Source organism: Patella vulgata, chromosome 5, assembly GCF_932274485.2.
Source record: "Patella vulgata chromosome 5, xgPatVulg1.2, whole genome shotgun sequence".
Lineage (NCBI taxonomy): Eukaryota > Metazoa > Mollusca > Gastropoda > Patellidae > Patella > Patella vulgata.
In genome coordinates, this window is record NC_065883.2 from 21,865,093 (window position 1) to 22,009,271 (window position 144,179).

General features: G+C 34.3%; 8 protein-coding genes across 8 annotated transcripts in view; 4 read left to right on the forward strand and 4 right to left on the reverse strand.

Moving 5' to 3' along the window:
• Window positions 1-2,117, forward strand: part of LOC126822329 (mammalian ependymin-related protein 1) — a 3,454-nt gene extending 1,337 nt beyond the window's left edge. The window contains exons 3-6 of the mRNA XM_050551146.2: window positions 1-50; window positions 441-621; window positions 882-969; window positions 1,989-2,117. The exon at window positions 1-50 is cut by the window's left edge and continues 85 nt beyond it. Of these exons, the coding sequence (XP_050407103.1) occupies window positions 1-50; window positions 441-621; window positions 882-969; window positions 1,989-2,058 (389 nt within the window). The 3' untranslated portion in view covers window positions 2,059-2,117. The remainder of the gene's footprint in view (window positions 51-440; window positions 622-881; window positions 970-1,988) is intronic.
• A 10,788-nt stretch (window positions 2,118-12,905) lies between these two features.
• Window positions 12,906-15,284, forward strand: LOC126822328 (mammalian ependymin-related protein 1). The gene is made up of 6 exons (XM_050551144.2): window positions 12,906-13,063; window positions 13,524-13,558; window positions 13,732-13,866; window positions 14,353-14,533; window positions 14,691-14,778; window positions 15,181-15,284. The coding sequence occupies exons 1-6, from the start codon at window positions 12,997-12,999 to the stop codon at window positions 15,248-15,250; spliced, it is 576 nt and encodes a 191-aa protein (XP_050407101.1). The 5' UTR covers window positions 12,906-12,996; the 3' UTR covers window positions 15,251-15,284.
• A 15,947-nt stretch (window positions 15,285-31,231) lies between these two features.
• LOC126822324 (atypical kinase COQ8A, mitochondrial) lies at window positions 31,232-76,515 on the reverse strand. The gene is made up of 14 exons (XM_050551141.1): window positions 76,400-76,515; window positions 75,229-75,424; window positions 73,906-74,424; window positions 73,109-73,175; window positions 72,699-72,770; window positions 71,535-71,660; window positions 70,949-71,034; window positions 70,251-70,391; window positions 68,801-68,882; window positions 68,418-68,511; window positions 66,393-66,534; window positions 35,740-35,847; window positions 33,511-33,663; window positions 31,232-32,988 (listed from the first exon to the last, which is right to left on the reverse strand). Exons 2-14 carry the CDS (start codon window positions 75,418-75,420, stop codon window positions 32,701-32,703), a joined length of 2,070 nt encoding a protein of 689 aa, XP_050407098.1. The 5' UTR covers window positions 75,421-75,424; window positions 76,400-76,515; the 3' UTR covers window positions 31,232-32,700.
• A 239-nt stretch (window positions 76,516-76,754) lies between these two features.
• LOC126822327 (peroxiredoxin-5, mitochondrial) lies at window positions 76,755-87,476 on the forward strand. Its single transcript, XM_050551143.1, has 6 exons — window positions 76,755-76,880; window positions 79,892-80,026; window positions 80,602-80,643; window positions 81,285-81,374; window positions 82,202-82,296; window positions 83,053-87,476. Exons 1-6 carry the CDS (start codon window positions 76,782-76,784, stop codon window positions 83,171-83,173), a joined length of 582 nt encoding a protein of 193 aa, XP_050407100.1. The 5' UTR covers window positions 76,755-76,781; the 3' UTR covers window positions 83,174-87,476.
• Window positions 87,477-88,804: 1,328 nt separating this feature from the next.
• Window positions 88,805-95,534, reverse strand: LOC126821549 (enolase-phosphatase E1-like). The gene is made up of 8 exons (XM_056100949.1): window positions 94,692-95,534; window positions 94,097-94,541; window positions 91,802-91,998; window positions 91,442-91,528; window positions 91,355-91,358; window positions 90,506-91,095; window positions 90,161-90,403; window positions 88,805-88,861 (listed from the first exon to the last, which is right to left on the reverse strand). The coding sequence occupies exons 1-8, from the start codon at window positions 95,532-95,534 to the stop codon at window positions 88,805-88,807; spliced, it is 2,466 nt and encodes an 821-aa protein (XP_055956924.1).
• A 13,668-nt stretch (window positions 95,535-109,202) lies between these two features.
• LOC126822323 (guanine nucleotide exchange factor subunit RIC1) lies at window positions 109,203-113,709 on the reverse strand. Its single transcript, XM_050551140.2, has one exon. The coding sequence runs from the start codon at window positions 113,529-113,531 to the stop codon at window positions 109,266-109,268; it is 4,266 nt and encodes a 1,421-aa protein (XP_050407097.1). The 5' UTR covers window positions 113,532-113,709; the 3' UTR covers window positions 109,203-109,265.
• A 3,852-nt stretch (window positions 113,710-117,561) lies between these two features.
• Window positions 117,562-129,650, reverse strand: LOC126820296 (actin-related protein 2). Its single transcript, XM_050548144.2, has 8 exons — window positions 129,496-129,650; window positions 127,987-128,097; window positions 127,110-127,325; window positions 125,414-125,486; window positions 123,180-123,316; window positions 120,871-121,020; window positions 119,748-120,026; window positions 117,562-119,425 (listed from the first exon to the last, which is right to left on the reverse strand). The coding sequence occupies exons 1-8, from the start codon at window positions 129,541-129,543 to the stop codon at window positions 119,252-119,254; spliced, it is 1,188 nt and encodes a 395-aa protein (XP_050404101.1). The 5' UTR covers window positions 129,544-129,650; the 3' UTR covers window positions 117,562-119,251.
• Window positions 129,651-129,689: 39 nt separating this feature from the next.
• LOC126820297 (neudesin) lies at window positions 129,690-140,302 on the forward strand. Its single transcript, XM_050548145.2, has 4 exons — window positions 129,690-129,909; window positions 133,169-133,229; window positions 134,285-134,388; window positions 136,742-140,302. The coding sequence occupies exons 1-4, from the start codon at window positions 129,721-129,723 to the stop codon at window positions 136,886-136,888; spliced, it is 501 nt and encodes a 166-aa protein (XP_050404102.1). The 5' UTR covers window positions 129,690-129,720; the 3' UTR covers window positions 136,889-140,302.
• The last annotated feature ends 3,877 nt before the right edge of the window (window positions 140,303-144,179 follow it).

Consider the following 144,179-nt stretch of genomic DNA (forward strand, 5'->3'; position numbering starts at 1 on the left):
AAGAAGGATCAGAAAGAGAATACTTTGATAAACTTTACCTCCATAATATCGTAAGCTTAACATGTTTCATAATTTAATGTTCCAGAAAGTGATGTTTTCAAAAACTTTTTTTAAAAAATGAAATAGGAAGCTTTTTCTATTATGAAAAACACAACAACTATTAGCGATTTGAATACGTTGATTTCCAGTGGGAGGGGGGGGGGAGAGAAATTATATTAATTTGACTTTTATAAATTCAGCAAGTAAAGGAATCAACAATGCTCTTATTTTTAAACACTTAATCTTATTCTTGCTCATAAAACATCAAATTTATCACAATGGCGGTTATGGTTATAATTACTGTTCCAATTGTCAAAGAATTAACATCTTAAAACTTGATTAACCATGGCCAGATGTTGGCCGTTTCTGATAATTTAATTCTCTTTTTTTTCGTACCACAGGGTCTTGAATATCGTTTTAATCTGAAAACACGTCAATGTAACGCCACAGCTATTTCTCGTTCCTTTACTCCATTCGGTGTTCCAAATGGTGCCAACTTTTCAGGAATCGGTGTGTTGGGTGTTTCTGGAATACCTAATGAACACGTTAACGTCGAATTCTTCGAAGGAAGATATGAAAACAGTAAGTGTGATGTTTTATTTCACGAGGTAGATATTTATTATCTACTAAACTAAAAATATAATCTGATTATCGAACTAAATAATTTACTTAACTAAAAGTACAATCTGATTATCGAACTAAATGATCTACTTAACTAACAATATAATATATTTCTCGAAATAAATTGTCTATCAAACTAAAAATATAATCTGATTAACGAACCACATTATCTATTAAACTAAAATACAATCCCATGTATTTTCTCTTTAAATCAATTTCAGATCCTTACTTCATTGCTGTAACACAACCAGGATGCTTCCCTGTTCAGTTCGGTTATTACAGTGAACAAACTGGTTACGATCATAGAACGTAAGTAGACCATTTACGTTTCTCGAATTTTCACAGAAATCTAAATATAGCATCAACCGATCCATAAAATACGGTTTGGCGTCAAACCCCTGTTAACGTCTAAAGACATGCTTCAATCTCGTGTTCTGAATCAACCTGACCTTTCGTTTAATCAATGAAATTTTCGTAAAATGTAAAAACCAATATAGCATAGGGTGAAGATTAAGCTCGACAGAGTAAAAAGATAAGCATGACTTTTTGACACTCATTTACGACCATGTCATAATTACTACGTTCTCACTCGAGTGTCCGTGTGTTTGTATTTTTGTAAATAAATACTCGGCTGATGTAAAAACAAACCACCATCTTTCCACTTCCGGGTCATTTAGAAACATGGTGATGGAATCCCTAACTTGAACCATGTTAATTTCACCCTATCCGTAAGGCGGTCGAAGGTAGTGGGGGACGGGGAGGCTTTTTACACCGACGCGTCATTAGTATATACGTTTGGGTGGTTTTTGCTTTTCGAATTTTTATGATAGTTTGGATTGTTTGGTTATAAAATTTTAAATAAACGCACGAGAGTGACATATTAAAGCCGGCATTATCCTCTTACATCAGAGAATACAGTAACGGGATACTGGTGACTCAATCTGATTAAAACACAGATCTTATTTCGTTTCGTTTGTTATAGTTTTTAAAAAATATCGTTTTACTTTTCTTACCTACACTAAGATCTGAAAGAGTTCTTATACAACCCGCGTTCTGGATGATGTGAGGAATTAGCTAATGAAGCGGTCTGTTACGGTGAGGTTTTGGCTTAAGGTGCACGGAACTGTGGGTAACCCACTAGAAACATCAACATTGATTGGTTAATGGAATTTCTGACGTCATAGGGTCAAATCCGCTCGTATGACCTCAGACGTGACCTTCCACTACAACCGGTCAGTCTTCATGTAATAAAAGCCATCGAAAGTATAAAAAACGAAACGAAATGTAGATTGTTGGCGACTCACTGATCTGGTGTTATTTTATTTCAGTTTTATTGATGTTACTCTTGGTGTACCAGATCCTAACGTTTTCATCCCACCAAAGGAATGTATAGGATAGAAAAGCTGTATTAACTAGAATAAAAATAATACATTAATTAAACTATCTGTTATATTTCGTTCCCTTTCTACATTTGCTATTGTTGAGTTTCATTTTCATGATAATAAATACGATGTACAAAATAAGCTTGTATAATGCCAACTAAACACTTATTGTGGCCAATAAATGTTTATTTCCCAGTGGAATCTCTGTATATCTAGTCTATCTGGTCGGGGAATCAAAAGTAATTCAGGCGCCAGAACAACATCCCCGGTTTGAATCCCAGTGACGAAATGACTGAGCTAATGAAGACCGGCATACACCATGCAATGTGCCATGAGGAATCTTTTGCCCGGACAGCGGCGCTACGGCCCACTCTTATATCGAATTCCAAATGACAAGGGTTCTTTTACATGCACGCCAATGTGTACACGGGACCTCGGTTTTTTGTTCCACCCGAACGACTATACGTTGTCCCTCGCCAGGCCCTCCGTCAAGATGAAATTTCTCGCGCACACCGGGATCGAACACGGCACCACCAGGTTAGCGAGCCAACATTTTACTCACTGGGCCACTTGGGGGGTAACGCCCTTCCGATTAAAATGTTTTTCAGGGGATATAAAGCAAATATTAGTTTGAATATGTTTTTAGTTCAAATAATCATCAAATCACACAGTTTGTACGCGGTTATTATCTTCGGTTTCGCCATCTTCCCAGCATTCGGTGTATGTTAATTCTGCATCTGTTGGATCTCTTTCCTTTTCTGCTTCAGATACATTTTTTTTATTTTCGGATGCGACCGAAAAAGATTTTCACGGGATGTGTAAGTTTTTATTTTTATCCTGATATCTTGCACTACTGACAAGAGGAATCAACCCTAAAAATACGCGGGATCCACTAAGCCACTAAGGTATACAGATCTAAATAAAATTGTTGAATATCAAATGACAAAATGCATATTATCTAATCCTTAAGTGACATTTAGTGACTGAGTACAAAAAAATAAAAGTAGGCTAAAAGGTAATAAAAATAGTAATAATATATTTTTACGTCAGTATAAAGGCAGTGCTACTACACTCAATCTACAAAGATAGTTCTTCCAATTGGTGCACGTAATACTGTTTATATATCAAAATAAAGGGAAGTAATTGATTGAGGGTTAACATAATGCATAGACATAAGTGAATAGTCTGATTAATTAAGATAAAGAAAAAGAGAAGCAATGATAAATGTACGGTAATGTAAGGTTCACTTTTTTTAACGATTAGATAGACTGAGAAATTATATATTTCCCCATCATTATCAGCTCTATTTACATATGTTTGGAATATGCAACCCCCTACCTCTTTTCTGTTATGTGTTGTGTCGTTTAAAGGACAGTCTCACACAACAACTTTTGGTCTTCGAAGGAATTATTAGTGAACAGAAAGTCGCCCGTATATCCATTATCACTCGTCACATCAGTCAGTTATATAGAGAGATGACTCGTGTTTTCCTTTGGCGTTCGTCTCTTCCGATTCAGGAAACATGTATTACTCAGCTATCGTAGCAACGATCTCTGTGTTAAAATTATATTTGGAATGTGTTTAACCAGCTCTATCATATATTTGATAATGACTGGCACCAATATTGTCCTTTAATGTTGAAAGTTGAGTAGGTGCTATAAGAAGCATACCCACTCTGCTACGCACATGATACCCGTATCTACGTATGCTTACTTACTTTTCTTTTGATATTTGGTTGATTTGCAGCTACCAGGAATGACACCTAATAATACAAATTTTCTGTTTGTTTGGTTTTGTGCGCTTTTCTTGTTTACTTTAAATATTTTGCCATGTTTCAGGCAAAATTGCCTCCCTTCTCTTTTAAAGTATCCTGGCTCTAATCTGTTCTCGAAGTCTTCGGGACACGTTGCTATTTCAACGTCTGAAATAATATTAAAACTTTATAAAATTTAAACATTTGATTTGTATTGTTTAAGTTATTAAGTATGCGATGGTTCTCTGGATTCTTTAAACCGTTGCATTATTAAGAATATCTGTATTATGCAAGATGATGACACAGTACAGGTAAGTAAGATGTGTATTATACCCGAGGTTAAGAGGTTGCTCGGGTAGAGCAAAACTATCGAGGTCCGTCCATTGTGCGCATGCAAATGACCCGCGACAGTAAATACAAATAACAGCGTGTTAGTTTCAATACTATCTAGACAAAGTACCAACGAGATGTGAAACCCGATTTCATTTATTTAGACATGACGGTGCGTTGTAATCTGTTTATTATATACGTGTGACGGTTTCAAAGTCCCGTTAAAATTGTTGAGAAACTAATATAGAGAGCCTCGTATTTTCAGTTATCACACCGGGCCCTTATTCACGAAAACTTAAACTAAGATACAATCGAAATTTTAAGAAATACTGCAATTCGATTGGCTGACCAATATGCAAATTGGATATATGCAAATTGATTTTACTGGTCAGCCAATCGAATTGCAGTATTTCTTAAAATTTCGATTGTATCTTAGTTTAAGTTTTCGTGAATAAGGGTTGGTGAATTTCGGAAGGGCAGCTGTTTCATCTATTGTAAGGTCAGTTCTACATTGAAAAAGATTTAACGAAATATTTATCAAATAGCTGAGGTGAGAAGAATGTTTATGTAGTTATTACCTTCGTTATCTTTTGTTTCTTTACTTTCTGATTCTTTATCGCCCCTTTCGTTATTTCTATCTTCCATTTCATTACAATCTTTTTCCTCATAATATTTTGTATTTTGTTTTCCAGTTTCTTCATCTACTTTATCTCCTGTATGGCACCCGTACGTTACTTTATCTTCTGTATTACACCCGTTCGTTACTTTATCTTCTGTTACTTTATCTTCTGCAGTGCAACCGTGCGCTACTTTATCTTCCACGTTACTACCCTCTGCTTATTTATCTTCCGACTGCAACCGTACGTTACTTTATCTTCCACTTTGCTACCCTGTTACTTTACTTTCTACATTTCTACGTTTTGTTACTTTATCTTCTACATTGCCGTCTTCTGTTAATGTATCTTCTACATTGCTACTTTCGGTTACTTTATCTTCTGCATAGATACCGTCTATTACTTTATTTTCTACATTGCTATCTTCTGTTATTTTATCTTCTGCGTTGCTATCTTCTGTTACTTTATCTTCTGTATTGCTACCTTCTGTTACTATATCTTCTGCGTTGCTATCTTATGTTATTATTATTATTATTATTATTATTATTATCATCATTTATATAGCGCACGCTTTCACAAAATGTGTTCAGATGCGCTGTACAATATATATTACATAAAAAAATATAAAAAATAAAACATACGTTTAAAAATCTATAATAATTGTATAAAATTAAAACAGTAAAAAATAAATCTATAAATCAAAAGCTTGTTTGAATAAAAGTGTTTTCAATTGTGATTTAAAACTCGATAAAGAGGTAGAACTTCTGAGAGTAAGTGGGAGCTTATTCCACAGTTTAGGGGCCTGCACTGTAAACGATCGTTCACCGTAAGTTTTCAGTCTAGCTGTTTTACAGACAAGTGAATAATGGTCACTTGAGGACCTCAATGTACGAGTAGGGGAATATATATCTAAAAGCGACGATAAATACAACGGTGCCATATGATTTAAACATTTAAAAGTTAAAAGAATGACCTTATATTGAATTCTAAAAACAATGGGTAACCAGTGAAGTTGAATTAAAATAGGGGTAATGAGTCGAGCTGCGGCGTTCTGAACCTTTTGCAATTTATCAGTGAGACGAGATGGTAAACCAATAAGTAACGAATTAAATTGATCTAATCGTGATGTGACAAGCGCCTGAACAACAGTTTTGATGGACTCAACTGGCAATTTTTTACTGATTTTACTTATATTCCTCAGTTGAAAATAACAAGATCTGCAAATATTGCTAATTTGTTTCTCCATGGATAGTTCACTGTCAAAGATAACACCAATGTTACAGACTGAAGATGTTGGGATTATTTCATGCTCACCAATTAACTAAGAGTGAAACACCTTTATCAAACTTAGATACTAAACTGTTTGATCCAAAAAGAATATATTCAGTCTTTTCGTCGTTCAGTTTAAGGAAATTGATTCCCATCCATACACGAATTTCACTAATACACTCTTCAATTTGATATTTTGATGTATTGAAATCTCCAGGCAGAGAGGGTTTAAACGACAGGTACAACTGAGTGTCATCTGCGTAAAGTTGGAACTGCAGACCATGTTTCTCAATAATTTTGGACAATGGGGTGGTGTATATGCTAAACAAAATTGGGCCTAAAACTGAGCTCTGCGGTACACCGAAGCTCAGGTCTTTTTTGTCAGATTGTTTGTTGTGTATAATGACAGATTGGGAACGATTTGTTAAATAAGATTTAAGTAGTTCGAGAGCTAAACCAGTTACACCAAATTCACCAGCAAGTCGCGAGAACAGCACCTTGTGGTCAACTGTGTCAAATGCTGCAGAAAGATCTAAAAGCAGCAAAAACACACAGCTTTGATTATCAATGGACAAGAGAATGTCATTTTGTACTTTTAACAGTGAGGTTTCTGTGCTATGATATTGACGGTAGGTGCTTTGATAGGTGCTGAGAAGACTAAATTCAGATATATAACCAATCAATTGTTTTGCGATGCATTTCTCTAGAACTTTCGACACAAAACTTAGGTTGGATACCGGCCTATAGTTCTTGACTTGGTTTGGATCAAGCGAGGGTTTCTTAATGAGAGGGATTACATTGGCATGTTTATAGATATCTGGGAATGTTCCGGATCTAAACGAAGAGTTTATGATGTCACAAATAGTCGGGAGTAATACCGGAAGCTGATCTTTCAGTATCTGTGTTGGCAATGGGTTCAAGGCACATGATTTTGTTGCCATAGATTTGATGACACGAGAGATTTCGTCCTGAGACAATATTTCAAATCTGTCCAGAGCACTCGAAATGTTTTTCTCATGGTCATGAATGGAATTTTTATCAGTGAAATTATTCCTAATATTAAGAATTTTACCTTCAAAATATTCTGAGAATCGAGTTGGCAAGTCCAAATTATTTACGGAGGGTAATATTTTGACACCATGGTTGTGGCCAAGAAGAGAATTAACTACCATATAAAGTTCTTTAGAATTATTACTAGTTCCTATCTTGTCTTTATAATATGAAGCTTTTGAGTTTTCAATAAGACGCGTAACACTAACTTTTGCCGCGTGATAAATTTCCCTATGAACTACTAAACCTGTCTGTCGCCATTTTCTCTCCGCCCTATTACGCCCCCGTTTTGCCTCACGTATCTCTTCATTAAACCACACATTCCCTGGTCTGACCTTGATAGTTTTAGTCTGAATTGGAACAACCTGATCTAACACATACTGGATACATTCATTGAAATGAACAGCTTTTTGATGAACATTTTGTATCGATGCGGTTTCTGATATCCGAGGAAATCCAATGACGATCTGAATTCGTCAGAATTCATTAATTTAAATTTACGATAAGTTATCTGTCTAGTAGAGATAGTAGCTCGTTTAATATTGAGGTTCATTGTAAGTGCGAAATGATCAGATAGAAGTTTATCCGTAACCTCCACATTGTGAACTGATAACCCGTCTTCTCTAGTAAGGATGAGGTCCAAAATATGGCCACGAACATGGGTAGCAGTATTGACATGCTGTAACAAGGAATGGGATTTGATAACATCTTCAAACTGAACAGCCAATGAGTCGTCCTTCTTGTCCAGATGTATATTAAAATCACCGGTAATCAAAAGTTCAAGATTTGAGGTTGATAATTTGTTTAACAGGTCTGAAAAATCTTCAATAAATTGTGGACTGGTATTGCGATTCGGAGGACGATAAATAACAATTATTGAAACTTTAGAATTCAGGATACACTCAAGATATTCGAAAGACGAGTAAGAAAATTGTTTATGTCTCTGCACTTTGAGGGCGGTTTTAAAAATCAGTGCTACACCACCACCTCTTCCTGTTAATCTGGGTTTATGAAGTATTGAATAACCCTTAGGTATCAGGGAAGATAGCACAGGGCCTTCGCTATCACCACTGAGCCATGTTTCGGTTACTGCGAATAGATCAAACTCATTTTCACAAATAAATTCGTTCAATTCAATTGATTTATTCCGCACAGAACGAGCGTTTAGCAAACAAAGTTTTAGACCACATTCTTTACGTGAAGGTTCTTGCAACGCCTTCGGACAGTTTATTTGAATAAGGTTGCTTAAATTAGGTTTACCGGGAACAGCTCGGTCGTTTCCAAATGGGGGAGAAGTTATCACACTAATACGATGCTTTCTATTTTTTCCCGAGGAACACCCTCTCCTAGTTTTCTGAAAATTCGTTATGTTACTTGTAAGAGTTTTAAGATAGTCTATATGTGTCTTTTTAAGTGGGTTAAAGTCTCGCAAGGACAGCAGTTGGTCTCTTGAGTAAGTTAGACAACAGTTTGGGCGCTCATTCCTCGCCATAAATAAAATGTTGATTTGGCAGCAATTGTTCCCCATAAAAGTCAGAGTTGTCAGTAGTGAAACTTGTAAACACACTGCTAAATTTAGTAACGACCTAAACTCAGTCAGTGATTTCATGCTTGACTTGCCATTGCTGATCAGTTGAAATAATATAAAATTGTCAAATTCTTCAAAGTTAAAATACAACGTTACCACAAAACTGCATCATAAGATTCTCTGCTACATGAGAAACACACTGGTACCACTTTTATAAACAGGCAATATGATTTAATAGCTTAACTTTGTAAAATAGAACAGACACACAAAACTGAGAGCAGCCATAAGCGCATCATCATCATCTTCTGTTACTTCTACATTGCTATTTCGTGTTACTTTATGTGTTACGTGATCTTTTTCATCGCTATCTTCTGTTATTTTATCTTCTAAATTAATACCTTCTATTACTTTATCTTCTGCTTTTCTACCTTCTGTTACTTTATCTCCTATATTGCTATCTTCTATTACTTTATTTCTACATTGCTATCTTCTGTTACTTTATCTCCTATATTGTTATCTTCTGTTACTTTATCTTCTACATTGCTATCTTCTGTTACTTTATCTCCTATATTGTTATCTTCTGTTACTTTATCTTCTGCATTGCTATCTCCTCTTACTTTATCTCCTATATTGTTATCTACTGTTACTTTATCTTCTGCATTGCTACCTTCTGTTACTTTATCTCCTATATTGTTATCTTCTGTTACTTAATCTTCTGCATTGCTATCTCCTCTTACTTTATCTCCTATATTGTTATCTACTGTTACTTTATCTTCTGCATTGCTATCTTCTGTTACTTTATCTCCTATATTGTTATCTTCTGTTACTTTATCTTCTACATTGCTATCTTCTGTTACTTTATCTCCTATATTGTTATCTTCTGTTACTTTATCTTCTGCATTGCTATCTCCTCTTACTTTATCTCCTATATTGCTATCTACTGTTACTTTATCTTCTGCATTGCTACCTTCTGTTACTTTATCTTTTACATTGTTACAGTCTATTTCTTTGTCTTCTGTTTCTTGAGTGTCTTTGGTTTCTTTATCGTCTGTTTCATTATTTTTTCTTTCATCTATTTCTTTATTTTCGGGTTCTGTTTCTTTCCCTTTGTTTTCTTTATCGTCTGGTATGACTGAAAAAAGAAATCGAACCCAGAAATAAAATAGATATGACGAAACATCCATAGATCTGAAATATCCAATGGGATAGTTAATTATTAAACATGCATTATGCAAGAGCTAAATCTGATTATTGCAAGTCTTAATTTAGGCTTCAGATGTTATAGAAATTATAAATTAGATCTTTATTTAAACAACAAGACCAAAATCAACTCTGTAGACCCACGGATGGCTCGGCTACAGCTCGGATTTAAATAGGATTTCACTAATTGATTAAATCAAATAAGAGGTAACCTGATGAAAATACGTCAGTTAGATCGAGGCTAAATGATAGAGTGTACTTAGCGAGGCCTCTGTAATGCGTTTCCGTATGCCATTGAAAACTTTACTTGATAATCGAGATATGTAGGTGGAGTTAACGCCTGTCAATCAAACGACCGGCGAAGGTGAAGACACATTTCGCTACCATTTCTAGGCAAATATTACAACGATGATAACTATGTTCAGAATAAAGTAATTTGACTGAATTTTTCAATATATTCTTCTTTCATCATCTAATTTTGAACTGTTATAGCAAGAATGGCCAACTCTCTATAAAAATCTCCCATAATTTATCTTTAAGTCACAATTTGCCTACAAAATGGCGGCGGGCATAGTTCGGTGAAATTTAAATTCGGCATATCCTACACATATGGCGTATCGAGACATTAATTGTAAACGAATCCAGGAATAACTTCTAATGAAAAAAAGTATTTTGTAGTCTTATTTTCCTCTCTTTTCTTTAGCACCTCAAATATCTTGTCATTCTTTATGCAAAATTGCCTCACTCCACTTACGAAGTATTCTGCTTCCAACCCACTCTGTAGGAATTCGGGAAACGTTGGCATTTCAACTTCTGAAAGAATAACGCAACACAAAATTCATTAAATGTATGTAGAGGTTAGTATCCAGACAATGAGATTCTGTATGCTTTTAAAACGTTAAGATTATAACTCGGGGCTAATTTAAAGGATTAGCTGCCAGAGGCGGCTCGTTTCAAAGTCCCCCTCCCACCTTAAGCGACGGGTTGGGGGAGTGGGGGCACTTTTCTGTTGATTTAGATACCAACGGTAACCGACAATTCCGTTGAGCAAATCTGAAGAAAAAATATGAAATTAGATTTAACGTCTGTTTTTTTCTGCTCATAAATAAAATGAAGAAGGGCATACGCCATGCAGTCTGAGAGGTAACATTTGCCCGGCCTTCGAGAGCTCGATGGCCGCGAAATTTCCCTCTGGATTTCCGGCCCGGATTGGTCGATAATCCGATGTCTCTTGTACACGTTGGCGTGCGCATAAAAGAAATCGAAATAACAGCGTAGCCAGGCAAGATTTCTCTCATATAGCACAATGTATGCCCGTCTTCGTTATCCCGGTTGATGCTAAAAAGTAGAACGTTAAACCCTATTTATATTTGCTGCGGAGAAAAACAAGGGCGACAGAAAAACAAGGGCGTTATAATGATTGTATGTAAAGCATTTGAGGTAAAACACATAACAATAAGAATATGGGAAGCTTATTCAAACCACAAAGTTTCTTTGGCAAGGCTTTACTGAACCCATAACGATTGCCGATCAATAGGCATTTTTTGTGCAAAAAGAGTATTTTCGATATAGATGAAGGTTTCTAAATGGACAGTGGTTCTGCAATCGTTATATATCTACTCCCAGGACATAAGTGGAAAGTTGTTGAATTATAAGATAAACCTTTGGACAAAAGGAGTAAGCCAGTAACAACTCGCCCCGTTCATAATGGCACTGAGGACTGATAGGTCGGCGCACAACCCAAGATACATATTAGGTCTTTCGACAAGAATTAAACTGGAGCCAAAGGGACCCTTTTATCCGATTCGGCGGCCTTTTCTTGGACTTGGGGATCCTGTCTCAGGTGATCCATATCAAGTATTCTCCCCGGATTTGGGGTTTCTTTCAGTTTTCTTTTCAGAGATTTCAGCAAAAAAATTTCGACCGGAGGCTGCCGCCTGTGGTCACTGGCTACAATCCGCTTCTGTCCAAGCTTGGACCAAAAATAACCTTTTGAGATTTTTTGCTTTTATCCAGATATTCTGATTTATCCTTTTATCCTGATTTCCAATCTATCTTGGTTTGAACATTACCACAATCATTAATGAGCTAAGGTGGTAATGCTTGTAACATCGGCTTTGGGGTGTAGTCTTTACCGTGCTACAGCAAAGTTGAACCAGTTAACGTTCTTCAAGATCTACCCAGATTCTAACTGATTTCACAGTAGTGTGTGTACACGTATTATCGCCACAAAATTATCGTATTGTGGCTTTGTAACGTTTATGTTTTGAAAAGCGAAAGCTACAAAAATAAACGACCATCTTTTACTTCCGCCTCTTGGCAACGCACATTCTTCACATTGTTAACTTTCTTTTAACGCATAATGATCACCGAAGGTTTAGAACAATGAATATAACGTCACCGAAAAGTATTGCGCATAATGAAACGATTTCGATGTCCATTGGTGGTTAAATTTTGACTTTGAATTATATGAAGTGCTACTAGTTCTGATATTACTGTTTACTTCGATTTTACGACATAGTTCTTATGCCTTCATTAGCAAAATACATGTATGATACCGTCAGTGGTATGGTGTAGTGCTGTAACCGAGCCCCCTTACTTTATCTAAGGGGTTGTGTGGGGGTGGGGGCTTCTCTCTCTATTCTTTATTGTGGTGGAATTTAAGACTGTTTTATACCCTTTTGCTTCTCTTGACGTTTGGAAAACGGATTCAGAGTAGGCTTCGCCCCGACATTTAATAATTTTAAGTACATTGTGTCTTGGCATCAGTTAACTAACAACACTCTTTGTGCCATTATTCTTCGGTTTATTTTCGGGTGCTATCAGTTCATGTCGTATCTAATTTTCTAGTCCAACAATTATCCAACACAATACATGTACTTAACTGGCCTTATGGACCGAAAAAAATGAGTTCGTTCTGGGAGTAGGTTACATGTTTTAAAACATGTAGAAATCGACCCACTTCTATTGATGAGAAGAAGCAGATGGTTTACAAAGATCCCATATCATGACCTTGTACTTGGATCTTGTATAACTGCCCGATGTTTATCATGTGACTTTTTATATATTCCTTATCTTTTTAAAAACTCCACCATTTAACAACTGTTGAGTCTCCTGCCTTATCTCCCTTGTCAAATAGTCCCTCTCTTATCTTATCGACACACTCTGTGATCTCATTCCTTCCATTCGACTCCACGTCGCGTAGCCGTCATGAAGCTTCTGTTGGTTCTCTGTTTTGCCGTAGCCACCGTTCTTTCACAGCAACCTAGGCCTTGTGGTAAAGTAACTTTTCTGAATATTTTTGGGCTTTATCTTTGAAAATGCTATATCGTAGTAAAATAAATCCCTTGTAATCGATAAATGGTACAAACAAGCATTGTTTAGTGGGGTTTGTACATCCAGACTTAGGCTGAGCTCTGCCTGAGAACAGGTATTCTCGAGGTATGAAGTAGATGCATCGCTATGTGCAGTATGGGGTTTGTATTATCTAACTCATAGCATATCTAGCTTAATTACTGAGTAAGGTTCTAAATTACCGAAATTTCAATGTTGGAAAAAATCAAGCCAAGACCGAGACATAGGGCCTGGGGAATGAGATTTTTGGCCTTAGCTTTAAAATGGCATTTGCAATATAGAAAGCGACGCCAATGGCAAAACGATTCAATTGTAGTTTAACAGTCTTTAACAAACTTTATATAAATACTATTATGTATCTACTTTTATGTTTTGTTCTTCAGAATCACCAAGACAATGGGAAGGAAGGCTATCCAGAGTAAGTTTAGTTTTCATTCTATATGTAAATGTATATGGTACTGCAGTGTCAGTTTAAATAATATGCAGTCATAAAATGTTAACTGATATGACATTGCCAACTTGTTAAATGCTTCTCGATTTATGAACAACCTAATTTCAGAATTTATATGATTTTTTGTCTTTGCTTTTCAGTATGATCGTGACCGACAATTCTTTCAGAGAGCTAGAGTTAGTTATGACGAGCTAGATAGACGTGTTAGAGAAATCGAAGAAGTTGAAATCGGCAAAACAGTTGATTACTACGATGTTCTTTATTTACACAATGTTGTAAGTAATACTTATCAGGGTGGGGTTTAACGTTTCGTCAATACAAACCTTTGTCATTTTGAGACTAACATACGTTTTTTTTATTAGAATTATAGTCACAGTATTTGAGAGAATTAAATTTTGTCTGCTGCTGCCTACTCTTAAAGAAAATCCTCAAGTTGCTCGCGGATTGGTTCGAACTCGGTAGATTTTATTGGATACCTTGACTTCTGAACCATCGACTACCGCACCCCACTAACAATAATGCGTTTAGCACACTACTATCTGTGATGGGGTGAAGGTGGGGTGGTAAAGGTGGTACTCAATGATCTCATAAAGCAAACACATGTTTGGCGCATTCCCTGCTCTCAAGCTCCCAATAGACGCCGAGTAACTGTAGGGCGTACATGCATACTAGTTCAGTTAGTACAGATATGCCTTCTAAAGATAATTTACTGAAACCTTAAAGTCTACCAAAACAAGTAAACTTAATTATACAATTTTCAGGGCCTTGAATACAGATTAAACTTAAAAACACGTGAATGTAAACTCACACCTTTGACTCGTCCATTCATCCCAGCTGGTCTTCCACCAGATGCCAACTACAGAGGTCAAGCTACTCTTGGTGCTTCTGGTATTCCCGATGAGTATACCGAGGTTGTTCTCTTTGATGGAAGTTTCGAGGGAAGTAAGTTAAAGATTTGTGAATAAATTTGGAGCAAAATGAACTCGCAGTTAATCATTTAAAGTTTGAAATCAAAATGTGTAATTGTTTTCATTCCACGATATCTTTAGGACTATGTAATCCAATATATAAATATATAAATCATTTCGCTTCATTTCAGATCAATTTTTCGGTGTAGTCACTTATCCAGACTGTGTTCCAGTTGAATCTGGTTTCTATAGTAACAGAACCGGGGCTGTAAGAACTAAGTAAGTCTGAGTTTGTTTGGCATCTGTTCTGGGGATAACTATCATATTTAAGAAAGCGGACAATGGGTTTTAGTTTCCCAAGGGGTCCATGGGGTGTGAGTGGTCAACTGACCTACGATGACTTAGACAAGCTACTAGTTCGCGTTTTATTTATATACTCCGATTGGACTGAGGGGGTATGGGATCGTTTCGGTTTCAACTTCTTGATGTGTTTAATGTCTCCATAAGAGATGTATCGTGGTCGAATAAGTCAGTTGTTAGCCGGAGGGGTGGGGGAGGTGTCTATTACAAAGTTAACGTCCAATACATAATTGGGAGGGATTGGAGGCAACTGGCTGTTTATAAAACTGCATAAATATTATTAATGCTAAATGTGTAATATATGATTCTTTTTTATTTCAGCTTTTATGACATTAGTTTGGGTGTTGCTGATCCAAGCGTATTCGTTCCACCAACAGAGTGTCAACAATAGAAAAAATAATTCAAAATAAATTAGTAGTATTTAACTAACTGCTTTTGTTTATTTTGTAGACCACACGATATTATTTGTTTGGATACGGGCATGCGCTATCGGAACCGACAAAGGATCTAGGGCCTACTTTTATTTCGATTTAAAACTGTCAGTGGATATTTACTGTCATTGGTATACGGGACCTCTGTTTTCGTCCCATCTGAAAGGCTGGACTTTCTGTTTTTCGTGTCCTCCCGCTTCCACCACTGCCAGCCACGGGGAAACCGGGCTGGCAAATCCCGGGGATCGATCCTGGAAGTTCTTGACTAGTAAGCCAGTGTCATGCTTACCCAGACACCATAGCTCCCAAACATAACTGGACCCGCTATCTTATCGCCACAGTAATCCGGCCAATTCAAGAAAACAAACCGACACGAAGTAGTTATTTAGTTTCGTTATACTTACCATTGTGTCTATAATCTTCACAATCTAATCCCAAGAAGGGCGTCCATAATCAGTGAGGGAAAAGATGGGTGGCGGGAAATAAAATCTGTCATTGTCTACCATTGTAACCCGGACAATGAAATAACCTTCAATTAAAAGTGAAATGAGTAATAACTTCGTCTTAATTCATTGGTTAGTGACTTTTCTGAAAGTTTCCAAAACATTTTATGGACTAACCTGCAGAGACAAGGCGCCCAGATCAAGTATACACGATGTCGCGTTCTATACAGTACAGTTAGCCTGACTTTGTTTGGTGCAGTTTAAAAGATACAAGTCCTCATTTGAATCATACTGAATGAGGTGGTGGAGAAATCAACAGCACTGAAATCTTTCAGCAATTTAAACATACCCTGAGACATTGATTACGAGCCCTAAATAAAATCCCATATTACACACAAGGGTATCAATAAAAGTCGTTGGTTGTCACAGCCTAAAAGTTTATACGTGTAACATTCAATATGAGGGATCGGTAAACATGTCAAAGGAGGATTGGTGTCTTGGGGAGGGACTGATGTCTGGTGGAGAGTACTAAAACCCGAATAATACCCCCCGACCCCCTGGAATTCCTTTCTCGGGTAAGAATCTGCTATCACATTATGGTTAGAATAAACATTCTACAAGCAAAATCAATAATAGATATTGATGGCTAATGAAATAATCTCATAGTAATAATTTCATTTTTAAGTTCGAGTTTTGGAGCAAGATAATTTAAATCACCTAACGGCATTACTATCAACAATGGTGTCCGTATAAGTAATCAGCATTTGAAATTCTGACTATGCATTTTTTGGGAGGGATGGGGTTTAACATCCACTCGACACAAGCTAGGTCATTTCGGGACTAACATATGGTTTAATTTTATTTCAATAATTCGCTTGCGCGTAGGGGTCTTAAGCAGTGGGAGGAAACAGGAGGACCCGGAGAAAACCCACGAGGTTGGACAGGCGACCCTATTCCTTGTCACGTACAACTGGGGATTCGAAACCACGCCAGTCGACTCAATGACAGACTTTATGATACAGCGCGCGCACGCTAACCATTCAGCCATCCAACCCCCCAAAGCTGCATTATGTAAGATTTAGATAAAGAGCTGTCTGTTTGTTCTTGTGTGCGATGATATAGGGAGTTGACTAATTAATAATCCATATAACCAATAACTATTCACTTTTCATTATCTATTGTCATACTATTATAGTAAGAACGTCAAGCTGCAATGAACATGTATAGTCGTTCGGATGGTACAAAAAACCGAGGCGTGCACGTAAAAGAAGCTTTGACGGTTTGAATTCTATATAAGAGTAGGCCGTAGCAACTCTATCCGGGCAAATTGTCCCGCATGCATGCCGTATGCCCGTCTTCATTAGACCAGTCGGAGTAAAAAAGTAGGACGTTAAACCCTATTTCATTTATTTGGTTGAAAGTATAATTTTCAATTTTGAGTGATTTTATATGTTAATTTGTTTAGTGGGATGATATCTATAGCCAGTGTACCACCGTCGACACAGTAAGCCAAAATTTAAACTAAAATTGGTAAAGTAGCCGACATTTTAAGAAATTGTTACTGTATAGAACACATCGGATTAATTAAATTTAATACTTTATTTTAATTAAATCACAGAGATTTAGCACCTTTAAGCCCAGTCTGGTCATTCGCTCTTCAATTAGAATTGAAGAAAAAGAACCCGGAGAACGCTATTGTCATTGTTGCCTTAACTTGAACTAAAATTGCAAGCTTTCGTTTTTCAAGACAGGTGCAATATTTCAAACTCAGATAAAATGTGAATATAGGTGCACGTCAAGATATGTGTTTTATTATGCTAATCAGTGTCAAGGGAATAAAATATTGAAACGTGGCGAGACATTTAATAAGTCCAGAAAACGGGGCCAGTCATTGGGAAGGGTTGTCTTTTTTTGGAAACTCCACAAACTCCTATTACATTGTCATTGTTTTATACATTATACCTGATGCTGATGCAGACAATTATAACGCATGTGTAGGTATTGTTTGGTAGCGATTGTTAGGATTGCAGGAGGGGGGGGGGGGCGAATGGTTAGCACGTGCGTGCTGTATCATAAGGCCTGTCATTGAGTCAACTGGCGTGGTTTTGAATCCCCGGTTGTACGTGACAAGGAGTAGGGTCGCCTTTCCAACCTCGTGGATTTTCTCCGGTTTCCTCCCACTGCTAAAGACGACTACGCGCAAGCGAATTATTGAAATAAATTAAACCATATGTTAGTCCCGAAATGACCTAGTTTGTGTCGAGTGGACATTAAACCCCATTTCTCTCTATCTCTCGCTATGAGTACATTCATAGAGCGAACCCTATTTTCACATGCATATCCCATCCTTATTTAAAACCGTTTGATTTGTCTTCCAGTGATCTTAGCAATAAGGTAAGATCAACTGCAATCTGGAAACACCTTGATACCGCGCAGTCGTGCGGTAAAGGGACAGGTCTCAGACTGGATTGTCCTAGAAACCCGAAAAGAACATTTTTTTTAAAACCCGGCTTCCAGTCGTAAGTAGTAGCGCCTTCTTTACGTTCAGAATTCAGATTTTGGAAATTGGAAACCCATATTGTAGATCTAAATTGTTTTTGTCATTAGTTCAGCTCAGTCCTAGCCTACATGCAGATATAACAAATGTACATTCTGGATGTCCTTGATGGAAAACTATTTGTGCTATCATGCACGTGTACTTAATATATTTACGCTATATACACAGATGACAGTTCGCACATTTTGTAGAATCGCGGGCCACACTATTGCGTCAGACTGACTGACTAGACTGTGGTTGTATATAATTCTTTTAAAACCTTGGTCCAGTTTAAAGTAGCAATTGATTTCGCACAAATTAACAGATTTTCGAGGGCTATCCTTTTTTTCTCTTTTTTTTATCTGTGATGAATGTTATGGAAATAAGCAGATGTTTATTTTACAAGAAAGTGTTTAGAAAACTCTCACAGGATTTTTCACAATCCTTCTGATCGGCTGGCATCATGTTGAAGTCTTTGATAGTTCTCGCTGCTGTAGTTCTCTGCACTGTTTGGGCACAGTTACCAAGACCATGTGGTAAGTTTTAAGTTTTATTATCATGAACTATATTTCTAAAGTTATCTGAGGTTTTCTAATAACAATGCAAAAGTACAGTACAACACAAGATTATGAGCGATAAAGTGAATTCCTCACCTCAAACGAGGAAGAATGTTGTGATGACATTTTCTTTCTGATTATGCTTAGCTAGGGGAAGAGATATAGGTCATGTTTGTGGTCAATAGATTGGTCATTACACTACTAATTCAACAAAGAGAAAATTGGTGTTTTAGTGCCTTCGATATAAATAAACGAAAGTAGTTCAGATGAAAATGTTTATGCAAATATTACGGCAATTAAGAGCTAAATCTGCCCATTGTAGGCCTTATTTTGGTTTAAAATATACAACAAGCCTATAATAAAATCTCTAGATCATAGGATGGCCGAGAATTAAATGGATTAGAACTCCTGCGAGATTTAAAAAGTTTCATAAAAATATAATATGTATCACAATTAATATTTTAATTAAAGCGACGTTTCGTTGTGTTGCATATTAATTGTGTTCCCTATTATGTTTTTGTTTTTATTACGTGTGTCAATTGCTAAATGCCGCTCAGAGAAGATAAAAGTCCCAATAATAAAACAATCTACGCTACATATTCAAACACTCATAACTTCGCTCAGAATAAAGTAACTTGAATGCAATTTTCAACATATTCATTATTTATTATCTATTTTTGAAACATAGCATAATGCATCTTTAAATAATCCTACACTGAGCATGTTTTATATTTAAAATTCAAAGATTTAATGATGATTTAAACATGCATTATGCAAGAGCAAAATCTGCTTATTACAAGTCCTTCTTTAGGCCTGAAATGTTATCTAAATTATCAATTAGACATTAATTAACTTATCCAGACCATAATAAACTCTCGATGTCAAGGCTAGCCTTCGATGTTGGCTGGATTAGATTCCTATATGCCGTTTAACGGCCATTGATAATTAAATCAAAACAATGGATAATCGAGACAATGCTGTTTATATTAATGATTTTAGTAATGATGACCGAGACTATGCGAAAATTTCACCCGCTTCGTTCTCGGCTCACAGTGCATCAATTTGACTGAAATTTTCAGCAAATTACCTTTACACTATCTAGTTTTTAACTATTACAGTGAGAACTGCCATCCCTGTATCTTATCTCCCATAATGTAGCTTTAATTGTACACAGTAATAGTAACATTGTGTGAGTTTTTTTATAATGAATATTGGAAAGATGATATGATAGGGAGTACGAAATTTTAGGGTGGGTTCGTTTTGCCCAATGGACATACCTGCAAAATGCGTCTTTTTGATCGAGATTGAAGTTTGCGTTAAAAATAAGAAATATACGCCTTCAATTTCGATCAAAAAGACTTATTTTTGGCATTGGGCAAAACGAACCCACCGGAAATTTTCTGTCTTCTATTAATTCCTGGATAACAAAGTATATGTACTACTAAATATATTAATTAACACTAAACAATTTAAACTTAGTTGTAATAAAATTCATTTATTTATATTTTTTTTTCTCCAGATAGCCCACCCCAATGGGAAGGTAGATTCAATCGAGTAAGTTGATATCTTTCACTTTATTAAATCGTTTATTCATATCAACACAATTTTTCGTTGATTTTAAGACCGTTTTTTGTGGTCACGTTTGCAATTTTGTCCGGGCAGCGGCGTTTTCGTCTACTATCCAACTGCCGAGAAATATTTTACGTTTACCCAAGCATGGGCGTTTTCAGGAATTTGAGCAGGGGGTGGTGCGCAGAGAAGACAACATCCAATTTGAGGTGATCCTAGGGTATTACACGAGAATTTTATAAAATCAGAAGCTCTGGGACAATATTTCATTTCATTCAGGTGCATATATGTATAGGGGCCAAATCGGCGGCAATGCCATGTGCATTTGTTTGATGTTATTTCGATAAATTGTTCAAATGTGACCTTGATTCCCAAACAACTACGCCCAGACAATTATAATGTTGTGCGTTATATAATTCTCTATTTAAAAATATATACCAACGTATTTCAGTTCGATCGTTCGACAAACTACTCCAGGTATGCAAGGATAGCTTATGATGCCACCGGCAGACGGGTACGTGAAAGGGAGGAAATTGATAGAAACGCAACTACAGATTACTACGATGTTCTTAGACTCTTCAATGAGGTAAAGTATTAAAACAATCTATATGACAAACACTTTTTAGATATAACAAAGAAGCGTATCTCTTTCAAAGGTTGATCCCAAATTATAACTAATCATTAGTATAATAATACGCTATGCCTGTTCCCCAATCCCTACTCCGTATTCAGATACAAATCTGAATTAAATATTTACACAAAAAAAAAGATAAAAAGTATAATGTTATGCTATATAAAAATTATAAATTTTACTAATTGTAGATCACCATTGAATGCATCTATTGCAATAATAGGTGTTATATTAAATTGTAATCCCATTTCTGAGCAAAATACTAAATAATTTTTGAACATCACGAATCACTGGTATAACGCATGGTTCTCTATCTGCCGTTTCTTCTATCTAGATCTGTTGTTTCTTCTGTTAGTGATTCTGCTGTTTCGCTGTCGCCTGTTTCTTTATGTTTCTTCTATCTGCCTTTTCTTTTGTTATTTGGTAATTCTTCTGATTCTCTATTTGCCCTTTCTTCTATCTGTTGTTTCTGCTGTTAGTGATTCTTCTGATTCTCTATCTGTCGTTTTTCTTTTCTGCAAGGTATGTCTCTAAGAAATCGAAGAAGATTGATATTGCCACCCCACCCCAAATATATAGTTTATATGCTACCAAATATATTTCCAAGTTTCTTTTTGCAACAGCGTAAAGAATATCGTGTGAATCTTCGAACCAAAGCTTGCAATGTCACAGCCTTAACCAGACCATTTATAGATATTGGTTTACCATCAGATGCCACCTTTACAGATTCTTTTGTCATTGGTTTAGCCGGTTTACCAAATGAACACGTGTCTGCTGTATTATTTGAAGGATCTTATGAAGGAGGTAAATTTAACCGAGAACCGTTTGATATAAAAGTTTTTTACTTTTGGATTCTAGTTATTAAAGGGGGTGAATACTGGGTATAACAATGCTTTACCAAATCTGGGCGCTGTCGAATGTCATTATAATTCACATCATTTGGGAAACATGTTAAAGGAACACAATGCTAAAAATAAACATCAATGTTGATATCAATACAGGGTCATAACTCCCAAATGATCGGGGAAATTAATCGATCGTTTGCCTGGCAGCAACTGGGCTCCAAGAGATACTCATCTTGCTCTTCTTGAAACTAAAAAAGTCTGCGGCTCAGCCAATCCAGCAACAATCGGCATGTAACGTAATATGCCGGTACGTAATATGGCGTACACGTAAAAGATCCCTTTACTTTTGGAATTCGATATAAGAGTAGGCCGTAGTGCAGCTGTCCGGGCAAAATTTCCCTTATAGCACACTGTATGGCGTATGCTCGTCTTCATTAGCCCAGTTCGAAGCAGAACAGTAGGACGTTAAACCCCATTTCATTTCATTTCATTTGTTCCTTGGGCAATTGCGCATCGATTGATGAGTTTGATTTTGATATGACGTCACAGTTCCACTCTGACGGCAATGGCGTTCCTTGTTCATATCGTACTTGTCATTGAGACATTTTATCGGGACGTTATTACCAAAACTCAATTATGATGCATTTGGTCAATATTGATATCATTACACAGTCTCAATATCGTAATGACCGTGTCGGGGCAAAATTACCCTCAAAGCATACTGCATGATGTACCCGTCTTCTTTTTCCCGGTTGGTGCTGAAAAGTAGGACATTAAACCCCATTTCATTTCTTAATTAATTTTATTGAGTAATTTATTAAAGTTATTTATTTTTACGGGGCTGTATATTGTGTTGAAGAACAGATAAATTAATTAATGCTATTTATTTCTACAGGACGATATTTTGGAGTTGTATCTACACCCGATTGTATTCCCATGAGATTTGGTTATGATAGTCCTACATACGGTTATGAAGATACTCTGTAAGTAAACATAATACCTTGAAAGATTTCCATACGTAGCCCATACGATTTATATTATATATTATAAGTATTTGCGTGCCACCAATGGGCTCTACTGCGAAACACTGGGTATACTGGGTGATAATATCTTTCTTATCTTTACAACACAAATAAATCAAATTCCACTTGTGGTTCATCATGTCCAAGGACCAGAGCCTCGTTTAACATGGTGACTAGGCGGCGCCGCCGCCGCGCACTAGCCAAACTGTGCCGCCTACTGAGCCCAAAAGTTGAAGACTGGGCGGCAACATACATACGTTTTGAAAATCGCTGACAAGGTTTTTCCCATGTGCCAATACTATATTATGGTGCGTAGGTTTACAAAATCGTCTTTCTGATTGTTTTATGGGTATATTTCTGTCTGCGGGTCAGCCGCAGCAGTGTTTTGATCTCGATTTTACAGGGTATTTTTAATCAATCCATGTTTTAACAAGATGCCAAAACTAATAGTGTATCAAATCTCCGAAACTATTTTTTTAAGTGCTCAGAAATCAAGTCTAGAGGAGTAATTTTCAAAAAAAAATTGGGGCCCCCAGACCTCCGCGAGAGCTCTCACCTGCGGTGTTCGAGCGGCTGGCACCTACGGTGCTCGCGGGTCGGGCTTCGCCCGACATTGCCGCGCACGGCCAAATCCTTAGACGAGGCTCTGCCAATGACTATACGTTAAATAGACTGTTCGCTATATACCTGAATACCTCATAGGATCCATTAGACACTGTACTTTGTAATGTTTATAATTATCCCGTACTTTATAATGTTTATAATTATACTGTACTTTATAATGTTTATAATTATATTGTACTTTATATTGTTTATAATTATTCCGTACTTTATATTGTTTTATAATTATACTCTACTTTATATTGTTTATAATTATACTTATATTGTTTATAATTATACTTATATTGTTTATAATTATACTTATATTGTTTATAATTATACTTATATTGTTTATAATTATACTTATATTGTTTATAATTATACTTATATTGTTTATAATTATACTGTATTTTATACTATTTGTAATTATACTGTACGTACTTTATATTGTTTATAATGACACTGCACCTTATATTGTTTATAATTATTTCAGATATTATGACATCAAAGCTGGCATTTCTGATCCAAATGCTTTCCTTCCACCATCTGGATGTTCCGGTCTTTAATCAGTTCAAATCAATAAATTGGTTTTTTCTATGATACATTATCTTTATTATTTGTTAATTGTGGGGGTTCAATCATTCGCTGGACTGTCCCGAAAATAAAATTCAATAATCCGGCGAAAAGAAAATAAATGTCACTTAAAACAAATGTTGTCATAATTAAATATATTCATCCACAGTAACAACACCTTACAAAACACAACACATCATCAACGTCAAACCCAAACTTGTTCAAATCGTTGAAATGGTCTCTTATCCCCTATACAACCGAAAAAATTGATGTAAGTGACAGAAATGACAATTTGGTAAACAGAACATCCAATGTTGTTTCTGAATTATCAACGGCAGTTTCGTACTTGTGGTTTCTTGTTTTGTCTATCGGTTTTCTATCCAAAGCTGACTTTACGTTATGTACTATATTTAGGCAGATCATAAAACAGAATTATTAATAAATCGACCGCATCATTAGATTCTTACTTAACATTGTAATGTACTTTGAGAGTATTTGTTGTACATCTGTATTCGGATAAAAATTTGCACAGATTTAAGACTTTGGAAATTGGAAACCTATAGTGAAAGCCTAAGTTGTTTTGGTCATGTGGCATCATGCATATATACGTGTAAGTAATATATCTACAATAAAATATATCTACAGGTGACAATTCGCATATCATTAAGAGCCACGTGTTACAGCATTGCATCAGACTGTCTATTGCAAAGATAAGTTGATTTTGTACAAAACAAAATATTTTCGGGACTATCTTTGTTAGTTTATCTGTGGTAAATTTCATGGAAATTGACAGCTGTTTATTTTATAAGATAGTGTTTAGAAAACTCTCACAAGATCATCACATTTTAACTGATCGGCTGGCATCATGCTGAAGTCTTTGATAGTTCTCGTTGCTGTAGTGTTCTGCACTGTTTTGGCGCAGCTACCAAGACCCTGCAGTAAGCTCTATACTTTATTTACTACTATATGCCTAAAGATATGTCAATACAATTAGACATGCAAAGGGCGCAAAACAAGGTTGTTAGCTATAACGTGATCTCTACAAACGTGAACTCTATTTTATTCATGCATAATGTAGAAATGAAATGAAATGAAATGGAGTTTAACGTCCTACTGTTCTGCTCCTAACCTGGGCTAGCATAATGTAGAGGAATAGGATCAGGTGAATACGTTATGGGGCCAGTGTGGGTGAGACAGTCGAGGCGGGTGGTGCGGGGAGGTGGTCGTCAGTTCCTTTCCAATTTAAAAATGAGGACATTGTTGGGTTAGAACTTTCTTCGCTTGAAATTAGGGAAAGCATTATAGATTATAAATTCTCAAGATAATGTTTATGCGAATATAACGTCAATAATCTCACACCGTGTATGTATTATATTTAAAATTCAAAGATTTACTTGTGTTACATGAGAGAGAGAGAAATGGGGTTTAACGTCCACTCGACACAAACTAGTTAATTTTGGGACTAACTTATGGTTCAATTTTATTTCAATAATTCGCTTGCTCATGGGGGTCTTTGGCAGTGGGAGGAAACCGGAGGACCAGGAGAAAACCCACTCCCTACTCCTTGTCATGTACAATCGGGGGAATCGTAACCACTCCAATTAGCCCAATGACAGACCTTCTGATCCAACGCGCACGCATTAACCATTCGTCCACCCCACCCTCCAGTCAGGAGCATATTCAGGCTTTGTCAGGCACAATCCCTCTATTGTCTTCATTCTGTCTGGCACAGTAATGTGTATCAGTGTTTTTAAAGATATTTCTAATATATGTCTGGCAAAAAATTCAAAATGTCAGATAGACATCCTTGTTTATTAGTGTGCATCATTAGGAAATGTGAACTAACATTATTTTCATTTCAGCATAAAAGGTTGGACAAGCGACCCTACACCTTGTCACATACAACCGGGGAATCGAAACCACGCCAGTTGACTCAATGACAGACCTTATGATACAACGCGCATGCGCTAACCATTCGGCCATCCAACCCTTCAATTGTGTTACATGTAATTAAGTTTTTCGATAAGAGTATATAACACGATAGTAATAATAACAAAGTACCTGCATCACTGGATATATTAATTAACACTGAAAACCATAAACGGCACTGTAAGTACCATAACACTATATGCACCAGGAACCGAGGACGACGTCATCGCCGCCATCTTTAAATTGTGATAACTCGCGCGTGGGACTAATTTCTGGTCAAAAATTGCATTAAGTATTAATTTGGTTTTTGGGATTCTTTATTTTCAGACAGCCCATCCCAATGGGAAGGTAGATTCAGCCGTGTAAGTATCCTTTAATTCGTTTAAATTTTTATTTTTAAAGAATGTTAACTCTGAAACTGACATACATAACTTTTTTTGTTTTATGCCCCCATCCCCCGACTTCTTTTCTTATAACTCTCAGGGATTATTTTACGTGCTCTTGAGTTTGATACTCGTCCCATCCGAACTATTCGGTACACATTCCTTGTCAGTCCCATGGGCGAAATCACTGAGTGGAAAAGGTCACATTGTTTTTCTTCGAAACCGGGACATTCTGTTCGATTGTCCAGTGCCCGCCCTGGCCTGCTAAACACAACAAATAGTGAATGCCCTGATGAATAGGTCATCTACTCGAACCTAACACAGTCACGAGATATTATTTGTAAAACAAGGTATCAAATGTTTCGGAAAGAAGAACAAAAAATCGAGCAGGGAGACTTTTGTCCGGGAAGTAGCGGGTCTGTTTTAAATGGACTGTCAAATTTGTACACAGAATCTTGATTTCCCGTTCTAAAAAACTCACATCCGCTTGTAATATTCAATAACATTGTCAATATATTTCAGTACGATGTGTCGAGAAATTTCACGCAGTACGCTAGAATAGCTTATGATGCTGTCAGCCGACGGGTACGTGAAAGGGAGGAACTTGCAATTGGCTCAACTACAGATTTCTACGACGTTCTTAGACTCTTCAATGAGGTAAAGTATTAAATATCTCGCATTTAAAATTCTCTGCGGTTGATCAAATAAACTCGATGTTTCGAAGGGAGGTATTGAATCCCAAAAAAGCGAATTGGAAAAGTTTCGAGTAGAGGGCTTTGGAGCAGGGGATGCGAGCTGCTTCAGCAACTCTCACACATTAATAGCCTCTCTAGCATCAAAATCAAACCATACCACCGCCCGCCATACCACCACCGCCACAAATGAAACAAAATGGATGTTGATGGGTGTACAAGGTTTCATAAAGATCTTGAAAAAGACCTATAATATGGCGCCCGATAACAATCTACATTTGACGAGCGCTGGATTTTCAGTTGGGAAAATTGCTTAAGGAGTTCTTAGGTTATAACACAAAATTAATCAAGACGTTATTCTTCTTTTTGGACAAACCACGAAATGATTTCCTAGAATCGCGATTCGCCGTTTCAGGGGTAAGTTTGGCTGGGATTGTCTCCTCGAAGGGGAAGAAGATTGTTGTTTTAAATCTCCCAAAATACCTGATTTTTCAATTTTCTTTTTGCAACAGCGTAAAGAATATCGTGTGAACCTTCGAACCAGAACATGTAATGTCACAGCCTTCACCAGACCATTTGTAGATATTGGTTTACCATCAAATGCCAACTTTACAGATTCTTTTGTCATTGGTATGGCCGGTTTACCAAATGAACACGTGACTGCTGCAATATTTGAAGGATCTTATGAAGGAGGTAAATTTAACTAAGAGCACTTTGATATGTAAAGTTATTACTCTTGGTTTTTATTTAGGTCTATACTATTGTGTAGGTTAGATAAAGACTGTTAGGAAACTGCGCGCCAAAACACAGACAATTGAATAATGCACACAGTCAATGACAATACTAAACGAGGAGCTCCGGGGGCCATCAACCATAATAGTTATTCACACCAATCAAGGTGAAAGTTATATTTATGTCAAGAGCTGGCCCTTCTTGCTATAATATACTCTTCAAAAAAGAGTAGGGGATATTAAGAAACAATACAAAACTGCGGAAATGCACTGCTGTTTTTATTAGAGGTAACCAGTGTACGTTAATAACAGGCCAATTGCCTACACATGAACATAAACAGTTCATATGGGCGGCTTATCTGACGGCCCCATTTCACTCGCAAAGAGATACACTGTCAAAAGTGAAAACGGACGTTTTTGATTTTTGTCTTAATAATGAGTAATTGCTCCACCAATCCTCAGACATTCAGCAATTCGTCGTGGCATGCTCCTAATCAACCGTCCAATCACGATTTGGGGCAATCTGACCCACTCCTCTTGCAGTGCCACGGCCAATTCTTGCATTGTTGTCGGTTAACGTTGACGTCGACGAACACGTCTCCCGATCAAATTAAACATAACACACTAAAGCAAAGATACGCTAAACAGTAAACCTTATGCAAGCACCGATAGGAAAGCTAACATGGATAGGTTAAACCAGCAAGCGGCAGTTTTCATCAATCCTTCCTTGAAGTGTCAAATTTGACAATGAACCCCTTCCACGTGTATGGCGATATTGCGTGTCGCACATGCAGCTCAGTGGTTCTGTTGGGGCGATAAGTTCTTCATCTGTGAACATACTCTCAAAGCATGTCAAGTGTCCATGACTATTTATCATATCACAACCTGCATAGGTATTTGCATTTCAATATCCCCTACATTTTTTGAAGAGTATAGTTCAAAAGTAGATAATGAAAAATGAATATATTGAAAACTTCATTCAAATAACTTTATTCTAAGTGAAGTTATGAGTGTTTGAAATGTAGCGTAGATTGGTGATTACTGTAGCAACGGTACTGACAATCGATTTCATCGTTACATTTTTAAATCTCATTTAAATCCCGGTCAACCGGTGGTCTGGAGAGTATATTTTAGACTTGACATGTGAATAAATGTCAGAATGATAGTCCATATAACATTTGAAGCCAAAATAATGCCATTGCGCCCGGTTTGCAGCAGGAAAGTAAGAGTATAAGAATTGTTATAATAATTGTATTTTATGTTAAGGAAATGTTTTTAATGACATTATTCTACATGCCGGTATTTTGTGTTAAAGTTAAGATGAATTTATTAATGTGATTTATTTCTACAGGACGATATTTTGGAATTGTATCTACACCTGATTGTGTTCCTCTGAGATTTGGTTATGACAGTCCTACATACGGTTATGAAGATACTCGGTAAGTAAAATTTAGAAGCCAATACCTATTTGGGCCAATGAAGACGGGCATATACCCCAACAATGGCGATAGGCTAACTGATCGGAGGGGTGGAGGTGTGGGTCTTTAACTTACAGTTAACACTGGACATCGTTTCTTTTTCGATCCATTCGAAAGAGTGGAGGTTTTCCTCCCCATGGAACCCAGAGAGATAGAAATGGGATTTAACGTCTAATTGATACAAACTAGGTCATTTCGGGACTAACATATGGTTTAATTTTATTTCAATAATTCGCTTGCGCGTAGGGGTCTTTATCAGTGAAGGAAACCGGAGAACCAAAAGAAAACCCCACGAGGTTGGACAGGCGACCCTACTCCTTGTCGCATACAAGCGATGAATCGAAACCATGCCACTTGACTAAATGGCAGATCTTATGATACAATGCGCAGACGTTAACTATTCGGCCACGCAAACCCCCCACCCCACCCCACGCTGAACACTGGATCTCCTGGTTAGTGTGAGCCAGTATCAAACTCACTAAACCACCATTATTTTGCGATATTCCCATTAAGCCCCCGTCAGACCGGAGTACCGTCCTTTGCCTACTGCGCTGCCGCGACCGTACAGCGACCAGAAAATGCACAAAGTCGCCGGCAAACGTAAACACAACACGAGAAAATGTCCCAAAAAATTACAAACTTGAAAAAAGACGCGTTCTTACAGCTTTCCAGTTCAGATCGCAGACCTTGGCGTTTGTTTTGAACATGTTTAAAACAAACGCCGTTACTCGGCGATCATTGGCGACCATGGAGACCACAGCACGATATCTAGCGTTTCCGCCACGCTTTTACCACGCGTATGGCGATCATGACGCGCTCTGTGACCATTTTCCGTTGCCGTAGCGTCGCAGTTAGGACTCCACCCCGGTCTGACGGGGGTATTAAGGATCAAGTCCACTGACTATAAACTGTCGCTGATCTCGTTATGTACTTGAATGCCCCACATGATGTATTATATACTGTACTTTATATTATTTATATACTGTACTTAATATTATTTATATGTAAACCGTACTTTATATTCCTAGTAATTATACTGTACTTGTTTATAATGAACTGTATTTTATATTGTTTATAACTATACTGTACTTTATATTGTTTACTACTTTACATTTTTGTTTATAATTATACTGTACTTTATAATGTTTATAATTATACTGTACTTTATAATGTTTATAATTATACAGTACTTTATAATGTTTATAATTATTCGGTACTTTATATTGTTTATAATTATACAGTACTTTATATTGTTTATAATTATACAGTACTTTATATTGTTTATAATTTTTTCAGATATTATGACATCAAAGCTGGTATTTCTGATCCAGAAGCTTTTATTCCGCCATCTATATGTTCTGGTCGTTAATCAGTTCTAATCAATAAACTGGTTCTTTCTATATTCATTTCTAAATTGTTAGTTGTATTACATGTTATGTGAAATTCCCTGGTAAAGAAAGTTGGCCTAAGCAAACATAAGGGTGATCCAATGATCTTGTGAATTGAGAAGAATACACTGTCTCTTTAAAAATATACCTTGATGTCATATATAAAAGTATCGGTCTACAGAAATGATACCTGGTATAGAGTCCTACACCTGAACACAATATAGAACTCACCAGCGTCAAAATATTCCATTTTCCCTTATATAGCCTACGTCTTTGGTGATAGTGACACAATCTGTTAATGGAATGACTATGAAAAATGAAACCCAAACACCCTCAGGGCGTTTCACAGTACTATAAACAAGAGTAGCTATCATACATTTCATGACTGTAAATATAGTCTAGTTATTTTCGAAAGACAAGACACACTGTCCTTGTCATCCCCACTAAGTGTTACCCTTGTTAATATAAGGGCTTGATTATTCATACTGGGATGGCCACACTGGGATCCAAAAACTCTATTAAGAATCATAAAAGGGTTGTTCTTAGATCAAAGAATCACACAAATACATTTTCAACTTCTTTATTGGCCACAGTCTTGGCATACCCATAGTCAGTGAGTCCCCCATCCCATGAGCACACACTTACAATATTGGGTTTCTTTAAGATATGGATTTTAATTGTGTGTTGCAGATGCAATAAATCAGTGTTCGACTACTTTAAGGGTATAAGGAAGGAATGTTTTGTTTAAGAAGTAGAATTAAGAAATCTTAGAATTCTGGTGTTACACATAACAATATGGTTAACTTAAGACTATTTCTCTATCTAATATTAACCAACCAAGTTTATAGTGAGAAACTATTTAATCAATTTATAATTTTTACAGTTTCAGCACTATTTACTATATTCTTATATACTATAAACAATAAATATATATTAACACACATACATATTCTATGGTATACTGAAACAAGAGTCATCTCCCTTTATACATGTAATAATAGAAAACTTAACTATATTATGCTCAACATAATATTCAATAACATGGATTCAGAGCACCATTACTTTCCCCATTGACTTTAATTTTAATTGGGGTCTATTTCCCAACATCTAACTTTTCCCATATTTTCGTAGGACTGAACGCTTTTCACTAAAGACAGAGCAACAAAAGTTTGCATCAGGTTGACCAGTAAAATTCTGAGATACACAAACCTGAAGTAGCATATTATAATCATGTACCGGTAACTATCCCCCAAACAATTTTCTTTGATTCTAGACCAAAAAATCAACAAAAATGGCCATGCTAAAGGTGAAAAGTTTAGACAGAGAGAAAGATGAGTATTTTAAGGAACTTCATTGGTGGGTAAGCACATGGTGAAATTTAATGGTGGTCTGCAACCGTATACTTGACCAAGAATCGTCTCCCTTTTACATGTAATAGTTAAATGCTTTTGCTGTGGTTAAGTAATTTATTTACTAGACACGAGGAGATAACATGGAATTGTAAGTTTGTATTTCTTTAAAAAAAAATACTTGAAAGATTCAGGCAGTTTGTACGGGATGTCCTGACCGGACCACTTAACAAATAAAAGTTATTGTATCTGGGGTAGTATCTGCTTAGCCAAAGTAGAAAATGGTCAGCATTGAACTCGGTTAAGACATTTACCTGATTTAACATTCTATCTCAATCAGAAGCAGATTTATCGTGTTCCAAAAGGTGCGATGACAGACAGGATGATACACAAACGAACCCAATTTAATTGTCCCTTTACTCGGAAAGGCGAGGAACCGCAAAAATTTGCATTTTAATTAGGGACAGACTATAGTGTAATTATCAACAGACCAAAATGCTATCATCTTTCAAATGTTCCACCTTCAGGGTTTGTCATGATTTTATTAATTACCTCTGCATATATTTCTAGTCTACTGTTATTTTTTTAACCTCACATAAATTGTCATATACACATCATCCCAATATTGTTTTAATCTTGTTATTAATATCAGTTTCAGTCTACATGTCTTAATATATTTTATTATCACACTTCTGTTTCATCACCAAAGGTATAATTGTCCCAGACATTTTCAAATAAATCTTTACATCTTACTCGACATCCTAATTTAGCACACAGTAAGAAAGCTCCAGACATTTTACGATGTAAAGAATAAGTTTCTTCTGGTGGAGGTGATAGTCTGTGTTTTAACATAATGGGAATCAGATTCTGTATTCGACCAGTTGTACTCTGTGTTGTAAAGTCAAATTCTTCATTGTGAGAGAAAGCTTCTCCTAATATCATGACAGCATCAATATGTGCTTCTTCCATAACCTATAAGATTGATATAACATTGATGATAAGTTTTGTTGATTGAGCGTTAACACAATTTCAAAAAGTGAACAAGGGTCAAAACACAGATCACAGGATAACTGTTGTTGCTCTGTGATTCTACGAAGTGAAAAACTCTTTAATTTATGGAAATTGTTGAAACTCTATTATATTTGATTCAGTCATGAACAATGCATATAAATTTTTTTCATTAGCACATTCACAAGAATCTACAAATTCAAATTTAAAATTAAAATAAGTTTTTAAAATCTGATGAAAAATGTAGTCTATAGAGTGTTGTGTTCAAAGGAAAGTGCATGGAGATCGGTTGCAAAGTCGTGCGATCCAGATATATTTTCCCCCAAAACTGAGGTCTGACTATAAATCCTGTCAGAATGACTGGTCAAATCTTTTTGGAAGTCTTAAATATTGCTCTTGAGAAAAAGTCTTTTAAATGGTAATTATTTCTGACAAGGATGACAATTCAAAAAAGGTGGACAGAATATTCAAATTTTGTTAACGTACCTTTGTTTCATATCCTGTTAAGAAACCAAGTGTCTTTGAACCTGATAGGATACCCTCTCTATCACCTTCAGCTGCTGATTTTATAACACGTATATACCGATCAACAAATACCTTATCAAATTCTCTACTAGCTCCAAAATCTAATAATACTAACTGAAAATAACAACAACATGGTCATTACATGGTGTGGATTCAGAAATCTTAAAGATACATTAGTTAAAGGAGCTAAATCGCTAATATTTGGGACTTAGAAATTGACCCAAATGGGTCGCAACGCATATAATAATGTAATCTGATTGTATATAAACTGATTTACATTCAATTATTCCCGTTTGGACTCTAATTCCAAATCAGTTATGTCCAGTGAAATATGGCATGTCTCAACTGAATAGCAATTTCTAGCACCTGGTTATTCCAGTCTATGGCGCATGCTCTCCAGATAAGATATGGCGTCACCGTTTGACATGAGTTGTGGAATATGTCTTGCCTCGTTCTTTCTGGTCACTTTTTACAGATGACGCTGAAATGCACTATGGTACACGATTCGTGTACCAATGGTAAAGTGTCCAATGGTAAAATGTTTATTTTGTCTTAAATATTGGATATCAGAAGCCCATCTTTTCCAGGTAAGATCACAACTTTGGATTATATTGAGTTAAAGATTTAGCTAATTTCATCTTACTAAGAGATGTCACCACTTTGGCACTTTGAAAGACAGAATGTTAGAACTTTTTTGTCAATGAAGTAGCAATGACTATCATTATTATCAAATTTGAGACACAGAACTCAGAAGTCTATTGATCAGAATCTTCTGAATACATAGGTAACCTGAACTCCCTTGATTTAATCCTTGCATTTTTGCTGATTGACTGGAAAGCATAGTGAGTCAGCCAATGAAAGGACTGCATTGCAAATAACCATGGTATATGAGGTGCATTACTAGTGCATTACTTCAGTGGAAGCAGACGTTAAATAAAGCTATTTCACACACACACAATACTTTACTAACAAGATTTGTTAAATGTATTAAAGTACTGGTAGTCCTAATAAAATACAATTTCCTAACTACAAGTTGCCAAATTAAAGTCTCAATGCACCATTTGCATTTTCGCTAAAATATCTAATTTCTCTGGGCTTAATACACTCTAAATATGTACTCAGATTGATTATTTAAAAATTTAATTAAGAAAACAAAATCAAAATACCAACGTTAGATAATCTCCCGGCTTGGATTCAATCAGATTTAAACTAATCCCATCTCCGTTACCATATTGATGAAATTTCAATTTAACATAACTTTGAAAATATTGAAAGGAATTGAACCATATTGGGACAGATATCGCTATTAGAGATCCAACCTTCACAATATTGTAGTTAGCAAGGAATTCCTAAAGCGCTAAATGACACATTGGGCCTTTAACAGATTATTTTGGGACTGATATTCCTTTTAGAGGTTCAACTTTCACAATATTGTTGTTTGCAAGGGATTCCTGTAGAGCTAAATGATGCATTGGACCGTTAACTGATTTTTAAAAAAAAAAGTTAAAAACTAAATAAAGGGAACAGAAGGGTTAAGTGTAGAAACTTTTACCCTAATATTTAAGAAGTTGATTATCAGCTACAGAGGTAACTGTTAAATAGAGAATCTCCTACGAGTCTTTTTTTGATATCAAAAAATATCAACACAAGTCGATAAAGTAAAAAAAAACCCAAGGCTTTGCCGAGTAGGAGATTTTATTTATCATCCAATCCTTTCTTACATGCACAAATAAATAAATATAATTCTTTGCTATAGATTTCACTTTTATTGAACCTGATTACATTACGGTGTAGTGATACATCATTTTTTGACAGCAATTCAAAAATTGCAAAGTCCTTTATATAGACCCAGTGTTTCCATCAAGGTCAATTAAATAAAAATAGTTCCTTTTTAATAAAAAAGAAGTTACTTTTAAAAAAAAATGAATTGTTCTTTGAAAATAAAAAAAAATAGTTCCTTTTTAATTGACCAATCAAATTCATGTAAAGCAATATCTCCAAAGGAGATATCGCAGTAGATTATGAAATTTATCACATAAGCGATATCTACTGTAGAATGTGGTATTGGGTGATAAAGATTAATAATTGTAGGGAAGTTAATATTTCTATTGGCACTGCCTTCAGCAATCATTATTAAAATAACACTAATTAGTATGCGTGTAGTTGGCTAAAAATAAATTCTATCTTTACCTTGTCTTTTTCCGGATCATATAAAAAATTAGACCAATTGGGATCTGTTTGCATAAAACGGAATTCAAATAATTCCAGTAAACACAGTCTTAAAATAGATTCTCCAATCTGAAACACAAATGAACACAAAATTAATGACACAATTTACTGGAAGTCATATATGATTAAAAAGGAAATGTTTTGATTGGAAGTCTGGTCTGTATTATGATTTACTGGACTGGGATTGGTAAGGTAAACAACTTGTTTTTGATAAGATGCTAATACTGTACTAACTAAATTTACACCAGAGACTAAACCTATATATATTATTCACAATGTGATATTGTCCAACATATAGACCAACTGCGCAATTGTGATGTTTCAGTGTCAATTACTTGATTAATTTAGCTGTTAGTTAATAATACTAACAGATCAATTTATAGTTTCCCTTGGAGTCATTTGAAAACCACTCAACATTATTTTAAAACCATGAATTCTAAATTGTGTCTTAAGGGGAATGCATCAAAATATGATTTGGCTTTAGATCTATTTATAGACTTTCTAAGTGTACAAAAGATCAGTTGCCAGGCAACTGAACACATGTGTACAGCAGTTGAGTCAACCAAGAAGTCCAAAAAAGCTTGTCACACTGTGAATCCTTCAGAGCAAAATCTCCATTCTACTGTTTTATCATTGGGTTGATATCATGTCTATGATAATAACTCAATAAGTAACTATCAAAAATGTTGGAATTCAATAGGATTCTGTGGTTTTATGAGTCTGAACAATGTATAGAAATGTCAAGCAGATCAGATGATAACTCTTGTTGATAGAGCGTTCACAAGATTTTGGAAAGTAATCAAAGAACATAACTCTGTTAGTTATTATCATTCGAAATTGCTGAAATACAACATGCTTTTTCATTTTGCTAGTGAAAACAAATATACAAAATTAAAATGTTAGATGATAATGTCATCTATAAAGTTGTTAAACTTGTTGAAATACAAGAACTTGTTGAAATACAACATGCTTCTTTATTTCACCGGTGTAAACAAATATATAAAATTAAATGTTGGATGATATATGTCATCTATAAGTATTCACAAGAAATTTTTCAAGACAGACTGACATGGGTGATGACAATATAGGAGGATCATATTTCAATGAGGATACAGTGTATAAAATTGACTGACAATAACCTTGGCATGACGACATCAATAATAGGTATTCTATTCTTTAAGTGGCATTTAGCGATCAGGGAACAAATTAACAGAACACAGTTTTTATGGGATACAATCACTTGTCGAAACGTCGTGCTTTTAGAATAAACTAGTGATTGTATCCCATAAAAACTGTGTTCTGTTAATCAATAATAGGTGTAAGTTTCAGCTAGAGACAATAAATATACATTCTTTCCTTTAAGAAGATAATCAGATCTTCACAGTTTATATACTCTGGTATACGTATTAATGAACAGAAACAGAAACAGAGAGAGATAGACCTGATCACCTACAAAGCATTGACAGTCAAAATACACCTCATTTGAAGACAAAGCCAGAACAAGGTAATAGACTAAACAAATCATTTATCGATAAAACAAAAAATTTAAACCTAAAACATTTCAGACAAGTATTTTCATTAAAGATCCATTATGTAAGAACTAAATCTGCCTGTTGCAGGTGTATTTTTAGATACGATTAATTACATGTAGACATTTATTCACATGACACGGCTATAATCAACTCTCTAGACCATTGGGAAGATGCTATTCTTATCAAAACTTCAAAATTTGCTCAGAATTAAGTAATTTGACTGAAATTTTCAATATATTCCTCTTCATTATCTATTTTGAAACTATTATATAGAGAGAACTTTCAGCTCTTTATCTAAATCTTACATAATGTATCTTTACATAATTAACTATCTGTTACTTTATAACATTTAGAGTTGCACCTGGAAATAATGCAGGTCAGGAGAGAGAGAGAGAGAGAGAGAGAGAGAGACACACACACACACACACACACAAACTAGGTCATTCTGTGACTAACACATGGTTCAATTTTATTTCAATAATTCATTTGCACGTAAATGTTTTTAACAGTTTCAGAAAACTGGAGGACCCGGAGAAAACCCCTGAGGTGGGATAGGCGACCCTATTCCTTGTCACGTACAAGCAGAGAATCGTAAGCACACCACTTGACTCAATGGCAGAACTTTCTGATCCAACGTGCACGCGTTATCCATTCAGCCACCCCACCCGCCTGTCAGAAGCACATTCAGGCTTTGTCGGGCACAATCCCTCTAGTGTCTTCATTCTGTCTGGCACAGTTACTATAATGTGTATCAGTGTTTTTAATGATATTTCAAAATGTCAGGTAGACCTACTAGTTCATTAGTGTGCATCATTAGGACATGTGAACCAACATTATTTTCATTTCCGAATATTGCCTTATCTCAGTATGAACTGTAGTTATTTAGGTTTGAGTCAACACAGAGTGGTCTAATTATTTAAGTATACATTAATTATCTTATTAAAATAAATAATGAAAACAGCCATTAATAAAAGAGACATGTTGAACTGAAACAAAATGAACTTAGGGTGTTCCACAATAAAAAATGTCTTCAAATATATCAATAACTATACTAGAATATTCATATACATGAATATAAAAAGCTTCAAAATGTTAAGAAAAATATACTATTTGATAAAATATATTAAGGGGGAAATCCAGTCATTGCAGATTTTTTATACATTATCCACAAATCATCCCCTTTTAATTAACAAATTAAGAAGTGGGATATAACCATATCTGGGTAACATTTAACTTTAATTAACAAAATAAAGATATGACCATATCCAAGTACAATAACCATCACTCTCCTTATACGCAGACAGTGGCTGAATCCAGGACTAATATAGCACATGGTCACAGCTTTACAATGGACAACAACTACCCTGATACAGTTGGCACATTAATTTCTTAATGAAAGACAAATCAATTTCTATTTCAGATTTAGCATGGTTGAAACGAGTTCAACACTACAGACAATAAAAAATAAAAATAAATAAACTGCGAAGACTGAACTTCTCCTTTAAGGTTAACAGATAAATGTTATTAATTGCATACCACAAATATCCATACTATAGTTTTGTCTAGCATAACCTGATTCTCCTTTATTTTGAAAATTCAGATAGTTTTTGAAGCACTGATCTCTCAAAAACAATTTAATAAGGATACACATGTACCATTATATATTAGAAATTTAATTTTATTCACAATTTTAATCTAGATTAAGTAGACAGTCACATTCTAATTCAGAGATAGAGATTAGACACTAACCCATTCAATTTTGGACTAAATGGTTTATTTAAATTTAGAGAATTTAAAACAATCAACATGACCTTATTTACTACCCTACTCTGCTATCAATTTAACATATGGCATGCACATATACCAGGTCTTATGAATTGGATCACTCAAACCCCCTGCTCCCTACCAGTTCCATCGGTTTTACATCAAGGATCCACCCACCTCCCCTTTATATCATCACCACCAATCTGTTTTAAGGAATGGTAATGTGATACTATAATAAGGCTATATTTTTAATCAACCTGGTTTATGTAGTGTAATTGTTCATTATAAGTGATAAAAGATAAGTGTCCATGTTTTTACTCTCTTTATCAGATTACTTGCACTTAAAATCAATGCCAACTTTCTTGTTAATTGTTTTATAAACATCCCCATCTCTTTCAATTGTATCAAGCTGTTCTCTTTAATTACAAAAAAGTGTGTATAACTTTTAATTTACAAATTATCAAAAGACAGAAGTAGTTAGGTCTTATCAACATAACACTGTATTTTAGGCCATTAGGTCCTATCAATATAGCATTATATTTGAGGGTATTGTCTCACCTTCATAGCATTATATTTAAGGGCATTATCTCCTATCACCATAGCATTATATTTGAGAGAGAGAGAGAAATGGGGTTTAACGTCCACTCGACACAAACTAGGTCATTTTGGGACTAACATATGGTTTTTAATTTTATTTCAAGAATTCGCTTGTGCGTAGGGGGTTTAGCAGGGGGAGGTAACCAGAGGACCCGGAGAAAACCCACGAGGTTGGGCAGGCGACCCTACTTCTTGTCATGTACAACCAGGGATTCAAAACCCCACCAGTTGACTCAATGACAGGCCTTATGATACAGCGCGCACAGGCAAACCATTCGGCCATCCAACCCGCCAAATAATATCAAATGGTCTGTTTGAATATAAAGTGAAAGCAGAGTGAAATTATGGATATGCTAAACTTCGCACTGCAATATGTATTGTGGAAGAACTTTTGTGGATTATTTTGACAACCCTAAAGGGTACTCTCATGATTTAACTAATAAATAAAAGCATACCTTTAAAATGTTGGCTGGAATGAAATATTTGTTTATCTTTCATGGTATCCAGTATAGAAGGCATCCAAAATAAACAAACTGTTATATATCATTCAATCACAAGTACTGATGAAATGTTGTAAACACACAAAATCATAAATCTCTCGTAAAAATATTTTGACATCTTTCCTTTTGATGAAAATTTCAGCTTCAGATATTTTATATGTTTACTTTTTGGAGAAACATTAAATTTTCTTACTTCAGAAATTGAATAAATATATTTATATATATGTAAATATTTGGTGGTTGATTGCACTTGGCTACATCTTACATAACACAATTTAAAGTGACACGCTGAATTTGAACAAAATTTTTATCAAAATATCTAATTTTTTTTTTGATTATAATTAACAACTGTCAATATATGTCTGTTTAGTTATAGTCGTAAAACAAATATTTTGCTCAAAATAAGCTTCCTTAGTTGTAATAAGAACTGTCCAAAGATGACTGCACTGCCATCAGTATGGACCTTTGCAGAACAGCAACCAAAAAAAAATAACCGATTGTCTTATTAAATACTAATATTTTAATTTTAATTTGTAACAATAAATATAATAGTTCACTAAAATCAAATTTCGGTACACATAATTCTTTTAAAATCCAATTTAAAAGGCAGCTTGAGTATTTTCACGATCACTTTCAGAACAATTGTCCACCTCACAGACGTGGTTGGCACCCATAACTGAATGAATAGGGATAGAATCTTTCATTTTGGTTAGATTTTCTTCAGAATTTGGAGTATTTTTAAGGCTAACACCTGAATTGCTGTTGGTTGTTTTATTACTACTTTCAGACACAGTTCTCAGTTGTGTTAACTTCAAATGTAAAACTTGTTTAAATGCTGCTCTGAAATCCTTCCTTAGTAACGCATAGATCATGGGATTGATCATAGAGTTGCTCATGCTCAGACAGAGAGCGAAGTCCTTGATCACATTGATCAAATTATTAGACATGTATGGACTGAACCTGAAAGGTGCAGACGCCAAATAGGGCAACCAAAATATCACAAACATTAACAGTACGGTTGCCATAGCTTTTGCGGAGCTTAAATCTCTTTCAAGACGACGCTTAATGGAGGTAGATCTGTGAGCTGTCTCGATAACCATTTTTTTATGCTGTCTTTTGGCTTCGAGAAAAATTCTTATATACATTAATGTTGCCAGACAAATGCAAACAGAAATCAACAAGAAGGAAGAGATCACAACGTATGCTTTCGGAAAAATTTCGTAAAAATCACAGATTGAATCCTCGTTCCAGAGGTTCCAGCCCATGGTCGGCAACAAACTCACGAACGTGATGTAAATCCATAAAATCAAAATGGACACCTTTGCCCTTTTAGGAGTAACAAGGCTGTAGTATCGCAAGGGGTAAATCACGGCAATAAATCTATCGATGGAAATAAAAAGAAGATTGAGCAAGGATGCGCCACAAGACTCAACGACCAATGCATATCTTATCAAACAAGCAGTTTTATTTTCTACAATATTTTCAGTTTCCAAATGAAACACAGCATATAGTGGAATCGCACCAGCTCCGACTAACAAATCTGCAAATGCAAGACTCGCTACAAAATAATTTGTAACTGTCTGAAGTTTTACAAAACTCATCACAGCGATTAAAACAATCAGATTTCCACCTAATATAAATGGAATAAACATTATCATGATGGCTGCAATAATTCTGCCAAATAATTTAGTATCCAATTCCGAATCATCTGTGAATAAACCAACAGAATTATTAGTCCAACCTGTCATGTTATCCATTGCAATCAATTAAAATATTTTATACACCAGAGTTACTGTATTGTAGAAAGGAGCACAGTTTATTAAAGAGTACGGAGATAGATAACCAATGACACATAAATAGGTTTCATAAAGGAATACATAACAAATCATTCAACTTTGACATCTATATAGGATTACATAACAAATCATTCAACCTTGACATCTATAGAGGAGTGTCAGTCGAAATACCCTGTAGAAAACAAAAATTCACTTTTGATGCTCTTTCAAGTCACTGAATAATTCATGCAATTACATTAGTCTTAAAAAAACACAATTTACTCATCATTTCTTTTTCTGTTAGCGTCTTGTGATGGTTAGTTACGTATAATCATCAATTTATTTATGACAAATTTTATGTTTCTTCAAACAACTTTTCTCAAAAAATTATTTCCAAATTGTCTCTGTTTTAATAGATGTCTGCCTGATAAAACTGAAATTTTGCTACAAACTATCTCCAAAGTGCCCCAATGTTTATAGTTTACTGCCTGATCAAATGTCTGCTACAAATTCAATTGACAAACTGATTGTTATTCCTACAGCTAGTAATATATTTTCTACTCTTATCAATGAAAAGCTTTCCAGTTTAATACAAAAACAGTCATTTCCTGGAAGATTTCTAGCCAATCAGAATCCAGTATCTGCAGCAGGGTAGTGTTATCTATTTAATCCTTAGATCACATCAATCCGAGAGAACATTATTATAAATTAATATTCATTGATTACAGAACTAATTACAATTTCACAACTATTAAGGTTCTTTCACAATGACTTGACTAGTTTTGTCACTAAGTTATAGGTAATGACTTCCAGTCAGAGTAAATCCCCAAGAATATTTAACACAATCTTTTATCAACCAGCTTTAATTATGTGAAGACTACTCGATCTGCTAACTGATAAAATTACTAGACACAGATTCACATTTAACACAATCTTTTATCAACCGGCTTTAATTATGTGAAGACTACTTGATGTGCTAACGGATAAAACTACTAGGCACAGATTCACTGATCCGGTATCTATATTTCAACAACAGGTATTGGTACAATCCCCCAAGATTGCCGTTAAATGTTAACCTATACTCAGCACAGCGTCACTGATTCGTATTGCACACATCTATATTTCATCTACTCTAGTATAATATCTCCCCCCCCCACCATACCATTAACTGCAGATCAAAAACTATTTATAGCTATGAATTAATTTTACGGTGGATGACTTGACAATAAAATTTAGACAACACTGTTGGTGCAAAACCTATCATGATTTTAATGTGACCTGGAGACAAATAGCATATTCAGTATTAATTTATTTTTTTATTCAAAAGATAACATATTTAAAGTTACAATTTCATATTTTCTAAGAAAGTCAATACATAATTATTTCTATGTCTTTTGCTCAATAGGTTGTCAACTCACTATTATACGACTATAGGTGTCATTCTCACACTTAAAACTCATTTACACAGTAAATAATAACACAATTACCTCCCAATTACCCCCCTTGTTTTCTATTCTCCACCATGGAGTTGTTATCTTCAAACGTTGGAATTTGAAGATGAAAATGATATTTTTGCCAATTTCTCAACTGGCAATAGTGAATTATAGGATTAATAGGATTATTCTTTAACAAGGTAGGACTGTTTATAGATACCATCTATTTTAAGGCTTTATTTTAATAAATTTTAAAAATATAACTTAAAAATATGAAATTGCAACTTTAAAGATGCCTTCCCTTGTACAAACTGAAGATTTTGATGACATATTTGGACTAAAAACATAGTGAAACTAAATAATCTATCAAAAATTTGCTTCAAATACCTGTCAAACCATAGCATCCATGAGGAAATACCCCTAGCTATAAAACCCCATTTAAAGAAGTCATGTTTGTCATGTGACTTCGTAGTCAAACTGAGGGAGAATTCATTGCATATAAAAGATGATGTTGTCTTTAATCGCTGAAACCTAAGTCAATTCTGGGATTATCCCCTGCCTATTTCTATTTCTGCAGTTTAGTCTCAGAATCTGTTGTACGTTTAAATCTCTCACTTTTCCCACGTCTGCTTGCAATCATGTTTATCAAACGAAGTGTTTCATAATGCAAAGTGGTCAGACAATCTGCACATACAACCCTTGACATCACTGGTGCAGACAGTCCTAATCCTCGGACTGAAAATTAGCAGCACCCTCTCATTTTTGTCCTGTGCGCTATCCATGGTTGTTTTTCCGGGAATCCAGTATTTTTTAAAAGTCTGAATGGGTGTCTCTGCTTTCCATATATACCAAAATTGCCATACTTTTATTGGAAATAACCACCCAATAAATTCTTTTGTGGGAATGCATCTTTAACTTCAGTTGGATAGTTGCCTAGTCCCCCAATCAAATTTTTTTTTTTTTTTTTTTGTATATACAAAGTTTCGTCTTACAGAAATTTAGTCAATCTATTTTCTCTAGTAAAATATATCATACTTTCTTTTCAATAAACTTTTTGATGGTAGGAAGCTGTTCAGTAAGACTTGTGTCATACTATAGAACTGCAGATCTCATTTCAGACCGATTACTGTTGTCAGTAGGTCAAATCAAACAAAATATATTACTGCATATAAATTACCAGTGGCTGCTCACATTTTGCAAGAGATGGATAGAGAACAAGCTAAAAACAAAAACGATTTTTTGTACAATCAAGGGCCATAATCCAGGAAGTTATGGTCTGAAATGCCCAAATATCAAGAGGGACTGAGATTTTTGGAATATAAAGATATGTTTTAAGTTTCATTAAAATTGGATAAAAATTGTGACCTCTAGAGGGTCCATAAACTTTGTATTACATACTTATACAAAGAGAGGCCAAAGAGAGGCCATTTTGTCGAGCAGTTTCATATCGATTTTCCCAAAATTCCAATTCAACCTTCATTATGGTCGAATGGTGATATATCTAAACGTTTTTATAAAATCGGAAAAAAATTGTGACCTCTAGAGAATACACAAGTTAAAAATGCGATTTTTCGACCAATCAGGGGCCATAATCCAGGAAGTTACATTCGGATATGTGTGATTATCAAACGGAACCAAGATCTTTATGATAAAAACAGGCATTTAAAGTTTCATCCAAATCAAATAAAAACTGTACCCTCTACAGGGTCCACAACCTTGATATACCATATTTTTACGTACAAGGGACGGCCATTATGTCTGTCAGTTTTTGTCCGATTTTCACGAAATTCGAACTCAATAATCATTAGTGTATAACTGTGATATATTCACACCTCTATAGGTACCACAAGCTCAGCGAATATCAAAAGGCACCAAGATCTTTGGGTTATAAACATGCATTTCAAGTTTCATCAAAATCGGATGAAAATTGTGACCTCTAGAGGGTCCACAACCTTGATATACCATATTTTACACTATTTGCGTACAAGTTTCATCAAAATCGGATCAAAATTGTGACCTCTAGAAGAGCAGAAGGTCCACAACCTTGATATACCAGTTGTTCACACTATTTGCGTACAAGGGGAAGCCATTTTGTCCGGCAATTTGGTCCGATTTTCACGAAATTCGAACTCCAGCTTTTTTAGGGTGCAACAGTGATATACTAAAACGTTTTTTTTCAATCGGACATAAATTGTGACCTCTAGATAGACCACAAGCTAAAAACGTGATTTTTCTTACAATCAGGGGGCATAATTCAGGAAGTTACAATCCGATATGCGCGAATATCGCAAGGAACCAAGATCTTTGGGTTATAAACATGCATTTCATGTTTCATCAAAATCGGATCAAAATTGTGACCTCTAGAGTGTCTACAAGCTAAAAACGTGATTTTTCGTACAATCAGGGGCCATAATCCATGAAGTTATGGTCCAATACATGCCAATATCAACAGGAACTGATATCTTTGGGAAATACACTTATATTTCAAGTTTCGTCAAAATCGGATAAAAATTGTGACCTGTAGAGTGTTCACAAACAAATTGTGGATGGATGGACGGATGGACAGGAGCAACAATAATATACATCCACATGAAAATGTGGGCATATAAAAATGGTTTTATTAGTTATCATTATATTGACCTTGTATTCTTGTAGATTAATCATACAATCCAACATTAGTATTTAATATATATCTGAGAGAATTGAATCTGCCATGATAAATAACCATCAAGAATGGATCTTGAAATACCACCTGAATATATTTTTATGTTACTTGTATCAAATTAGTAGTGCTTTATCAATTTTATACAATGTGATCGCATATTATAAGCCCTGCCCAACAGACTGGAATGCTATCAGCAATTTGAGAAGAAATATAACTTAAGAGTGTGTATTAAAGGTCTGATGATGTTCCAATAATAAGCTTACTGTGTTTCTTTATTCAATACCGTAACGATAAACTCATTTATTTTAACGTATTGCAATCAAAATGTAATCTATAACCATATACCGTTCATACAATGTAATGGGGATTTAATAAATACAAACAATAATACTGATGGAAAATATTTGACCATATATAGGCTACTGTTCATGCAATGTAATGGGGATTTAATAAATAACAACAATCATACTCATGGAAAATATTTGACCATATGTGACCCTGCCATAGCATACTGAGTCACAATGAGGAAATTTTGAAAATTGAGCTATTTTCACATTCTCCAACCCATTACCTTCAATTTGATGTATAGTTTGTTTGAATTGGGTAAAAATTGACTGAGCTGTGACTATTGGAAACTACCCAACTCACAAAAATAAGTTTTGAGTAAAAGCAAGTCAAAGATTTGGTATGTTCCAAAACAAAATCCCATAGCAACCAGGCCATTTATTTGCTGTTTTGTCGTTGAATATATCTTTCCATGGGTTTTCAGAGGTGCTGAAGACGAAAATCGTAGTAAAAATTTGATCCGACTATTTCCGCAATTTATTTGCTATTTTGTCGTTTAATGTGTTTTTTATTTAGGATTACAAGGGTGCTGACAACGATAATCGTAATAAATGCACTCCTTTCATAACGAAACATCCATAACACATACGGCATAATATTCACAAAATGTGTTATACTGAAGAACAATCTATACATTAGTAGTCTGTTGTGTATAGGGGGGTTGGATGGCCGAATGGTTAGCACGTGCTAATCATACGGCCGGTCATTGAGTCAACTGACGTGGTTACGAATCCCTGGTTGTATGTTACAAGGAGTAGGATCGCCTGTCCAACCTTGTTGGTTTTCTCTGGGTCCTCCGGTTTCCTCCCACTGCTAAAGACCCCTACACGCAAGCGAATTATGCATTCCTTACTTTGCATGCCGTATGATTATGAAGAAGCGACAGTAAACGGAATTCAGCTATCAATAAAATTCTCTTCGTAAAGAAAATTATTGGCCATTTTGTTTATTTCCATTTAAGGCCTATAGATTATTTTTTGAAGATTATATGAGATATCAAATAATCACCACTTGGATTAATCATTCGGGGTAAATAATGAGTTGTCGACGGCTTATCATTGACCCGTGACAGTTGATTAGTAATAGTATTACTCAATGACACACACCCGCTTGTCGATTAATTTACATAATCAGCCACGTGGTTTCGATTAACACTCAACAGCAATCTATATACAATCAGAATTAATTTTTTTCTGCCACTTATCAGAGTGAATCGCATGTAGGTACCCAAAAACATTATCGCCAAAACCAAATATTTATCGATAATGCCTTGCACACAGTGTCTGGGCCAATCAGCAAACGAGTTGTGTAGACAGCATGGCAACAGGCGGAGTTTATTTATATTTTTTAGGGGTTTTAAAACTCGATTGTATCCGTTCAAAATCAATTTATCGACAATATTTTGATCATATTTGTAAACTAGAGATGCTCCGCTTTACAACGATGCCAATTATTATGCAAGAGGAATGACCGTCATGCTGCGAGCCAAGAAATATAACTAATTTCGTCGAGAATTTTAAGAATACGGTATTCTTACAAAACGTTCAAATACAGGTGTTTTAAAATGTTTTATTGCTATTTTGATCTTTTGTGTCGATAGATAGTATATTTATCGACCCATTTTTGTGAAAATCTCATTTTCGATCAAAATTAATATTTTCACTTATTTTGTCTATATCTCATTATTGATTCGTGCGCATTTCGACTCATTTTGACTCAGTCACATATATGCTACCGCTCATGGAATATAACAGAGATTTAGTAGATAATGGAGGAAATTATTTGACCAGTCATGTAAATTGCACTCTTATTTGTAATATTAAAACACTGTAAATGATTTAAGAATACGGTATTCTTACAAAACGTTCAAATACAGGTGTTTTAAAATGTTTTATTGCTATTTTGATCTTTTGTGTCGATAGATAGTATATTTATCGACTCATTTTTGTGAAAATCTCAATTTCGATCAAAATCAATATTTTCACTTATTTTGTCTATATCTCATTATTGATTCGTGCGCATTTCGACTCATTTTGACTCAGTCACATATATGCTACTGCTCATGGAATATAACAGAGATTTAGTAGATAATGGAGGAAATTATTTGACCAGTCATGTAAATTGCACTCTTATTTGTAATATTAAAACACTGTAAATGAATTAAGTATTCCCACTATACATCATTCACGACGAAATATACCAGTTTGACAAGGATTGACAAGAAATTCCTTAAAACCTATTTCATTATAAGTCTTAAAAGGTAATGATCAATAACTGGCAATAAACCAAGTAGAAAAAGATAATCATATAACTCTGTCAAATTATTCACCTTAAGAACATCTATTATGCAGATTGAACATTCTGCATCTTAAATTTGAAGCAAATCAAATGGCTTGTCTCTGCTCATCAACCAACTCATTTAATAACATTCCTTCTAAAGTTTGAACTTTGCATCTCAATCAGAATCAGAGTTATTCTGTCCATAGAATTGGGATAGACTGTTAAACAGTTATAGCTACAAACCCAAGTTTAATATTCCCCTGCTGCTGTCCTACTGTGCTTCAACTGGGCTAATGAAGACGCGCATATGACATACAGTGTGCTATGAGGGGAATTTTGCCTGGAAAACGGTACTACGACTTACTCTTATTTCAAATTCCAAATGTTGCGGGTTCTTTTATATGCACACGAATGTGTACACAGGACTTCAGTCCTGCAACACTAACAAGTAGGGACCACGCCGGAAAATCCTGTTGAATTTTCTCAGCCAACAACATAATTGAAAACGGGACCTCCAGGTTAGCGAGCCAACGTCTTACTCACTGAGCCACCATGGCTCCATAGCCTCTATTGTTATTATTATTATTATTGTTCGATTTATATAGTGCTTCATTACACATGAGTATTTCTAAGCGCATTTTCAAAAACATTTTTGAAATAAGTATGTTTTTAAGTTAGTCTTAAAACTCTGGATGGAAGAGGACTCTCAAAGAGTTTTTGGAAGATCATTCCACATTTTAGCTGCTCTGATGGAGAAAGCATATTTACCAGAATGCTTATTATATTTGGGGATCCTCAATATGCTATGATCACTTGAAGAACGAAGGTTGGATCGCCGGGGAGTATAGAAATCAAAGAGTTCTTTTAAATAACTGGGTGCGGTGTCAGAATAAATTGATTTAAACACATTCACAAGAGCTATTAATTGAACCCTCGCTCAAACTGGAAGCCAATGGAGTTTCTGTAACTTAGCTGATATATGATCAAATTTTCCAGTTTTACAAGAGATGTGTATAACAGACAGACATTGGTGACGGTTATATTAGCAATTAGCAATATCATGGGGGCCCATACTTCCTCAATCCACCACTTAATAACAATTATTTCATCCCATGTTCTCTTATTCAACTGTAAACGATTAAGAAACATAAGCTAAAATATTAATTAGAATAATATGTGTTGTTTAATAAACTTTCTCTAGCATTCAACAACATCCATTCAACAAGTGTGTTATATCCCCTATTGTACCGGTATCAGCCCACATAATAATTGACTGATTCATAATAACTATTGTATTAATGTTTTCATAAACTTGTCACACTAATGGATGAGTCAATAACACAAAAATTTAACAATTATCTACAATTTGAGTGATCATTCATTATGTGACCAAGTTTAGTCATAAGGGGTTTGAAATAAAGCAAAATAAACATCCATTCTTTGTGACATACAAGCTTGGGATCACAACCACCAAACTTGATTCAATGACAGACGCTATCATCTGAAGCCTACAAGTAAGACCACCCCCCCCCCTCCTCCCCCATCAACAAGTCCTTATTACATTCAAGTCCTTGATTCTGATAGTGATGTTAGTCCAGCAAATACTTTTTGAATACATCGATAAGATATTCAATACGCAAATATCATTTATAAGAAACAGTTACCTGTGATCAAATGAGATCATATGAAATGTTTAATGATGAATCATTTTAAAGAGTTCAGAAGAGCTTGCCAGTACATAAAAATAATTCATTTATTACTTTGTCTTGGAGCTGTGGTGGATCAGTGAGCAAGCCACTGTCAGGGCTGGGGCCATTACATTGCCAATGTAATTAATTACATTACCATTACCATTACTTTTTAAATGTAATCATTACAATTAGTTTCTCATTTTTAGCAATGTAATTAATAACCATTACCCATTACCTTGAAAGTAATTAATTACCATTACCCGTTACTTTATGAGTATATGAATAAAACAAACATTTTTCATAGAAATTTTTCTGCAATGAAGCGCCTACAAAATCAAACTCGATAATAATTCTCGATTCACAATGGCCATTACTTAAAAAATGTAATGATTACATTCCATTACCATTACCCATTACCATTACCCCAGCCCTGGCCACTAACTGACTAACCAGGAAGGCTCAGATTCATTCTCGGTGTTGGCCAAGTAAATACCTCAGGATTTTCTGGCAAGGTATCTCATTGTCAGTTGTGATGGATAGAGGGCTTGACAAGGAACATGGATCTAGTCATTACCATGTCCCATGTTAACGTTAGTGCGCATGTTAAAATATCAAAATGAGAGTGCAGTAGACCCTAGCGCCCCTATCTGGGAAAAACTCCCCTCTTAAGTACACTACATGCAACCCTGGATGCACCTGTCATTTTGTCTGACACAAATTTATTGATATTATTAATACATGTTTGGCACTAAGTTGAAAATGTCAGGAACTACCTGAAGTTCATTAGTGTCTTGACATGTTGTCAGGTAATGTATGTCTTGATTAACCAGGTTAGTGTCTTGACATCTTGTCAGGTACATATGTACGTTTTTATTAACCAGGTTAGTACAAAAAACTAAGATGTCATTTCTTCATTTCATTTGGACACATTGACATGAGAGAAATTATCTTGTTTATGTCGATTTCAGGATGTGAAGCCGTTTACTGGAGAAAACCTACTAAAAACTATACGGTGAGGTATGTGGAAGTAATCTGTTTAGCAACTAGCCTTCAGGATATATCATGTCCATTACGCATTCTATTTCAATTAGGGACAATCTTTGTAGGTGAGAGAAATCAAAGTGGTATTTTCATGCTTATTAATCTTTGTAGGTGAGCGAAATTAAAGTGGTATTTTCATTCTTATTTTTCGATTAGATCTCGTAATATACAATTCATAAAGAATTTTAAAATTGAAATGAAAAATTTGGTGGAATAATGCAAGGTTTTCACTATCAAGATTCGTGCTATGATCGAGATTGTGGTTTTAATCGTGGAGTAATCGCAGTAATCCTATCAGGTCTTACAAATATATCGAGGTCAACGTATCTGCACATACCAGATCTTGACCTCAATAGGGAAAATCCTATCGTAATGCATCGCATGAACCTACCAACAACTATTTGAATGTGTGACACATTGATCTTAATGCTGAACCGAATGCATAAAGTTCAAATGTTAAGTGACAGTAAATGTAAACACAGTATTGTCAGGCAAACAGACGACATAAAATTACTATCAACAGCATTATTGTAAAAACATTCAACAAAACTGATTAAGATTTCTTTGACTGCAAATAAATCGCCCAAATCTAGACAATTAATTCTATTAAGTTTCTTTTTTGTGACTTTCCGAACAATAAATATGTGTAAAATTGACTTCCAATTTGAAATGATTCCTATCTATGACTCTCCAGAAGATCATTATGCTCCTAACTTCAACAATTTGAAAATGAAAATCTTAAAAGCTCCAAGAAGAATCTTGGAAGCACTGACTGATGCACAATTGCAATACATTCGGTTAGAGGCACAGTAAATCTGTTGAAAATCTGCGACTTAATTTCAACAGCTTGAATAAACTCTTCCTGTCGAGTGTTTATAATAATTATTGACTGACCAACAGATACATACACAATATCCCCTCCCCTTCCTTTCTCATGTGGGGGGGTTGGATGCCGAATGGTTAGCATGTGCGTTGCTGTATCATAAAGCCTGTCATTGAGTCAACTGGTGGGGTTTCGAATCCCTGGTTGTCCGGAACAAGGAGTAGGGTCGCCTGTCCAACCTCGTGGGTTTTCTCCAGGTCTTCCGGTTTCCTCCAACTGCTAAAGACCCCTACGCGCAAGCGAATTATTGAAACAAAATTAAACCATATGTTAGTCCCGAAATGACCTAGTTTGTGAGGAGCAGACGTTAAACTCCATTTCTCTCTCTCTCTCTCTAATTCCTTGTGGATGTGGGAGATTTTTAATGGTAGTAAAATTAGCATATCTAGAGAGAGAGAGAGAGAGAGAGAGAGAGAATGAGCTAAAGGTTGGGGTGGTAGGGAGGGTTTTAACATCCATACTACACAACCTCTGTCATTTTGGGACTAACCATGGTTCAATTTACTTTTCAATAATTCACTTGGGTGTATGGATCTTTAGCAGTGGGAGGAAACCTAAGGACCTGGAGAAAACCCACGAGGTTGGACAAGCAACCCTACAACTTGTAACATACAAGCGGGGAATCAAACCCACACCTCTTGACCATGGGTTCCACGTCGGCCGTATATGCCGGTCGAGACCTACGGCTATGGAAAATGACCGTTCCTAGTCTGACCTAACGGTCATTTTGCACCCCGGAAAGAGGGTCTTTTTTTTAAAAAAAAAAATGGCTACGATCGACCTTCACTGTGTAACTATACAAGAATGCATGTCGTCTAGAAGCCAATCTCGTGATTGGTGTTATAGAGTTGTATATATAGTCGTCAACAGATTATACTGAGTGTTGTGTTGATAATTAATGATGAGTGTCTGGTAGTAGAACAATAAATGTTAATTGATAAGTGGGAATCTAATCAACGGCGTGAAGCGGCCCATTGTTAATCATTCACGTATTGTCCACGTGTCATAAGAATTTTCAAAAACAAAGCCGTTTACCGCTATTACGGTCAGGCACAATGTAAACGAGGTTATTATGATCTTCGAAAAAGGGCAATTGATATGAAGTATTGCTAGGGGGCGCTAGTGTCACTAGCCGTGAAGTTAGTTATCCGTTAGTCATTTAGTTATACATTATTAGGATTTACGTCACAATTCTGCGGCCCGTAATTCCGTGAGAGATGGTCTAAAACCAAAAAAAATGTGAGATATATGCCATGGATAATTATATATTTATCTTCATTTCAAAGTTAATGTATTACAACTCAAAATTATCCAGGTCAGTGTGTTTTCTATAGAGCATGTGTTAATTACGTGTGAGCTACTGAAATGGTTTTTTCTCCAGCCAATTCAACTATTTAGTTATTTAAGTAGCCAAAACGGCATATTTAATTATTACATAATTATCATGAGCCTTACTAATATTTCATTTTTAAGTCAAATATATTTTTTTTGTGCACCCCCATGGTGACAAAGTGGTATAGACATGTGAATTCACAATATCCTACCATGAATAAAAAACATGAAATATGAATTTACTTTGAAAAGTTTTCGTGCGTTATCAAAAATGACCGGCAGTGAAAATTTTGAAGTGGAAGCCCTGCTCTTGACTATATCTATAAAAGGGGAAAAGAAAACATAAATGATATCACTCTTGGTGGAAGTGGATGTAAAACTCCAGGAACGAACAAACGAATGAACATAAATGAATTTTAATACATCTCTTTACACTCTTACATCTCTTAATTAATAGACCCATGTTACAATAACTTCCCTCTTAATCCAATATAGACAAATGAATCATTGACTGATGACAATTTAACAGATTTTAACTGGCACTAGAGATCAAATTCAGCCATTATTAAAACCTTAATAGGAGTGAATATATAGAATCCGTCTGTCAATGTTTTTTCGAACAATATAATTGGACCTGATCTTTCACCTCTATGCAGGTCACTTGCAAATACGGTCAATGCAAGTGGTCGACAGATTCTAAGGTCAAGTCGACCACAAACTATAAAATGTCATTTCTAGTGAATTTGTTGGATTTTTTTAAATATAGTCTGGAAGCAATAAAGATAGGTTGCCAGGCAACAAAACATTGCCTACAGCCGCTAAGTCATCCAAGCAGTCAACAAGGGTTGTTGAATAAATTTTTCTTTTGTCAGTAATGAAAACATTTACAACACATTAAAATCTGAGTAACAACTCATCTGGTTTTTAGTTCTACCCTATGCTAACGTTTAGTACACAAAACATTTAATATCAAGGGCTATAACTCTTTGTCTCATGACCTTAAACACTGTGTATGAATTTAAAATCAATTGGATATTAGCTTAGTCTCAAGAGCATCCACAAGATTTTTCAAAGATCAAGGGCCATAACTCTGGCAGTAATTATTGGAAATCATTTCAAATCAATAGGCTTATTTGTCTCAAGACCTTAAACACAAAGTCAATCGGATACTAACTTTAGCCACTAGAGCTTCCACAAGCAATTGTCGACGCTGGACTGACAGACACACCCATGGTCGTATTGAAATGTGGTCGTATAAAAATAGTTTCTTCTCAACAAGATGTGAGAACAGACAATAACAAATACAAGTCACAGTGATGCAGTGATGTCCCCATTTTGTCCTGTCTGTCAAATAGTGTAACAAATCATCCTCACATGAAAATAACAACATACCGATCCATCATAAATCACAATTCTGCATTTTTGGAAGGACACGCAAGTGCTTTTGTTTAGACATAAATCATTTTTGACAGTATTTTCAATATAATTAAATACAAATTTATATCATTATTCAGACAACTGGACATCATTATGGTTGATAGTATTCATTAACATCAAAATTGTGATAGGTTGGAAAAGCCTGTTCTATCTCAATTTAAAACAATGCCAATTTTAATGACAGTAATTCAAATTATAGATCTCAAAGAGTCTGGGATATGATGTAGTTTGTACAGAGTTTTTTATACTAAAAACATTAGCTTCATTTCCACAAAACAATTACTGAGGAACATATGAAGTGGGACGCTATGATGTACATAGCTTTTTTACCAATAACATTAGCTTCATTTCCACAAAACAATTACTGAGGAACATATGAAGTAGGACGCTATAAAAATATGGAAAATTGTGGACTTATATGTCACTAAACCATTCAATAATATAAATAGTCTTCATCTGCAATGAAAATGAATTGGGGTTTAACATCCTACTGTTCTGCTCCGACTGGGCAAATGAAGACAGGCATACAGCACTACAGCCAACTCTTATATCAAATTCCAACAGCCAAGAGTTCTTTTACGTGCACTCCAATGTGTACATGGGACCTTGGTTTTTCATCCCACCAGAATGACTATATGTTGTCCCTTTCCAGTCCCTCCGTCCTGCACCACTTACAAGGCGGAACAACACCGAAAATCCAGATGAACTTTCTCAGTCAACAACGGGATCGAACACAGGACCTCCAGGATAACAACCAACGTCTTGCTCACTGAGTCACGGCTTCCAAACCAATACCAATAACATATCAAAACAGGCAACAACTTTCAATTTATTATTATAACAAAATCTCTGGACATTTATCGCATGTAAATAAAGTGATGATAAGGGCAGTAACTACATGAATACTATAGAAATCACAGCCACGTTGCCTCAGTGAGTAAGGTGTGGTTCACTCACTAGGAGTTCCTCAGAATTTTCAGGTGTAGTTTTCCCTTGTCTGTGGTGCAAGGAAAAAGTTCTAACCATTTGGATGTGTCAGTTGGAATTTGAAATAAGAGCAGGCCATATAACTGATGTCTTGAAAAGAGTTCCCTCATGGCTGTTTGGTGTAGAAAAGTCGGATGCTAAACCCCATTTCATTTCATATCACTTTCAGATTCTCCAGCATGTACCGTTTTTAAAGGGGCATTAGGTAAAATTACATAAAGAGCTGACAGTTCTCGCTATAATAATTAAAAAAATTGATAATGAAAAGGGAATATGTTGAAAATTTCAGTCAAATTACTTCACTCTGAGCCAAGTTATCAGCGATATAATTACAGTGCAGCCTCACACTCAATTGTCATTGCTACCATTGTAAAGATAATAAACATCAACCACAAAACATTTTTAAATTTACTTAATAGCGAAGCCATCCGATGGCATCGAGAGTTGATTATGATCTTGGTAAGTTAACTAATATCTAATTAATTATTCAGATAAAATTTAAGGTCTTAAAACACCTGCCATAGGCAGATTTAGTTCTTGGATAATGCCTGTTTAGTAGAGCAAAATCAAAAAACCCTGTCAAACTGACATATATATTGGAATGTTTTATTTGGACATAAAAAATGAGAAATGCTCGAGGTTGCAGAATAATTTTATGCCAAAAAAAACCTCTTCCTATTAGATCTAGAGATTATTTTTACTATGAATCACTATGATAATATATCATTCTGATAACTTAGATATGCATGTGAATGAATAATGAATACTATACTTGAGTTAAAGGGAAGATAAAATCCTGTTGGAAGAATATTGAAATTGGCTAAGTTCCAACCTTATCCCAGTTTATTTCTGGAGAATATCTCATAAACTTAATTAACATTTTACAATCTTTTATAATATATAATTGTGCCTTTTGTTAATTAGAAATTTTTCAGATTAAATCATTTTTGTTTTTCCATGGAAACAAATTTGTCTGAGTAAAAGCATACAAAATGCAAACTTAATTCGCTTCGTTTTTAATGGGTTTAATAGGTGGGATGTGGGGACTGGGGAGGTGTCATATTTTACTGTTTTTAAACACTAGAAAATATTACAAACGCTCATTTGCATTAGGCTATTTAAGAAGACCTATTATTTTTATGCACAAGTGTTCAAGCCATTTAAGAAGACCTATTATTTTTATGCACAAGTGTTTAAGCCCTTGTTTGGGCATTAATACGAATAACTTCACGAACAACTGCTTGTTATTTATATTGATGCATAAGACTGACTTAATGTTTCAAAGTTTGTCTTTTGAGAGGTACGGTAATAATAATGGAACTGAATACAACAGACTCAACAAACAATAGATTTAGAAAGAGATACATAATATTGTAGAATGCCACTTTATATTGTAATACCATAACGGATGTTGTTCTGACAAGGTTGGCGTTTGTTTTGTTTTTTGATAATTTGGTAGGAGTAATATGATAGGCAATGAAATCAAAACATCATATTTCTACTTTAAAGGGACACAATGCGACAATGCGAAGACAAACTTATGATATAAGTAAAAGATACCATTACTTGAACATCGTAATCATCAGCAAATATAGTTATGTTTCTGACAAATCTGTACACCCAGCAAAAGAGAGAGAGAGAGAGAAAGAGAGAGAGAGAGAGCATCCACTGGACACAAACTAGTCATTTTGGGACTAACATATGGTTCTATTTTATTTCAATAAGTCACTTGCGTAGTAGGGGTCTGTAGCAGTGGGATGAAACCAGAGGACCCGGAGAAAAAACATGAGGTTGGAAAGGCGACCCTACTCCTTGTCACATACAAGTAGGGAATGGAATTCACGTCACTTGATCCAATGAAAGACCTTACCATCAAACTCCCATGCGTTAAACCATTTGGTCACCCAGCAATAACAAAAGAAGAGGTGCGCAAACCTTAAAAGAGTTTTGAAACTTTCCATTTTCTTGTTACGGTGTGATCTTGTAATTTCACAAGCTACGAGTATGACAAAAATTTGTTGTTTTACCATTGTACACACACTCGGTCAAAAGATTCACGCTATAGTACACTAGCATCCCACGGAGGTACCTTTGTATAAAATGCATTTATCTCGACAACTTCTGTAAAAATTTAAGTCTAACCCAATTTTAGCTAACATAGAAATCATTATTATTGTTTCCCTTAAATAAAGTTCATTGATCTTGTCAACTTATTAAGAGAGAAAAATTTATAACAATCAGGAAGTGTATGTATTTTTAGTAACAGACCTATCTCATTTAACAGAAAAATCTGATGTTATCAAGAAAATGTCATTAGATATACATTATTCTAGATACAAGTTCATATATTTTTTATGATTAATTTATTCAGCAAATTGTTTTTCACAAAAAACTGTCTTTTATTCAAGAAGATTCCATCTAATACAGTGTTATTTCCTGGTTTTTACTGGTATGATTATTTCATTTCAGAAACCGGATTTTACCGGGTTGATTATTTCATTTAAGAAATGCTATTAAATACCATCAATGTCTTGAATCAGAATGGTGATTATATATTAACATGGTTATAAACTATTGGCTTCTACATATTGAGATCATTTTGACATCAGTCATTTCCATTTAAATAAATGATTTAGATTGAGATCATCATGAGTTGTTGTTACAAGGTAAACTATGTCTGATGATGTATGTATCATACATTATAGTAGCGGTGGTTTAATAATCATAAGGGAGCCACAGGGGCTCAGAAAGTAGCACATTGGCTCGGTTAACCTGGAGGTCCTGTATTAAATCCTGGTGTTGGCTGAGAACAGAGGGCCTGGCAATGGACAAAATTTAGTCATTCGGGTGGGACAAAAAAATCGAGGTGCCATGTACACAATTTGATGTGCATGTAAAAGAACCCTTGACAGTTCTTTTACTTCAATAGCCCAGTCGCTGAAAAAAGTAGGACTTGAAATCCCATATCCTTTGGTTTAACCACGAGGTCACTTTAGCACAGGGCACTCGAGCCTTTCCGTTATAGCCACTGATCGTCATTCAGATTTTTCGTACATGTGGTACTAGTTTGTTTATATTGTCTGCTGAGGATACCAAATGTTGCAATATTTTCAACTCATCATATCTTTGTAAATACCAAATAAAATTCAACTACTTTGGACTGATATTCCTTTCAGAGATTTAACTTTCACATGGGATTCAAAACCCCCTCAAATAACTATCAGACACTTTGAAGATAGCTGTATAGTATGTGCAGGAGAACCACACAATACACAAATAAAACACATTAGACAAACCTGTGGATAAAACACATTAAACACAGGCATTCTATGTAATAAATAATAAAAGTTCTATAAATTTAACAATCTGATTAAAATACAAATCTATATTTCGTTTCGTTTTTTATACTTTTGATGACCTACACTACATGAAGATCTGACCGGTTGTAGTGGAAGGTCATGTCAGGGGTCATGACCCTATGACGTGAGACATTGATTATTCAACCAGCGTTAACGTTCCTAGTGGTTTACCCACAGTTCCGTGCATCGCACGCTAAGAACTCACCGTAACAGACCGTTTCATTGGCTAATCCCTAACATCAAACAGAACGCGGCTTATATAACAACTCTTCCAGATCCTAGTGTTGTGAAGACAAGTATTTTTGAACTATAAAATCTAATTGTTTTAATCTAATTGATATAATTAAGTGAATGGATCAAGGGACCAGCTATGTAAGCGCCAACTGTGCTTTACAGTTTCGAGACATCACATACTATGATATCTCTCCAGCACCTCCAGCCAAATCTGAGATGGGTTTCATTGCGTCTTGGTATCATATAGCCATAAAAAGCCTTGACAAAACAGCCTTACCATTTATAGTTTGTAACTAGTTAATATGCATATAATTCAATTAAATCACCATCATATATTTAAAATATTTCAATATAAAGGGCTTATTGATTCATCCATATTGGTGTACATGTGGTCTTCCAAGTTTTTACCAGGGATATTTACACAGCATATTTTCATACTGCTTATTAGTAAACTATAATCATGAATCTGTTAGCATATAAAATGAAAATAAACAAGTTAGGTCAATACGTGTACAGTAATACGAAAATAACATATCTATCAAAACGTGAAATTCTTCATCTCCCCCAACCCCCTTAATTAAGATGTTGGTATTATCTCTACATCTACATACATACTATATCAAAGAGATCTTGTCTGTTATTTTATGACATGAGATTTAAAGGAAAATATCAGATTTTACATGATATTCCAAATATAATTTTAACAGAGATCTTTGCTTTGGTTGATCAGCAACCAAGATTTGAAGACCCCTGAAGTGAAGCAAAGATAGGAATTCAGTTGCTGTTACTGTTAATAAACCTAAGAATTATTATGTGAGAGTGTGAGGATATCAATTCCAGATTTTAAATGACAAAGGAAGTCAATTTCCATATGGAGTCAGATGTTATAAACCACACTAGAAAATGGTTTGCATTTTTTCTGTCTAAACTTTTGTCCATTATTCTTGCATGTACAAATAAAAGCTTTTAACAACTTGGAATCAGGTTTAATTAATCAATGTTAATTTTCCTGTAATAGCATTATGAAACTTTTACATTACGTCACAACAATACATCGTGTTATGTGCCAGGATGTGTATTTGCATGCAAGCGTAAACAGAATCTGTCTACGATGACAGTTGGTGCAGATAAATAAACGAAAACAGTAAATCTTATCAATTTACAATTGAAATAAATCTCTTTTAATTTAGGTCAAAACAGAATTTGGTTGATCACCTGAATTATGGTTAATGATGAGGACAGCTTTATACAATTTTCTTTTCATTTTCAAAGATTAAGTTGCCTTCTCTGCCAACTATTCTTTTTCCTCCATTTACTTGCAGAGTCTTCCGGAGGCTTATAAATCTCTTATTAAGTCTTAATGTCCTCACAACTGTTAGCCAATAAATCAACACATAAGCGTTCATTTTGTTAGTTGTTACTCAAGGAGATAGACTGCCAGCTAGTAACACCTTCACATTTTTGGCTGTTTTTCAGGGAATTTGGTATTTTTCTAGTAAGATTGACTGTCTCTACTTGCCATCCAAATATGTTATTAACTACCCTATAAATACTTTTGTAACAATGTATCTTTGAAAAGAATCAGATTGCTTACTAAATTGAGTTTCATTTTTGGCACAACTCATGCTTTATCTTAAGATCGAAAATTTTCAGCAAAGAGAGACATCAAATCGATACTAAAATGAAATCAACAATAAAGAGATCATTGGAATCAGATTACTTACTTAATTTAGTTTCATATTTGACACAAAACAGGCTTTATCTAAAGATGGAAAATTTTCAATGAAGATGGAAAATTTTCAATGAAGATGGACCACATAACAAATAAATATATAAAATCCAATTTTATTTTGACTAGAATCAAATAGATCATTTAAAGGTTTTGCAAATACTGATATTTTTCAACAATGGTGAATTAAAGGGTGTATAGATCTATTCTTTGGAACATTAAAATAGATGAAAATGGTTCTAAAAGCACATATTATAATAATATGTAAAGTGATTTATATTCAATTCTTGAAAAAAATATTGTAATTTCTTATTAATTATGTTCGGTGAACTATGTGAACAGTCTAAAATAAACAACTGAAACCACAGAATACACAACTCGTGTACTGATTATAAAATTACACGACTCGTGTACTGATTATAAAATTATACGACTCGTGTACTGATTATAAAATATTCATTAGATCTTATATATTGGATATAAGGCTCCTATTTTTTCACTACAAAATAACAACATCAATATTGATTGAAATGGACAAATAGGGAATTCTAATTCATGTTTTTGATTTTGAATATTATGAAAAATATTGAGTTAAAGGTTTAGCTCCTTTAATGTACCATTAATCAACCCATTTTTTTTTTCTTAGAGAATATGCACTTAAATATCACAAGTGTCTGATTCAGTTTAAGAATGCTTAAGTCTAGTTTATGGTATCAATAAATAACAACTGAACTCATTTGCTGGCTTTCCATTATAAAATCTTCCAACAAGTCTGGCAGAAATTTCTGTTTAAATCAACCTGACAATTAACTAACATCAGTAAAACATCTGCACAGCTTTATGTTCAAAGGAATAACAACAGTACATTTAAAGACTACGTTATTAGAATATAAAAATAGGCACAATGATGAGTTGTGTAACTGGTTGACAGAGTCTAGGTTACAAAGACTTCTAGTAGTTAACATAATGCTCCATATGGTCGTCCTGATGACCAAGGCTATGTATTGGAAAAGAGACAATTCCAAGCCATAATAAACTAACTATCAAGATTCATATACAGGACAAATCTGATAATGTCAAAACATGAATTAAGATTTGGATGGAAAACATTTGATTTCGGGGCTAACAGATGGTTCAATTTGATTTCAATAACTCGCTTTCAAGTAGGAGTCTTTAGCAGTGGGAGGAAGCCATATAGGGTCCAGAGAAAACCCACAAGGTTTGATAGACGACCAAACTCTTTGTCATGTACAACCAGGGAATCAAAACCACGACACTGCTCAATGACAGACCTTATGATCTCACCCGCATGCATTAAAGCATTCAGCAGCCCAACACTCCAAAACATTTCAGAATTATTCTGATATTTGTGTAAACTTATATAATTAGTTAGATAAATAATAATGCCAGTGTAAAGTCAAACTATAGTAATCCTTATTAGGCCATATCAACAGCAGGTATGAAAATAATGTTTTTAATTGCACAAGACAAAATGTCAAGCACTACTAGTACCTGACATTTTGAACTTTGAACCAGACATGTATTGTATGATGCATAAATAAAAACACTGATAAAGACAAATCTGTGCAGGAAAAATGAAAGAGGGATTGCACCTGAGGAAGCCTGAATTTGTGCCTGTCATTGTCTGTGACAAGTGCCTTATTTCCAGGTTTGATTAGAAGTTAGAAATGGCAGATCTGAGTTTTCAAATGAAATAGGGTTTAATGTTCTACTGTTCTGCTCCGACTAGGCTAATGAAGACATGAGATCTGATTTTTAATACTGACATTTATATCTGACATGTTTCCCTTTAAATGAATTTTATAGGTTAAATACCCGCTAACGTACTAATTTAATTGATGACATCAAAGGAATGATTTTCTTATGTTCTGTTATCTCTAAGATCTCACTTTAAAAGAAGATATTATCTTCTTCCTTTCCTTCTCTGTTCATTTTATTTAAACTGCGTTTAGAAACTTTCTAATGTTTTTTTTCTTATGTTTCATGTCTAAAAACTTTTAAATAGAAATTATTTACTAAAGTAACCATTTCAAAGTGACATGAGCTTTCGCTTATTTTTACCTTGTCTTAAATATTTGCAGAGATACATACAGATGACAACATGGCCATTTGCTATAAATTGAGCTTTATCCATTGGTAATGTCCTGCATGTAATGATTTTAAAGGTACAAGAAGATATCATGAGCCCTTGGGAGGTAAAAGGATCAGCAAACTCTGCATTTTTGGTTTATGCAGGATGGAGGGTCTGACAAGGACAGCTGTCTAGTCATTCGGATGGGGCGAAAAACCGAGGTCCCATGTACACATTGGCATGCACGTAATAGATCCCTTGACAGTTGGAATTCGATATAAGAGTAGGCCGTAGTCCCGCTGTCCGAGCAAATTACCCTCATAGCACACTGTATGGCGTATGCCATTAGCCCAGTTCGGAGCAGAACAGTAGGACGTTTAACCCCATTTCATTTCATTTCGCGTTATTGGTAATCAACAACCAAATACACGTTATAAGATGTATCAGTATCCCAATTATACAGTTACTAGTACTACCATCAATTTAAGATAAAGATTAAACTACCACCACTATTGGACCACTATCAATGTTTATCTTCTAACTCCATCAAGGCATTGACCTAATAAACACCTACACCAAAATTGAACATTCTAGCTCAATTAGAAGGAGAGTAATTGTGTCCCCCCAAAAAAGTGTGACGACAGACAGACAAACCTATTTTAATAGTCCCCTGCTTTCTTCAAAAGGCGGGGGACAAGAATGCTCAGTTTCAGATTTATGAATGAAATCAAATTTTCATAAAGATATCTTGAATGGTATATGAGATGTGTTTAGGAATAAAAATTGTATACTAAAAACTAAGTAATGTTTGTTTCCATAGAAACACACTACTTATATTCTACAAAGAAGTTTCTAATTAGCTAATTAAGGCACATCTACTATAATAAGTTGATGTGAGTATAAAGTTTCATAAAAATATCCTGAAAGGTTTATGAGAAATGCTCTGGAACTAAAACTGACTATACATAAACTAACTTATATCTATAGCATGCCTTTCATGAGTTAACTGTTTTAACCACAGAGGCTGTGAGGCTGAGGTGTTAAACCTGTTAACGAATGAAGGTGCTATGAATGACTTGTCACATTGACACCTGCTCAAAATGCTCGTTGTTATTGCACAGAAAACCTGCCTCACTTCTCTATATGATTTCTACTAAAACTGTTGTAAATCAGCAAAAGTGTGCAATAACATTGAAAATGCACAGTCTTTGTACAGTTACACTCTAACAGAGACAAAACAATCTGCTTAATCAACTTAAAGAACAAAGGAAGATTCCCTGTCCATGTTACAAGTCAAAGTGTGTCCATCAAAACACAAAAATGATCAAATCCGAAAATTGTCTAATTAGCAAAGGGAACAACTACTACAATATGTTGATTTGTATCAAAAGTTTCATAAAGATATCTTGAATAGTTTATGAGTTATGGTCTGTAAACAAAATCATGATGAAAGGAAATACATACAGATGAACAGAGCCGGTTTCAATATCCATCGCGTTTGACATCTGATGGAAATAACATCACAAACAAGATTCATCTATACTGGCTGAACAATGTAGACTAATAATATCTTCACCAGATATTTTTGATGTATTTTCTCTATGTCAAGGGTAATAACTTGGCATATTATTTAAATTTGTTCGTGGACATCACAAGTTTCTTTTAAATTTTATGAAAAATATATATTCTATCTAGCTATTTTTGAAGCAGGTTGCTTAAACATACACTATGCAAGAGCTAAATCTGCCTATTGCAGGTCTTTCTTTAGGCCTGAAATGTTATATAAACTGTTAATTAGACATTTATTAACAAAACAAGACCATAATGGACTCTCGATGGCATCGGATACTCGAGATGTTAACTAGATTAAAACGGTTTAAAAATTTAAAAATGAGAAAGCGAGGCTAAGTCCCGATTATACCAGTGCCCTGGTTACCACAGTGCACACATCTTGTCAAAACAACAAACAATGATAACTTGGCTGAGAATGAAGTAATTTCTTTTTTTATCATCTATTTTTGAACTATTATAGCAAGGTTGACCAACTCTTTATTAAACTCTTAACTAATGTATCTTTAATCTCATTCAAATTCAAAATACTTCACAAACTCAAGTTTCATTAAAATTGGATAAAGAAATATACAGACTGTGACGGACAGGGATAACAAACAACACTATTCACTCACAATAAATATTGGCTTACAAGAACCCGGTCTAGACAGTTTTATTTACTATGCCATCTTCCCCTGGTCAAGTCTGCATGCAATACATTACAAAAATCTGTCATTTTGTATTAATAAATGTTGAATTTGTTTACCCTTTAGGAATATATGGTACTTTATTAATTGTCAATTGATACTTATAAATTATTGTACATTTATGTGTAGTGCATGAGACATTGAAAATATAGTAGTCTGTCCAAAATCTAAAACAAATCCCATCCTGTACTAAGCTGCAAAAGTAAAAATGTAAACAGAAAAAAAAACCTCTGTAAAATGTGTTTAAAAACATCCAATTAAAAAAATTGTGAAATTTTATAGGCTTCTTTTCTTTCGTATGCCACAAGGCAAAATTTTCAATGGAATTCTTTTAAACTTGGTAGCATTAGGATGGAGTCCTTATCAAATTTGAAAGTTATTCCCTCAAGTATGTTCAATTTTTTTCAATCTTAAGAATGTGATATGTTCACAAAAGATTTTTGGAAACTAAGGGAGATTGCTCACTGCTGAATAAGAAAGAACCCTATCGAATTTCAAAATTTAAATATCCTCTTTAAAGTCAGTCAAAGTGCTCACTGTTGCATACAAGAATTCCTAAAATTTGGTGGATTGTTTACATTTAATTTATGACATACCAGACTGAATTCCAAACAATATTTGTTGTTGTTATTAATACAATATAGGGACCTGGAGTTATAACAATGTATGAATACACTCACCCTATTTCTTGTATCTTGATCCAAGTCCACACATTGATCTAGTGGAATACCGTATATAAATTCTGTTGTTAATATCTGGTCTGTAGATAAATCTTCTATAACATCAGGTACATATAGCATATGATCACCTTGTAATAATTCTCTAAAATAAAAACAAATTTTATTATGTTTTATTATTATATTTACGACACCTTTTTCTTAGAATTATGTTTAGCACTCACATGTAAAAAGAATATAATTTAACTATAAGATCATCTTCTGTTAGTCAATAGCCTGGGGGTATCGGGTTTCTTCCAAGTATTTGTCAAAAAAGTTCCTCTGGATTTTTTTGGCATGGTTTCCCCTTGTCAATGGTGCAGGATTGAGAGTCTGACAAGGACAGCTGTCTAGTTGTTCAGATAGGCCAAAAAACCACTGTCATGTGGTTGACTAACCCTGAGGTCCTGTGTTCAATCTCGGTGTTGCCGAGAAAGTTCATCAGGATTTTCCAATATAGCCTACTTCTACAGTATGTGATTTTAAAGATTATCAGACATTTTTTTATTTCAAAATGAGATTATTGTGAGCAATTAACAAAGTTCAATTAGTGGAGTTTGATTCATCTATATGCCATTACTATCTTCAATTTGATAAATCAATAATTCCATGATAAATAGCATGTTTAAATGTCACAAGAAAAGATCTACTCCTACTTTAAATATGTCTTTAATCTTGTAATTCAGTTAGAAATAAAGAATAAGAAAAACATATCATTAGTCTTAAAGATGTCTTGTGTAAGATTTAAAATTTAAATAAAGAGCTGGCCGTGCAAAATAATTCAAAAATAGATCATGAAAAATGAATATATTGCCATAATACTTCAAAAACAGATAATGAAAAATGTATATTGAAAATTCTATTCAAATTACTTTATTCTGTGCAAAGTTATAACCGTTTGAAGATGTTGCGTCACATTAGGGCTTAGATTGTTTATTTTTGTAGTAACGGTACTTGACAACAAATCTTGTGACTGTTCAAATCCATTTAAACCATGGCCATCCGATGATCTAGAGAGTTGATTATAGGCTTTTCACGTGAATAAATGTCTAAATAATAGTTAATATAACATTTGAAGCCAACATAAAGACCTGGCAGGGATGTATATTATTCCACAATGTACCTTTTTTTTCTCAATATGCCTTTTGTTCTTCCTCACATCCCTGCCCCTTTGACCCGCTCTTTTCTACACCAAAGTTTTAAAATATCATTCCTCATTCATACATGAAATATTTTATTTTTTGTATAAAGTGATGACAACATCCTTCCTTACAACCGACACTTCCTCACTCTGTAAATTTTTTTTCCCTCAATATTTATTGCCGCAAATGGAATAATATATAAACCTGGCAATAGCCAGATTTAGCTCTTATATAATTTTTCTTGAATCTAAATCCATCTTTATTGTTAATCTCCCACAATTTCATATTAAGCCGATACCAGTTACTTCCCCCTTATGTGGTGACTAGAGAAGGACGTTTTTGTCCAACAACGTTTAATAAAATGCTAATATAAATAAATATTCAAAATTTCTGTCCAAAAATCTCATAGAGACATAAGATTCCATAAAAAAAGAAGTAGACTGTGTCAACACATCATTTCTTGTCTGCAAAGTCAGTGCCAAATAATAGATACATTTATATCAAGCAATCCAGTATTTTTATCTCTGCAAGTCATTACCCTTTCATAGGAAAATCAAAAACAACAATGTTGTCTCCATGGCTTTACATTTTACTGATTAATATGCAGTAATAGGGATGACACACTTGCTTGCATATGGTAATAAAAACATCAATGACGTCATTTTCTACAGAACATTTATCCATTTTATATAATTGGTTCATATGAAGGATATAATGCTGAAAAAGTTTAAAAAAAACAACAAAAAAACAATTCTACCTGATTCCAGTGATCTATAAAAAGCTTAAATTGTCGTTCTATTAATACAACATAAATTGTTACTTGATATTATTATACATAGTTACTTACCTAAATCTTTTACCACTTTCTGCTTCTCGTATATAATCTACTTCCCATGCTAATTCTCTCTTGGCTACCTTCATTACACTATCTATATACATTCCTTTAAATAGTCAAATAAATTGCTTGGTTAAGACAAGAGAAACCAAGTCGAAACGTCACTCTATCAATCAGATGTCAGTTTCTCCGGATATGAGCATTCTATTAATCTGATTTCAGTTTCCCTGGATACGTGCATTATATTGATCAGAGATCAGTTTTCCTATCAATTTGACGGGTTTGATTAAACTAGATTAGTATAAGCTCAACGTGATAGAGCGAGAATATTCGGAAAAGGATAGAAATGGTATCAAATGATACCCAATGACTTATTTTACTACTATTTCACTGACCTTCAGGTAACATCTGCCAGACATTTAAAACAGACATCAAATTATTTATATCACTATCTATACTCTTGGCTACACCAGGATACTGAAATTCAAAATATATAAATTTAATATTAAACACCAATAATTATACCCAAGACAAGACCACACTTTGCTACAGCTACACATTTATTTTGTTAACTCAATTTTGCCTTGCAATATCCCAAACTACCTTTGTCCTTAACCAATGTATTGGGACAATAAAATTATAATAAACAAATTACATGTTGAATAATAATACATTGTTTAAATGGCATTAAATAATTAACAAGCATAATTAAATAAAAATAACTATATACCTGATGAAGACTAGAGAAGCATAATTGAAATTTCGCTATAGTATAAACTAAGTAATAGTTATTCCATATAGTTATTTCTACTTATTTAACCCATACTATAGTTGTGTTCATTTATGTACCTATTTACACTGTTTAGAGAATGACGGAAATGGGGTTTAGCATCCACTGACACAAACTATGTCATTTCGGGACTAAGATGGTTCTATTTTATTTCAACAATTCGCTTGAATGAGGGGTGATTTACTGTCGGAGGAAATCTGAGGACCCGGAGAAAACCAGTGCGGTTGGACAGGCGACCCTACTCCTTGTCATGTAAAAGCGGAGAATTGAAACCGCGCCACTTGACTCAATGAAAGATCTTATGATCTAACACGCACGCGTTTAGGATATAAACACCTCCTGTTTCGCATTTAGAGGGGTGTTATTGTCCAATAGACATGTCCTGAGATTTAACATTAGAAACAAGAGATGTTTATCGACATTGTAACATGCTATTTTTTAGAATTTTTAAAGAACTTATTTTATTGTGTAAACTTCAAAATTCGTCTTACTGCAAATCGGTTTTAGTGATATAAAAACCAAAGAAATCAATTTTGATGTAATGAAAACGTCGTGACGTAGCGGGGTAACTGGCTGCTCATGTTAGATTTGGCTCGCTTATCGTCTAGTAGCCGTATGAGTATAGACATACAATAAAAACCTAAAATTCTCACTTCATTTTTTTAAAAGTAGTTTTTGAAACAAAATTTATGTTTCTGTAATAGATTTTTGAATATTTTGTTGTTTGTAGCTGTTACCTGACAAGGGGGTTGGCGTTTCAAGTTCATCTTCGGGCATATCTCCAAATATTTCATCTAATGTACCGAGATCAAAATTGATTGTCTCCATTGTGGTTATCGCCATTAAAGTAGTACGCATAATAAATATACACAGTGATTTTTCTAATTTAGAGGGGTGTTATTGTCCAATAGACAGTGTCTAATCGACCAATCAAAACGCAAGATTCACCCTTAAGCATGTTACAATAAACCATAAGGCCACCTAATACCTCGTTTACACTGTTATAACCAGTCTGTAGATTAAGGTATTATTTGATGATCATTACAAACTATTACCTGTATTTTGATGGCTACTTCTCTACCATCATGTAAAACACCTTTATGAACCTGACCAATCGATGCAGCAGCAAATGGTTTTTCTTCAAATGATTCAAATTTCTCTCTCCATTCATATCCTAGTTCTTTATTTAATACTTTCTGTAACATAGCAAACAATAATTGGCAGAAGGAAAACAATCTGATTAAAATACACATCTATATTTCGTTTTGTTTTTTTTATAATTTCAATGGCTACTACTTCATGAAGATCTGACCAGTTGTAGTGGGAGGTCGCATCAGGGGTCATACAAGCTGATTTTGACCCTATGACGTCAGACATTTGATTAACCAATCAGCGTTGATTGGTATAACACGATAAATACGTTGATCACTTAATTACCTAATAAAACCAGCGTATTATCGACGATAATCGGGTTGAGTGGTAGTTATACACTCAGTAAACTATATTAATTTCGGAATTCTGAATATTATTCACCATGTCTTGATGTCCGATTGGGCATATTCCCGGTTGGACAATTTTGGGTGTTTGGAAAAAAGATTCGGACAAGTCCGGAATATACGGGCAAAATCCCATCACTGCGTTATACCCTATTTCATTTCAGTTTGTTTTCTTGGTATCCTCTCACTGCCTAATACTTGTATATACACTGTTGGTCAGTTATGTCAGACTGTCTATTTGGTTATTTTGCACTTACTGTCATCTGTGAAATCGGCATAAAATCTGCACTCTGTCTAACCCTCTCAAATATCTTCTGTAGTTGTGGATTAATTAAAGCATTATCTGTAACAGAAATAGATAATGGCAATAAGGTATACTTTTAATTTAAGATTTCATGAATAATGATATTATCACACAAGACTGATACATTTTGGACTCATTAACTGAATTTGATTTAGCCCATTCTCAATGCAGCTTGTTGAAGTGACTGCTTTAAATGATCACCAATTTGAAAATGATAGAATATCAATACGGTAGATGTATTATAGCAGATAGTGTTCACAATTTTAGGCAATTTGCTTTATCATTAATATTTTTAATGAAAGGAATGTAACTTTTTAGTGATTATTTAAAACATTTTTATCAAATAATATTTTTTAAGAAGTTGTTTATAAGTTGACAAAACCTTTTGTTTAAACTTACACATTAATTCAGATTAGCATTGGCAAAAAAAAAAAAAATTTAATATCAAATCTTAATACAAAATTGTAGGGGCTATATCTTAACGGAATAAAAAAAAACGCAGATATAAATTCCTTGGTCACCGAAGAATAAATGTGTACCTTGTATACTTAACATCTGACCAAGTTTAAGTGCTGCACCTCTCACTCTACATAAAGTATTTACAATTCTTTCAGCATTAGCTTCAGTTAAAAATGGTGAATTATCTAATATAGCTGTTCCTTTCGCTGAAATGTAAAATATACAAATAGTTCAATGTTAGACAAAACAAAATTTAATTCTGCAAATTTACATTCCTTTTTTTAATATCTACAATTCCATATATATGTTTAGGTATTTTGAAATAATTGAGATTCATTCCCAAAAAGAAACTGATACAGTATCAGTGACATCATAGGGTTATAGATCAGGTTTTTTCCTTTAGGTACATGTATCAGATTGTACCATTGTTCTTCATTATTTGTTTTGTCTGTGATTTGTTTTGTAGTTAAACTGACCAGTTAAAAAGTTTTTTTAAAGAGAATTTACAACAAGTGGTTGCCCTGCAAGACACACCCACATTTTGCAACAAGATAAAAAAAAAGCGATTTTTTTGTAAAATCAGGGGCTATAACCCAGGATGTTACGGCCCAACATGCATCAATATCGAAAGGAACCGAGATCTTTGGGATATAACATATTTTAAGTTTCCTCAAAATCGGATAAAAATTGTGACCGATTCTCATGAAATTCGAATTCAACTGACATTATGGTGTAACAGTGATATATTTGAATGGTTTTTAAAACCAAATAAAAATTGTAACCTCTAGAGGGTTCACAAGTTAAAACGTGATTTTCTTTACAATCAGGGGCAGTAATCCAGGCAGTTACTGCCTGATGCATGCCAGTATGGAAAGGAAACAAGATCTTTAGGTTTTGAACCTACATTTTAAGTTTCATCAAAATCTGATAAAAATTGTGACCACAAGCTAAAAACGTGATTTTTCACACAATAATGGGCTCATAATCTATGGATTTACGGTCCGATACATGCCAAAATCAACAGGAACCGAGATCTTTGGGATATAAACCTATATTTCAAGTTTCGTTTCATCAAAATCAGATAAAAATTGTGACCTGTAGAGTGTCCACAAACAAAATGTGAACGGACGGACATTGTTGACGACATAATATGTCCACATGATAATGTGGGTGAATAAAAATGATTATATTGATTTTTTTTTTTTTACCAAGAATTAAACACTTTCTGCTTTCCTAAGTCTTACCGTTATCAGATAATCCTAAAGTTCTTTTTGTTATTTCTGATATCGCACCAACTCCTAGTCCTGCAGCTAAACCTATTAAATATAATAAACAAAATAAACAAGAGCTTAGACAAAATCGACATCCCATGCCCTTGTATACCAAAAACTAAGCCAATACTGTTTTGAAAATACATTAATTCTGAAAATTTCAAATTACTAAAAGGCACAACTATTACTAATATATGTAGGTTGATATGTGTACAAAATTTCATAAGATATCTCGAACAATTTATAAGATATGCTCCAGAAGCAAAGCTGGGATGGAAGGGCAAAACCCAAATGTAGAATTGGATCCTTCCCCTCAATTTGGTGTTTACACAAAGGGCAGGTTACAATATATATAAACTTGAAACAAATATTAGAATAATTACCTCCGTAACTCATAAGTCTACTTATTCTTGTAGCAGGTACTTTTCTTTCTCTAGCACGGGCATTTAGCTATATAAATTATTAAAGAAAATATATAAAGGCTATTAATATTAATTTCATTTGTAGTAAAAGCTGTGTCTGCCCTGGAAATACTTTCTCTTAAAAACTCTAGAGTATAGAGTTTGTTGAAATTGATGACCTGAATATTTATTTGTTTCACAATCCAGTATGTGTCCTGGACATGAAGTTTAAGTTAGATAACTTTACCATTCTGCACATAATATAACCCTATACTATCTAATTTGAGAATAAATGACTGCAACAATTAAAATATCTACCTATTATATTCAAATACTTAAATTCATGAAATCAAATAAATTCTCAATCTGATTAAAATACAGATCTATATTTTGTTTTGTTTTTTATATATTTTGGATAGCCTACACTACATGAAGATCTGACCGGTTCTAGCAATAGGTCGCATCAGAGGTCATACAAGGGCTTTTGACCCTATGATGTCAGACATTTGATTAACCAATCAGCATTGATGTTACTAGTGGATAACCTACAGTTCCGTGCAAAACACAACTAAAGCTCAACGCAACAGACCGTTTCATTGGCTATCCCACAAATCATTCAGAACACGTCAATGATAACAACTCTTCCAGATCCTATTGTAGTAAAGACAAGTAAAACAAAATTTTTAACTATAAAAACGAAATGAAATAGGATCTGTGTTTTAATCAGATTGATAAATTCTGATTCTGGTTTCGTAAAAAAAATTGGATATACAACTTACAGACTGTTGAAAGTTTGGTACTGGTATTTTAGAGGCTTGTTTGGCTGCTGCTTTCAGTGTATCACCTGCAGTATTTAATATATTAGCTGCCGCTGCTGTCGGCGTTGGAAACTTAATAGAACCTGAAGTTGTCTTTGTTGAAGTACGAAAGTTTGTCTGGTCGGATGTTGCTGTATTTTTAGATTTGCTCTGTGGATACGTTGAAGTAGATGGGTAAATGGAGGCACTTGATATATTTATGGGAGGTGTGACATTGTCCGTTGCAGAAGTAGGAGGAATGGATGAATCATTCGTGGAAGGTGGGTCCACAATGTCTGTTGAAGAGGCCTGTATGATATATTCATCAGACAAAGGTGACGTTTCTGGAGGAGGTGGAGGTCGGATATCTGTGTCCAGATTGTCAGATTGGACATCTTTATACTGAAGACTTTGAGAAGCAGCCGTAACCTTTGTTTTGACAGTTTCTACTACAGCAGATGCTTGATTAGATATATCATATACTTTGTCTTGTACATTTCTCTGTAAATACAAACAATTTAACAGATCACATGATTAAATGAAATGAAATGAAATGGGGTTTAACGTCCTACTGTTCTGCTCTGAACTGGACTAATGAAGACGGGCATACGCCATACAGTGTGCTATGAGGGAAATTTTGCCCAGACAGTGGCACTACGGCCTACTCTTATATCGAATTCCAAATGTCAAGGGATCTTTCATGTGCACACCAATTTGTACACGGGGCCTCGGTTTTCCATCCTATCTGAATGACTAGACATCTGTCCTTGTCGGGCCCTGCGTCCTGCATCACTGACAAGGGTGAACCACGCCAGAAAATCTTGATGAACTTTCTCGGCCAATGCAGGGATCGAACACATGCTGAAAGATCTAGTTCAATCAAAATGATGTTGTTACAGCCTAATTTAAATAGAAAGGTAAAACATTGATGGGGGTTTTGTTCAGTCTGCATATACACCCATCAGCAGCCAAGCTGTCTATGTAATAGCTCTTACAATCAACATCAATCAATGTCAACAAAACAAACTATTAAAGTTTGAAAATATACCAAAGAAAACTCTGTCCTTTCTTGTCAATCTGAAGAAAAAATGAAGTGCTTGATATATGATTATTAAATTAGTCATTTTAATGTCATGATCTTTCTTCACATAAATGCAATACAAATACATGTATTACAAATTTTACAGTTCTTAAATATGAAATGAAGTCCTATTTTTCTGCACCGACTGGGCTAATGAAAACAGACAAGTCTTAGAACTCGACTTTTAATAATTCTTGAACTCAGTTAGTTGGTATGACACTTACAGCTACTTCTTGTCGTTTAACAATAGCTGAACTAACAGCATTCTCAAATTGAAAACCAGCATTTCCTACTGATGCTTTTAGACTAGAGTTTTTCCAAGCTTTACTGAGTTCTTTCCCTTGGTTCTCAGCTAAAGCTCTAGTGACTTGTTCTAAGCCTCTTATAATCCCCAATAGATCACTTCTTCTCGACATGCTTCTGTAAATAAAAAAATACAGATTTTAAAAAACAATATACATGTAATCGTGACATATAAAAAATCCATACATCAATTGATCGGTTCCGGCACATGATTTGATGTCGACTTATCTTTAAATGTTAAGTGTTAAATATTGCTTACCATAAGAAAACACTGATCAAGACTTTGAGAGAAATCTGACATTTTTGTTTTTGGTGACAATTTGAGCCCTTCAATTTCACCTTACAAACCCTCTGCACTTATTATCATTCAGTTGAATTAAACAAGAAAAATATAAAAATGGTTGGGGTGCCCAAGTTTATAGACTTGTCGTTGATTCCATAAAGTAGTTCTATAGGTTTTTTTAAACGTTAAATACTGTGTAATTCAACATGGCGCCCGAGGGGTTTAACATATTTAGGTATGAAATAAACAACATTTTTTCACTTGTGGCATAGGCCTATGATTATGGAAGTCATATCACACCATATCACATATTTTGTTTGGCTGTTGCATATAATTGTTTCTGTTCTTTAATTGAAATGAAAATCTCTCCCTGTAACATTGTCAATGCTTCAATATCTATGATCACTGGTGCTTGTGTCAGGTGGGATCAATTAATTTAATTAGGTTACAGTTTTTGCTCCATAAATTGCGGTAGTGATTCAATCTGCAATATATGCCTATTCTAAATAAAAACCTATTTCATCTTTTTCTATCGCAAACCCAAAGCAAAAAATATTAAGATACATCGATATTTAAAACATATTATCGATGAATAAACTTTTAATACTAAATAACCAAATGTCAAAGATTTTAAATTATAACTTCAAAGAATGGCTGAACTGACTGATGATGTAACACAATAAATTGAATTACATCTGCCGTACTCAATATAAACTCTCTCTGATACACCTGCAACTATGTGGTGTCACCGGTGTCAGTCAGTTTTTGGTAAACGATAAACGAAAGTATTAGATAGCCACAACTTTAACCTGATTTGTTGACCTCTTCTTTCAAAATAACTGTGAAGGTTTCGACTTTTAAACTCAGTGATACATTATCTTGCAACAGTAAAATTTTGTTTTGTAACAAGCATGGTTAAGGTGAAGGTCACTAAAGGACCCAATGTCATGGCTGTTAATAACATTTTAAAAATAAAATACCCTTTTATTTGCTGTTCATGAGTTTGTCTTCTCGACAGCGGATACATTTTAATTAAATTCCGTTCATTTTATTTATTACTAATTGTTGTAGTAAATAATAAACGAAAATATAGCTCTACTAGTGAAAGTATTGAAAACACAAGGGACAAGGGAATTCCGGAAATGACGTGATGTTTATAAATAAACGGGGGAAGCCTGGAAAGTTACAAGTATGGCGACTGCACAGTTGACAAGACGTATTACGACGTCTCTCCTGAATAATTCGTTACATCGACCGGCTGCTTGTTGTCAGATTAAGCGATATCTTAAGGTGGGTAGATATTTATTTTTTAGTAGAAGCAACTATCGTTGACAAAGTTTGTAGTGAAAGGTTCAGTGAAGGGATTAATTATAAATTAAGAAGATCTCCCCTTAGTTCTACGGCTTCCTTTTTGATTGGATTTACCGTTTTTAGTATCGTATCCGTAGTTACACTCTTTTTCCAATTTTGAGCGTTGTCATCTAACATTCACATGTGAAATTGATCAGCTTAGCATAACGCTAAAGAACGGTTGCATTTGTAGCCCTAAATTAGTTAAATAGTTTGCGTGGCCGTCAATAAGTCCCCCAAAAGTGGGTTGTTTATCAATCACTGTAGGCCTGTTATTGTTATGGGGCTATGTCCTGTTATCAATTTCTCAGTGTTTTGTTGTTAAAAATGCCACACAGTTAGCCACTTTACCGGTGGTCAGATTAAATTTAGATCTTTGGAGAGGTAATATTGCATTATTATTTATTTTCTAATGAGGAAGGTACAGAAACCTTTGTTTAGAATCAAACAATTATAGTCCTTTTTACATTTCAAGTTTTTTATACGATATACAAATTTTTATTTCTGTGTCCTTGATGGTTCAAACTGGATAATTAATCAAAAGTTTTTGTCTTTAATTAACTATACATGGACTGTAATTGATCAATTATGTCTTCATTATCTTCCAATAAGAAGTAGCTAGTGTGTACCAGTAATATAATATTAGTTATTTTTATCCAACGACCAAGACTACACGTAATTGTCTTAATCAATTGTCATTTTTAGTATATTATTAAAGACTTTTCAAGAATCATTATAGCAAATTAAGGAACTTGTACATTGTACCTACTAATAAATAAGCATACTATATGATTTATTGATCTCAATACTGGTACTGCCCCTATCAATGAAATCAATATGACTCAGTTATAGAATTTATGGAATTGTAGACATTTAGCTGTAATTGTTACAGTTCAGTTAGTTTAGAATATTAGATTATAATGCTGGTTGCATATCATTACAATTTGTATTAATAAAAATTATTAAACATTAAAAATTTGGTTTGTATGGTTATGCTATAGGGGTACAAGCATATATATTATTTAATAGGCCTAGTGTGTGCAATTAAGTGTTTATTGCATTTATCAGTTTTGAAAAAATAGAAAAGGTGTTGTTTATTCAAAGGATTTTTCCAAAAGACTCACATTTTTATTAAGGAAAATACATTCAATCAGTAAGCTACTGTGGTAGGTTGAAGCCTTGGCACAATTACATGTGTATCTAGTGCTAAAAAAAACCCTAAGAACTTGTATAAGTGCTTTCATTGAGAAAGTGGTTAGTACATACATATATATGCCGTACAATTTTATAGTTACATAGTGGAGGTCGATTGTAGCCATGTTTGAAAATTCGGTTTTGAAAAAAGGACCGACGGGTCAGATCTAGTTACGGTCATTTTCCATGGCCCTGGGTCCCCATGGTACATAATATCTCCATAGCTAGAATGCCAGTGAAGGACATGCATCAAAGACATACATGTAAAGTGATATAATATGGAAATATATTCGAGACAAGCTTTTCAGAAGAGCCTTCCTCTGTTATTATACATGTAGCCCATGTATTGCACTGAGAAATATTGTACTATTTATAGTGTCGCTAGTCAGGCACAAAAATATAACTAGCTATACATAGACACTCTACCATTTATTGGAGTTAATTTTGGTATTTCCTTGTAAAGACAATGGCATAGTATGAAACAGCATTCTTAAAGTATACAGTGAATTAAAAATCTAAAATAAGCAACACCCACAAAGAAAGGGTTAATATTTATGAAAGCCTATTTCCTTATGCTAGAATAGATTTACAGTAAATGGTAGTTTTAATTATTTTAGACTTTAGTCTGTTACTCATCTTGTCTTCTAGTTCTCAAACATTTGTGTGTACAACATTTTTTAATCCCCTTAATCCATCAAAATACAATTTATGAACATGTAAGTTTATTTAGAATGCGGATTATAGAAGATTAAAAACTACTAAATCTTTGTAATATTTTATGACATGTGCACTAAAGACATCCCCCCCACCCCTGTATTATTACTGTAAGTTATTTTCCATTTACACATAATCATGATGGTGAGAATTCAGATGGATATTGATTACTTAATGGAACGATATGTCATTTGCATTTTTCGGAATATATAAATTTCTCAAGGCTTAATCCACCCTTAATTATTTAAAAGAGCTTTATCGCCAATATTTGGGACTTAGAAATTGACACAAATGGGTCGCAACGCATATAATAATGTAATATGAATGTATATAAACTGATTTACATTCAATCGTTTCTGTTTTTACAATAATTTCTAATCAGTTATGTTCGGCGAAATACGCCAGTAGTCTCAGTCGAATGCCCATCTCTAGCGTCTGGTTATTCCAGTCTACACAGATAGTATTTATTGAGCATGCTCTCCAGATAAGAATATGACGTCACCGTTTGACATGACTTGTGGAATATGTCTAGCCTCGTTCTTCGAGTCCCTTGTTACAAATGGTGCCGAAACACATTATGGTACACGATTCGTGTACCAATGGTAAAATGTTTATTTTGTCTTAAATATTGGATATCAGAAGCCTATCTTTTCGCAGTAAGATCACAACATCATTGTTGGTTTAAACTGATAAATAATTTGTGTTTTCTCTGTCGAAGATTTTAGATGATATGAGTTAGAGACTTAGCTACTTTAACATTTAATTAAAAAAAACAAAATACCAAGGCATGGAGTTTTTAAGTAAGACTTGACCTAACTGATTAATTATACATGTGGTTGGATTAGAGGATGGAGATACTCTTGCCACAGTGTAAGGGATACATGGTACTGTTTAAACGACAGGAATAGAAACGTAGCTCTGATTAAACGTTAGTAAAAATACAGTAATTGTTTCCCATAGAACTCTTGTATTGAATTTAATAAAGAGCTACTTGAATTCCTGTAGATAGTATCACACAATAGATTATACATGATATATTACAGATTGGGGATACATTACCAGACATTAAACTATATGAAGATAATCCAGATAATGGTATAAGTGTCCGTGATATATATAAAGGAAAGAAAGGCGTTTTATTTTCGGTGGTCGGTGCCTTTACTCCAGGATGTACACACGTAAGATATTTGTGACTAGTCAAATTTGCTTGATTTTATTTATAGAACATGTTGATTTATACTCTATTTGAAGGGGTAAGTGGGGGGGATATTCAGATCTATATATTGAAGTGTTGTAGTGACAGTTCGCGAGTGCTGAAAATACGAAGCCCCCATTGAACACTGTGGATGCCATATTCGGACCATTTCAGACCCCAGACCCCCCTAAATCGAGTCGAGCCAGGATGGGGGATTGGATGGGAGATTTAGTTGAACTATTATTGTAAATACAGATTTTTCCAGTTCAAAAGCACTCACAAAATGATCATTTGTCAGCAAAATATGTTTCACCAATTTTTCTTTAAGATTTATTAAGAAATCATCATCTATGTGGTTTCCTATGACACTCACAAAATGATCAATTGTGTAAGCAAAAGATTTAATAGCAAACAGTATAATATTTCTTTGGGGGAAAACTATTTTGTGTTGAGATTCATAAGAAAATCGTCATTTTCTAAGATAAATGGGATGGACAACAATTTATGTGTCGTTTTGTTGGGGTTTTTTAAATTAAAGTACAATATGTTCATTTTCAGGCCCATATTCCAGAATATTTAGAAAGTGCTGATAAATTTAAAGTAAGTACAGGTTCATGTATTAATTTAACTAAAAATAGATAGCTATTTCCATAATTGGACTCATGGCTATTTAAATTCTGGATATATTAGAAAACTCTACACAGGTCCTGAATACTAAAATTTGATTGATTAAAAAAACAATGAAATGAAAGGGGATTTAGGGAAATTTTGCCCAGACAGCAGCAATACAGCCGATTCTTCATTCATTTGCCAATGTTATTCAGGAACCTCATTTTTTGTCCCATCCAAATGACTAGATGCTTTAGCTTGCCAGGTCCGCTGTCCTGCACCATTGACAAGGGGAAGCCAGGCTTGAAAATCATGGTGTTACTTCTCCTGGTTAGAGAGTTAGCCAGTGCCAAAGCACAGTGTTTCAAGGTTTATTACACTTCTTATGAATACACAATGTAAACAAATTTTTAATGAAATGTTTTTTTATTTCTAAAAAATAAGTAAGCAAAGAATTATAGGATAAACTATTATGAAGGAAGTACAATGTTTAATCTTTAACATATGTAAATCAAGATATAAAATTGGGTGTGGAAAATTCATACTGTAAATTGTTACACACTTCCCTTTGATTTTATGTGGGGTTGTCTTCCCTAATGTAATGAATAAAGGCTTATCTTTCTGTGTTACAGGAAGAGGGATATGATCTCATTGGCTGTGTTTCTGTCAACGATCCTTTTGTCATGGCAGCATGGGGCCAAGATTTAAAAGCAGAAGGAAAGGTAATTATATACTGTTAAGTTGAGTAAATAAAGAAAATATTATTACTAAGATATATTCTTTAGATAAATAATGAAGATATTATAGCTAAAATATATTCAGCTCTGAAGTTAAGATAAATAATGAAGATATTATAGCTAAAATATATTCAGCTCTGAAGTTAAGATAAATAATGAAGATATTATAGCTAAAATATATTCAGCTCTGAAGTTAAGATAAATAATGAAGATATTATAGCTAAAATATATTCAGCTCTGAAGTTAAGATAAATAATGAAGATACTATAACTAAAGTATATTCTGCTCTGAAGTGAAGATAAATAATTTAAACATAAATAGTGTAGATATTAGAACTAATATATATATTCTACTGTTTCAATGGTTGCAGCATTAAATTACATGTAATACTGGTAAAAATTCCAATCATTATTTATTTGGGCAGCACAAATAAAATAAAAATATAAGCTTACCATACATTTCCCTCTTATTGATTGATAATTCAATAGTTTTATTAGTACAAGTAGTCCAGAATGGGTGTCCAAAATGGTCTAATGATCATAAGGTATGTCATAGAGTTGACTGGCATTGTTTCAATCCCACACTTGTACATGACAAAGAGTAGGGTCGCCTTCCACATTGCTGGGTGTTCTCCCACTACTCGAGATCCTACCCGCAAGTGAATTATATAATTGTAATTATACCATATGTTAGTTACAAAATGACCTAGTTTCTGTTGAGTGGACGTTAAATTCTATTTCTCTCTTCTCCATACCTTTGGCATTTACATGATTGAACTATCTCTGATATTAAAATGCTTATATTTTATTTAGATAAGAATGTTAGCAGATACTAAAGGTGAATTTACTAAAGCTATGGGAATGGAATTAGATTGTAGTAAATTATTGGGAAATATTAGATCTAGAAGGCAAGTATATACATGTACTTATTTAATATTAATAGTTATAGGGATCAACGACATGGAAAATTCTGGATATCATGGTATTTATAGGAATTTCCATTGTTGTATAATAGTTAGTTTAGTTAAAACTGCATACAGCTGATAGTACCATCATGTTAATATTGGCTGAATCTATAAATTTCAAATGTAGATAAACATCCAATTAAAAGGCATTTTTATCGACCACTGATTAGACAAAGTGATTTACATTCAATCAGATTTCATCTTTAACGTCCATCTAATTCAAATTAATAATCCTGATCGGCGAATTTATTGACTAATGGGGGTTGGATGACTGAATGGTTAGCACCTGCGCGCTGTATCATAAGGCCTGTCATTGAGTCAACTGGCGTGGTTTCGAATCTCTGGTTGTACGTGACAAGGAGTAGGGTTGCCTGTCCAACCTAGTGGGTTTTCTCCGGGTCCTCCCACTGCTAAAGACCCCTACGCGCAAGCAAATTATTGAAATAAAATTAAACCATGTTAGTCCCGAAATGACCTAGTCTGTGTTGAGTGGACATGAAACTCAATTTCTCTCTCTCTTTTTATTGACAACTATTATCCCAAATCACCTCGAGGTGCGATTTGTCGATTTGAAAAATAAGATCTTGTCCAAAAATTACAATTGATGATCAGCTTTAATATTTCAAATCCAATCTGACTGACATGTTCACTGCTATTTTAAGTGTACCTTTGCTTATGACATACCTGTTCTCTTTTCAGATACTCTTTAGTAATAGAAGATAGTAAAGTACATACCATAAATGAAGATCCACAACACTCCGGCCTTGTCTGTCTACTGTGTATACGAAATCTCAAAACAAAAGCACAAGTCATGTCTTGATTGTAACCAATTCCTTATGAAACATCTTTTTTTAATTCTAGGACTTAGCCTATTATTTTTGTTTTTTGTATAATATGAGTTGACGTGTAAATATTTGTGAATATAAAATGGACTTAAGTTTGTTTTCTCAGCCAGCTTGAGAGGCTTATACTAGGAGATCTTGTGTTTGCAGATCTAAAATTTTTCTCTTCCGTTTGATCATACTTTGGTGGGCTTATTCCTTGTAAACTTGTTGGTTGTGATTTAAATGAACTAAGACTATTAATTGCTTCCCCTGTTCTCATGAAGGATGAATGTAGTGCCTCTATTTATAGCAATTCTCACTTTCTTATACCTTATGCATGTCATTTTTTGCCAGGTTTTGGTGAATATTCATGATTTTGAAGCAGAATGATCAGCAAGTAAACAGACATGATATAGGGTTGTCATCCAAAAAAGATGCTTTCACTGCCTATAGATTCCTTTGACCTAATCTGATTAAAATACAGATCTATATTTCATTTCGTTTTTTTATACTTTCAATGGCCTCTACTACATGAAGATCTGACCAGCTGTAGTGGGAGGTTGGGTCAGGGGTTGCATGAACAGCTTTTGACCCTATGATGTCAGACATTGATTAATCAATCAGCGTTGACGTTTCTAGTGGTTTACCCACAGTTCCATGCATCACACGCCAAGAAGTCGCTGTAACATATGGTTTCATTGGCTAATAACGCCTGTTATATAACAACTCTTCCAGATCCTAGTGTAGTACAGACAAATAAAACAAAATTTTGAACAATAAAAAACGAAATGAAACCGGATCTGTGTTTTAATCAGATTGACTTTGACCAGGCCCGGAGTTCACAAAGCATTCTGAGACTTAAGTTAAGAATTTACTAAAAATTGTTCGCCTTATTGTAATTAAATATAGCCCTTTATAAAAAATTGATTGTTTTAATGTATCAAATACATCAATAAGAAACTATGTGGAAAGTTTTGTGTTTCTGGATCAAAGGTATTTCTCATAAAATGTGCATGAAAGTTGAGTAAATTCTTAATGTAAGTCTGAGAATGCTTTGTGAACTGGTGGCTTAGCAAAAAATATAAATGGTCAACCCCTTTAAAGATTTTTTCAGATGATTGTGACATTTTGAACTCTCTTTGGTTATAAAGATTAAGATCATCAGAATGTTCAAAAATATGTTAAAGACCATGAAATATTATGGATTTAACTTTTAAGTCAAAGGGGAGAGAATAACTAGTCCTGATATAACAAGTTATCTCCCTTGAAATAATTTTAGAATATCTGTGTGCTTATAGTCTACCTAAGTGTAAACATATTTCATAGAATAAATGTAATGAGGGAAATTTTGAACAGACATCAGCGTTTCCACGTACTCTTTACAGCATTCTATCAAGGGTTCTTTTACATGATGCCAATGTGTACAAAGGACAAGACACTCTTCTTTGTCAGGCCCTCCGTCCTCCACCACTGATAACAGGTACATAGACTCAAAAATACTATGGAACTTTCTCTTTCAGCACCGAGACTCCTAGTTAGTGAGCCAGCACTGTACTCACTGAGCTGTGTAGCTCCTTTATAGAATATATTTTATTAGTATATCAGTATTTTTATACTCAAACCTAAATGTCATTCTAGAGGCAACATAAAAATAATTGAGCCCCATACTAAGTCCATGGCTCCTTTATAGAATATATTTATTAGTATATGAGTAGGAGTATTTTTTATAGTCAAACCTAAATGTCATTCTAGAGACACCATAAAAATAATTCTGTAAAAACCTTGCTAATGATCTCTTGTAAAAATGGCAGACACTCAGATATTTTGAGGTGGACTGGGGTAAAGAATAAAATCTAGGGCAAAATTTTAACTTTTAACAATGAAATTGTGTTTATTCACTTATATTCTTGTGTTGTTTGTTTTTGTATGTGCTGTTTGTTTTCGGTGGTTTGTTTTGTTGAGTAGTTATTATGCCTTAGTTTGTTAAGTTTTTGTTTCCAAAAACTGGGCTACTGAATTTAAGTCTAAATTTTAAAAAATTGTTTTTCTTAAAGATACCTTCCCGCGTACAAACTGTGTGATTTTTTGATGATATATTTGGACTAAAAACATATTCAAACTAATCAATCTATCAAAAGTTTGCTTTAAGTCCCTCTCAAAACTTTGTATACACAAAAATATACGTTAAGCTATTAAAAAAATCTATTTTTAGAAGCCATGTTTTTTACCTAACTTGATTGAGGGAGGTTCCATTTTCCAGAATGTATTTGTCATTACTTACTGTCCATTTATCATGCATTGAGGTCAAAGTAAATTCTTGAATTATTTTCTGCCATTTAATTTTTCTAGTTAGATTGGGCATCTATACTTTCCATATATACCAAATTTGCAATACTTTTATTGGAAATAACCACCCGATGAATACTTTTGTGGGAATTTATGTTTAAGGATATAAGCAAGAAAAATTCATATTGGATTTTTTTTTAATGGGATGGATCAACTAACAGAATAGCACTATTTCAAAAAATATACATAATAGTAATTTAAATATGAAGTTCCAACTAACAAAGATAATGGTTTTGTTATGAATTAAAATACATGAATTATAAGACAAGTAAATTTATGAAAAGAATACATTATATATGTATAAGATAAGGGCTATGTACCACGGCATACTGTGGTGTATCCATTCATACTGTCCAGTTACCACAAGACTGAATTTTATTCAGAAAATTGGTTTATCATACCAAACGTATTGAACTTTTTTATCAGTATGTAAGCTTTGTTGATTAAATTTATGAAGTAATTATTATCATTGTCAAAATTTTAATTTCTAAAATAGAACATAATTTCTTTATATTTTAGAGTTTACCTGTATGCCATGCGTATATTGCTGTATATCAGTATTTGTATGCAATACAAACTTCAAAATGTGTAATTTAGTTGACAATTATGTTGCTCATATGCATTCTCCACAAAGTTTCTGTTTATGTTCACTTACATTGATTTTTTTTTTAACTTTCTTAATAACTTGATGTATTTATCGGACCTTGGTAATTCCTATACTTTTACATGACAGATTTAGAGTGGAATAACTTATTGTTTCATTCATGTATGGTTGATTTTTGTAAGATATTACAAAGCAGAGTGAATATTCTCTACAATTTAGCGTTTAGTAAATAGATAAATTAAGAGTATTTATTTGTCACGATTCTCAGTTGTGGGGAGTAGAAGGAAACATGTTAACAAAACATGTTAAAATTTGTCAAAAGTGTCTAATTAGTTGAGTGTGATGTGTTGAAATGCTCTGTGAGTCAGGAACCTGAATCTGTCTATATTTAGATAGAGCCAGTGTTCTTATTTTAGATTCTATTCCGTCAGCAATCCAAATAACACATCAGATCAACTGAATTCAACATTGTTTTGATTTGAAAATGCATTATGTAAGAATTAGATAAAGAGTTGATTATAGGCTTGTCATGTGAATAAATGTCTAATATAATAATTAAAGATACATTATGTAAGATTTAGATAAAGAATTAGCCATTCTTGCTATAATAGTTCGAAAGTAGATGATGTAAAATGAATAATTTGAAAATTTCATTCAAATTACTCTATTGCAAGCGAAGATATTGGCCTTTGAAGGTTTGACAGACATGTTCAATAATTTCAACCACGGTCCTGGTTGATCGAAGCTAAGTCTCGGTCCGTCTGGGTCCGCCATATTTGATTAAATCAAACTAACGCTGAACCATTCTAATCTATTTAATATCGGAGAAATCTGATGCCATCGATAGTTGATTAAGGCCTGGATCAGTTAATTAATGTCTAATTAATACTTTAGAAAACATTTCAGGCCTAAAGAAAGACCTGCAATAGGCAGATTTAGCTCTTGCATAATGCATGTTTAATATAACATTTGAAGCCAAAGACCTTCATTAGTCATATTTAGCTCTTACATAATGCATCTTTAAATTAAACAGGTTATTACTCCTATACCTATTACTCTTTGAGGTGTCAAAAATTCTCTACTAAGTCTGATATTATTGTTTGTTAGAAAATAACCAAACTTGGGCTTACTTTGTCTTATCAAGATACCTAGTTCATGATAAAATGCATAATAGGTATATAATCATTGTTTATTCCCCATTATCTTTACATATGATCATGTCTAGACAATAGTATTGTTATGGTAAAAGATATATTTGTATATTTCCATTTATTATGTAAATAGTCTTTAAATGGATTTTAAAAGTATTTCTTTGTAATATAGTATCTATTAAAGGAATGCAACATCTATTTTATTACTTATTTATTTTTATTCGCTGAAATTTTAATGTGTGAAGTTAAAATTATTAAACTGTCATTTAAACCATAAGCCAACTTTCATAAGTTCATCAAATAAATTTTAACATTTTCAAAGAAACAGGAAACAAATTTAAATTCATGAGTTAAGATGGTTGCCGCATTGTTGGTAACATGGAAGGAAGTTCTTCTACTGTATAAATGTTATATTGTTATTGCCCATCTGTCGTCCATAATTAAAACCAGACTGGCTTGAAGTGCATACACAGTGCTTATTTTCAGGAGACAAATAGAAACCATTTAAAGTTGCAATGTCATATTTTTAAGTTATATTTTTAAAATTTATTAAAATAAAGCCTTAAAATAGATGGTATCTATAAACAGTCCTACCTTGTTAAAGAATAATCCTATTAATCCTATAATTCACTATTGCCAGATGAGAAATTGGCAAAAAAATCATTTTCATCTTCTAATTCCAACGTTTGAAGATAACTACTCCATGGTGGAGAATAGAAATCAAGGGAGGTAATTGTGTTATTATTTCCGGTGTAAATGAGTTTTAAGTGTGAGAATGACACCTATTATCGTATAATAGTGAGTTGACAACCTATTGAGCAAAAGACATAGAAATAATTATGTTTTGACTTTCTTAGAAAATATGAAATTGTATCTTTAAATTTCACAGATTTTCGATAATTACTGTCTGTGTCATTGCCCATGACATTGTCTTGTGGAAAGTCTAACGGCTAAAGTTATAATTCAATTAACAATTAACTGGCCTACTGGTTTTCAACAATTTCGGATAATTGCTGTCGAAGAGTGGTTACCGTTGATCACTTTGAAAAATCTTATTGATGATCTAGCAGCTACAGTAGAGCTAATAATCCTAACGACTTGAAGTTGATGTTTATGGGATAAAGATTTTCAATTATGTTTGCGGACTACTTTGAGAGCTATTGTCCTTGATCCCTCAGAAAAAAAAAATCCTAAATAAATTTTTAATTGGTGTCGATGTTCCCAAGGAAGGCAATATTAATAATGATTTCTGATAATTACTTCCATGGTTATTACCCTTGTTTACTTTTAAAAATTATGGTTGTTGTAATGGCTAAAATTACCATGATCTGATTGACATGCGTTTTACATTTGTTGTTGATGTTAGTGCTAGGAAGAAACTTATCAACTTATAACAATTTCCGATAATTACATAATCACTTATTAGGGACCAATAAAAAAAACTCTGAAAGTAATTATTAGATATTGAAAATCAACAACTAGGATTCCTGCTTCTAATGAACTTACACGTTATATAAATTTCCACATCAATGAGCCTCAAGAGCATCCATGTTCACAAGCTCAAGACTTCTTTCAACTTCTTTCTTTCGTTCATGAACATAAACACAGTAATCAATTATATGATCACATTAGCTTCTAAAGCACCCCCAACGGAAATAATGCTTACAGTAACTGCGGGAAAAACAATCGACCTCTTCAGAAGATAAACAACATTTTTAATTTTCAAGTCAACCGGACGATAACCGCAGAGCAGGGGTTCCCATTCTGAGCGACTAGCAAGCGCCGTCTCGCGGTGTATGAGGACCCTCCTAGAATGCGTTAAAAACGAGTTTTGCGAGCATTTCAGAAGAAGAAACTTACTCATCGAATTCAAAATCTGTCGCGATCCCATGGCAACTTAGCGACCGTGGCGAATATCAAGTGACTCCATTTGGTTTCGCGACCCCACAAATGGGAACCCCGGCCCTACAGGTTGATATTTGGTTGTTATTTATATAAAACAATATTAGTTTGTATTCGGTCAAGATATCCGAAAGGGATTGGGAAATAGGAAGCCTATGTAAAACCACTCACCCTAAGAGTGTCTATAACAGTGGTGCGCAGAGAAAGTGCGACGACCTAGAGCATCCATTTAAGGGGGTATACGGTTCCAAAAATGTATCAACATTTTATTTATTGCGATTATTGATAATTTGCATAATTCATCTTTCTTGAGCTGCGATACATTTGACCTAACCGCTTATCAATCGGCGATTCTGTCAGGAATACAGTCAAACTGTAACATGGCCAGCATTGTTTTCTTTTTCTTTTTTGTGGGGATGGGGTGTGTGGGTGTGGGTGTGTGTGTGTGGGGGGGGGGGGGGCTTGGAATTCAACAGTACATTGATGATGGTTAGACGAGCGCTATGGTACAAAACAGTTAATCTGCTAAAGAGACTGATGCATAAGCTACTCGAAAATATCCCCCGTTATTTTTAGTTTTAGTTATCTAGAAATATACCCTTATTGACTGACCATAAAATCTATGACAAATATATCAAAACAAATAGAAAATGTATAATTTATTTAAAAAACAGTATTTTTTTATGAAATAAATACATGTATATACAAATTTATTTTATGTACATTTAAGGCCAATTCAATCTTTCTACAGCTTCCGCTATATCTTCTGTATCTTTATCTTTAAAAAATTAATGTTTTTATTTTCTTTTTTCCCCTGCCCCCTCCCCCTCGCTTTCTCAATCTGCTTGCTTTTTAACACAGCCACAAGTACACAATTTTCTAAACCGTTTTCCCACTCTGATGAAAAATTTACGGAAATTGCTTTTATTTTTCTCTTTTTTCCCTTCTACAGTTTTTGCTCCATAATTCATTCCCTCCACTAATTCCATTACTATTTCCGTTTCTTCTGTATCCCTCTTATCCATCCCACTGTCTTCCCTTTCTTGGGTTTGTGATTTTATTTCCATCACATCTCTTTCTTCTGTAACCGTAATCTCTTTTTCTCCTGTTTCTCTTTCTTCTGTAATTGTAATCTCCTTTTCTCGGAGTTCTTTTATTTGTGTTTCTTCATTTTCCGTTTCTCTGTTGTTATCTTCTGTTTCTTTACATTTTACTTCTTTATACTCTGTTTCTACATCTTTTACTTCTTTATATTCCGTCTCTACATCTTTTACTTCTTTATATTCTGTTTCTACATCTTTTACTTCTTTATATTCTGTTTCTACATCTTTTACTTCTTTATATTCTATTTCTACATCTTTTAATTCTTTATATTCCGTCTCTACATCTTTTACTTCTTTATATTCTGTTTCTATGTCATCTACTTCTTGGCATTCTGTTTCTACATCTTTTACTTCTTTATATTCTGTTACTGTGTCATCTACTTCTTGACATTCTGTTTCTAAATCGTTTACCTCTTTATACTCTGTTTCTATATCTTTTACTTCTTTATATTCGGTTTCTATATCCTTTACTTCTTTATATTCTGTATCTACATCTTGTACTTCTTTATATTCTGTTTCTACATCTTTTACTTCTTGACATTCTGTTTCTACATCATTTACTTCTTTATATTCTATTTCTACATCTTTTACTTCTTTATATTCTGTATCTACATCTTTTACTTCTTGATGCTCCGTTTCTACATCTTTTACTTCTTGACATTCGGTTTCTATATCTTTTACTTCTTTATACTCGGTTTCTACATCTTTTACTTCTTTATATTCGGTTTCTACATTTTTTACTTCTTTATATTCTGTTTCTACATCGTTGACTTCTTTATATTGTGTTTCTACATCTTTTACTTCTTTATATTCTGTATCTACATCTTTTACTTCTTTATATTCTGTTTCTACATCTTTTACTTCTTTATATTCTATTTCTACATCTTTTAATTCTTTATATTCTATATCTACATCATTTACTTCTTTATATTCTCTCTCTACATCTTTTACTTCTTGATGCTCCGTTTCTACATCTTTTACTTCTTTATATTCTGTTTCGACATCTTTTCCTTCTTTATACACTGTCTCTATGTGATCTACTTCTTGACATGCTGTTTCTACATCCTTTACTTCTCTATATTCTGTTTCTACATCTTTTACTTCTTTATATTCTGTTTCTACATCTTTTACTTCTTTATATTCTGTTTCTATATGTACTTCTTTATATTCTGTTTCTACATCTTTTACTTCTTGACATTCTGTTTCTACGTCTTTTACTTCTTTATATTCTGTTTCTAGATCTTTTTCTTCTTTATATTCCGTTTCTACATCTTTTACTTCTTTATTTTCTGTTTCTACATCCTTTACTTCTTTATACTCTGTATATGTATCTTTTACTTCTTTATACTCTGTTTCTATATCTTTTATTTCTTTATACTCTGTTTCTACATCTTTTATTTCTTTATTTTCTGTGTCTATGTATTTTACTTCTGTATTTTCTGTATCTACACATTTTACTTCTGTATTTTCTGTATCTATATATTTAACTTCTGTATTTTCTGTATCTACACATTTTACTTCTGTATTTTCTGTGTCTATACATTTAACTTCTGTATTTTCTGTATCTACACATTTTACTTCTGTATTTTCTGTTTCTATATATTTAACTTCTGTGTATTCTCTATCTATGTATTTAACTTCTGTGTTTTCTGTGTCTATATATTTAAGTTCTGTAATTTCTGTATCTATACATTTAACTTCTGTATTTTCTGTGTCTATATATTTAACTTCTGTATTTTCTGTATCTATACATTTAACTTCTGTATTTTCTGTATCTATATATTTTACTTCTGTATTTTCTGTGTCTATATATTTAACTTCTGTATTTTCTGTATCTATATATTTAACTTCTGTATTTTCTGTATCTATATATTTAACTTCTGTATTTTCTGTATCTATATATTTAACTTCTGTATTTTCTGTGTCTATATATTTAACTTCTGTATTTTCTGTGTCTATATATTTAACTTCTGTGTATTCTCTATCTATATATTTGACTTCTGTATTTTCTGTGTCTATATATTTAACTTCTGTATTTTCTGTGTCTATATATTTAACTTCTGTATTTTCTGTGTCTATATATTTAACTTCTGTGTATTCTCTATCTATATATTTGACTTCTGTATTTTCTGTGTCTATATATTTAACTTCTGTATTTTCTGTGTCTATATCTTTTACTTCTTTATACTCTGGTGCAGGTACGTTCTTTACTTTCGGATGTGGCCCAAACATATTTGCACGAACTGTGTCAGTGTGTATCTTTATTCTGACCTCTGGTCTTACCAACAAATAGGGTTTGATATTCTCTGGTGGCAAAGTGCTGTTTCTATACAGGTCCATCAGAACATATGGGTTGACTGAAAAAATTAGAATAAAGATAAGGAATAAAATAGGTATGCAAATCAAAACAGGTGGTTAAAAATCAAATTCTGTTCAATCATATATTTTGTGTTAACTGATAAATTATAATAAAAGAATGCGTTTTTGTATTAAAGTCATAGTACACCAGCTTCCATAATCAATCAGTTTAAACTATTTCACTTTTTTAACGTGGTTAATAACTTTTCTGCACCGACAGGGCTAATGAAGACGGGCGTCCCCCATACAAGAACACTCATTGTAATATTGTACACGCACGCATGCACAGGTCTTTGGCTTTTCGCCCAATCCGAACAACTTGACGCAGTTCCATGTCAGGCTCCCTGTCCTGCACCACACACTGGAAAAACAACCATGGAAATTCCCGGAAATCTTCCTCGGCCAACACCGAATCTCACAATTATTGGACAATACCTTACTCACGGAGCCACCGTGGCTCCAGGTACGAAGATCATGACAATTGGTTCGATCTTGAGTGTCATTTTGCGATTGAACACAATAAAAGAAAATCAATGGTACATTAAACACAGGGAGCAACGTTTTGACACGTTCTCTCTTATCGTTTTCAACTAAATAATGATAGAAAACTCAAAGGTTTATACTATATACTAATATGTTTATACTATATAAAGGCAGTGATTCTACTATCTGTCTGCAAAGTGGGTGTCAATTGGTACACGTAAGTATGATTACATATCGAAGGGGATACTAATTACATAAATATATCCAATAGATCTACATTGGATTTTCGTAGCATTCGAACGACTATACGTTGTCCATTACCATGCCCTCATGTAACATATATCTAAACTATTTCCCCATCACTACCGCCTGTTAACAGGCCTTTGGAATACAACCCCGTATCTCTGTTCGGTTATGGGCTGAGTGGAACGCTGTAGGGTTTTGTTACTTACTTTTCTTTTGATTTTTTGTTGATTTGCAGCCGCCAGGAATAACACCTAATAATACAAATTTTCTGTTTGTCTGATTTTGTGCACTTTTCTTGTGTATTTCAAATATCTTGCCATGTTTAAGGCAAAATGCCCTCCCTTCTTTTTTGAAGTATCCTGGCTCCAATCCATTCTCGAGGTCTTCGGGACATGTTGCTATTTCATCGTCTGAAATAATAATGAAACCATGACATGTAATTATGTTATCTTTGATCAGGCGATTGTATGTAAGGTTACCGTGTGGTGTGTAGTCGCGCAGAGACAAAAGGTAACCACAGTAAATAAAAATAAAATTACGCTACTCTCATTGTAAGTTCAATAACTTCTCATTAAAAACATTGAACAAATAGTTCAGGTGAGAAGAAGTAATGCATTTTGTTCTTACCTTTTTTATCTTCTGTTTTTATATCTTGGGTTTCTGTTTTTATATCTTCTTCAGTTTTTATATCTTCAGTTTTTATATCTTCAGTTTCTGTTTTTATACCTCCATCAGTTTCTGTTTTTAAATCTTCAGTTTTTATGTCTTCTTCAGCTTCAGTTTTTATGTTTTTGGTTTTTATATCTTCTTCCGTTGTTATATCTTTTGTTTCTATTTTTGTATCTTCTGCTTTTATATCTTCTTTAGTTTTTATATCTTCTGTTTCCGTTTTTATATCTTCTGTTTCCGTTTTTAAATCTTCTGTTTCCGTTTTTATATCTACTTCAGTTTTTATATCTTCGGTTTCTGTTTTTATACCTTCAGTCTTTATATCTTCTGTTTTTATATTTTCGGTTTCGGTTTTTATGTCTTCTGTTTTTATATCATCTGTTTTTATATCTTCTTCCGTTGTTATATCTTCGGTTTCTATTTTTATATCTTCTGCTTTTATATCTTCTGTGGTTTTTATATCTCCTGTTTTTATATCTTCTTCAGTTTTCATATCTTCAGTCTTTATATCTTCGGTTTTTATATCCCGTGTTTCTCTTTCTAAATCTTTAGTTTTCATATTTGTTTTTATATCTTCTGTTTTTATATCTTCTTCAGCTTCTGTTTTTATATCTTCTGTTTTTATATCTTCTGTTTTTATATCTTCTTCAGCTTCTGTTTTTATGTCTTCAGTTTTTATATCTTCTTCGGTTGTTATATCCTCTGTTTCTGTTTTTATATCGTCTGCTTTTATATCTTCTTCGGTTTTTATATCTTCTTTAGTGTGTATATCTTCTGTTTTTGTATTTAAATCTTCAGTTGTTATATCTTCTGCAGTTTTTATATCTGCTTCTGCAGTTTTTATATCTACTGCAGTTTTCATATCTTCTGATTCGGTTTTTATATCTCCAGTTTCTGCATTTAATTCTTCGGATTTTATATCTTCAGTTTTATTATCTTCTGCAGTTTTTATATCTTGTGTTTCTGTTTTTATATCTCCTACTGTTTCTGTTTCTATCCCTCCAACAGTTTCTGTTTTTAAATCTTCAGTTTTTATGTCTTCTTCAGCTTCGGTTTTTATGTCTTTGGTTTTTATATCTTCTTCCGTTGTTATATCTTTTGTTTCCATTTTTGTATCTTCTGCTTTTATATCTTCTTTAGTTTTTATATCTTCAGTTTTTATATCTTCTGTTTCCGTTTTTAAATCTTCTGTTTCCGTTTTTATATCTACTTCAGTTTTTATATCTTCGGTTTCTGTTTTTATACCTTCAGTCTTTATATCTTCTGTTTTTATATTTTCGGTTTCGGTTTTTATGTCTTCTGTTTTTATATCATCAGTTTTTATATCTTCTTCCGTTGTTATATCTTCGGTTTCTATTTTTATATCTTCTGCTTTTATATCTTCTGTGGTTTTTATAACTCCTGTTTTTATATCTTCTTCAGTTTTCATATCTTCAGTTTTTATATCTTCGGTTTTTATATCCCGTGTTTCTCTTTCTAAATCTTTAGTTTTCATATCTGTTTTTATATCTTCTGTTTTTATATCTTCTTCAGCTTCTGTTTTTATATCTTCTGTTTTTATATCTTCTGTTTTTATATCTTCTTCAGCTTCTGTTTTTATGTCTTCAGTTTTTATATCTTCTTCGGTTGTTATATCCTCTGTTTCTGTTTTTATATCGTCTGCTTTTATATCTTCTTCGGTTTTTATATCTTCTTTAGTTTGTATATCTTCTGTTTTTGTATTTAAATCTTCAGTTGTTATATCTTCTGCAGTTTTTATATCTGCTTCTGCAGTTTTTATATCTACTGCAGTTTTCATATCTTCTGATTCGGTTTTTATATCTCCAGTTTCTGCATTTAATTCTTCGGATTTTATATCTTCAGTTTTTATATCTTCCGCAGTTTTTATATCTTGTGTTTCTGTTTTTATATCTCCTACCGTTTCTGTTTTTATATCTTCCGTTACCGTTGTTATATCTCCCGTTTCTGCTTTTAAATCTTCTGCAGTTTTTATATCTGCTTCTGCAGTTTTTATATCTGCTTCTGTAGTTTTTATATCTTCTGCAGTTTTTATATCTGCTTCTGCAGTTTTTATATCTGCTTCTGTAGTTTTTATATCTTCTGCAGTTTTTATATCTTCTGCAGTTCTCTTATCTTCTGTTTCTTCATCTTTTGATTCATTATCTCCTGTTTTCATAATATCTTCTATTTGTGTATCTTCTCTATCTCGATCTTCAATTTCCATGTCTTCACTTTCTTTACTTTCTGTTGGTGAGTCCCCAAAGGACAAAGGCATTACTCCGAACTTCATTATAGCTGCAAACGGAAGCCAAGTTTACATATTATAGTTTCTCAGTAAAAATATTCCCGTCCCCGAGTTCACAAATTATTCTCAGACTTAAGTTAAGAATTTAATCAAAATTTTTCGCCTTATTTTAACTAAGCTATAGCCCTTTATACAACTTTTATTGTTTTATTGTACCAAATACATCAATAAGAAACTATGTGCAAAGTTTTGTGTTTCTGCATCAAAGATATTTCTCATAAACACTGACTGAAAGTTGAGTAAATTCTTAACTTAAGTCTGAGAATGCTTTGTGAACTTGGGGCCCGAAGTCGCTGATCATCATTTGCATTTTTCTGATCATACTAATTTTATTGTCACGTCTTAACCCGCGCTAAAATGGATTTTTAAACATTTAATTAAGAAAACAAAATTAAAATAGCCTAACACTGGCTTTTGTTGACGGTGTCCTATATATGCAGTGGATGCCGAGTGTAATTTTAAATGAGTACGGAAATTGATCAAACTAATGATATATCTAAAGCTATAATCTGTCCGTTACCTTTAGTAATATGAGCCCCCTGACACTCCCCAACCCTTTCGACTGGAGAAAAATGAAAGTGACTTGTAAACACAGTTGTGCAAAGCCGGGGATGGTGACGGATGTTTAAGACTATAGTGCGCAGGGTTGATCCAAGAATTTTTGCAGGAGGGGGTATTTCTTGGGGGAGGAGGGGGTCCGGGTTGGTTCGCTTCCTCTGGCCTTGTACATTTTTGAGAAATACATGGTCTGTGTCGTCATTTTGGCGTATATCTGGGTTAACAAGAGGTCACTTTTCCAAAACACAGCAAGTGCGATTTTACATAAAAACATACTAACATATATTATATATTTCAATTTTGTTTAAATAGTTGGCTTCCCTCGTCGGAGGGAACAGGACGACACGGAGAAATCTCCCTTTTTGTATAGACCTACAGCTTAATTTGTTATATCCAGTGGCTCATTATGAAGTGAAAGTGTAAAGTTATTTCATTTCATATTTCCTTAGACTACTTTTTGTTTTTATGTGTTTCATGTTTTTGAATGCCATATCATATTTTCACGTTAGATTTGAAAACACAAATAAAAGACGACCAAAAGAAGGCACGATATTCCACACTGAAAGGTGTCGTATTTTCGCTTTTGAAAAAGCTAAGACATCAAGAAATTAATCTTTGGTCAATGAACATTATTAGCGCCATGACAACGACCGGCATTCATTTTCTTATCATTATTAAATTTCTTTTACCGTATAATAAATGATAACAGTTTTCTAGATAACTTAACGATAGTTTATATTACTTACCTGATGTCCAGACTCGGTATTTTAAATATTTTCGATGGTTTTTCCGCTAAAATAAATCTGTTTTAAGTGATAATATCGTTATAATATAGATTATACTGGCTCCCTATTTGACGAGACAATAAGTTGTGACGTCATACTAATTGTGACGTCACAATGAATATAACGTTATCGAATGTCGATTTTCATTGGCCATAATCATTGTAAACTTTGGGATCCTTTCCTATATTCTCCCAGTGCGACGTTTTTGGTAGAGGGGTCTTTAGATATATTTATACAATAAATGTGAGTGAAATAGCTTTATTTAACGTCCGCTTCCACCGAGGTGATATCGCAGACAATAAAACTGTCCAATTCTATAAAAGGAACTCTTAAAAAGCTGTATGCTGGCATTATACAGGAGTGGCATGTAGAGAGGGGGTGACGTTTCTGGGTAAGGGGGGGGGGCAAATTTTCGAAATTTGAAATAATCGCTGTACAACAAGCTGTCTTACTTAATTTTAATAAAAACATGTTTTTGTTTTGGCATGTTTAAAATAATTATCTCCCTTTCTCCTCTGAGTACTAGGTGTATATAATCAATAAGTTGGCCCCTGACATAACTATAACCCTCTGCAAGCCACTGGCCCCTCATCAGGAATTTTGCCGGACTGAGTGCATAAATACTCAGTAGGGAAAGGTCATTCACTCTTCCCATTGACATAACTATAATAACAGTAAATATTTTATTTTTGGAAGGATTTAAATAATTTTACCTATTCTCTCAACAATTTCCAGCCAGTGTAGTAATATGTGTAGTTTTAATTGGTTGGAGGGGGCATAATGGGGAATACACTAGTGTTACCCAACTCCTTTGCAATATATATTTTTTTAAATATATGTCTGTCCCTTGGGAACACCAAGCCAAGTATCTACATGTATAAGTTAATCTACCATTGATGTACACAGAGCTCACCCAGGCAGAGAGAGAGAGAAATGGGATTGAACATCCACTCAACACAAACTAGGTCATTTGGGGACTAACATATGCTTTAATTCTATTTCAATAATTCACTTGCGTGTAGGGGTCTTTAGCAGTGGGAGGACACCAGAGGACCCGGAGAAAACCCATGATGTTGGACAGGCGACCCTACTCCTTGTCACATAAAACCAGAGATTCGAAACCACGCCAGTTGACTCAATGACAGGTCTTATGATACAGCACGCACATGCTAATCATTCGGCCATCCAACCCCCCTTCACCGAAATGAAATGAAAATGGGTTTAACGTCCTACTGTTCTGCTCCTAACCTGGGCTAATGAAGACAGGCATACGCCATACAGTGTGCTATGAGGGAAATTTTGCCCGGGCAGCGGTGCTACGGCCTACTCTTATATTGAATTCCAACTGCCAAGGGATCTTTTACGTGCACGCCAATGTGTACACGGGACCTCAGTTTTTTGTCCCATCCGAACAACTAGACAGCTGTCCTTGTCAGACCCTCTGTCCTGCATCACTGACAAGGGGAAACCACGCCGGAAAATCGGGATGAACTTTCTCGGCCAATGCAGGGATCGAACACCCGACCTCCAGGCTAGCGAGTCAGCATCTTACCCACGTGATTCCCCCCCCCCCCTTCACCGAGACACTGACAAACATGAACAATACCATACTAACACAGGCAATGGTACTGGAAGCTACAACCCCCCCCCCCCCCCAAAAAAAACCCAACCCAGATGTTATCAATAGTTCAAGTGTAGATAATCCTCTCCACTTTTGCATGATTCTCAAAGAGATATCTTTCATACACGCCCCCTTTTTCCTATGGATGTATTATGCTCTCGACCTTGTCCATGCATACACATTTGTGTGTGCGTACTCTATAGGTCACAATTGTTATCCGATTTAAAATATATGTTTATATCTCAAACATATCTAATAGGTTTGATTTTGGAGTTTTTAACAGATTTTGTACAAATTTGAGCATTCGGCTCACAAGAGAACAAACCCTAATGATAATCAATATTCCGCGACCTTTCATCAGGAGTTATGCCTTGCCAAAAACTTTGTGAAGGGGACATGGTTTTTAACAGATCTTTTTTTACAATGTGGTGCAAAACATAGGACGAACCCTATAGATATTCTGCGCTCCATGACCTTCTTTTCCATAGTTACGCGCTTTTCTGGAAACCTTGTCAACATAAAAGAGACTACAGTTTGAGACATTGGGACAATAAGAGGATGAACCCTATTGATGTTCCTATTTTTTTTAATTTGTCCATATCTTGCAAAATGTGAGCATCACTTTCATGACAATTGCTTGTTTCAATTAACTAACAAATTAAACAATCTATCAATATTTAAAATAATATATTTATATATGATATTATATACACACATTCAAATTTCATGCATAATTCATTTAAAGCTATGTATATGAGAAAAAAAAGGAAAATATTCATCTGGCTATAGACAGGAACCAGATATTGTGACTTTCAATACTTTGATATGATATATATATATATTTACATGTTATAATAAATACATTACAATTAGCTAAAATATATTACTGCCCCATCCATTATTATACAGTGAATACAAGTACTATAGGTATACATAGATACTTTCTTAGAATCCCGCCTCCTTTTACTAAGTTACATAATAATCAATTGTAGGTCACTGATTGTGAAAATTACCATTTCTTCCTGCAACTGTTTCCTATCTAGCATCCAGAGAGAGAAAAATGGGGTTTAACCTCCACTCTACACAAACTGGGTCATTTTGGGACTAACATAATGTTCAATTTTATTTCAATAATTCGCTTGGTCGTAGGGGTCTTTAGCCGTGGGAGGACTAGAGATAACATGTTAAAATCAGGAAATATATGGGCGCAAGACAACAAAACACCGATCAAATTACAAATCTAGGTAAATAAAAAGCTAAATTTTTATACTGTGTATCATTGACGCAAATCCATGACATAATCAAGCAAAATTACTCTAAAATTTGAAATTGTTGAAATTTAAAAGGCTTCTGTGCTTCACTAATTTGAATAATGCAAATAGATTGCAAACAGATTGGCTGATAACTTTTGGCATTCACAAGATTCAACAAAGTGAAACAAGATCCATATCTTTGGTAATTGATGAAATACAATATAGACTTCTTTGGTCCATGAATTTGAATAAAGCAAAAATGTTTCACACAGACTGATGTTAGCTTTAGTCACTAAAGCAGTCACAAGATTCTACAAGGGCCATAACTCTATAAGTAAATAATGGGAATTGTTGAAATTCAATTGGCTTCTTCGTTGAACTTATGTAAACAACATATGTAGTAGTCACGGAGACGATAACAATATGGGACCACATTTCCACGTGGGCGTATAGAAAGGCTTCACACATTGAATGCTACATAATTATACACTTATAAATGTTGCATACTCGAAACGGCCCGACTTACTCTCAAACTGAGTTTGTGCATTTTTCTGCTAAATACAAATGGTCTACTAACAAACAAATGCTTGAAGATTGTTGGTCAATAATTTGTGCAAAAAATGCAAAGTTAACTTGGCATTAACTTTTTTAATAAGAAAGTGGAAATGTGAACCAAAATTCCAAATATCTTAATGTACCTTAATTCTTTACAAATCAGTAATCTACCCACTTCTAATAACAATGTACTTATATATAATTTGAGTTACTTGTTTCACAAAATATTGGTAGTTACAGATTTAAAAGTATTACAACAATAAAGGCAATATGATCAATTAAGCAATTGTTTTAAAGCGGTGAATGTAATTTAAAAACTTTCAGATAATATTATTTATTACTTGGTGGAGAATTTCAGCAACTAACCCGTGTTGTACCAATATAAAGCCTACTTTAATACGACAATAATCCAACACATTATTATTCAAAGACGCATTATGTAAGATTAGAGGCCTTTTTATCGACTTGCCAAATCGATTTGAATTTAGTGGAGATGTCATGTGACAGTATAGTCGATTTCAAAGTACTTTGGCGAGTTCGTTAAATGCTCCGATTAGCTGTAAACAATTGTTGTGGCTGGACACAGTTGAAAAAAACACGTGATCACCCGATCAAATCGTCAAATTGCACCCTGAAGTGATTTGGCGATTTGATGTAATCGCTTCGGAAATCGGTGTCGATAAATTCATTGATTAGGGTAACCAATTTGAATTAGATGGACGTTAAAGATGAAAATTTGACTGAATGCAAATCATTTTGGCTAATCAGTGGTCGATAAAAACGCCTTTTATAAAGAGCTGACCTGATTCTTGCTATAATAGTTCAAAAATAGTTAACGAAAAATGAATAAATTGAAAATTTCATTGAAATTACTTTATTCGGAGTGAGATTATAAGTTTTTAAAGTTTTGACACGATCTAGCCTAGATTGTTTATTATCATAGAAACGGTACTTAAAAATCAAGCGTAATTTAAATGTTTATAGGTCTGTCATGTTAATAAATGTCTAAAAAATAATTTATATAACATTTGATGCCACAATTAAGACCTGCAGTAGGCAGATTTAGCTCCTACATAACTCATCTTTATGTTTTAAAACTGTGGGACACAAAGTAATCATACTCCCATATTTGTTCCAAAACAATACATATATATAATATATAAACAGAAATTCCAGATTCAACAACAGTGAGGGAGAGAATATATGTACATGTGAAAACATCACCAGTTGGCCATACAAGGAAGTTCTATAAACAATCACTGGTATATATACTTTAATATATAACAATATTAGATGCATGCAATAAATATGTACATTTTGGTCATGTTAAAAATCTTAAATATAACAACTAATCTAATTGTATTTTTATCTAACTTAACAAAATCAACAGATTTATCATCATTGCTCGATTTATTTAAAATTAAATTTTGGTGATGAACTACTAAAATCACCTCTATGTTAATAACATTTGGCAACCGATAACTTAATTTTAATCAAAATCACTATATATATTTTTTTTATATCACATCACAGATGATATTAGATGCTATTTCTAAAATCTTGCATCATCAGGCAAGAAATATATTTCAGCATTAGTATTTGGCTACACAATTCTACATTTGTCCTACTGGCACTATCAGATTAAGGAATTATTTGAACCATGGAATTACCTGGAATTGTAAAATTAATGGCATGGATCTGTATCGTTTTTGGTCCTAAGTTTAAAATTGATAAAAACTATATGTATTAAGGGCAGTGTCAACATTATTTGGATCTTAGACAAAACATTTAAAAAGACCCTCCTAATGAAATAAATGTAACTATCTATTGCAAGCTATACGGATCCATTAAATGTGATTTGGAAAATGCATAACACTAAATTTTGATGAGCTACTAATAAGTACAAATAGTGTACCAATGATATCAAAGACAAAGAGTCCACAACACAAAAGCCTGTAGTAAGGAAGTTGACTTCCTAAATGGGAAACTATCAAAACTATAGAATCAGGTGTTCATTAATATGCATACTCTTCCCCATGTACACTACCTGTCATAACTATAATACCATATAAATAAACCAAGTGAACCAACAGGAAATAAATGTCAATGAAAAAGATCTGTGATGATAGTAGTCACAAATATATCATAAATCTCAAAAATTTCTAGGTGGCAACCATATATGTTATGAACTTAAAGGGGCATTAGTTCTTGCATAATGTATGTTTAATATAATCTCAAGTATTTCAAAATGTTCACTGCGATCAACCCTATATCATTGTATATATTCCAAGCAAGCAGTAACTTAAATCATTCACTTAATATTATTATAAATATTACATATATAATCCAAACTCTATAAAATCACACCCTCTATTCATTCACCTTTTGATGATAACATAACTTTTTAATAAACCATGATATTTATATAGATGTGAAGTGGTGCTGAAATATGAAAAGAGACAGAGAAAACACCCTTCAATACAATACATGTACTTAGTCCTCCACAATGACCAATAGTCCTGATTTTCAAAATAAGGGATATGTCTATTAATATCAGAAATCTGGGTAATTGAGACTAAAATTTATTGATTATGTAATATGTACAATGCACACAGTTTTTTATTTTGTAAGACTGGATTCCCAAAACAGTCCAATATAGATATAATATTTATACAGTGTACCTTACACTTTACCCTTATACAGGCCTGGATCCACTATATTTTAATTAAATACCATAACCCATTTCTTTCTGACTATATCAAACAAAATTTGTTACAAACCTTAAAGAGACCTCATAATCTTTTACCCTGAACCTTCCTACAAAATCATGTTTAACTTAAACAGACATTTACAATAATCAGAGCTTATTTTTTTTTGATATGTATTATCATCAATATCAAATACAGTATCGAGGCAAAAATTGATGTCATAACCATAGGGATATTAAAAATTAGTTTCCTACATTTTATTTCAATTAATTTGATAAATACTTCACCATGTCCGAGTTGACTTTTTTATGTTTGACTTTACACTTAGCATTATTATATGGTCAAATGGATTAACTCATTGAGTTTCAAATCTAATTGACTGGAGTGCTAATTACTATTAATCTTTGATTACATTCTATATTAGGAGTCTTAAACCACTTAATGATCAAATTAAGGAAGTATTTTTCTGGATTGTTATGATTCTTTGAAAATTATTTCAAGTTTTGTTTTTTAAAGCCTCAGACTGCCATATTGAATCCACTATAAAATGTTAAAATATGTATCATAAAACACTGCCAGTAAATAACTTGTTTTACCATGCACATGTTGTGCCAATTAACTTGGATGTTTTAATTGTACAGATTTAACGTAACTTTCCAACATAAACACTTGCTTTTAATAACATAGAGTTAACTTCCACTCCTCATTAACTTAGCTATTTCTGGACTAACACCAGTATGGGGTTGACCCCAGGACTAATGATCAACAGAGTGTGCTTTTGACTACTTGGCCACCAAATCCTATTTTTTTCCTTAGAAAAAGTGTACTTAAATTATGGGTCATGACATATAGGTAATAGAGAGAGAGAGAAATGGGGTTTAACATCCACTCGACACAAACTAGGTCATCTCGGGACCAACATATGGTTTAATTTTATTTCAATAATTCGCTTGCGCATAGGGGTCTTTAGCAGTGGGAGGAAAATGGAGGACCCGGAGAAAACCCACGAAGTTGGACTGGCGACCCTACTCCTTGTCACGTACAACCGGGGATTTGAAACCACGCCAGTCGACTCAATGACAGACTTTATGATACAGCGCGTGCACGCTAACCATTCAGCCATCCAACCCCCCATATATAGGTAATAGCTACGTATGTAAATACCTGGTCAATTATTTCAATACTGGTAATAAAAAGCTTTCACTTAAAACAGTAATGGTACATGTATCTTATTTACCAATATATCATAATGACATTCACCTGTGTCTATAACAAGCCAGATGACAATTCCTTTAGAAAATAAATGAATAAATCCTTAACTAATAAAGTTGAACTATGTTAAACAAATGATATTTACTTCTGTTAGAATGTAAATATACCACATGACCCACTTCTACAGACTAAGTGATAACACCAGTCTGTCAACTTTCTAGGCTTTACTAAGTTAATTAGGAGGTTACTTCAGACAAAAATGAGGTTGTGGTGCATCCTTGAGCACTCAAACTAATAGAAAACCAAAGAAATACAATAAAAAGACCTAAAAGTTCCAAAGAACTTAATAGATATATATAATCAAGGAAATATTATGTACATGAGTACATTCTGGGATGGATTAATTAAACAAAATATTAGTGTATCAACTGTCAAATTAAATCTTGAACACATCATTAAACAATCAACAGAAATGGAGTAGGTTGGTTAAAGATGCATTGTGTAAGATTTAGATAAAGAGCTGGTCCTTCATACTATAATAGATCAAAAATGAATTCATTGAAAATTTCACTCAAATTACTTTATTCTGAATGAAGTTTTAAGTGTTTAAGTTTTGACAAGATAGTCTTGATTGTCAAGTAGTACCATTGCCACAATAATAAACAAAGTCTCTATCATCCATTTTAACGTTAAATTATTAAATTGTGAGTCTTCTATTCCATTCAACATCTAAGCCATCCGATAGTCTAGTGAGTTAATTATGGGCTTGTCATGTGACTAAATGTCTAAAAAAATAATTTATATAAAATTTGAAGCCACCAAAAAAAAAGACTTGTAATAGGCATATGTAGCACTTACTTAATAAATTTTTAATAAGAACATTTTAGACTTGTAAGTTTTTAATTTTATCTGAAATTGATTTGACTTTAAAATCTCCAAAATATTTCTCTGGAATTTTATAATAGTGGGTAAACATGATTTAATAGTGGGTAAACAATATTTTCGCATCTCAAAGAGTCACAGGCCTTTCTTAATTCTCAAACTCTGCCAATGCTTCTCCCAGGGAGATAATTGTCTACATGAATATTTTATATCTCTGAAGTACACAACACAATTTATATGGAGAGAGAGAGAGAGAACTGGGGTTAACTTCACTTGACACAAACTAGGTAATTTCGGGAGGAAACAGGAGGACCCGGAGAAAACCCACGAGGTTGGACAGGCGACCCTACTACTTGTCACCTACAACCCGAGGAATCGAAACCACACCAGTTGACTCAATGACAGACCTTACGATACAGCGTGCATGTGCTAACCATTCGGCCATCCACCCCCCCCCCCACACACACACAAATTTATATGGAATACAATCACTGGTTTGTTTTATATGGAATTCAATCACTGGTTTGTTCATTTATAGAATGACGTTTCAACAAGTGCTTGAAAACCATGAGATAACACTTGTCAAAATTTCATACTATCTGTGTACAAAACAGTGATTATTTTCCATATAAATAGTGTTTTGTTTCTTTATTGTGCTCAATCAATATATGCCACTCAAGGATTATACATTATATAAGGCTAATTATATCAATGTCACATTCTTGACATATCCTCATCTTTTATTAAGAAGCAAAGTCGGTAAAGAATGTAACAAATGACATATTATCACAATTCAAAAAGTTGGAAAAGTACATAACAAGTGAGATGACGTATTTTGTACTGGTCATACCATACATCTAAACTATATAGTGTACTCTGTTGCTATCAATATTGATACTAGATTACAATTTGTCAATAATCAAATAATGTCCTGACCCTGTTAATACAGAGAGAGAGAGAGAGAGAAATGGGGTTTAACGTCCACTCGACACAAACTAGGTCATTTCGGGACTAACATATGGTTTAATTTTATTTACATAATTCGCTTGCGCGTAGGGGTCTTTAGCAGTGGGAGGAAACCGGAGGACCCGGAGAAAACCCACGAGGTTGGCCCTGTTAATACAACACAGACAATAAATAAACTATTAAAACATTTCAACTAGACCTTACATATAGAGAGAGTCCTTTCCCCAGAAAAAAAGCATACGAATACATGTACATATACACTGTACAGGTCACAATTCTATAGAATAAAATTACTTCTTATTCTGAGTGACATTTTGACTAGGCTTCTCTAGTCATTATCAAGCTCAGTAATAAGCAGTTATTGTATTCCATAAAATTATGACCTGTATATTCCAGTTCAATTACTAAATGCCATTGAAACAATTTATTAGTACATGTTATGATTTTCTGATCGCTTATCATTTAATATTATTGATTTGCCAATATGATTTCATAGTTTTAATAGTAGTTGTTAGAGTTACTGATATTTTAAAACAAAATCTATCTGTATAATGATTTGCTGGCATCCAATATTACAAGCCTTGTCATTAGAGTTTCAGACTGTTTACGTCTACATTTTGTTTGTTTTGTATAAAATCTGGTATCTGATGTGGAATTTGACATTTCTGCAACAGTCAATGTTGACATAAAATCTCAAAATATTTGCTGCAGTAGTATTAAGTCAAAATATTGTTGATGAACATGAAAATATTTGGTGGAGTACCAGCAAATCAAAATATTGATGATTAACATAAAAATACTGTATCTAATTAAAAATCTATTTTCTAATTCCAAATCTCAACTGGCAAAGATTAAGTGGCATTTAGTAACTGAATGGGAAAAACATATTATATGGAATACAAGATACTTTAGAAATTTATTTTTGGTGACGTTTCCACAACGGTTTGCTCGTCAAAGTCTTCATCAAACAAAGCTTGCTTGATAAAGATGATAGAACCCTTGTGGACACATCATGTCACCAGATATAAACTTTTAAAGTAACTTGTATTCCATATAATTGTCTCATGTGTCACTGAATTGTAAACATAACTGACAGTTTAATTTAACATGTGTTAAACAAGACATGATGTATAAATAGGGTATATATTCTACTTATATGTATAGAATTATAATTTAATTTAAATATGGTACACTTAGTATATCTTAACATGAATTCCTGAAAAACTCTTAAATGTAAAATATTTTGGCACCGTGTATTTTATGACTAAGAAAATACATCTACATTATGTATTATTTGATTTTAACACTAAAATATACATAATATTAAATACATGTAGGTCAATCAAACTAAATATATATATTGTAACAGTACGAATAGAAAACCTTAAACTGTATCTGTATACTATTATTACTAGAAGTAATGTCTGTACCTGCTTATCTAATTAGTTGAATGAAAAATAAAATTTTCGTAAAAATATTAAATTGTACTCATAAGAAGCTAACAGCAAGCTGCTAAGATTTCATACTGGGCACTAAAAGTTATTGATTTTCAAATTAATTTTCATAAAAAGATTTTTATACTAATAAAACTTTACCATTAGCAAGCTTCTGAACATTTATGATGGGTACAAGTCAATTCTGGCTTAAATGATGCTTATTTAATGGCTTGAACTAAAGTGAACAATTGATTTTCACATTTTTATACTAATAAAATTTTACCATTAGCAAGCTTCTGAACATTTATGCTGGGTACAAGTCAATTCTGGCTTAAATGATGCTTATTTAATGGCTTGAACTAAAGTGAACAATTGATTTTCACATAAATTCTCATAAAAATTTTTTTGTGCTAATAAGAAGCCAATAGCAAGCTACTGAAATTATTATTATAATATATACTGGGTACAAGTCGATTTTGGGTCAGGAAGTGAGTACTCATACTATAGTGGTAATAACAGACTCAAAAATTTTGTATTAATACAATGAAAACCACAGTTACACTTATTATTTATAGCCTAAGCATAAAATTATTCATGTATTATCATTTTAATTAAATATAGGTTTTGTTTTCTTACTACATAATACTATACAGTAAGAAAATACAGTATTCATACAATTTCTAAAATAATGAACTCAAATAAAAGGAGGTTTTTTTTGTTTTCTTTGCAACAATTACAAACAATTCTGTATAAAACTTGAATAGATAAGAATTATATTGTAAAAATGTATCATAAATCAACTTAATTTTATGCACATTATGTATATATATATATATATCTACATGTATTGTGACAGAATTATATAGAAATCGTGTGACAAAAAAAAGAGTGATATTTATGTCGTTAATGTCTTTAAATTAAATTTTCCTAAACACCATACAACAATTATGATATAGTACAGTCACTGTGTTTTTCTTCTCCTTCTAATTCTTGTTCTGATGATGTTTCGTGATCTGATCGCATTGTCTGTATTACTGGGGATGAGTTTCCTTCCTCTAAATCAAACGTTGGAGAATCACATGTGGATACAGACAGATTAGTGTCATTGACTGATTGTTCGCTAATTTTAGCTAAAACCTGAATTTGAGTACGTATCGAATGGAAGAAAGGTTTGTAACCCACACATTCTGTATCAGCCCACAGTTCTAAATACGACAAGCCTTCTCTCATTCTTCCCACCATGTCAATTTGTGTGTCGGTCAAACTAGCTGTATTTACAGTCCGAGACACACCTAAATTGTCCCTTAACACAATAGCAATCACAAGCGCCCACTCCAAACATCCAGCTTCCAGGAATATTTGTAATAAATAACGTAATTCAATCTCTGATTGCGGTGATCCACGATTGGCCATCTCCTGGGTCATCATCTCAAGGTCATGTGTCTCCTGCTGTTCGGAGCCTAAAGCAACATCCCCAACCATATCATATTCTCCAAGTAAAGAACTACTATCTGATATTTCCATGGTAGCCAGACTACTGTCTTCAGTTTTAGACATCTGGGGACGAAGAATGACATCATCCGAGTTCGAATGTGACATGAACGATTCTGAAGGAGGATTATTAGATGATGTGATAGAGGCCATGGCAAAGCTACTTTCAACAGTTGTAACTTTATCTGAATCGTTCATAGGACTGAGAAGATCATCTTCTAGAAAAGATGAAGATGCTAAACTTGATACTGATATGGCCATGTCTTTTTTCATCTGATTGTAAGTCATATAGGATAATATTGGTAATGGCCATTCAAACTGTTGGTGGATGTCACGCAATGCTGTCACAAAATCTTCTAATTTAGCTGCCCTAACCCTCTCTCGTCTTAACCATGATACTAGTTGGAAACCCTGCATGTTGGCAGAATAATATCCCAAGGTCCGTATTTGGTTTGAGCTGAGCAATTTCCGAGCATGACGACACAATATCATATCAATGTAAACCTTCTCAGCACTGGGCTCCACAGATTTGGATCTTTGTAATGTTTTTTTGCCAGAAGGTACTTGTGAATCTGAGACAGTGTGTTTGAGCTTTTCTTTAGGACGAGGTATATCTCTCATACCAGTGTCTCCGGCGATACTTGCAGTTCGCACACGACCAATATTACTAACATTACTGAAGGTAAATCCACCGCTGTCTGTTGGAGTTATTGGAGGACTAGGATAACTTTTTGCACTGGGGTATCCGGATGAACCTGACATACGATTAAATGCTCCAACATGTGGAGGATTGTCAACATCATTTGGATCTATTGCTTGAAGAAACCGAACTAAATCTCGACAAAGTTCCCAGCTATTTGACTCAAGGGAAGCTTCTAGAAGTTTTGAAGCATACTGTCGGCTGATTTTCGGACTTTCTAGATTCTGTAAAATAAGGAGGTAAGAAGCAGCAGTTTCTAAATTCCCACCGTCTTCTAAACATGCTTCAAATAAATCTCGAGGATTACCTACAGTGGAGAATAAATAAGGCCACAAAGCAACTTCAGTTTTTCTGGCACAATGGACAACTGTTTGCAAGAATTCTGGAAATTCTTGAATAAATGCCACAACTCTTGGTAATAACGGGTCAGGAATTGGGGCTTTTGATGTCGCCTCTGCTTCTAAAACACCATGAAGCAATAATTCCAAGACATGAGGAAAATATGGAAGCTCAGTGCAGCATCTTGCTAAATCTAATGCATGAAATCCTAAATTTCTTCTCAATAATTGTCGTAAGATGTGCTGAAGATATATTTGACTTGTTCGTTCTAATGTACAATATGGCAGATGTCCAATTCTTTCCCCTTCTATGACAGCAGTTGTGGTTAAAGTACTTTCATAGAATACAGAATCTGATGCAGCACCAAGGATGACAGCATCTTCAAATAGTACAGCTAGCGGATAAATGTCGACTTTGAAAGGGAGCATAATTCTCTTAGACATAAAATTATGAGCCTTACTGTCATTTCGTGGGTAGAGTGGTAACCATACTTTCATACCATGAGCGCCACATCCTAGCCATAAAGCTTCCATTAGTTGCATTTTACCGGTATTGGCTTTTGATGTCGCCCAGATATTTTCTACAGATGTCGCTACAACGCTAGGAGAATAAAAGGGGAGGGGTCGATGTTTACGCTCATCATTTTGTGGTGATTGTTGATTTGATCTGTCACGTTGGAACATTAGAAGTTTACCTGAAACATTTAGTAACATACTCTCTGCTTCCTTCGATGGATGATGATGAGTTTTAGCAACAGTTTCTGAAGCTAGAGAAGTCAGTGTCAACCCTGCAACACATAATGGGTGAGGGATAAAATTATTGAGCGACACTTCTTGAGTTTTGTGTACTATAACTGTAGCGTTAGGCTGAGTGTTTTTTCTCTCGATATTAAAGAGCATGACATGACTATCAGCACAGAATATAATTAACATGTCACGGAAAGTATTTAACAATAAAACCTGGGATGGTATTTTAGTAACATGGGCAAAGTTATTGTCAAGTTTACTACTTCGTGGATAAAATCTAATCTCGTCTTGCTGACCTGGAATATTGTAACAGGCTAAACATATAAAATCTTTCCACCAAGTTATACCACCTGACACAACCATGTCCCGTTCCTGAGTCTCATTACCGAACAGTTTCCATTTTCTATGAAATAAGGCATAATGGGCAAATCCGGTTTTACCTGCTACAGCCAAACATTGACCTGCACGGTCAACAGCGGAGTATCTGATGGGCCAATTTGTAGCTAAATAACTGTGTGATATGGGTATAACTTGCCATTGTTTGTTACCAATGTCAACATTTGAAGAGTTATCTCCTCTTGTGTGTGGAGAATTTCGTGAGACAGTGTCCCCAGTGCTCATGTAAAGTTTATCCTCCCCCTGAAGAAAAACATGTTCATGATTACTAACGCACGGATTTACGGATAATGCACTTTTAGCAAATTGAAACTGAATTAATTCGGAGGGTTGAAAAGGGGTGGTTGAGTTTTCTGCTAAACCATTTGTTTGATGATTTTTTGGTGATTGAAATGGGTTACACACCATCCATAGATGATAACCCTCCAGTCCCCATTCTAAAGACCTAACAGGTGATGGATATAAAATAGAACTATCATCTTGAAAGATGTAATCACCGCCTAACGTACAAACTAGTAGCGCACCAAACACACTCCATAATGAAAATCCACCATTTTGCCATGTCAGTGCCAAGGCTGTGCCATCAGGGGTCCATTTCATGCAACTGACAGGGCCTGCAATGTTACTAACATCAGGAAATTCCTTACTAGATATGACAAGTTTATGAGATACTTCTAGTGCACCCACTGCTTCATCAATTGTATAAACAATACCCTCCCCACTCTTACACCCAAATGCAATCAGTCGATAGCGATGATTGACAGCAACGGTGACAGCATCTGTCAAATCCTGGGCTCGTACAGCGTGGGCTGTAGTTCTGTCCGCTCTTGTTGATGGAGGTATTAGAAAGAGAGCTTTACCACTTGATAAAACTAAACTATAACCACCTAAAGTTGGACTATATTCCATAATAACTGCATAACCTTCACTCTCACTTAATTTAGAGGCTCTGAATTGTTGCAAGTCTACAGAAACCGGGATGTCACTTAAATGCAATGTTGCTTTTTCGTTCTTGTTGCCATTCCACTTTAATCTATTTAAATAACCATTTTTTGTACTGACAACTATTTCATCGCGTACGCACAGACAACATGAAATGTCTCCTGTCATACAAATGCTAGTTTCATGAAAAAGCTTAATTGCAGGAACACTGTCGCTGTCCATAATGCCATTAATATTAAAACGCGGATTTTGTGGCGTTTTACCTTCATGTTGGACATATAAACAATGATGATTTGGTACCGATATGTCTATTTCAACACGGAAAAATACCACATGACGTTTAGATGTGATGACAGCTAACATCGACGAATCAGGTTTCCACTCGGCTGCCACGTACGTGCCAACTTGTTCCAAAGTACTGTCCGACTGGTAATGGCTGACTATATGCACACACGGTTTCGAGTACCATAAAGTTATACTATCTTCGGCAACGACGGCAAACAACATACGATCACTGCTGCTAACGATATACTGGATAGGAGATGCAATGTTTTGATCTGGCCTCAGATATTTTGGCCACCCTACCGGAAAATACATCTTGATTATAGAGTTTCTCCAACTACACGATAACAAATAAATTAGTTATTTGATTAGTTCATTACTTCCGCTATCGATAATCAACAATTAGAAAACATCAAAGACAATAGAAGTACTGTTCCAGGGCATTTTTAAAATACATTTACGCCCTCAAAATAAACCAGCTTCCATGTCCACATCTACGAATCCATTTTACGCATGCGCGAGGACATAGAGTCGTCTAAAACAAACAATCGGATCCAACTAGTTGTCAAACTGTTGTCAAAGTTGATTTAATTTTGATACAGTTGCTTAGGCGCTTTGTTGGTGACTCGTAATCCACATAAACATATTGCAGATCGGTAGATTGACCGTTTAATTTGTCAATAAAACTGAATAGCTGCCCCAATGGCAATTATTTTGGCCACTGACTTTGTCGTAGATATCGGCCATCGGGTATGCCATGGCAATGGTTTAGTTTGTGAACACATTATTATTATATAGACTTATATATTGATCGACCCGCCCCGTTCATTCTTATTGAACATTTTGTTGGGTTTTTTTTTTTTATTTTCTTACTTCTTAATTCAATCCTTTAGTAGGCTAAGATTTATAAAGAAATTACTCCTATAAAGTTGATTTAAATTTAGATTTATTTACATGGACAGGTTGCGTATAATGTAGCCTACGTATTATAGCATTTTATTTTCAGAATCCCAATTATGAACAAAAAAATAGGTCTATAAACCCTATACGGCACACATTAAGTCGAATCGATGTTCCTTGTAACTTGTGCCCTTTCAACTCGGAATATTGCATGGAATTGGATGAAGATACCTAGTTTAATTAGAGTGAAGTTCAATGCATATATACATATTTTATTGACTTATCCCCAATCCCCATCTCCATTTTGATTTAGCTACCACCGACTGTCATATCTTCATACCTGCCCCGTCTGATTATCTTATTTTCTAAAAAGAAAAAGTCCACAAATGACTGCCTGGGGAGATAGATTCGGTTCGTTTTTAGATTAACTTGTGGCCTAATTTTATACCATTCCTGGATTAACTGGACATTATTATTGTCGGAAAAGGGAAAGTTTGCCATAGGGCAACGACGTACGCTACAACATCTTTATATTTCGTTTTTTAAATGTATTTCTGATATTTCGGAATTTTTAAATATCGGGTTGTTGCCTTTTCTAATAAATGAATGAATGTTTTTTTTTCTAAATATGCAAAACATAGAATATTCAATATGATAGATAAACTTTACATTGCTATTGTTATATATATATATATATATACATCTGACAACAATTGGAGATTTCACCATGCCTTAAGCTGCTGATCTTCATTTGCATTTTCCGATATCTCATTTTTTTTCGGCTTACCCACGCTAAAATTGTTTATTTAACATTTAGTTAAGAAACGAAGATAGATAATTGATGGATTAAATTGAATTGAAAGAGACCCATCAAAAGATGGTGGCGAAGATTATAGGTGGTATTGGCTTGTTTTGATCATACCCCGTTTATTATAATTTCTGCAGAGGATGACAAACGTTGACAAATTTAGAATTCATATCTTCGTAAATACCAAACGTTCCTGTTAGAGATTTGGTTCTCACGCAAGGAACTGAAAATCCCTTAAATGCCGATCAGGGATTTCAATGAAGTGGATCATCCCCAACCTCTAATCCTGCCTTAAAAAAATTAAGTGCCACTATTTATCATTGGGGGGTTAATTGGGATGGCCTAGTGGTCTAGAGTGTCACGCTTCGACCTCTAGTTGGCCGGTCACCTCTGGCTTGCGGCTGTGGTTTCGATCCCAGGTGTGAGCGTATGTGGCTTGGAGATAGGGGCGCCTTCTCAACCTCGTGGGTTTACTCCGGGTACTCCGGTTTCCTCCCACAGCAAAGACCCCTGCGCGTGCGCTAAGATCATTAAAATGAACTTGTCTGCGATATCACCTTCGGTGGAAGCGGACGTTAAACGCTAAGAACAACAACTATTTATCAGCCTGTGTTTATAGTAATAGAAACCAAACTAAACACAAACTAAATATTTACTAAAAATCTATCAAGAATGTGGGCCAAATGCCAATGGCACTTTTCATGGTCAGGGATGGGAATGGAGGGGTATCCACGCTTGATTCATTTGTAGTTTAATGTGGTTGAATTTATGCTGAATTATTCATTCTATTTTATAACTTGGCAATCATTAACCTATAAAGCCTTCACACCGTGTTGATTTACACACTATAAATAACACCACTAGGTACTAAAACTGGTGATCCGTGCAAATTTTATACTGTTGTACTTCAGCACGGTTCAAACTTAAGCAATTCGAACTACGTGTATAAATATTCCATTTTTTCGACAAAATTATTGCACGTTCAGCTAGTTTTTGAAAGCATGATCATGCTTCCGGAATATGTCATTCGGTGTACAGAGAGAGAGAGAGAAATGGGGTTTAACTTCCACTCGACACAAACTAGGTCATTTCGGGACTAACATATGGTTTAATTTTATTTACATAATTCGCTTGCGCGTAGGGGTCTTTAGCAGTGGGAGGAAACCGGACGACCCGGAGAAAACCCACGAGGTTGGACAGGCGACCCTCATTCGGTGTACAGATTCGAAGTTGTAAAAATTTATAATCGATCAGTTGTTATCAGTTGAAATGTAATGCTGGTGGAGCCGGGCAAAAAGCATAATTTAATGATAATGGACTGTCAGACGTAAAAGAAAATTCATAATTTCACAACAATTGTGTAATCTATTCCAGCAAATGGCCAAACATTCATACGTATAAGCAAAATCAAGCAATATTCGTTAGGAAAATAATGGATGCTAACCGTTGAAAAATAATCTAAAATGAGGACAAAGTCTATACCCTTAAAGACGCTTTTACATTTCAGCAGCGATTCAACAGCTCTGTATCTATGGAGTATGGACCCACCCACCCTCGCCTTAGTGCATATCATCTTCTGCCCTTCCATGTACGCCGATTCCCAGTTTTCCATTTCTAATCTCTAATCATTTTTATAATATTAAAAAATCACATTAAATTGCTGATTTGATTAAATTACGTCTAAACAATGTATACAGTAGAATCTGTCCGAGCAGTCACGCCTACTCAGCAACATCTTGTAAGCGATCACAAGTTGAAATGACTAGAACTCTTATTTGGTCGGAAAATAAAATTGTAGATTTCATTAGATTTTAAAATATGTTGATTTGTTTTGTGGAATAATAATCGCTTAGCGTTAAAAATGTCACGTCTTTAGAAAGATAAAGCTAGTTTTGAGGTATAAGCCGATTTGGTGTTCCATATAGACACAGTGATTCAAACGACGATCCATAAGCTGTTTAAACAAAAGCCATTTAATGCTATGGAGCTTGCTCTTTGAGTGACAGAAACAGTACATCCAATTAGCCCATAAACTATATCATATCTTGCTATGGGATTTGTGATGCCGAAAAACAGACAGTGGGCCTTTTTCTGGCTAAAAATTGTACATGCCAATGTGCAGTCGACACTTTCTTTTTCAGACTACAATTGTCATCCAGGGATTATATTTTGGAAGTATGTGAGTTTTTGTTCAAAGATTCAAATAGGGTAATTCTGCTCCAACTCTATCTGTCCCCCAACCCCCAAGTTTAATTCATTTAGTGCATTCCACTTCTCCACTGGACTACTCGTCCAATGCCTACACAAGACTGTCTCCTAACACTAATGAACCCATTGCTGAGAGGAGTGAAGCAAAAAATGTCATTATGGATGTTGAGAAGATTCGTAAAACTGGGCTCGAACAGGCTTTTTATCAGCCTTCAATATCAATATTTGAAAAATGGGCAAAAACTCCCAGCAATAATTATCGGAATCCATTGAAAATCACGAGTTCCCCGTACATAAACACTATATAAATTTCAAGTCAATCAGATGTTAACTTTAAAGAATTCCCAATTGTTTATTGACCCGAGACTGTGGTATCAATATACAATCACATTTCAATGAGGGCAAGTCGACATACAATGAATATTGCGATATTTTATAGATGTATTTTATTTGCAATATGTGCATTATATTACATAACCATATACAATACTTGTCATCTGTAAGAACATACTACTCTGTATGTACAAATGATTTACTCCCATCACAAAACAAACAAATCATGAATTGATCCCAGTAAAATGATCAAATGATTTTTTGCTACATGTGTATAAATTATTTACAATTGAAATGTTTATGGAAATATCATAAAGAGTGACCTTTTGACCTGTACAATATTTTTTTTTTACATTTGATTCATTGGTGTCTGATTTCAGACTGATCTAAATCTTTTTGAAAGAAGGGTAACAATTTTCATACATGAAATTTATCTTTTAAAATAGATGTTCCCATCTTTATGACCCTGGAAAATTATAGTCTTAAATTGCCTTATAAACCCACAATAAATTAATCAAGGTAATTATACTAAGCTGGACATTATTATTTTAGCACACATGTATACTTCACTAAATAATGCAGGTGCCTGTTTCACCATATTGCAAGAATGATACATAATCGTAAATACATTAAACTTTGTAGACTTGCAAAATTAGTTTCTTAAAGTATCCAAAAAGATGTAATTTTTCTGGTAATTTGGATACATTTTCCAATAAATTTATATATATTTATGATTGCAACTGTTGATGAAATTAAGACAAATGTTGGCTAGGGAATATTGGTTTCAAGCACCATTTTTCATACAATTTGATCATATACTAACATTTTTACATATTAAAATCTTTCATGGAAAGCGAGCAAAATATAAATAATACTTTAGGCAAATAATAAAAATATAAAATTCTTTTGGTTAGAACTCAAAAATAGGGGAAAAAATGGTTAAATCTATGAAAAATAATTCTAGAGTAATTTATTATATTCAACAAAGCTACTACATAAAGAGCTACTTTATAACCAGTTATTTAATTAAATAAAATATTACAGTGTTACTGTTCATGATATAAGTCTCTATATTTTAAGTTAAGTATATAAAATAAATATATAACAGAAGTAGATATAACTATAACAAAATTAATTACAAAATATTTCTCCTTCACAAAATATTGCAATTTGGTTTTTCGTTCTGGTGCAAACTTAAAATTTTAATAGCTTATTTCAGTTTTTTTGATTAACAGTTTAGCAATTTTAGGTGGTTTACAGATTTGGATAGTAACATGCTTATGAAAACCAAGATGTATGTTTATCAAACATTCAGAAAAAAAATTTGGCAAATTCAATTTACACAAAATGAAAGAATTGGTAGTCATATTTTTAACAAATAAATAATCATTAACAATCAAATCCACACCGTAAATTTGTTCAAATTACTGGATGAGATCACTTCAGCAGAATTAGTATTAAACAATACTGGTAAAACTAGTGTCAGTGACAGAGCAAATTTTGATACCATTAGAATTAAAACATGACAGGTGTTAATTATTGATGTGTTTTCCTTGGGCTTAGTTTTATAGATCTGAATTACGTTTAGTTTATCAACATACAGAACTAAATGTTATATTAGCATAAGCTATAATTACAAACCACCTGCCCCACTGCAAGTCAATATAAAAGCAATCTGAAATCAAACTGGAATTTGGGTTAATATTTAACCTAGACTGTGTAAATTTGTCAATGTTTGAAGTCTATAGAATGAATACACATGATGAAATTAAACAATATATACATCTTATGCACTCATTGGTTTAAGTAATTTATCTAGGACTCTAATTCCTTGTTCCTCATATTCCTGTCGTGTCATCCAAAACTCATCTTTGTCTTTCATAATATCAGACAATACGGAACCACCTAAAAATACCATATGTTTTCTTCGAGGGGGATCTTCTATTCTGATTTTAAATTTCTGAAAATATAAACAAATACAGTAATGTACTTCTAATTTCTGGGAAATTAATCTATAAAAAAGATATGAGAACACAGTCAAAACTTTTCGTACACAACTCGATCACTTGGCTACAAACAGTTAATGAATACGATTGAAAAATCTCCATACAGCATGATACTCATAACAAACAGTCCATAAATTTCATACATACAGGGCCCCATGTCAACAAAAGCTAACAAATCATAACCAATTTTGTTGATCATTATAGCCCACCAGGTGTTCAAAATAGTGATTCCACTGCGAGGAGATCCATAAATTAATAAGATAATTCAAGCCTTACCGATAATTTTTCTGCATTGCCTTTTAATATTCTTTCAAGATATAACTGTTTCATCTCTCGTTCTAATCGTGAAGGTAAACCAGGATACATAGATGAACCTCCAGATAATACAATATGTTTATAAAACTCTGGACGTGTATCTATATCTGCAGACTGTATAGTCTGGAACAGTAATTCAGCTACACCTAAACTTTCTATATTTATAAGATGAGGCTGGAATAAAGCTTCTGGGGCTTCAAACCTTTCACCACCAACTTTAATAACTCGACCATCAGGAAGCTGAAGAGATACATCATATATAGTGTAAACGGCATCAATTTACTTACTTCCATTACTAAAGACACAAAAGAAAGTGGAGTCTGTTCAGAACTTCTTAGGGTAAAACGATCAGGAATCTAGTTAGAAAATTTACATCACCACAGACTCGAAAGCTTTCTAAGACTATACTATCAGTACATAATACTGAGACCAAACGTAAGATGGTCTGGAACACAGATTGGCAGAGCAAAGTCGGCAACTGACACTGCCAGCAATGATAAGCTAGGGGAAGATGGGAGTGTGCCAGTCTTTAACATTCCCTTTCTAAATAAATATTTTACTTGAGAGAACTGATATTACATTTAGAACTGCGTGTTTAAAAGATGCATTATGCAAGACCTAAATTAGCCTACTGCTGGTCTTTATTTTAGCGTCAAATGTTATATAAACTATCATATAAACTTTATTAACATGACAAGCCCATAATCAACTCTCTGGGCAATCAGATGGCTCTGATTTTAAGTAGATTAGAATGCGGTGGCCATTTAATAAGGTAAGTTTCAAATAATAAGTACCGTTTTTACAATATCTGCCACATTTTGTAAAATCTTCAAAGTCATAACTTGGCTCAGAATCAAGTAATTTGAATGAAATTTTCAGTATATTCATTTTGCATTATATATTTTAACTATTATAGCAAGATCGGACAACTCTTTATCTAAATCTTACATAATGCATCATTATGTAGTAATAAAGTAATGAAATGGTGTTTAACGTCCTACTGGGTAATAAAGCAAACTGAAAATCACAAATGCAAGAAAAAGACTGGATAACGTGACTAGTTTGTAGGGATGTCAAAACTTACTGTATAAGGTTCTACTAAAACAGTTGTTTCTAAGGCTAATTTTTGTTCTTGTTCTACATCATAAGCTACATAACATAATTTTTCTTTCATCATTCTCACAGTCTCAAAATCAGCTGAATGATTAAAGGCATAACCGCGCAATAACAATAACTGAAAAATAAATAGTATAATTAGGAATACATGTTATTAAAGCAATGTACTGTAACTAGGGTTTAACTTCCCATATAATAATATACATGGGTTTTTCTAAGGATAACATGTGGTTATTTGGGCATTCAATAATTACGTTTTAATCACTGTCTCCATTTTTAAATGTATATACATGTATTAATTTATTTTCATCACATTTAGACAATACAAAGTTAAATTAACACCAAAGGAGAGAGAGAAATGGGGTTTATAGTCCACTCGACACAAAGCAGGTCATTTCGGGACTAACCTATGGTTTAATTTTTATTTCAATAATCCACTTGAGCGTAAGGGTCTTTAGCAGTGGGAGGAAACCGGAGGAAAAGGAGAAAACCCATGAGGTTGGACAGGCGACCTGGAAATCGAAAACCTCGCTAGTTTACTCAATGAAAGACATTATGATACAGTGCGCATACCATTCGGTCATCCACCCCCCCCTAACACCAAAGGAATCCCGATAAGAAAACTGGACGTTATTTGCCTCTTTAAAATTAAAATCCTGATATAGAAATATCTTTCAGAGATACTTGACAAGATCCAAGTAGTTGTCGAGATATCAATGTAAATAAGGTAACGAGATAGTTGAAATACTAAGATTGATGAAATTCATAAAATGGTTTAACCCTTTCACTGCGTATACCCGGTAGTACCGGGTATTATAAAATGTCGGTAAAATGCCCGTACCCGGTATTACCGTGTACTCAGTAAAGCCCTCGCTAAAATTAGTACCGTAACTGCAAGTGCCATCTATTGTATTTTCTATACACTAGAACATATTTCCACGTGTTTCAAAGCAGCAAACCGTAAAATGGCGGAGTGCATTGTGACAACGTAGACGATGCACTCTCGACGAAGTCGTGAATGACGTCTTGCTGACCAACATGTGGACAATTTCGAGGCGGGTGATACACATAATTCGTTTCCAGTTACTTGATAATGATAGTAGTCAGGACAGTGATTGGTATTATGAAGTGTGTGATTTGTTGCGCGACGTTCCGCCCATGGCTAGCTATGTCTCCCGTGCATGATGAACAAGCCCAATGTGAACACGATAGCCCTGTGTCTGCAGTAGATTCTGACAATAATTCTGATGTTGATAATAATGCTGGCCTGCTGGATCGTAAAATACGTAGGTAATTCCTGATTCCCGAACGTGTAGATCTATTGACTGACTATATTGATAATGATATGGGACTTGGGGATGAAAGTGAAAGTGAAAGTAAAAACAAGGTATTGCAATCCGCACGGGGTCATGGCAGCGGGAGACGTGATGCGCGTGTTCGCGGCGGCATTGCTCATGGCTGCTATTGATATTTTTGTTCATTTTATATATCTTTATCAAAATCCAGTAAAAAAAAACAATATCTTTTAAGTATTTCATGGAGAAAAATTCGTTTTCGTGTTAGCTTTAGTGTGAAATGAGAAATCCAAAATGGCCGCCATGACTACATTATTATGCAAATTTCCAAAATTCTATTTTTTCCTCTTAGCCCAACCTCATGCCCATCCCAACAGACAAAAAGATTTTTCATAAAAGCTTCCATAAGTACTGCTTGGCATTCAGTTCCAACCTCCCTTTTTTCCTCAAAAAAGGGTCTAGCACAGGCAGTGGATTTACGTCTAGCATTGAAAGGGTTAAACAACGGACTTGATCAACAAGCACAAAAAATAAAAAGCTTGAATTTTAGAAAATTGATTTTTTAGAATCTGTTCAGACATTTAGAGGAAGTTATTTTAGATTTCATACTGGTATCAATATAACATATCATCACAACAGATTATTTCATCACAAACTTATTACATTTATAAATCAATATTAAATTCATCCTCCAGAATAATTTGACTTTTCGGCTTTTGCTCTCGCAACCTCACTGCACTAACACTACTCCAAGAGCTACTTTTATATACCACCATATTTATCCAGATATATTATAAGGACATCGCCATTACCAACTTTAAACACAAAACCACAATATTGAACACAATTACTATCTGGGAGAATCCCAGTAATTGTTTTCCATATTATGGTTTTGTGTTTATTACGTGTGTCAATTGCTAAATGCCAATCAAAGAAGATCACTAATTTTGTTAATAAATTTTGGATCCTTGAAGAAACTTACCTTGATAAGGTATCTAGTGATATCTCGACCTGCAATATCTAATCTTCGGGTTAAAAAAGGTAAAGAAAAACCTTCATAGACAGGACAGATATGTGTTACACCATCACCAGAATCTACTACAACACCCGTTAATAAACCTGAAAATATATTAATTTTAAAAATAGATATAATATACTATTCAAAAAAAGTAGGGGATATTTGATTTTGGGGGCATAATACTAAAATATGCAAATGACTACGAAAAAAAGTCACTATAGAACCTAACAGAAGAAACATTTCCAGTTACATGTGACGCCCAAACGCACCAATAGCTACCGCATGGAATGCAGGTGATGCTTGGGATCATCATGGGGGTCCAACCCAAGATTTGCACGACTCTGACTTTGAATGTTACAGTCATTGTGGCATTGAATTCCAGGGTGGAAACATCAGTTTAATTGTTTTAGTGACCAGAAAACAAATTTTGATATGTGTCGGCTTACCCAAAATGAAAGGTTACGTGCCCTTGGCATGCTACAGATCGGCACAACACAGGCGGTTGTGGCGCGGATGATGAATGTTTCTCAGTCTGTCATAAGCAGGCTATGGTCCAGATACCGTGATACACAATCTGTACAGGACAGACCACGCTCAGGTCGACCAAGGGCGACAACTCAAGCCCAGGATCGATTTATCCGTACCTTGGCCTTGAGAAATCATGTCATCACAGCAAATCAGATCAGCGCTCGTCTTCAAACAGACACTGGTGTGAGAGTGAGTGGCCAGACGATTCGGAATCGACTGCATAGGGGTCACCTTCGCGCCCGACGTCCTCGCGTGATCCCTTGTTTGAGAGATCATCACATTCAGGCAAGACGTCGTTGGTGTAGGGATCGTCAACACTGGGATAATCGACGCTGGAGCAATGTGATGTTTTCAGATGAGTCGAGGTTCACTGTTGATTTTTTGGACAGACGTAGGAGGGTGTGGCGTCGTCGAAACGAGCGCTTCCAAGACGTTAACGTCATCAGACATGATCGATTTGGGGGTGGTTCTGTTATGGTGTGGGGAGGCATCAATGTTGCTGGAAGAACGGCTTTACATGTTGTTGCAGGGCGTGTTACAGGCCAGTACTACCGGGACAACATCTTGGTAGTCCATGTTGTGCCGTTCGCACGACGTCATGGCCGCCGTTTCATCTTCCAGGATGACAACGCAAGATGTCACAGGGCCAGGATCGTTACAGGTTACCTCCAACAACAGAACATCACCACATTACCTTGGCCAGCACTGAGTCCCGACCTCTCCCCCATCGAGCATATCTGGGACATGCTTGGACAGAGGTTACGTCAACGTCCACAACGTCCTGCCAATGTCCAACAACTTGCTGCTGCGTTGCAACAGGAATGGGACAATCTGGACCAAAATGACCTTAGACGTCTCATTAGGAGTATGCCACGTCGGATCAATGCTTGTTTGGCAAACAGAGGAGGATTTACCCGTTACTGACTTGGTTGTGATGCTGTGGTAACTTTGCTGTTTGACCCCGGGTATCATTTTACCCTTATAATGGTCAGTCTGTGCCTTACTTAGTCCAACGATCATTTGGAATAAATCGATGAATGTGAACTTCATTTCATTTTGTCATTTGTTTCTTCGTCAGTTTCATTAGGTGACTTTAATAACACTTAAAAATCAAATATCCCCTACTTTTTTTGAATAGTATAGTTCAAACTTATTTAAATCTTTTAATGGTGTGCATATTGCAGTAAGGTTATATTTAAAACACAAGGAAGACATCCACACAAAACAATTGAGGTACATGTAAACGTCTATAATGATCAGTATGCATTGACATGTGGAGCTTAACAGAGAAGAATTCCTTCAATTTTAATCGGCATGTTAACAAAAATACAGACCATAGGGTATTTTCCACAAGTTACGTATGTATATTGTCACGGCAAGAATTTCATGCATTGCATGCTTTATTTTCATTTAGATGACCGTTTCACAATTGCAGAAGAAAACTGGGGTATTTTGTTTTTCTCCGATCTCGATCCCATGTACAACATTTCATTTTTTAAGATTCACTTAAGATTTAAAATTTTAGCAATCAAATTAAAAATTGCCAGTGAATCAAAGTGTTCTGTCCATGACAATTTTCTAATTGAAGATATTGGCGGACTACCACTAATAAATAAGCTAGTTGTTTGGATTACAGTTTTCATGAAGATTATATAGGGTGAATTAATTACCTTGTGCATACAATGTTAAAACAGCCTGTATAGCTACATGCACACTGTGGAACTGGTATTTCTCAAACATTGTCTGAAAATAAATAAATTATTCCATCAGAAAACAAGCTTCAGTTACAAGCTAAAATAGATCTAATTTAGTAGTTTCATAGTATTATAATCTGTTCAGACATTTAGAGGAAGTTATTTTAGATTTCATACTGGAATCAATATAACATATCATCATAACAGAAATAGAAATTACACTTTATCTGGGTTGTAAATCTCTAAATTACTGTTGTGAAAGCTTTTTGGGCTTATGTAATTCACATTAAATATTTTAAAATTTATTAAATATTCGAGTGATGTTGAAATGGGACACGGACTGGGCCATTTCTTTTACTGAGATTCGCCAAATATAAGTATACATGTAAGACATGACATTTCAAATTTCAAAGCACTACTTTTATCTCATTTTATTTATAGAAATGTATGATTATCCAGTATTATTCATGATTGTCAATATCATTATCAGGATTCTGATTATGCACTTGATAACTGATCCCACAAAATATGGGAAGTCATAGTATTTGAGAAACAGTATATTTGTTTTATATAACCTTACCAACCAATTTAAAGATACATTAGTTAAGAGTTTAATAAAGAGTTGGTCATTCTTGCTATAACTATAATAATTCAAAAATAGATGATAAAAAAAAGAAAATTGAAAATTTCATTCAAATTACTTCATTCTCAGCCAAGTTATCATTGTTTGTAGTTTTGACAAGATGTGTGCACAGTGGTAACCAGGGTACTGGTATAAATTAAATTTTTAAATGGTGAACCGTTTTAATCTAGTTAAAATCGAAGAGTCGATTATGGTCTTGTTTTGTTAATAAATGTCTAATTAATAGTTTATATAACATTTCAGGCCTAAAGAAAGACCTGCAAGAGGCAGATTTAGCTCTTGCATAATGTATGTTTAATATTGCAATATGCCCAGACAATTTCTGACAAAACATGCAACCACCCAATGTTAATTTCCACAAATCTACATGTAGGTCATCAGGGATATGCATGCAAATTCTATATTTGGCCAAGAACTTTTTCTTCAAAATGTAATAACTTAAAAACCTGCTCTAACATTTAGAGGAAGTGTTTTTTTGATTTTCATTCTTTCATCAATCATTCTAAAACAATTTCATCACTGCAGGATTTAATTTAGAACATTTTAAACTTTTTACATTTTAGACCACTGACAAAAATTTATGATCTTTATTTACTCTTTCAAACATAACTTCTATTGAACTTTACAGCCTGCTCGATTTACTGTTCTGCATGCACAAGTCAATCGTGCAGACATGTGGTCCGCCTTCACAATTCCAGGGAGACATGGTATCTCATTGAGGGAGACATTGGCTCGCTTTTTCTGGGGGTCCAATGTTCGATCCCTGCGTTGGCCCTGAAAGCTCATCAGGATTTTTGGCGTGGGTCTCAATTGTTAGTGATGTAGGACAGAGGGCCTGGCAAGGGACAAGAACCCTTGACAGTTGGTATTCGAAATCAGATGAGGTCGTAGTGTTGTTGTCCGGGCAAAATTTCCCTCATAGTTCATGTATGACGTATATGTCCATTTTCATTAGCCCAGTCTGTGCAGAACAGTAGGACATTAAAACCCATTTTATTTCATTTGGTCCGCCTTCACAGTTCAACTTACCTCTACCATTTTTTCTCTATTTTTCACGGGATTCATGGGTGGTTCTGTAAGCAGTATTCTGGTATTTTTGGGATCAATGTTCATCATGTCTTTACCAAATGTGTGATCGTACAAATGTATCATATCATCCCAGCTGCGAACAATACCATTTTCCATTGGATAGTTTACTTCTAACATAGATCGTAGTTTACTTGCTTCCTCACCAACCATCAAATCCTTTAAAACAATTAAATTATATTATAAATGCATGCAATATCAAAAGCCATGTTAAAATGATATTTTCAAGGTCAATCATTAGTGGACAGGACTTTATACTGATCATACATTGAGTGTTTTGACCATTGAATTTAATAAAACTTTAAATGACGCTTTATATCTGTCAAGAGAACCTATAAAGCCATCGAAAAAAGAAAAGAAAGTGGAGTCTGTTCAGAACTTCTTAGGGTAAAACGATCAGGAATCTAGTTAGAAAATTTACATCACTACAGACTCCATATCTTTTGTTCCAAAATCTTAAATATCAGTATCCTGCATGGGGATAACAATGTCATTAAGCTATGGTACTCCATTAAACATATAGCAGTGATGATTGTATCTTCATAAAATAAGTTGAATTTATTTGCCAGACAGTGTAGAAAACTAGGATGGTAACAAAACCCTATTTCATTTCATAAAATAAATTTACCTCCCTGTTGCGACAGGCATGTCAGATGAATTTTAACGAAATCCACAGATTCACTAAGAGTCTATTATCAAATCTGAGGACATTCTATACATTTTATTATAGGAACACTTAATGCTCACTTTGTGTCTGGTACACAGGTAGACCTTGCATTATAAATTTATCATCCAGTTATTATTAGTTTGTGACATTTACCTTGACTTCAATGTCCATTATTTTGGTTTGTGACCGAATGATGGGTCGCCCCACCAGTGAGGGGAAAAGGAATGTTGGAAAGTTAGAACCTGCATAACCACATTTTACAAACTGAAAAAAGAAAACAGATAAATCATTAGGTTAACATTTATTAATCAATAATATACAAAAATAATTAATGGGCATCACAGAATATGTAAAAGTAATCATAAATGTGATTATTTTATCACCAAAACTAATAATTAGTAAATAATACTAATAGCAATTTGAAGTGTTTGCAGCAAAGGCAAGACTGAGCAAGGGCAATAACTGTCAAGAGTAATTGGTGCAAATTATTGAAATGGATTCATATTTCACTAATCTGAACAATGTACATACTATAATTTCTGATAGTAGAAGAATTTGCTGAACTGTTACTCCTTAGGAAATTAAAACCATCAGATGACAAATGTAGCCCTGCAAGAGTGCAAGCTCATAAGAACTCAAAAGTCTGAGCGCTCGTACGACTGGTGTAAGTCAGACTGAAACCAGTCGCCGTCCAGTTTCTTAGTCGCACCTGTTCTACTCCTACTACTAGAGAAAACTAGTCGTCCCTAGTCGCAAGCGACATGAGCGCACCTACAACTACCTTGAGTCGGCGCATCGCTGACGTAGCCAATAAGATTCGGTTATATTGTCATGTGGTACCCATGGGGCGGGGACAAGTTGTATGAGGCCATTTTGAAGGTTATCACGTGTCAGTCTTGTGATCAGTTGTGGCTCCGATTCTTCAACTGATGCCCGGCGACATGAGCATGCTTACGACTATGATCAACTGGTTGCGTCCAGACGTGGATAAATTCAATCATAGTGACATAAGCTGTCAGTTGCCGTTAGTCGTCGTCGGTTTCATCGCGTCGTAGGGCGACATAAGCTAGGCTTTAGATGATGGGGTGGCTCAAACGGCCATGGGGTGGGGTTAGAGGCAGTATTTATAATAATTTAAGTGTATATATATATAGGCCTATAATAATTTATAAAAAAAAAAGTGGTGCAGCTTGCAAACTTTTCTAGAGTAGAGCTACCCCTCCCCCTGAATGGCCTCAGATTGTATGGGCTTTTAAAATAAAAGACAAATCTTTGAGGAGACTCTCTTGCAAGCCAACATCTGGGGGTATCTGGGCCCACTGGTGACTGGGCACTGGCGCCGCCGTATATGAATACTATGATATGATGAACTTTGTAACTTTGTTGGTAACTTGGTGGATTTCAAATTATTATGACGCACTGCTCACATGCTTGTCTGGTCGTGAGGCAAGGTGCTTTTCAAGACTGGTTCAAACTAAAGAAACAAGCCACACAATTCCTGACTGTATCAACTCATTTTGATAAGTCTAATAGTACTATGCTATGAGGCTAGCTTTTACCGAAGCGGAACAAGTTCGTCTTCCGGGTAGATGAATTATAAAAATTTGCAATAATCACGGTGTGAAAGACCAAAATAATGATTCCTATTAAATTATTACTCACTCCGGTACCGTTGTCACAAACGACAACGTTTCTGCCTTGACTGTCCATTACGGATTAAGAAAGATTTGATAGATACCCCATCCACTAAAAACAAGCCATTAGGAAGAACCGGAAACACCCGCCCCGATGAGTAATGACAGCCTTGAATACATGCAAAACGATTGGTCCATAAATTGGAGTCGACCAATAAAACACGTCATCACAATTTTCCGAGATATTTCCAAGATGGTGTCCACCGGCTTAAGAAGTTGTCTATTTCTTGTTATATTTTTGTTTTCTGTTTGTGCTTTAGTGAGTTGTTCACGTAGCGAGGAAGAATATAAATTAAAAGACATTGAATTTGATCTCAGTCCGGGTAAAGAGCCAGCCAGAATATTTACAGCAGAACAAATTGCTGAATACGATGGTTCCGACGTAAGTTATTTTTGTAGAGTTGTCCCCCTTACACCGTAATCCGTTTAATTATTTAGTAATCGAAAGTAGCCTACTTTTTAATCAAAAATAGTTTTTGAACTTTTTTTATTAGCAGTGAATATTGAAAATTTTGTTTACTGAAGAAAGCAACCAGTTTTAGCCATGGAAATACCGGTGCCATGGCTTAGTTTTCTTGACCATTTGAAATTTGACAAATGAACAAAACAGTGTTTTAATTTTAATCCAAACTACGAGTGAGTACGACCAAAGCCAAGGTCTATTGATGTTGTGGCTCTGGTAATCATGAACAAACATAAAATGAACATATTGACGTCAATATGCATTAGAGACGAAAAGTGACAGCAATATGGCAAAGGCCAAAGAAGCCTTATCCTTGTTTATATTTTTATTTAACAAAAAAGGGAGCTGAAATTGCACTATAGAAAGTAATATTCATTGATGATTAAAACCAAAAATACAGATCTATATTTCGTTTCGTTTTTTTTTATACTTTCGATGGCCTCGAATATCTGACTGGTTTTAGTGTTTGGGGGGGGGGGGGGTCAGAGGTCATACAAGCAGCTTTTGACCGTACGACGTCGAACATTTGATTAATCAATCAGTGTTTATGTTCCTATTGGGATACCCACAGTTCAGTGCAATGCATGCCAAGAACTTGCCACAACAGACCATTTAATTGGCTAATCCTTCACATCAATCATGACGCAGGTTAATATATAACAACTCTTCCAGATGCTAGTGTAGTAAAGACAAGTAAAACTAAATTTTGAGATATAAAAAATGAAACGAAATAGAATCTGTGTTTTAATCAGACTGATTGAAAATAAATTAGTGTTCAGCCATCAAAAATAGACGATTCGAAGAAATATGACTGCAGGCCTACATGTGTGTGAAATCATGTGATCTTTAGAATGGCCATCATTTACTGTTAGATATGATCAAGTTTTAATAATTTTTGAACCAATATGCTTTTAGTAAGACATCTGTTTATTGTACACCTATAATGTTTTATTCTGAAATATTATTTTTCAATCACGGAAGTTCTGAATTTGAATAGATCACATCACTGATCTGGTGAACTTGAAGCATGCACTGATTAGTCATTTCCTTATATTATGTCAATTCAAAAATCCTCCTACATCTACATGTAGATACCACAAATGTAGATACTACAATCTGTCAGCAGTTTTAATTAGCTGTATCGCATGTGCTTCAAACAAGGTATTTAGATGTGGTATAGCAGTTAGAAAAATATGAATAGATGGACAGATTCGGAAATCACTCCAACTTATAAAAGTATTTTTGTCTTGTTTGATATATCGACTGGCCTCTGACCAACTTTAGATCTAGATGTCATCCATTGGAGTTAATATACATCTATTGTAAAAATCTGTCAAGAGTTTAAGGAAAGATTCTAGTTGTTGGAGGTCTAACCCTTGCTGTTTTGCATTAACAAACTTCAAAATTTAATTTCTTACTTAGTAACACATTTTTTTTATTGTAACACACGTCTTGGCACTTTTTCATAAAATTCTATACTATAGGAAAGTTTCTTCTTCTTTGAGCAGCATTTACCAATTGACCCACGTAATAAACACAAAAAGTCATCTGGTTCGAAGACAATTACTATTTTAATTAAACTTTAATTAAAATTATGTTTTTCTGTTTATTATAGAAAAGCTGTTATTAAATTTGTATGTGATTGTTATCTTGGACAAATAAATTGTATAGCAAGGAAAAAAATCAAAATTAAGTTTTTTGATATTTATCATAATCAATGTGTGATTAAGTACGTGACACATGTTACTTCCTCTTACAGATAAAAGTAAATGTAAATGAATAGCCTACAGCAATAAGAAGATCAAAATATTATAAACTGATTTTAATTATATAATACAAGTAGGAAGGAAAATATATAATTAATGGTTAAATCTTTTCATTATGCAACAAAAGGCAAACTTTGCCAACATTCTAAAGAATATTTTACAACAGTAAATGTATGTCCTCATTTTCAATGGTTGTTCATATAATAAACCTATACATTTTACACCAACTTCCAATTTTGCTTGAAAATGTTTAACGAACCCTCAACGAAACGTCGCTTTAATTAAAATAGTAATTGTGTTTCATATTATGTTTTTGAGTTTATTACATAATTATGTTAATTGCTAAACTAAATGACACTCAAAGAAGAACTTCCAATTTCATAAGTAATTTTAATTAATACAAAGTAAGTAGACCTTTGGTTAAACTTTTTATATCTCACTGACATTGGTGGTAGCCTTGATAATTGACATAAATTTATATATGAAACAGATGACACTTGATAATTTACATTGTGTAATGGGTGTATGTAAGCTAAACTATAAGAAAAAATGTTCAACAAAATCCACAGTTCAAGTCCCTAAACAAGGCTCCTAAAACCACCGTACATGCTATTACGGACAGTCTACGGGGAAACTTTGAGTAAACCTGTGCGTAAGACTTATACGTCACTTGCATGTGTTTGGCACCGTAGAAGATCACAGACTGGCCTTAGAGACTATTGGTCCTGTACATTCAAAATTTTCAAACAGTTTCTTGTGGCTGGTCTGCGAGCTACCAAACCCTACAACCCGTGTGTGTCAAATCCCATACGGTGGGTTGTTAGCTAGGCTTTAGACCACCCCAAACCATCCCATCAGGTGCATAGTGGTGGCGCTTCCATGAATTAGTAAATGGTCCTTTAATATGAAAAGCTATTCACATATTTTGGATGGTTTAAGGCAGTGTAAGGAACAGTAAATTTGGTCTGTCCAAGGATGTAACAGTAATAATATATCACTTTTATCTAATTTTCAAGTATGATGTATTAAAGGGATAAGGCAGTATTATAAAACAGTCATTGTTTTTTAAAGCGAGTGATAGCTCTTGAGCGCCTGCTGCTCACATGAATGTCGAAAGCAGGAATAACCCCATTACATGCAGTTATTGATCTTCAGAACCATTTCCCATACACATAACTAATCACTCTCCTTAATATCAGATCATTCTCCTTAATTTCTAAATCACTCTTCTTACCAAAACTGGGAGAGCTTTCTTAGGGGAGCGATTTTGTTGATTGAGAGGATCTTTTTTCGGCTCTCCTCTGAAATACAAACAACAATGACTGCAGTATTATAAAAGGAAAACTGGTGAAATTACTTTTGTTGATTTTGATATTTTGAGTACCAGGTAATCATATTACATTATATTTCAGCCAGATAAACCAATCTATATGGGCATCAAAGGTGTTGTTTTTGATGTTTCAAGTGGAAAAGGTTTGTAAAAAAAAAAATATATTTTTAAGTTGTTCATTACATTTTCTGGATTTATCCATAAAACATAAAAATCAGAAGTAAATGTATCTGGAAGAAATCTTGTATTAGGTGGTTCTGGAAAGTGGACAGGTTGTGTGGCAAAGTGGTCCGAGTGGTTTTATCCAATGACTGTGGTTATGAGACAAGATTTGCCCTATAACCACCTAGGTTGTTTTGTGAGTTCTCTTAAAGAGTTTAAGCCCAAATGAAATAAAGATATATACCATATGCCAGTTGAGTTACCTCTTATCTCCCACCCCAATCCTTATCTTAAGAAAAGTAGTATGCATTGTGTGACCTGTTTCATGGTGTATATATATATGCATTAAGAATTTGTAAAAGAAAAGAATTGTCACTGCCTGGGTTGTGTGTACCATGGGAGCAGAAATCTCAAATGTGTTACTTTTTAAAGTAACCTGCCAATTAAAGCCATAGAGATTAATTTCCTTAGCAATGATTTGCAATAGCAAGGGATTCTTCTCTTTTGTCAATAATACAAAAACAACCAACATTATACTTTCAAACAGATTTGGGCAGTAAATCCTCACACTGTGCAGGGGGGTGGGGGTGGGGCCAAATGTTTAGCATGTGCACGCTGTATCATAAGGTCTGTCATTGAGTCAACAGGCGTGGTTTTGATTCCCCGGTTGTACGTGACAAGGAGTAGGGTCACCTGTCCAACCTCGTAGGTTTTCTCCTGCCCCCCCCCCCCAGTTTCCTCCCACTGCTGAAGACCCCTACGCGCAAGTGAATTATTGAAATAAAATTAAACCATATGTTAGTCCTGAAATGACCTAGTTTGTGTCGAGTGGACGGTTAAACCCCATTTCTCTCTCTCTCTCTCTGCCCACCATGCAAAAGGTACAGTGTGTACCATGCTATGATAAAGTGAGAACTTTATGCAGAATGAAAATAATGAAATGAGGTATTAATAATATGTATGTACAATATACATGTTACTATGTGGGCAAAATTCTCATACAAATATCTAAATTGTATCTTAATTTGTATTTCAGATTTTTATGGTAAAGGAGCATCCTATAATTCACTGGTTGGTATAGATTCGACTAGAGCTGTTGCTAAAATGTCTCTCGATCCAGCTGATTTAACACATGACATTGTAAGTTATATATACAAATCTGTCTCTAACTGGTATTTGTCAGAACATAGAATACCACATCTGACATAATAACAGCCTGGACCCCTTTTAAAATTCTCAAAAAAAGGCACCGTGTAATATACATAGGTGTATCTTGCAGATTCAAGGTAATAGCACATATTCAGTCTATTTGCGATATATAATTACAAAATAATTAACATAAAAAATAATATACTGATGTTTCAATAAAAACAATAATAATAAAAAAATTCAGCCTATTTTACATTTATCAAACTAGCAAGTAATGTAGACAATTTTATTTTTATGTTCAATTTGCCTTGTAATCCACAATTATATGTCAGGGTTTTTTAAACTTCAAACACCAAGCCAAATATCAATACAGGCAGTTTGATTTGTCAGGATGCTCACATGGTCTAAACATTGTTTTCAACAAAAATATGTCAGATGTCAATGTAGGACAATGTCTAAGTTTAAAGGAGCTAAATCGCTAACATTTGGGACCTAGAAATTGACAAAAGTGGGTCGCGACGCATATAATACTGTAATATGAATGTATATAAACTGATTTACATTCAATGGTTTCCGTTTTTACTCCAATTTCAAATCAGTTATGTTCGGCGAAATAAGCCAGCAGTCTAAAGCGAGTGCAAATTTCGAGCGTCTGGTTATTCCAGTCTACATACGCTGTTTGATTTGGTGCAATGTGTTTAGCCTCGTCCCTCGAGTCTCTTGATACAACCAGGGCTGCCGACAACCAGTATCGCAGCGCAATTTGCGATACATATTTTGTCCGTTGCTAATCAAAAATTAAAATCTAAAGTTTTTGATTCGCAGTAACTGCGAATCATTAATATGCCTGTCATTTTGGATATTGACACAAGGATAATCCACAATTGAAGACTAGAAAGCTTTCTCAACAATTTCAACGAGTATAAAATGTTGAATAAAATTTTATAAACAAAACTGAATTCTCCGTGTGACATTTTCTTCTCGAACTACCCAGACACAATTCATTATACGGTACTATATAATACAGGGACATAACTCTATGAATAGGGACTATTAAACCGGAAACAGGGAATCAAGTAGTACCACTCACGTTGCGAGACATCAAGTAATTATATGATATTTTGAAAGAAATAAATCCAGTGTATCCTCTACGTATTGTAAATAAAATATAAAAAAATAAATGTTAACGTATTGTAAAATGATAAATCAAAGTAAAAATTCCCGTAAAATATCACGTGTGTCTAGTCAATCGAGGTGCGCCCGATTGAACAAGAAAAGCAATACACGATAAAAAGCAGACGAAATTGTTTTCTAACGAAGATTTCTAACAATTAAAATGATTGGGGCTTCGGAAGTCACTGTTAAGAATTGGCTTCAGACATAAGACCTAACTAAATGTCTACATCACATTCACAAACTGTCACAAGTACTTGTGGCAGTCCTAAAAAAATCTAAGATTAGTAAGAATGGAATCTAATCATATTTGTTATGAACTAAAGTAATATCTTGTTATTTAGGTGTTTTATGTTGAAACTGAAAAACTGCTAATCAATTTTTAAATTTGCTAATCAAATTTGGCAAAATTGGACTTTTTGATTAGCAGTGCTGCTAATCAACCGTGAAAAATTACCGACAGCCCTGGATACAACTGGGGCTGAAGCGCATTATGGTACACGATTCGTGTACCAATGGTAAAATGTTTATTTTGTCTTAAATATTGGATATCAAAAGCCCATCTTTTTCCGGTAAGATCACAACATGAATGTTGATTTAATTTGACAAATAAATCGTGTTTTCAATGTTGAAGATTTTGGATGATATTGAGTTGGAGACTTAGCTACTTTAAACAGAACTTAATTGACATCTGATTTTAATAAGATTGAGCAATCAAATGTATTTGTGGTTTTGTAAGTGCATGGGCAGTGGGCACCTTTTACAATTCTAAGAAAAAATTGGATCTGGCAGATTATATTACATCAAATTCTGATAAATAGGGTATTAGATGAGTTTCCCTGAAATGAAGTTTAATGTCCTACTGTTCTGCTCCAATTGGGCCAATGAAGATTGAACAACAGAGTTTCCAATGACCTTGGTAATTTTGACAAAGATCATATTCTGTAGGAAAACATTATTTATTGTATTTATCATTAACAATAGTGCTGTACCCAGAAAATTTTCCTTATAATGTTCAATTGATTTTTTAAAAAATTCCAATCTTTTGTCTTTCTATTTCCTTAAGAGTTAGTTAACAGTGTAACCAAGGAAAATATTCACAAATTTTCCAAGTTAAAGTAGAAATCAAATATTTTTCTCATTTGGATATGATTTAATTTTTTTTTTTCAGACTGGCCTATCCCCACAAGAGCTGAAGGCATTAGACTCTGTGTTTGATGGAACATACAAGGCTAAATATCCGGTTGTAGGTTATATGGATTATGTATTAGAACAACACAGGGAAAAATTCAGGAATGTTGTTACTGACGAATTGTAAATATCTTGTTACTCTTGATTAAATGAAGAAGAATAATAAGTTGTTAGTGACGAATTGTAAAGATCTTGTTACTCTTGATTAAATGAAGAAGAATAATAAGAAATTTAATTACCAAGGACCAGAGGTGTCAATTAAAATATGTAATATTTACCTTGTCATCTCCTTATGCTCACTGAAACAAGATCCAGGAATTGTGACCTTATAGCATGTAACATATTTGACATAACTGCCCAGGGCTCTTAAAAATTTTAAGTCAGAACCATAATCCTAGTGGTTATTATGATTCCTCTTTAATATCGGCAAATGCTTCAAAGCTATTAAAATTTTTCTTTGTTGTAAAAAATGCTCAGTTTTAAAGGAGAAGTCTTAGTTTTCACTGGATCTTAGTTTTCACTGGATCTCAAATATAAGAGTACCGGTATGTTAATTTGTGCAAATGTAAAGTACAATTGGAGGGTCTAGAGCACAAGTGATCTAACTACCAACCATTTTAGTTGGTTGTTAGATCACTTGTGCTCTAGACCCTCCAATTGTAGACAAGATGCTTATTTACCTTTTTTGGAACTTTCCAAAAAATGTAATCCTTTTGAGATGATTGCAAAAAATGTTTTAGAGCGGTTAGAAAACTCTTTTGGAGCATTCATCTCCAATGTTTTATTGATTGTTCTGGTCACGGGGGATTTTTTGCACCGAAAAATATCATAGATTTCCCCTTTTAGCCAAATTAAAATATCTAATCTGTTTGAAATTTACAAGGTTATGTCCCTTTACATGTAACCACTGACCTGATGTAAAAAATTTTACCATGATTTCGATTTCTGCAAAAGAATTTTGGGCAAGGCAGTAGCAAAACATTTTTCTCAGCATTTAGAGCCATCTTGGTTCCTATTTGTACACCATTGTAGTTTATGAAGCATGAATGAATGAGGTTTAGTCCCTAACTAGCTAACTAACTTTACTTTCATTTGGTTAAAGTATTACAAACTTCTTATGATTCTTCTCCATCTATTTTATGATCAAATATTTATATCATTGTATTCCATTGCACCATTTTTGTGTCTTTTTGTAATATATATAAAGTTATGCACATTTATATTATATATATATATATATATATCAGAATATATATTTTCTCATTCAGTATTTGAAATAGAAATTCACTTGTAATTGTCTAATTACATTAGTTTTATACTTTAAAATCATTTTGTTAGTCTCAATAAACTTATGCCATTTGGAATAGTCTGCTATCATTATAAAAAAAACTTTAATAATACTAATGACTAAATATGCATATGAGTTTAGACTTTATAGTATACAAGCCCTTTTCTAATAATATGTATTTCTCAAACATATATTTATATTAGCCAATGAATTTAAGAAGTTGCATTTTAAGATGCTTATACGAGAAAATGTGGGAGCTATGCGGACAGTAAATGGCCTTAATATATTACGGTTTTTACACTACGAAAAGAATGATTGTGACAATTTTTATGATAGAATATATTTATATTTATATGTTTTTTTTTATCCTGTGCCATCGGTCCTTCCTTGTGTGAAGGTAATGTTTTCCAGGCATATCTCACAAATGTATACACATCAATCTATTATAGTTGTATATTATTAGAATTCTAGTATTTAATAATTTTTATGTTTTCATATCTGACTTAGTTTCTGGTATACAAGGGCACAGGATGTGGATGACTGAGATTCCTTTTTATTATTCATTCATTAGAGAGATTGAATTACATATAGATATAACTAATTAATTGATGCAGCACTCGTTGTAGTTAATCTATGTAGAGAATAGAGATGTATTTCCTCAACAGTTACAATCTGAAATATATTATTTAAATAAGATAAAAATATTTTTGACAATCTTACCTTTGCCTCCATTATGTAGCATAATTGCAAGTTTATGAAGGGACAAGCAATCAAGTTACCCCAATCAGGCAATCTGTAATGCATACCCTATTTTATTAAAGATACATTATGTAAGATTTAGATAAAGGGCTGACCATTCTTGCTGTAATAGCTCAAAAATAGATAATGTAAAATGAAATATTGAAAATTTCATTCAAAATACTCTATTCTGAGCCAAGTTATCACTGTTTGTAGTTTCGACAAGATGTGTGCATTGTGGTAACCAGCGCACTGGTATATGCAAGACTTAGCCTCGCTTTCACATTTATAAATTAAATTTTTAAATGATGAACCGTTCTAATCTAGTTAAAATCCCGAGTATCCGATGCCATCGAGAATTGATTATGGTCTTGTTTTGTTTATAAATGTCTAATAGTTTATAAAACATTTCAGCCCTAAAGAAAGACCTGCAATAGACAGATTTAGCTCTTGCATAATGTATAGTTAAACATGCATTATGCAAGAGCAAAATCTGCTTATTACAAGTTTTTCTTTAGGCCTGAAATGTTTTCTAAATTATCAATTAGACATTAATTAACTTATCCAGACCATAATAAACTCTCGATGTCAAGGCTAGTCTTTGATGTTGGCTGGATTAGATTCCTATATGCCGCTAACGGCTATTGATAATTAAATCAATAAAAGTGGATAATCGAGACTATGCTGTTTATATTAATGATTTTAGTAATGATGACCGAGACTATGCAAAAATTTCATCCGCTTCTTTCTCGGCTCATAGTGGATCAATTTGACTGAAATTTTCAGCAAATTACCTTTACACTATCTAGTTTTTAACTATTATAGCGAGAACTGCCATCTCTTTATCTTATCTCCCATAATGTATCTTTAATAGAGTATTTTCAAATAAATTTAGATGAATTAATTATGGTCAACTACACATAATGTATTTACAGTATATAGTACACTATTCATATTGAATTTATTTAGAGTACAGTACATATGAGTTAATTAAATCTACTCGCATTAAATATACAGTACATATCAGTTAAAATACACTATTCATATTGAATACAGTTTATATAAGTTCAAAAAGTAAAATGGATTGTAAATCCCAATTTTTCTGCACGGAGAAAAAAATTGTATGTTATAATATGTTGTATAACTTGTCCTATTTTTATGAAATGAGAGTACATATTTTTATATAAAATATCTGTGATAAGAAATGCCTGACCTGAATCTTGAATTAATTTAAAATGTTTTTTGAATAAATTTTATTTTACTTTAAAAACAATTTGCTGTTAAATAATATTTTAAAAAAACTAAAAAATTAAACAGTGTGATTGGATGATAGCATTCATGAATGAAAATTAGATGCCTAAGTTGTAACATAGTTATGTATGTATTCATTGTGAAGGGAGATTGAGAATTATGCCAGGGAGGCAGCATTACTTCCCCTGTGTACCCATCTTTCTCATCCTCAGCCTATGGTTTGTAGATGGAGGATGGGCATTCTGATTAAAAACACAGATCCTATTTTATTTCATTCTTTATAGTTCAAAATTTCATTTTACTTGTCTTTACTACACTAGGATCTGGTTCTGGACGTTTTGGCTGAAGTCAGGGAAAAGCCAATGAAACGATCTGTTACAGCGACTTCTTAGCGTGCTATCCACGGAACTGTGGCAAAATCACTAGAAACACCAATGCTGATTGATTAATCCATGTCTGACATCATAGGGTCAAAAGCCGCTCGTACGACCCTTGAAACAACCTACCAGTACAACTTGTCAGATCTTCATGTAGTGTAGGCCATCGAAAGGATAAAATAACGAAACGAAATATAGATCTGTATTTTAACAAGATTGGGGGGTGGGCGAAAGGGCCTTAACGCTTTTGCTGTATATAAAAGACCTGTTATTTATAGATGTCATGGATTTGATTCCATCTATTTATATAACAACAACTAGGAAATGAAATGGAGTTTAACGTCCTACTGTTCTGCTCCTAACCTGGGCTAATGAAGACGGGCATACGCCGTACAGTGTGCTATGAGGGAAATTTTGCCCGGACAGCGGCACTACGGCCTACTCTTATATCGAATTCCAACTGCCAAAGGATCTTTTACGTGCACGCCAATGTATGTACACGGGACCTCGGTTTTTCGTCCCATCCGAACGACTAGACAGCTTACCTTGTCAGCCCCTCCGTCCCAACAATTAAGAGTCTCCTACTTAACCTCATGCTTATTCTCGTTTCCTACTGATCAAGTAGATTATTGAGATAAAAAAAATATACACCATTATGTTGCTCCTGAAATTACCTAATTAGTGTTGAGTGGATATTAAACCCCCCCTCTCTCTCTCTCTCATAGCCATGGTGGCTAAGTGAGTAAGATTCTGGCTTGCTAGCCTGGAGGTTGCGGGTTCACCCCAAGAAAGTTCATCAGGATTTCCTGGAGTGGTTTCCCCTTGTCAGTGGTGCAGGATGGAGAGCATGACAAGGACAGCTGTCTAGTTGTTCGGATGGGATGGAAAACTGAGGTCCTATATACACATTGGCGTGCATGTAAAAGATCCATTGGCAGTTGGAATTTGATATAAAAGTAGGCCGTAACAGGGCTGTCCGAGCAAAATTTCCCTCATAGCACACTGTATGCCCTGTCCAGTCTAAGCAGAACAGTATTTCATCTCTCTCTCTCTCCCCCTCCCTCTCTCTCAGAACAGTATTTCATCTCTGTGAGCTGCCCTACAAAAATTAAAGAACTTCACCAGTCTATACAACTCTGTAGCTCAAAATATAAATTTTTTGGATTCTGATTGGTCGAAAAGTGGTCGAATGAGTATAACAGTCCTCTAAATTTTCTGATACTAAACTCTGTTTGTAGTGGTCAAAAATTCTATACCTCAAAACTTTATTTTAGGAAATCTTCATAATTTTTTTCTTGTATGTCATCAACAATGAAATAGAACCATTTGATTCTTGGAAAATTTTTCCCAGTACTGTCATTCAAGAAACTGTCACTTTAATCTCTGCTTATTATTTATGTTTAATCAATTTTTTTCATATTGAAGATTTTAAGAAACAGAAATATTAACCATATTTTGAAGCAACCTACTATCCATTTAACCCTGGTAGTGAGAGTTGTCCTTGAAGGCAGCTTTTAACGTATATCAAACAAACAGTATATTGACTAATACCACAATATGAGCAAATACGATTAATAAAGAATGAATAGATTTTCTGTCATCTTTCATAAATTGATCAGTTTCCAATCTGTTTATATATCACAATCTAATGTCACATCAAAGATTGCTGCGATTAACCGACAACACTTTTAGGATTGTTGTTACGGCCAATAAGCTAGAGATCACGACATAATCCGATCTATACAACTTCTTGTTGTGTCTGAGAAGGCGGGTTATTGAAGAATATGGAAACCAAAAGTAGACAAATCCCGTCATTTATCCATCTTGTTAAAAAGATTGATACTGTTTTCTCTCCCTCGGTTCAGACTAATCCTGACTGATGTATTGCTGTTTGATTGGGCCATTATCGATCCGTAGATTATTGGTAGAGAAATGGTGTTTAATGATTTCATTAATCACATATCGATCGTCTAATTTGGGATTAGTAATTATTTTCCGATTAAAAAAACATTAGTCCCATGTTCTAATTCTGGTTGCCCTCTGATATAATTCACTGACACAATTCTGAATGTAACTTTTGTAGTTGGACAAAACTTCGGAATGTTGTTGACCGCATAATATTAATAATATTTCTATTATACCTCCCTAGCCAATCATCTATCGACGTTAACAAACGTACAATAACGTCCAACCTGGCCTTGCTTCATTCTATACCGTTCCAAATACCGTGTGGGGGGTCACGGTGGACGCTGGCTCGCTAGCCTGGAGGTCGAGTGTTCGATCCCTGCATTGGCCGAAAAGTTTCATCCAGATTTTCCGGCGTGATGCAGGAAAAGGGTCTGACAAGGACAGATGTCTAGTCGTTCGGATGGGACGAAAAGCCGAGGTCCCGTGTACACATTGGCCCTTGACAGTTGGAATTCGATATAAGAGTAGGTCGTCTTCATTAACCCAGTTCGGAACAGCACAGTAGGACGTTAAACCCCATTTCATTTCCAAATACTGTGACTTATATTTCTTTCACCCTGCTAGACGGCTAATTCTATTTGTTAAGCCAGCCCAAGTTTTGTCAAGGTCGCTGAGATGTAAATAATGTCAGGGCACGTGATTGTTTGCGAGATTGTAGGTTAGGGTTAGGTTAAGCATTGTGACTAGGGTTAGGGTTGGGATTATCGCTAGCTCCGTTTACATCTCGTGACCTTTGACCAAACTTGAAGTTGGCCTTATCAAATAGACCTAACCCTGTTGAGACCCGTGGTGGCACATAAGTCATGCGCCAGAGGGTCCAATCCCAGTGTCGGAAGAGAAAGATTTCCGAGATTTTCCATCATGGCCTCCCCTTGTCAGAGGTGCAGGACGGAGGTTCTGATAAGGAACAGCCTCTAGACGTTTGTATGGCACGAAAAACCAAGGTCCCTTTGTACATGTTGGCAAAAAGAAACAAGAGTAGACCGTAGCGCGGCTGTCGTGACGAAATGTCCCCCATAGCACAATGTATAGCGTTTTGTTTGCCCGTCTTCATTAACCCTGGTGGTGCAGAAAAGTAGGACGTCAATTAAACCCCATTTCATTCATTCATTCAAGTGTGAACCGTGTCAAAAAAGGGGAGTGGCGGTGTCTCAGTGGGTAAGCCGCTGGCTGGCTAACCAGGAGGTCTTGGTTTCGATCCCGGTGTTGGCCACGAAAACTCCTCAAAGAGTTTCAGAAGTGGTCCCCTCTTGTCAGTGATACAGGACGGAGGTCTCGCAAGAATAATGCCTAGCCGTTCGAAAGGTACTACACTCTGAGGTCCCGTGTACACGTTAGCGATTTTCCATCATATAAGAACGGCGTCGCATAATAATTCGGATTGACACGTGTACACGTTGGCGTGCACGTAAATGAATGAATCCTTGACATTGTGAACGAAACAAGTCGTAGAGCCACTGACGTGCTAAAATGTCCCCCTCATAGCACAATATGCCCGTTTTTATTAGCCCAGTCGATGCAGAGAAGTGGGACGTTAAACAGCATTTCATTCATTCTTTCCATCATGTATTCATTCATTCGTTCCACCCATCATTCTTTTATTCATTGAATTCATCAGAGAATGGAAGCTGGGGTACTTGTATGATAGAGGGGATATCAAATCAAATCCACAACCGATGATTTTAATACAAATGCACAACAATTTATTAGTGAGCCTGTCATCACCAAACGCAAGCCCGGCCATTATACTCATTAAAGTATACATAGGATAAATTAATTCTTGAGAGGCTCAACAG

Excerpts from the sequence above, each read along its gene's own strand:
- LOC126820296 (XM_050548144.2), bottom strand. The coding sequence starts at position 129,543 with ATGGACAGTCAAGGCAGAAACGTTGTCGTTTGTGACAACGGTACCGGA. Across the intron at positions 128,098-129,495 it reads TTTGTGACAACGGTACCGGA|TTTGTAAAATGTGGTTATGC; the intron begins GTGAGTAATAAT and ends TTCTTTTTTCAG. Across the intron at positions 121,021-123,179 it reads TCACTAGATACCTTATCAAG|TTATTGTTATTGCGCGGTTA; the intron begins GTAAGTTTCTTC and ends TTTATTTTTCAG.
- LOC126822328 (XM_050551144.2), top strand. The coding sequence starts at position 12,997 with ATGAAGCTTCTGTTGGTTCTCTGTTTTGCCGTAGCCACCGTTCTTTCA. Across the intron at positions 13,064-13,523 it reads ACAGCAACCTAGGCCTTGTG|AATCACCAAGACAATGGGAA; the intron begins GTAAAGTAACTT and ends TTTGTTCTTCAG. Across the intron at positions 13,559-13,731 it reads GGGAAGGAAGGCTATCCAGA|TATGATCGTGACCGACAATT; the intron begins GTAAGTTTAGTT and ends TTTGCTTTTCAG.
- LOC126822324 (XM_050551141.1), bottom strand. The coding sequence starts at position 75,420 with ATGTCGAGAAGAAGTGATCTATTGGGGATTATAAGAGGCTTAGAACAA. Across the intron at positions 73,176-73,905 it reads TACCAAACTTTCAACAGTCT|CTAAATGCCCGTGCTAGAGA; the intron begins GTAAGTTGTATA and ends TAATTTATATAG. Across the intron at positions 71,661-72,698 it reads TTTAGGATTATCTGATAACG|CGAAAGGAACAGCTATATTA; the intron begins GTAAGACTTAGG and ends TTTACATTTCAG.
- LOC126822323 (XM_050551140.2), bottom strand. The coding sequence starts at position 113,531 with ATGTATTTTCCGGTAGGGTGGCCAAAATATCTGAGGCCAGATCAAAAC.
- LOC126821549 (XM_056100949.1), bottom strand. The coding sequence starts at position 95,534 with ATGAAAACTAAAGATTTAGAAAGAGAAACACGGGATATAAAAACCGAA. Across the intron at positions 91,529-91,801 it reads TAGACACAGAAAATACAGAA|AAAGATCTAGAAACAGAATA; the intron begins GTAAAATGTGTA and ends TATAAAGAAGAA. Across the intron at positions 88,862-90,160 it reads CGGAAATAGTAATGGAATTA|AAAGAAGTTGAAAGAAGTCT; the intron begins GTGGAGGGAATG and ends CATGAACGAAAG.
- LOC126822327 (XM_050551143.1), top strand. The coding sequence starts at position 76,782 with ATGGCGACTGCACAGTTGACAAGACGTATTACGACGTCTCTCCTGAAT. Across the intron at positions 76,881-79,891 it reads AGATTAAGCGATATCTTAAG|ATTGGGGATACATTACCAGA; the intron begins GTGGGTAGATAT and ends GATATATTACAG. Across the intron at positions 80,644-81,284 it reads AAAGTGCTGATAAATTTAAA|GAAGAGGGATATGATCTCAT; the intron begins GTAAGTACAGGT and ends TCTGTGTTACAG.
- LOC126820297 (XM_050548145.2), top strand. The coding sequence starts at position 129,721 with ATGGTGTCCACCGGCTTAAGAAGTTGTCTATTTCTTGTTATATTTTTG. Across the intron at positions 129,910-133,168 it reads CTGAATACGATGGTTCCGAC|CCAGATAAACCAATCTATAT; the intron begins GTAAGTTATTTT and ends ATTATATTTCAG. Across the intron at positions 133,230-134,284 it reads TGATGTTTCAAGTGGAAAAG|ATTTTTATGGTAAAGGAGCA; the intron begins GTTTGTAAAAAA and ends TTTGTATTTCAG.